This window comes from Colius striatus, chromosome 14 (genome assembly GCF_028858725.1).
Source record: "Colius striatus isolate bColStr4 chromosome 14, bColStr4.1.hap1, whole genome shotgun sequence".
In the NCBI taxonomy this organism is placed as follows: Eukaryota; Metazoa; Chordata; class Aves; order Coliiformes; family Coliidae; genus Colius; species Colius striatus.
Genome location: NC_084772.1, coordinates 1,233,181 through 1,362,163, shown reverse-complemented (window position 1 = coordinate 1,362,163; position 128,983 = coordinate 1,233,181). Strand labels below are relative to the sequence as shown.

The following is a 128,983-nucleotide window of genomic DNA, read 5'->3' as shown; positions in this document are numbered from 1 at the left end:
AAACCTCCTGAAGCTGATGGGGTTTTAGGTGGTGTAAATTCAGATGAGTGGTAGTGATATACTGAAACTGGGGGGTGTTTATTGACAGCAGCTGAACAGGAGCCAGCAGCGTGCCCAGGGGGGCAAGAAGGCCAAGGGCATCCTGGCTGGGATCAGCACTCACTGTCACTCACTCCCTGCCACAGGGACACTGAGGGGCTGCAGCGTGGCCAGAGCCGGGCACAGAGCTGGGGAAGGGGCTGGAGCACAAGGGGCTGGGGAGGGGCTGAGGGAATGGGGGTGTTGAGCCTGGAGAAGAGGAGGCTGAGGGCAGCCAGGAGCCCTCTCTGACACTCCCTGACAGGAGGCTGCAGGGAGCTGGGGGTCAGGCTCTGCTCCCCAGTAATGACAAGACAAGAGGCAATGGGCTCCAGTTGCCCCAGGGGAGGCTGAGGTTGGAGCTGAGGCAGAACTGTTTCCCTGAGAGGGGTGTCAGCCCTGTGCCAGGCTGCCCAGGGAGCTGGGGCAGTGCCCAGCCCTGGAGGGATCCCAAAGCCCTGGAGCTGAGGTGCTGAGGGCTGTGGGTCAGTGCTGGGCTGGGGAGGTCTGGGACTGCAGCAGCTTCAGGGGCTTTTCCAACCACAGTGATTCTGTGATCCTCTGAAGGATTGCAAAAGGACCACCTGTACCCTTCATGCCTTTAAAACCCAGCTGTAAGCAGATGGGAGAGGGACACGATCAGAGCAATGCCAGCTGACCTGCAGTTGGGCCCTGACTCTTCTTGGGCTGAGTTTGCCTCTCAGGTACAGGAGTAGCAGAGTGAATCTGAAACTCCCCCTGCACGAGGCACCTACTGCAGAAAGGGCTTTGCAAAGCATTGCAGTCCCTTCCCTCAGCATCGGTGGGGTTGGTTGTGTTTGATCTGAGAGCAAAGTGCCGCAGCTCTTTGGAATGAAGGACGTGGTGACCTGGAGCCCAACCAGAACACTGAGGTATGGTCACTTTTGGTCTGCCTTGTGAACTTCTTGCCTCTTCCTAACCTGAGAGAACCCATTTTATGGCAGTTCTCAAGACCTGCAGGAACAGGATTTCCAGGCTCTCTTGAATGAAACAGCACTTTCAGTTGGCCTGGCCTGGGCTCCTGAGCCCTCCTTTGAAAACAGGAAACTATGAACATGAAACTATGAGTGAAAAGAGCAGCTTTTCTGTTCCTGCAGGCCTGTGGTGTTCTGTCTAATAACCAGCCTTGTTCAGGTAAGGGTTGGGAAGTGAAAGGAAGGAGATGTGGGTCTGGAGGACAGCGCCTTGGCAGCACTTCTGTAGTTTGTATTTAGGAATCCATCCTGCCTGCATAGAGACAGGACCTATTTCTGTGAAGGTACATTATTTTGTTGCTGCATTTCCAATGCAAATAAGAGAAGGACAGAAATGGCTTCGAGGGTGGGAGTTGCAGAGAGGAGTTTCAGCGAGGGGCCCATTTGCATCGGCAGCGCTTCTCATCACTCATTTGCCTGCCACCCTGTATAAATCCTACCACATGCATATTCATCAGCTGCTGCACGGTCTCAGAGCTGCTCAGGGTTGAAGTAACTTTATTAAACAGTTTTCTCAATGACAAGTGAATTTCCAAGATTGCCTTGGGCTCATTTCTTAAAGTTCAGGAGCTGAGGGGAGGTGGCAGCACAGAACAGGCAGGTGCTGCCTCAGCTGCTGTCGCCTGGCAGCCAGGGGCTGTGGGAAAATCAGGTACCTGGGGGAGGAGAAGAGGTGGGAATGTTCTGTGCTGGGCTGAATGCTGCTTAGCCTGGCCCACAGTTCATTGCAGCTGCTGAGGCTTTTGCCAAGTCTTTGTCGCTCTTCTAACAGAATCATGGAAGGGACCTTTAGAGATCATCCAGCCCAACTCCCTGCCAGAGCAGGTCCCACCTAGATCAAGTCACACAGGAACAAAACACAGGGGGGTTTGGAAACCTCCCGAGAACGAGACTCCTTTGGTGCTGAGGTGAGGGAGCCCTGGCCCAGGCTGCCCAGGGAGGGTGTGGAGGCTCCTTCTCAGGAGGTTTCCAACCCCAGCTGGACACGTTCCTGTGCCCCCTGAGCCAGGGGAAGCTGCTGGAGCAGAGAGGTTGGACTGGATGATCTCTAGAGGTCCCTTCCAACCCCCACCATTCTGTGATTCTGTGAACAGTGTGTCACCCATCCCAAAAGAGTTCTAGATCCTCTTCCCCCCCAGCAAGAGCTGAGCAGCCCTGAGCTTCAAAGCAGACCATCCCCTCCTCAGCAGGCCTGCTCTGAGATGACTGCTCTGGAGGTGGGATGCTGCACTTCCCAGCACCATCTCCCCCATGTCCCAGGGTCTCTGGCTGCTACCAACCTGCAGCCACCCAGGTAGCCCACCCTTGGAGCCAGGAGCCTGTGCCTACAGCTGCCTTAGCCCAGAAAGGGAGAATATTCAGGGATGCTCAGCTGAGAAAGGGTCTAGAGCACAAGTCGAGTCTGATGGGGAGCAGCTGAGGGCCTTGGGGGTGTTTATTCTGGAGAAGAGGCTGGGGGCAGACATCATGCACTCTCTGCAACCCCCTGACAGGAGGCTGCAGGGAGCTGGGGGTCAGTCTCACTGGTAATGAATGACAGGACAAGAGGAAAGGGGCTGCAGTTGCCCCAGGGGAGGTTGAGGTTGGAGCTGAGGCAGAACTGTTTCCCTGAGAGGGGTGTGAGCCCCTGTGCCAGGCTGCCCAGGGAGCTGGGGCAGTGCCCAGCCCTGGAGGGATCCCAAAGCCCTGGGGCTGAGGTGCTGAGGGGTCAGTGCTGGGCTGGGCAGGGTGAGGGGAGGGTTGGGTCTACAGCAGCTTCAGAGGCTTTTGCAATCCAAACAACTCTATGCAGGACCAGCTTCCATCACAGGGGCTGCAGACCACAGGCACTGGCCTGGAGCTGGGGGGATGCCCTGGCCTTGGCCACCCAGCTGCTTCACAAAGTGCCCTTGTCTGCAGGGAAGAGATGAACTGTGAAAGAACTGCTTCCCTGAGAGGGGTGTGAGCCCCTGTGCCAGGCTGCCCAGGGAGCTGGGGCAGTGCCCAGCCCTGGAGGGATCCCAAAGCCCTGGAGCTGAGGTGCTGAGGGGTCAGTGCTGGGCTGGGCAGGGTGAGGCCAGGGCTGGGACTTTGGGGGCTTCAAGGGCTTTTCCATCCTAGATGATTGTGATTCTGTGGGAGGTGTTGCCTGTGCCTCAACTGCCCAGCATCTGCCTGGGCCAGAGCTGCTGGTAGCACTGAGAAGCCCCCGAGCCCCTTCGTGGCAGCGGCAGTGCCGGCCCGGAGCCGCCCAGCCGAGGCTCCCACAGCCAGGACAGCACACATCCTCCTTTTGCTTCTGCTTTCGGTTCTGCCGAGCTCACGGGGGCTGCTCAGTCGCCAGGCTCCGCTGGCAATGGGGCTGTGGGACCAAAACCACCAGCCCCACCTCTGCCTCCTTCAAACCCTCTCAGCATCTCGCCGGCTGCTCCTGCATCCAGGGCAGGGCCACGGGGCACCGACTGCACAGCCCTGTGTTCTGGGGCTGGTGACTGCAGACATTTCCCACTTGGTGGGTGCTGTATTCACCTTCAGCACATGATGCAGGATCTGACCCTCCTGCCCCTGATAAAAAGGTCTTGGGCCAATGCACATGTTAATGGAAGCATCACTTCAGCCAGCAGAGGTGGAAGGTTTGCACAGAGCAGCAGTGTGACAGGGGCCTGTGAAGGGGATCTCAGCTGACTGAAAAGTGGTTTTGTGCTGTTTTATGGCTTTGCCACATGGCTTGGATGTCATAAGACAGCAACAGCAAGCACAGAGGCTGACTTGGGTGCAAAACTTGGTGGGGCTGGGCTGGCAGTGAGGGTTCTGCAGGGATCCCTTTTGGAAATGTCTCTGGAGGTGAAACTAACAGGATCTGAGAATGGTGGGGGCTGGAAGGGCCCTGCAGAGCTGCTGCAGCCCCAGCCCCTGCTCCAGCAGCTTCCCCTGGCTCAGGGGGCACAGGAACGTGTCCAGCTGGGGTTGGAAACCTCCTGAGAAGGAGCCTCCACACCCTCCCTGGGCAGCCTGGGCCAGGGCTCCCTCACCTCAGCACCAAAGGACTTGCTCCTTGTGTTTAAATGGAACTGTTTGTGTTCCAGCTTGTGCCCATTACCCCTTCTCCTACCACCTGAGCATCTCTCCCCAGGTGAGAGCCCTGACACCTGTACAGCTCTCCTGGCTCTGTAAGCCCTTGAGATAAGGGTAAACCCATCCTGTACTTTGTATTAATAAAACCTGTCCTTTCCAAAACCCTGTGCTCTGCCCCAGGGTGGATTTTCCCACGAGGTTTTGATGCACACTTAAAAACCCCAATCTAGGCAGCAGCCAAAGGAGGGGTCAGCAGCCAGCAGCTGGCTGGAAGGACAGTGGCTCTGTGCTGTCTGAGCCAGGACAGGCTGTGGGACCCTCAGCTGCCCCTCACCCTGCCCAGCAGCACCGGGCTTCAGGCTCTGCCTGCCTCCAGCTCCTGGGCTCCACCATCCCTGGAAGGAAAGATAAACCGGCACATCTGTTTCTAATGGAGCCAAAACCAATTTAGCTCCAGCCCTGCATGAATCAGAGCTTTTTATATCTGCTGGAAGGGCCGATTTCAGTGGAACGCGAGGAGAGCGTCCCGCGGGGAGCCCGAGTGCGGCACGGAGGAGCTGCTGCGGTGTGGTTAACAGCCCCTCCTGCTGCTGCCTTCTACAGCTGCTCCCTTCCCTTCTTGGAAACACTTCAGGCTCATCCTTCTAGCCCTTCCTCAAGCTCCTGCCTTCACCCCAGCCCCACAAAACACCCTGCAAGGGGCAGAGGCCGTGCCAGCTGCTGCTGTTCTCAGTCAGCACTTAGCGTAAGGTCAGCGAGTTTCTGACACTGAGCGTGGTGCAAACACACAGGGGAGGGTTTGTAGCTGCCAAGCATCCAAATCTGGGGTGTGAGGAGTGATGCCAGTGGCCACTGTGGTCCTGGTTAAGCACAGCACGTCCACAGCCTTACCCATGGTGGGCACAAATCACCCTCTTGTAAGGAGCCTCAAACAACAATGCAGTCAAGCACAGCGATGAAGCCTTGGAAGGGGCTGCCCAGGGGGGCTGTGGAGGCTCCTTCTCTGGAGACACTCCAAACCCACCTGGACAAGTTCCTGTGTGACCTACTCTAGGTGGCCCTGCTCTGGCAGAGGGGTTGCACTGGATGATCTTTCGAGGTTCCTTCCAGCTCTGGAGATTGTGTGCCAGAAATCTGCCAACTGGCACATCATGGAGGGGTGCAGGGAAAGCAGGCAAAGCCAAGATGAAGGACTTGGGAAGTCTGCTAGCAGAGTTATAAGCTAAGACCCAAACCATATATGGGGTAAAAGGACAGAGTGCCTGGAAAGGACATTAAGAGCCCCCTCTTCAACAGGCACATGGGACCACCAGAGGTCATAAAAAACCCCTGTGGAAGCCCCTCAGCCATCCAGGCCTCGGGCATAGTGTAAATGTGATGTTAGTCCTGGGACACCTAAGGCATGTGTATGTAACAGGGGATATAAGCTTCATTCAGGCCACAGGTTAGGTGGCTACGTTGCTGGTGAGAAGTTTGTGCCCAATTTCAGTGACAATCAAAGAATCACCTCGAAAATCTGTATTGTCACAGGCTGCAGAGCCACGAGCCCAGAGCAGCCAGGGAGGCAAATGCAGGAGGATGCAGACCCCAGCCCACAGACACTCCGTAGCCGAGGTCCCGCTGCTGCAGCCCTCACGTGTATGGGTGACCCACCCCTTGGAAAGGGCCCTTTGTGCCACAGCTCACAGCCGTGGGGAGCAGAGCCACGGCGGGGCAGAGCGGCCGTGACCCCGCACGGGCTGCACCTGTGAACACCAGCTCCAGAGGCTGTCTCTGGGGACTAAATCTGCTTGAAGAAGTGGGATAAAATCCTCCAGAGACCTGGGACAAATGGAGCCCCTTCGAGAGCCTCAAGGCTTCCCCCAGAGCACAGGCAAAGCCCCCACAGCCCATCTCGCTTTGCAGCTCTGCGGGCGCTGCTCGGGAAAGCTGCTCACGGTCAGGCCGAAGCTTTGCGCAGGAAACGCGCGTCAAAGGACAAACGAGAGCAACTCCAGAGCTCTGTAACAAATGTCCCTTCCCCAGACAGCGCTGCGGGGTCCTGGGGGCCGTGTCCCGTGCGTCCGACAGACCTGTCGGGCCGGAGCCCATCGCGAGGGAGCAGCGCGGCTGCAGCGGGAGCCCCGCAGCTTGCTCCGAGCCCCGCACCTTGCTGGCTGCCAGCCCCACACCTTGCTCCAATCCCCGCACCTTGCTCCGAGCCCCGCAGCTTGCTCTGAGCCCTGCAGCTTGCTGGCTGCGAGCCCCGCACCTTGCTCCGTGCCCCACAGCTGGCTGCGAGCCCCGCACCTTGCTCCGAGCCCCGCACCCTGCTCCGAGCCCCGCACCTTGCTGGCTGCCAGCCCCGCACCTTGCTCCGAGCCCCGCACCCTGCTCCGAGCCCCGCACCTTGCTGGCTGCCAGCCCCACAGCTTGCTCCGAGCCCCGCAGCTTGCTCCGAGCCCTGCAGCTTGCTCCGAGCCCTGCAGCTTGCTGGCTGCGAGCCCCGCACCTTGCTCCGAGCCCCGCACCTTGCTCTGAGCCCCGCACCTTGCTGGCTCCAAGCCCCACACCTTGCTCTGAGCCCCGCACCTTGCTGGCTGCGAGCCCCACAGCTTGCTCCGAGCCCCGCACCTTGCTGGCTGCCAGCCCCACAGCTTGCTCCGAGCCCCGCACCTTGCTCTGACCCCTGCACCTTGCTCCGAGCCCCGCACCTTGATCCCTCTTATGAAGCCTTTGTACCTTTTGACCAGCTGGAGGGCAAAGCCCAGCTCTTCTCTGCTGCCACTGCCCCGCAGCTGAGTGGAACTCAGGGAAGTTAAGTGAAACCCCAGTAATTCCCTGCAGCTGCTGATGCAACCCCCGAATGTGATGGCAACACAACCTTTGGTAGCAGGGGATTGCTCCGGTGGATACACCCCCTGTCATCCCTCCAGCCTTGGCCAGTAACAAACAAGTTGGTCTTTAAGAAACAAAAAGGGATTGTAGTTTTCAGAAGGCCATTAACTGTTTCTGAGCCCTGGGGCCAGACTCAGGGGCTGTGCAGGAGCTGCTCCAGAATCTGAGGACTCAGAAGGGTAATTATGTTCTTTTAAAAAATCTAATGTTCACTTCTATGTTTCTCTACATTTTTGTCTGTTTCTCTACATTTTCATCTGTCTCTCCCACGGTTCCTGGAGCTGAAGGCTCCCAAAATGATGGTGCTTTGCCCCACTCGCCTTAAAAATACCATCCCACCCTCCCATCTCTCGCAGGTGTTTGGTTTTTGCTGCCCAAATTGCAGCTCTCTGGGCTCTCCTGCTGTCCCCAGGCAGCTCTCTGGTGCTGGCCACACTAGGAGCAGAATTGGTGCTGTGGGAAGACAGGAATTTGTCATAGCCCCTGTCCCAGCTGTGCAAAAATTATCCCAACCCACCTGGCAGCTGGGTCAGTGCCTGGGAAGGTCTCTCCAAGCAAGGAGAAAGGCAGGAAAAGGATGTGCCCAGAGGAGATGGAGGTGACCCCACTGTCTTTTCAGCCTCTCTGCAGAGCTGATGGTCGCTTGTGCCACCCTCATCGTCCCACTGCCTTTAAAGCAAGTGGCTTGGGAGCAACTGCCAAGATGCTCGCCTTTGGTGCTGCAGCTGCCATCCCTGCAGACCTGGGGTTGGGTTTTCTGCCTTCTACTGAGCAGGGTTGGTTTTTTCTTGTCTGGTGGAATGGGAGCTGGGATCTGAAAGGAAAGCAGCCCCTCTGGGAATCCAGGCAGGATGCCTTAGGGGCATCAGGGTGTTTTCCTGCACCCAGGGGAGCAGAGGGGGCTGAGGCTTGGTAGGGGGTACAGATATATAATCATTTTGATTGGAAAAGCCCCTGAAGCTGCTGCAGTCCCAGCCCTGCCCTCACCCTGCCCAGCCCAGCACTGACCCATAGCCCTCAGCACCTCAGCTCCAGGGCTTTGGGATCCCTCCAGGGCTGGGCACTCCCCCAGCTCCCTGGGCAACCTGGCACAGGGGCTCACACCCCTCTCAGGGAAACAGTTCTGCCTCAGCTCCAACCTCAACCTGCCCTGGGGCAACTTGAGGCTGTTTCCTCTTGTCCTGTCACTTGTTACTGGGGAGCAGAGCCCAAACCCCAGCTCCCTGCAGCCTCCTGGCAGGGAGTGTCAGAGAGGGCTCCTGGCTGCCCTCAGGCTCCTCTTCTCCAGGCTCAACACCCCCATTCCCTCAGCCCCTCCCCAGCCCCTTGTGCTCCAGCCCCTTCCCCAGCTCTGTGCCCGGCTCTGGCCACGCTGCAGCCCCTCAGTGTCCCTGTGGCAGTGAGTGAGGGGCCCAGCACTGACACAGCCCTGGAGCTGCAGCCTCCCCAGGGCCCAGCACAGGGGCACAGGCACTGCCCTGCTCCTGCTGCCCCCCCAGTGCTGATCCCAGCCAGGCTGCCCTTGGCCTCTTGCCCCCCTGGGCATGAGGAGCTGCTCTATCTCCAGCTTTGCCTGTACTTGCTCTCCTTCAGGATGTTGTGGTTGCATTTTCCACCTCTCCACGCCTGTGCCCTGGGCTCTCCCTGCTCACACTGGGGGAGTCACTGCAGCCAACCAGCAAACACCAAACACAGCCTCTGTAGGGTGCCTCTGCCCTTGCCTGCCTCTTGGCAGTTTTGCTCTGCCCTCCTAGGTATTTAAGGGGTGTATTTTAAGCTCAGGGACGTGGCAGGAGCTGGCATACTCCCTGGATGGCAGCTCCTGCCAGTACACTGGTCATTGCTTTAAAGAGTGAAGCCCCAGGGTGATGGGGCTGGGGCATGGCCATAGCCACAGGCACCACCTTAGGCTGGGGTGTGGGGTGATGCTGAGACTGAATCTCTGAACCCATGTGGCTCTAACCTCCTGCTTTCTAATCTCTGTGGCAATTCAGCTCTTGCTGACAACATTCCTTCTCAAAGGACACTGACTTTATCTGAATGGGAGCCCAGCCTCTTGCCTTCCCTCGTTTGAAGCTCTGGGCATTCAATGGTCATTGCCTGAGGCAGGAGTGAGCTGGAAAAGCATTTTGGCAAAGCCCAGCTGATCTACATCTGCATATGTCCTGGGCTCAGTCAAAAGTGGGTGCTGGGATGTTCAATAAAGGGAGCACACAAGATTTCTCGCTGAGTATTTCTGCTCTGAAGTACATTCCGTATGGATGTCACCATATATGTGTGTGGTGAGTGGGAGAGCTGCAGGTGTCTTGTGATGAAGGATCAGCCCATGCTCCTGAGAGAGGAAAGGTTAGTTTGTCTTTGAGCCAATAAAGATGTGTCAGAGGACTGGAAGGAAGGGGGGAAATTGGCAGCACCTCTGTGCTTTTCAGCATATTGAGATGTCACTGTGCTTGGATTTAAAGAAAGGAAAAAGCAGAGATGAATAATGAATAGAGCAACGTGCAGCTGGCTTCAAGGCAAAGCTCGTTTCCCTGGGGCTTGCTCCATGCCATAGGCATGAACACCTCACCAGCTTCAACAGCTCTGTGACCTGAGCAGAGATGTGGAGAAAGGCAGTGCTTAGAGCAGAGCCTGGCTGAGGTCCTGCTCCCAAATGTGACTGGGATTGCTGTTTCAGTGCTTTGATTCCCTGTGCCAGCCATGGCTTGGTCTGCCTGTGGAAAACAGAGCTGTGACTAAGCCTGTTGGTTCTCATAGGTACTGGTTGCTAGAAGAGTTGTTTGAAACTATGATGGACAGTTTCTCTTGTCAGCTGGCTTGGAAGCAAGATGTTGGTACACTGGGGTTTAGAGAGCAGAGCTCAGCTGCAGCATGATCACAGAGCCACAGAATGCTGGGGGCTGGCAGGGCCCTGCAGAGCTGCTGCAGCCCCAGCCCCTGCTCAAGCAGCTTCCCCTGGCTCAGGGGGCACAGCAACGTGTCCAGCTGGGGTTGGAAACCTCCTGAGAAGGAGCCTCCACACCCTCCCTGGGCAGCCTGGGCCAGGGCTCCCTCACCTCAGCACCAAAGCACTTGCTCCTCCTGGGCCAGGGGAACTTGCTGTGTTCTAGCTCATGTCCATTACCCCTTATCCTGTCCCTGGGCACCACAGAGCAAAGCCCATCCCCATCTTCCTGACACCCACCCTTGAGGCATTTCTCAGCATTGCTGAGGTGCCCCTGAGCTCAGGCTTCTCTTCCCCAGGCTCAACAGCCCCAGGGCTGCAGCCTTTCCTCCTCACACACATGTTCCAGCCCCTCAGCATCTTGCTGTCCCTGCCCTGGCCTCTCTGCAGCAGTTCTCCCAGAGCTGCTCCCCAGCAGGTCACCCCCAGCCTGTCCTGGTGCAGGGGGCTGTTCCTCCCCAGCTGCAGGACTCTGCATTTGCCCTTGGTGAACACCATGAGGTTCCTCTCTTAATGGCTCCCAACTCGGAGCGGGCAGACGCCAGCTCAGTCAGGAGGAAAGAGCAAATTACCCCTTTTCCAGCCCAGAGCTGTGGTCTTTGGAGCAGGCTGGTACACTCTGGGCTCTGTGGAGATTGTATGTGGTGCAGGCACAGGGAGCTGGTGCCACCGGCAGCATCCCGTATGAACGTGAGGCTGCTGGTGGGAAGATGCAGTGTAAAACCTGGCAGGAGTTCTGGGTTTCTCCATTTATTTGTAATATGAGAACCTTAAACCCGTGTGGTTAGCTGAGGAAAGGAGTTTCTGTGATGGTGTCTGCTGCCCTGCTGTGATGTGAGGTGCTGGCCTGCTGCAGAGCTCTGCCGAGGCACAGGAGGGTTGCCACACCAGGCTGGCACAGCCCCACACCCTCGGCCTTTCTTGTGTTTATTATTAACTCTGTGCTTCAGGCTGGATGCTGCTTGACCTGTGCCATTCCTCTCACGTCAGGCTTCTGTTGTCAAAGGGGTGATGGTGCAATGTGGGGTGGCTGGGGGGGCAGGCCAGCGGGATGGCCACATTGCAGCATCTTGGCAGAGCTCTGTTATCCTAATTCGTGGCGTGGATGCCAACTCCTTGTGCCTGGGATCTTCTGGGGTCTCCTGGGTCTGAGCAAAGCAGGTTCACACGGTGGCCTCAGGGAGAAGTGAGCACCTGGGTGGCCACCTTCTTGTTTTGCCCAAAAACATTGCAAAGCCACTGAGCTCCTTACGACTTTCTTCCTTACTGAGTCACTTTGCTCGTGCCACTGACTAATTTGTCCTCTGTTCCTTCCTCCACCCTGGCTTTTCAACTGGAAAAACTGGACATAACTGGCATTGGTTTGGGTTTCTTGTATGATTTTCTTTAAAGAATCCTGGCCTTACCCTGGTGAGCTGTGATGGGGTGTCATTGCAGCTTGTGTTGTAGGTCTGGCCACAGGGACAAGGGTTGGCAGCGACACAGACACCAGAGACCTCTGTAGACCCCTCGTCCTTTAACCCCACAAGGGATACTCCCACAACTGACTTCATACCAGCGGGATTTGGGCTTTGTGTCGAGTGACCACAGCAATGGATGAATGAGGTGGGAACGACGCTCAGTGGGTCAGAAGTGTCAGTGCCTGCTGGCGTGTTGGGCAGACCTAGGAGGTGGAGGCCTGAAAGATGGGCACAGCAAGCAGCTGAGGGGGGAAGACAGTCCTGTTTTGGCTATAAATCGTGGGATCAAGCAGACAAACAGCTTCAGCACAGTTTCAGCAAGGCCACGGTGCCTGGAGTGAGGCCTTTGCCTCATTAACCGTACAATTAACATTAAAGTGAGCAGCCTTGAGCATGGTAATGAGCTACAAGAGGCACATGGTAAAGATGTACGACTGTGTTCCTCAGGTCTCCACTCAGACCATGTTGAACATCACCTCTTGTTGCATATTTACTAGGGACGTGGGTCAGGCTTGGCAATGACACGGGTATTCATGTTCTGCCATGGACATAAGGAGTTGCCTTTGGCTTCTTGGTGTCAAGAGCAGAGATCCCTCACGCTGTAACAAACTAACGCCTGCTTCCCGAACCATCACAACTGAGTGAATTTTCGTTACCTATCGCGATAACAACCGTGCTCGCGACACCCCAAAGCCAGGCAGCGCCTCGGCTGACCTCGAACCGCCGACCTTCCCCTCCGCGGGCCGCCGCCCTCGCCGCTGCGCCACGGGCCGGGCGGGGCGTGGCGGGGCGGGGCGCCCTGGCCGCCGCTGGCCCCGCCCCGCGCGCGGGCTCGCCTGACGGCAGCCGCAAAGCGCTTTTTCAGCAGCCGCAAGTGAGGTGAGTGGCGGCCCCGCAGCGCGGGGGGAGGGGGTCCGGGCTCCCCCCCGCCGCCCTCCCCGGCGCCCGCGACCCGGCGGCGGCTCGTGCGGGACCGCCGGCGGCGGCTCCGCTCCCCCCGCTCCCTCCAGGGCGTCCTGGGCGGCGGCGGGGGCGGGCGGGGCGGCGGCGGCTGCCCGCGCGGGGCGGGGCTGGGGGGGCGGCACAGCCCGCGGGGCCGTGAGGCGATGGGGGGGGAGGTGATGGTGGCGGTGGTGCCCGGGCCCTCCTCCCTTCCACTCCAGCCGCAGGGGGCTCCGCGGTGACTCAGCGCCGTCCCCCTAGGAGCGGGGGCGGTGGGTGTCCTCAGAGGGCTGAGGGGGGGCTCAGGCTGCCGGCTTCCCTCCCGCTTTCCCGCAGAGGTCCGGCGCAGCCCCCCGGTGACCTGCCGTGTGCCAGCCCGCGGCCTCCGCGCGACCTGAGCCAATGCTAGATCTGGAGGTGGTGCCCGAGCGGTCTCTGGGAAACGAACAATGGGAGTTCACCTTGGGTAAGTGTGTCCCCCCTCCGCTGGACCCGTGGGGTGAGCTGAGCGAGGGGCTCCTCGAGTCCCCTCCTTCTTAAGGTTTGTCTCGACGCTTTCAGGCAGTGAGAGAGTTCAGGCAGAGTCAAAGCTCGCTTTTCTCTGCTTCTATAAATACTAATGTATGAGCTGTATGGTTCCCTCATACTATAGTCTTACCTTCAGCTTTTGCACATCAGCTTATGCATTGTTTATCAGCTGTCTTCTACTTGTTTACCTTGTTTTGCTGTGCCATCTTAGTAATGTTTTTGTAACAATTCCTAACAGAGGAGGCATGCATGTGCTGATCGTCACCTGAATGTGTCAGGTGACAGCAGCATCTTCAGCCCTGTGCTAATAACTTGGCATAAACACGGTGCTCCTCTGCACAACCTCCTCAGAAGTACGAGCTGTGTTTCGCAATTCCTTTGTGTTGTTGCTGGGTTGTGACATTGTGGAGGAAAAAAACTTTAGAGAGGTTTTTCTCAGGGTTAGCTCAGGGATATTTTTCCCTCTAAGGATCCTTGTTCTTTTCATCTCTCTGCCAGAACTCTAGCAGTTCGTTGCTCTGTTTATTGCAATGAGAAAGGACTTTCCTTCAGCTGGTGGAAAGGTGGCTGATGCTCAGCTCAGGGCACTTAAATGTAAACTCAGATGGCAGAGGTTCTCCAGGTGACTTGTATTTTCCAGCAGATAAAGGTAGTCCTTAAAAAAAAACCCCTCAGAAAATCCTGTAACTGTCATGTTTTTCAAAGGGTTGGTTGAGATATGGGGGTGGGCCCTTGCTCTCGGTGTCTCACCTTTGCTGTTGCTGTGTCTAAAGCACAGCTAAGGGTGGGAGCAGTTTGGCCAAAGTAAACAGGACTGTGGTCGGTGTCTGCCAGAACTTGAAGCACACTGCTGCTGTTGTCACCTGTGGCAGGAGGGGACAGGCTGTTCCTTAAAAACATGGTTTGACTGCTGCTGTGAGCTCAGGGCTGTGTAAAACCCCACCAAAACACAAAGGGCTGTTTGTGCTGCTCTGGCTTCAGAGTCAGGTACAGCTCGATGGTTACAGGATGGCTTTTGGAGGCTAATTATAGTACCTTGGGTCCCACCCTTTGAAATTTGGGTGAGGTCCTGATAGTGGTAACACATTACTGTGCTCTATCTGCTCTGTGTGACCTTCTGCCATCCTTTAGTGGCTGTGTGACCTGACAAGAAACACCTTCTCTAACTCTATACCCTGACAGTCTTCTTAAATACTGGCTTCCCCCCATTCTCCTTATAAAAACAAACAAAAAGGGGAGAAGAAAGACAACAGTTTTCCTTTTCAGAACCCCCAGGGAATGTAATCCCATGGTTCAAATTGTACCCCATGTCTCTGTCTGTGTTTATACACACACACATAGATGTCAGAGGGAGGAAACCCAGCTGTAATGCTTGAAGTAAACATAGCCACCACGTGATGTGTCTAATATATAATTAGCATGACCTGCTGGCATAGAGCAGGAGGCTGGCTAAGTATTGAGAGACTTCACTTTGTCCTGCTCTGATGCCACTGGATGAAAACTGTCCCTTGCTGTTAGGGCTGGTTCAGCTCTGTCTGTGGCAGCGAGGCCAGAGGCCCGGGTGGAAATGGGATTCTCACTGCCAGCAGTATTCTACTCCTTGTTTGTTTGCATCTGCTCTTAGCAGAACTAATGGCAGTGTTCCTGAACCACTGCTGACTCTGGCTTCCAGTCTTGTGCCCACAATGGAGATGACTGAGGGGAAATGCCAGGAAAATTTTTCACATGAGTTTCTGGATTCAGTTTCTGGCTCCAGCGTTGACTCGCAGTGTGACCAGAGCATAGAAACATTCAGCCAAGGCTAAGTTTTGTGCTCAGTTCACCTTGTGTCACTGTGTCTCTTGGGCTATGTTCCTGCCATTTTAAGAGGGAACAATTAAATACTTACTCTGTAGTGCCTTTAGCTCTATTGCTACTGTTTGAGAGATATAATTTCTAAGGCACACTTGTGTTTGTCTTGCTTTTTATACTTTCTTTTCCTATGCAGTTTCACTTCTCTCTATTTACTGTGTTATGATTCATCTTCTCCGGGATTTTCTTGTATTCTTCTATTTTCACCCTTCTACCCCCTCCACTTCAAGACACGTAGTCTTAGCATAGACTAACTCTTCAGAGCATGTTGTTCATGACCAGTATTGGTGAGAGGAGTGTCCTGTGTTGCTTGTTTTGCCTGCAGCATTTAGGCAAGGGAAGAATCTGTGATGGGAGAGTCCTAGGGCTGGTCTTTGTGGGTGTTATTTGCCATGGCTTAGTCAACCAAACTGATGTGCTGGAAACTGTGTTTGCTTCCCTGTTCCCTCTGGCTGGTGAGCAGAGGAAAAAGAATTCTTTGTTTTCCTCTTTGACTGCAAAGGCTGATGACTGTGGAGGAAAAGGGGGTGGTGTGTGTGTGTGTGCGTGGGAAGGGCGGAGAAAAACAACCCACTTTCTTTACTGTTCTTTTGGCTCCCTGATAATGGAGACAAAGGGAGGATACCAGCTCCTGTGTGTGTTTTGAGTTCTGTGTGGTGAAATCTGCTTTGATTCACAGTCACTGCAAAGGGAACAAAGTCAGTCCATGTCCACTTGCCTGCAGCTTGAGACAGCTTTGAGTAAGGGAATCACGTAAGCTGTCTATTTGCACACTTACCAACCCAAGATTGCATCAGTTTACGTGGGACTGCAAACTGCACTGTGTGTCTGGGGACACTTCCAACCACATGCTGGTTTGTTCTTTTGTCTGAACCCTTACCTACTGCTGGCACCTGCCATCGATGTTCAGGTTCTGTCAGCGCCTTCACTGGAGCCTTTGCCACCTGTGTTTTTAAAAGAGCTCATGGACTTACCTCTGTAAGTCTCCTACAGCTGCTGATGTTGCAAATATGGATTATGCTTTTAAATCATCTTTACTCTTTGTGGCATCATAGCTTTTACTGGGTTAAGAGATGTGAAACTTCCACAGCAGCATCTTTGATGTTAGGTTCTTGCTGTTATTTATGTTTCTGTTCCATTTTGAAGGTATTATCTAATAGATGACAACTGTTTTTTTAAAACCTGGCTACTTAGACTGCAAGGTATCTGCTATTTCCTAGGTAATAGGTAGCAGTGCTACTTTACTATGTGGCTCTGGACAAGTTCCTGTGTGCCCTACTCTAGGTGGTCCTGCTCTGGCAGAGGGGTTGGACTGGATGAGCTTTTGAGGTCCTTTCCAGCCCTGGAGATTCTCTGATTCTGTGATCATACTTCATGTTCTAAAGCACCTTTTAGACAGTATCTGCAGCATTAAAGTGAAAAAACTCGCTCTCTCCATAAATATATCACACAGAAGGAGATTCCACAGCCCATCTGGGCAGCCCCTGCCAGGGCTCCCTCACCTCAACAGGGAACAAGTTTTTCCTTGTGTTTCTTTGGAACCTCTTCTGTTCCAGCTTGTTGCCCCTTGTCCTGTCATTGGCCATCACTGAGCACAGCCTGGCTCCAGCCTCCTCACACCCACCCTTTATGTATTTGTAAAGATTAATGAGGTCACACCTCAGTTTCCTGCAAGCTACAGAGCCCCAGCTCCCTCAGCCTTTCATCACAAGGGAGTTGCTCCACTCCCTTCATCACCGTTGTGACCCTGTGCTGAACTCTCCAGCAGCTCCCCGTCCTTCTTGAACTGAGGGGCCCTGAGTTTGAGAGGTTTAGCTATTAACTTAAAATGTGAATACCTGAACTGTTAACTAAATAAAGTGTAGGTCCTGTGGTAAATTTTCCCCAGTCAAGGCAGCCTTCCTAGTGTTTAAAAACTAGACATGAAGAAGGGGCAAGGAATGTAAATAAAATGGCAGATAACTAATCTAAATTGACTTGCAGCAATTAGTGGGGAAATCAAACTTCACCATTACAAGCTCATAACCTCTCTATAAATGTCTGCTTTGAATCCAGGAGCACAATCACCTTTCATTTGGAAAGGCAACAAGGGTTCTTAGGTATGATAAAGGGTGAGATGGTGTGGTGCTGTTTTTCCTGTGGAATCAACTGTTTCATCCTGAACAAATTTATAGCTGTATAGCTAGATATACACTGGGAAAAAAAATAATCACCACCACCAAAAGAAAAGCCTTTGAAATTATGTTAAATAAGTGTATTACTGCAATTGAAGCAAAGTGTTTAGCATGTTTATCTTGTGTCAGGGAAGGAACTTTCATCCCCTCAGTTTACAGACAAATGTAGCCCTGTCAGGTCTAAGGAAAGCCATTGCTTTGTGTCAGTATCTATATCTATCTTGTCTGACTCCTCAGTGCTTTATCAAGTTTGATGAAGAGTATGGCATCAAATGTGCTGCAGGAGCCTGCTGCAGGGGTATGTAAAGGTGCCTTAGTGATGTTTGGCACAGGCTCTTGAATCAGGCATCGGATCCTTGACCCCAAAAAGCAGCAGATGTGTGTTTGTTGTAGAAAGATGTGTGCTTTTTCTGCCTGGGCTTTGCTGTTTAATTCTGTGGCACACTAGGGATACTTTTTTCTTCGAGATGCCTCACAAGCCAGTCCATAGACAATGACTTTTCTGTTTCACAAAAGCAGGTCTGAGCGCATAGCGAGAGGCAGGCTGCCCTGTTTGCCAGTGCTGTACCTTTCAGTTGTCATGTGCTGCTTGCTGATGATGACACTTCCTTTACCTCCTCTGTGACCTTTCTGTTAGCAAATGCTGTTTGCTGGTCTCACCTGAAGGAGTGTTTTTATTTGCAGGAATGCCATTGGCTCAGGCTGTAGCAATTCTTCAGAAACACTGTCGCATTATCAAAAACGTCCAAGTTCTCTACAGCGAGCAGGTGAGTGCTGCATGGCCTGGCTGGGGCAGCTGCCTCTTTGTGCCCCAGAATTCAGGCCTTGGGGGATGTACTGATGTTCTGTCACATTAACATTCCTGTTGTGGAGCCACTTGACGTTGAGTCACACCCAATTATTGCCACCACATCAGAGGTGTAGCTTTTATAACTGCTTTGAGTAAAATGCAGTCATCTTCAGCACAGTGCAGGGGTTTAACAGGTGTCAGTTTTGCATGTGTAGTCATGAAGCAGTAGTATTGTGTTCTAGCTGGGTAATTTAATTCTAATGTTCTTACATTGTCTTTGGCAAGTGTTGCAGTTTTTGAAGTCCTGAGTCACTCCTTACTTTCCGCTCTCGTGTTCGCTTCAGTGGTGACTGAACCCCCCAAAAAGGCTCCCACAATTTCTCTCTGGATCTCCAAATTCATCTGCAGAAAGTGGACACTAATTTAAACGAGCTGTAGATGTTTTAATCATTCTTGATAACTCAGCATTATGTTCCTAATACATTTGACTCCCATCAGAAAGGGGACTAGAAGGGAAACTTCTGCTAGGCCAAATAAAATGTGTTCCTTTCAAGGAAGTGGAAGGGAATAGGAAAGAGGATTACAACTCTCCAAACGTGTATTATATGAAATGCACATTCACCAGAAGATGTTATTCCTATGTTGTAGATGACAGATCTTTGCATCAGGAAAAAGGCAAAGTCTGCTAAAACATCAGCGTGTATCAAAATGCTGATTGAGGCCTCATTGTGGTGAATACTGAGTGGCTGAGGAACAAGCTCAGCCCTTGGGCTTACTGCTGGATGCATATTTAATGTAATTAAATAAATTATCCCTTTTTTGTTCCACATTATGCAGCTTTATGGGCTTTGGGATGACTGAATTGCAAATTGAATATCCAGCTCCTTGTACTTCATGTCTGGGAGCGAATGCAGCTCTTGATTTTTTTGGTAGGCTTTGGAGTTTTTCTTTCTGGGTTTGTTTAGATAAATGGTGAGATTCCTCTTCTTTTGAGGTTTGCACAATCACAGAAGGATGAGTGGCACAGGACCAGAAAACAAGGTATACTTCTGCTTGGCTCTTTATGCCTCTTGGAAAGCTGCATTGTGCTTGACCACATACATTGAGGTTTTAGGGGTTTTCTCCCCAGACTCTCACGGATGTAGAGATGTTTTCAACATTTGCACAGTCCACCAAAACAACAATTCTCAGCTCTGTGGAATAGTTGTGCTGAGGGTATCTTTTTCTCTATATTATTTGAACTCAGTGCCTGATATCAGTGCAGTTTTTCCCAGGTGCCACTCATGGCCTGCAGTTGGCTCTCTGGCCGTATCCTCACCCTCATGCAGAGCACCAGGCACTGCATTTAGCAGCTGAGCACAAAAAGCTTCTTAGAAGATGCAAAGCTTTAAAAAAAAACTTAGCTAGATAAAAGTTGTGAGTGGCAAAACTGTACCCAAACAACCTTCAACTCTTTCCTCTTTGCTTTCTAAAAGAATGCCTTGAGCATAGTGATCAAATGGTATTTAAAGTTGTTGCATCTATTCTGTCAGCACTGAATTTCTGATCCTGAAATTACAGCAACTTGACATAAATAGGATGCCCAAACTGTGCCAGAAAAACCTTGATGAACTCTTTTCTCTGACTGAAAAAAACTTAACTCCTTTTTGGTCAGTTGAAATGAGGTACTTAATTGCTTTGGCTTTTCTTAAGCCTCTTCCTCTGGATTTGAGTCAATGGGATTCTTCAGCCACAAGTTTTTGGTGCAGCTTTATGTCAGTGAGCAATGTAGCTGCACATCTTGAGTTGCTTCCTACAGGAAGGGCTCTCCTGTTGCTTCTTGGCATTGTCTGTCATACTTGAGGTTCTATTTTGTGTATTAAAAGTCACATGAACTAAATCTGTGCCCTTGAAACTTTTCTGCCTTTAGAAAATATGCCAGCATAGAACAGAGCTATTTGCTGTACTAAATACCAAGCTTTTTCTCAATATTTGTTGGGTTTTTTTCACCCACTCAAAAGTAATTTTAATGCTCATCAATTTTGGAATAACCCTATGAAAATTCTGCTTAGAAAGCAGTGAAATGCAGAGCCCATCAGAACTCCTCTGTTGGTGTTTAAATGCACGTGTGTGTGTTTTTCTCTCTGTAGCCTTTCTAAGTTGGATTTAGGAGGGATTTTAAAAAGCCTGTTGGGATTGACATTAGTCCTTTTTGACTTAAGCTCATGGCTGTGTTGCAGTGCTGCTTCAGTTCTACATATATCATGTCCTATCATACAAGTTTGCCAGCAATAGTGCAGTATTCATGGCTTTGGGAAGGCACTGAGATGATTTAACTTGGAAGACAGCTTACATGCCATTTCACTGGTGCTCAAGAAAGATGAGCTGGAACTGAAGCTACTGGAGTGAATAAGGGGAATGGGAGATTTCATAGAATCATAGAATGATGGGGGTTGCAAGGGACCTTTAGAGATCACTCAGTCCAACTCCCCTGCAGGTCTCACCTAGATCAGGTCACACAGGAACGTGTCCAGGTGGGTTTGGAAACCTCCAAGGCAGGAGCCTCCACACCCTCCCTGGGCAGCCTGGGCCAGGGCTCCCTCACTCAAACACTGACACAGTTTTTCCTTATGTTTCAATGGAACTTTTTGTGTTCCAGCTTCATCCCATCACCCCTTGTCCTGGCACTGGGTACAACAGAAACAAGTGCTGCCCCAGTCTCCTGACACCCACCATTCAGATATCAGTGACCATTAATGAGATTCCCCCTCGCAGTCTCCTCTTACCTGGACTAAAGGTCTGCATCCCAGGGCACTGAAAACCCTGTCTCTTGTTTTGACCTGGAGATGCATTACCTAAGACATGGTTGTGGAAGGAGTGGGAGATGCACCTGAGAATGCAAAACAAAAAAGTATCCAGGTAGTGCTAATGTGAGAATAAAGAGGTGAGAAGATCTAGGATGAGAACTACACTTCTGACAGTGAACAGACCTTCTCCCAGTAGAGCAAAGGGGAGAGTAACAGTTTTTAACATAGCTTATACTTAATTGACAGAAAGGGCTGTTTGGTGTGACTGCCTGCCTTAGAGGTTTGTATATGCCCCAGATGTCTCATCCCTATTCTGTCTCTTGCTGGGTGACTGCTTGGAGCAATTCTAGGACGTGAATGTTGCTGTCTGCCTGTCATGCAGCCTTTTCTATCCTCTGAGGAGACAGTTTGGAGGGTGGAGCTCTTTGAGGCAAATGTGCATGGTCAAAGAGCTGAGTTGGGGCCAAGTGTCTGGGTGTGTGGGCCGTGGTGGTGCAGGAGGGAGCAGCCCTGGCATTGTGGTGCAGAGCCTGTGCAGACACTGGGGAAGCCGGGGCAATGTCTCCTGTTGACTCGAGCAGACTGCAAATGAAGCCTTTAGTTGTTATGATCCACAGTAACTAAGGAAACCTATATTCACCACATGAGAGCCTGAATCCTTCCTTTTGAGGCCTGAAAAAGACTATGGCTGATGTTTCTTTTCCCCTCCCACCATGGTTTTGTCAAGTGTATGTGAGGCTCTGATGCAAGGCTGGGTGAGATGGGCTGTTGCTTTTGCACACCAGGAGTGGAACAGGCTGTCCCTGATGCTAAACTTGGAATGTTAATTTTCAAGGTGTGTGGTTCCCCCTCCCCCCCCCTCAGAATAAAGTAAGAGACAGCTGCCCTTTTGGTGTTCCTGCAGGGTGATCTGCAGGCCTTACACAGGCACTTCTGTTTTCTTTCATAAGGAAACTGGAGGGGTTGAGAGGTTTGGCCAAATCTCTTTGTATTATCTTGTTTATTTGTTAAACAAGTTGTTGTTTTCTCAGGGGAACTTTGTTTTTCCAAAGTAACCAGTTTGTACTTATTCAATGATCTATATCTTCAAGAAGCCCTAAAACTGAAAGCCTAACAGCTTTTTGTTGTTGTTTTACAGTCACCTCTTAGCCATGACCTCATCCTTAACCTGACTCAGGATGGAATCAAACTGCTGTTTGATGCTTTCAATCAGAGACTTAAGGTAATAAAACACCCTTCTTGCAAACAAAACAATGTGAACCAAAGCTCTAGGATATATTGACACTTAACAGTGTAAGTGTGTGCTTTTTAGGTGTTAATTTTGCATATATAGTCCTTCTTTGTGATAATTTAATGCATCTTTTTGCTTTGGGGGATGAAATCTTTGTTGATGGGATTAAGACATTAACACTATACTGCAGACTGTAAGAATGTCATAGGAGAGGTCTTCCTTACCCATCTTGTCTCAGGTTGCAGCAGGAGATGTGAAAGGCCATTACTAAAGCTAAGCCTGAAATCAAATCATGGGTTAATGATAACCAGACTGTTGTTTTCTGCCCAGGTCGTTCCTTTATCTCTGCTGCCATATTGTTTTTGAAACTAAACTTAATTCCTCCTGTTCCTAGTTGTCAGCTGAGTTAGATTGACAGAGTGATGCTGTCACTGTGAGAGCAGGATTTCTCCCAGGTCACTCCTGTGGTGTTTGTGTTTGTAAAAAACCAGTTGTGAAACTGGAATGTTTCCCCCACATGAAGTAAGGGGACTGATGGGACTGTAGAGAGAGGATTAGATCAGTACAAAACTTTGGAAAGCTTTGTAATCTGAAATGTTGGAAATCTGTGTGTAACTTCTCAGGTACTCAGGCTGGTCCTTATGGCAGGACCTGCTGTGCTGAGTTATTGTCAGTGGGGTTCTTGCCTGGTGTGCATAAATTTCTCTGTGACCAAAGTGCCCCAGGTATTGGTTTGACTAATTGAGTGTGAATGAGCTGCTCTAACTGCCCTGCTCCTGAATGTCTGAAAGCAGAAGTGCAGGGTTAAAGGTGATGCTAGAAAACCAGCATTTTACACTTTTCCCCTATTTTTACCCTATTTGCAAGCTTTGGGACAGTGGCAGGTGGAGCCTTGTTCACCTTACTCACTTCTCCAGTAAAACCAGCTGCAAAGCATCATCAGCCTGGTGCTTTATCCCCAAAATGACTGAGCAGTGTGTAAGCAGCTGAAACTTGAGTTCTTGTGCTTTAAATATGTACAATTGTTGATTAGTAGCTGTTGGAAGCACTTACTTATCTAATAGTAACCGGTGTCATTATGTTAACTCTAAAAATACCCACTTGTGGCTCAATTTTCAGTTCAAGTTGAGCTCAGATGGGGGCCAACTGAGCTCTTTTTGCCAGATTTCAGTTTGTAATTGCCTTCTGGTGGTTTCTGTTCATGAAGCCATTCTGTGATAATGGGACTTTTATTTGTGTCATATTTTAGAGCTTAATTACATTGTGTGTGTGAATTCCCAGTTTTTACAGGACTATCTTGAAAACTTTCTTTGCCAGATGGGTCTTTGTCAGTGTGAGCTACACCTGCTGTATGAAATCCTTCCAAAATATGTTTAATTCTTAAGGAGACCAAACTCAAAGCTGACATAATCACTTCAAATGCATGGCTGGCTTTCTGACCTTTCTGAGAACGCCACAATCTTGTGTTTTTGAAGTGCTGTAACTAGCATATGCCATATCTCTTCATCTCCATTTTTGAGGGGTCTGACTTTCTCATTTCAACACCCAGTGTTCTAAGAATTGGGCAAGAACTTTTCTTTCTCACCTTTCTTCTCCACAGTGTGCTTTAAGATGTATTTTCAAGAAAAAAAATAGACAAAGCAAACTCTTCTGGTATATATTTTTAGATTTGTTTTTAAAAAGGAAAAGCTCTTCTTTTCTGGTGTGTTATTCATCTGGTAGTAAGAGTTTTTGTTGTAATGATGAAGAGTGAAGCTGGGCAAAGGCATACCATGCTAGGAGAACTTGTAAAAGTGTTCAGAAAGTTTTGTGGAGAGATTCTGTGCGATCAGTTTAGAAGTTAACAACAGGACTTGTTATAATGTAGGTCTAAAGTAAATTGCCTGGTTTTAAGGTAATATGACTGTGTTTGCAGCACTGCTGAGCAGCAGCCAAACTGTAGAAGTGAGGATGCCTTTTTCCTTTGCTTTGTGTGCTGTTTGTTTAAATACATATTTACTGTTAGGTTTGTTTGTGAGAGAGCTTCAAATACAGGCTGCCCAAATGGAAGGGTCTGACAGACCCAAAGCAGCTAGTGCAGGAATAAAACCATAGACCAGTATTCCTAAAAAGCTTCCTCCCTGTTTTCAGGGAGGGAGGAAGGCTTGTGCATAGTGTCTCAGCTTGCCCTCAGTAGCCAAAGCGCTGCAGAGGATGTTGCTAATGTGACAGTGTAGATACAGGACCAGGTTCTGAGAACATGGCTGTGAATGTTAGCAACAAAGTGTCTCACACACAGTCCATCTGCGGTAGAGAAAGAGTTAGGTTTTGCAGCATTGAGCTGTTGTTGCTGGCTGGTAGATCCCTGAACGCTTTGATGGCTCTTACTCAGTAATTATCAACACAGTGAGTGTGACAGAACATCAGGTTTCAATCACTTAAACCAGCTGCCTTCTGGCTGTGTAGTAAACCAGTCACTGAATAGTCCTTGATCTTCTCAGTGTTTGTTTCTCTGCACATAGGAAGAATCCTGGTAATCCTTTTGCCAGTGTAGCTTCTGGAGTTTAAATCCTTTTCTAGTGCTATGGCCTGTTGCAGTGTTGCTGCAATGTGTGTGTCTTTCATGGGTTTTAGGAGATCTTTTGTGTACCTTTAAGTTTTTGCTGACTTGTGCTTGTTTCTTCTGCTGCTGTTAGTAAAAAGAAGAAATGTTGACATGAATAGATGTGTCTGAATCGTGGGCAGGCAGCTGATGGCCAGTTGGTGCCTGTTGGCTGCTGTTGGGGTGTTTCTCTCGCAGGGGGACTTCCTTTGTGCAATGTGTTATCCTCATGCACTCCCCCTTGTTCATCTCATCCTTTTGTCTTCTACCACCACAGTATGTTTCAGGAGAGTGCCCAATGCTCTCAGGTAGTTGCTGTTGAGCTAGATCTGTGTGTAGGGTGATCTCCTCTTTTCAGAAACATTTTTTGGGAAGGAAAAGATCCTTAATAAAATGTGAACTAGTTTCTAACCTTCTCATAAAAGATCCTTTGTTTTTAACAATCTGTGCAGTAAACATGGACATGTCAAACTGCATGTGAATTAAAATACTGAATAACCAGGTTTTCCCAAGAAGCATAATAAGTGTATTTATTAAGAAGGAACAACTGTTTGCTCTTTGTGTTGGCTCTGCCAGAACGATTGTTTGTTGCTTGCTTTGTGCTGGAAATATCCTGAGATGTGTGGGCTTCCAGAGCAAATTGCTTCAGAGAACCTTTACAACTTTTTATGAGTCCACAGCCCCTAGATGTTGATTGTTTTTGTAATAATCATTGGTTTTGGTTTTTTAAGCATTCCAAGTTGTTGTATTTTAGGTGTATTTTGGTGGGTGTCTCCCTAAACCAAGACTCCCTTAGCTGGTGATATTTTAAGGCTTTAAAGCCATGTTTGGTAGCAAGCTTCCTGGGGAATTCTGCTTTATTCTCTAGCTGAAGAGTGAGTCCTTTCTAACTCTTGCAGTGATTTGTTGGAGGATTATACAAAGCAATGAAAAGCACTCCACCTCTTCTTCACAACAGTTACCATGTACTCTACCTGTTTTCCCAGGAACACGTGTTAGGTGGAAGTAGCTTTTGTTTGACTGTGGTTGTTCTCCAAAAATGATCTGCTTAAAGCCTAGTCTAGCCTAAAGATCCAATATTGAACAAAGTCACACAAAACCATGATGCAGCCACATAAAAATCATGTGAAATCAATCTCAGATGCATCTTTGCAGTAACATGTTCAGAACAGAGATCCAAACCTGATCTATATCCAAACCTGCATAGAGGAGAGCTCTTTGGAATAGCTCACAAAGTCTAAAGTACTTAGTAAGTATCACAGCTAGATATTATGGATTGTTCTGATTCTTTTTGGGCAGCTCTTCTGATTATCTTCTCTAATACTTGGAGAGATTGCTGGATGTCTTTTTATGTGGTATTGAAATGGAACCTTGATACTTGGGCTAGGTGTGTACACCTGTGACTTCAGGAGGAGTTGGAAAGGTAGAACAGTGCAGTCAGTGCTTGGACTTCCTCCCCTGCATGGATATTCCTTGGGGTAAGCTGAAGAGTAGTCTTTGCAGAAGTGAAGATGCTGGTGTGTCAGTGGAAAGGTGACTTTCTGCAGATCAGTACTGATTTATGGGATCTGTACCTAACAACTGAGCGCTTGTTCTTCTGTTCTTGTTTCCCACGGGCAGTCCCTGAGGCGCTTTTTGGAGTGTGGTCTCATCAGTGTGATCTGTCCTAGCAGAGATCTGCTAAGCAGCACCAGCTAGTGTTGCCTTTTGACAAGAATGTGCCTCTATGGACTGGCAAATGTTTGGAGTATAGTAACATTTCTGTTTCCTGTATTTCAGGTGATTGAAGTTTATGACTTGACTAAGGTGAAGTTAAAATATTGGTAAGTGGTTTAAGGCCTCCCATGACTACTGCCTGATCACAGGGACCGAATTCTCTCATCTTTTTAGTTCTGAATTCTTTTTTCAGTCATTCTTGTTCTAAAAACAAAGTAACTGTAAAGTAGAATGTAGATCATTGTCCTTTCTTGGACGTAGCACTTGGCTAAATTACCGATTTACTCTTTCTCTCAGCCTTGGAGACTTTCTTCCAATTTAAATGTGATATTGCCATAATGAGTATCTGCTGCATGTGTTCAGTAATTCTTAAGACAGATCCATTTTGTTTTCTTTTTTCAGTGGTGTCCATTTTAACTCTCAGGCAATTGCTCCAACCATAGAACAAATTGATCAGTCATTTGGAGCAACACATCCAGGAGGTAAGCTGAAGTATTTCTGAGAAGCAAGTACGGATTGGCAGGCTGCCTTCTAGGCAGTCTTCCCTCTATGTCTGCCTAGAGAAATGTCTTGTCAAATGATCTGAAGTTGTGTTCCAAAGTGGTTGTATTCTTATAGCTGGGATGTCATGTAAAACATACTTTCAGTTGTGACTTTCCTCAGGTGAAACAGTGAGGCAGAAAGTCATTCTCAGAGTGGTGTGTTCACATGTCATTTGTGCCCTGTTTCAGACTGCAGTATCAGGAACTGGTGATCTTTGTTGTTGATGCTGTTGTTTGTACATGTTCTTTTGTATGGTTGGCTCTCAAGTGTCCCTGGGTATTAAGTATACCATGAACATACAGACATTTCAGCTTATCTCTACGTGGACTGTATGCTCGGGCTCTGTGCTCTGAGAATGTAGCTCTACATCTAATGGGGCAGGATCAAGCCTGATCCTGTGTATAACTGGTTTGCATTTCTCTGCACCTCCTTCCTGTTACTGGGAGCACTGGGGGAGGTATGAAACCAGCCTACGTGCAGCATGACCAGAACCAGGACAAGTTTGTTTAACCTGGCTGAATCCACTCTGACTCTTGCACAGTTACTTGGCTGTTCACCACCTCTGAAGGAGGACAGAGACAATCTTTAAGCTCCTTGTTTACGTATGAAAAAGGAGAGTATTTCAGGGGTTTGTTAGGTGATAAATATAAGAAAGAAGATTAACTCTGTATAGGCAAGATACCTTTTTTAGAGCATCACTTTCTATTTTTAGCTTAACCCAGTCCATTTGCAGTAGTCAGGCTGATCCCAAACGGGCCAGCATTCTTTGTGATGGATGGCAATTGCATACCCAGCCTTTGTTCTTGATCTCTGCAGAAGAGAGCTCCTGCACATTACAGAATATGATTTATTAACTGTGGAGGGTCATGTGGCTAAAGTGAAATCATTGCATAAAAGCCTACTGTAGTAGATGAATATCAGATTGAGAGAAATGAAGCTTGGATGGTTGCTGATCATAATATTTGAGGAGCAGAACTGGCCCTTTTAAACTTCATATCAGTTGTGATCTTAATGCTTCCTCTTAGGCAGAAACTCTTGAGGTCTATAGTTACATCTATTATGGAAATGGTATTTACAAGAGACTATGTGCAGTTTCAAAAGGGTGAAAGTGATTCCATGTCCTTGGCAGGTTATCATTTTTACTTGTTCCGTGGTGATGGTTTATTTGCAGATATTTAGAGGTGAAGTGCTTGCAAAGCTGTGATATTATAAACCCATAAAAATACCTTCCTAGCTGTAAGCATTGCTTCCAATAAGGACAACATGCTCTGTTACTGCATTAAAATGTATGTAAGCATGCACAAAGAGAGTTTGGCACCACGTGTCCTGCAGCTGAATCTGCCAGACCCCGTGTGTCTGTCGTATTCGATGAAGCAATCGTGTACTTGCTTCATCTGATGACAGTTTTTCACAACATCCTTTCATCCAGTGTCTCACATACAAAAATGTATTTATTCAAATGTTGGTCTCTATTACCACTTCACTAGTGCCTTTGCTTATTCAGTGCCTTCCAGTAACAGCCTACTTAGCAGAAGTGCTCTGTATTGAGCTGCCTGCTGTAAACAGTCTGAACTGTATCATGCAATGTAAGGTTTGGATGGCTTTTGTTTTCCTTTGTGCTGTCTGAAACAGAAAAGGCAGAAAACCAGAATGGTTTTACAGCCTGTGGGAAGGATGATGGCAGTATTTTATGTCCCACAAAGATATGAGCTGGCATGGGGAGAGAGAAAGGTGTGGGAATGGAAACCACTTTCTTAGTGTGACCAAAGTACCAAATGCCAGTTTTCATGAGTGAAAGTATGACATCACCCTCCCTTCTGTACCAATGCTCCTCCAAAGCCCCTGTGCAAGCTCTTTAAGTTTAGAAGTACTTTGTTGTTAAACTCCACGAGAATTTCAAACAAAACGTTGTCTTTCACTTAAAACCAAGGTGATTGCAGCAGAACTTGCCAGTGGTAGGTTGCAGTGGTAGTTTCAGAGGTTAGCAGCGGTGTTGTGTTGAGATGGACCTTCAGTGAGCAGTTCTGGTTTTGCCAAATCAGTGGCTTTTAAAAAAAACAGTCTTGAGGAAAATTGCACCCAGTTTCAGTAAGTTTGTCACGGGGCTGACTGAAACATGACCACTTTGGAGGTTGGTAGCTTTGTCAAAGCCAAGACTTTATGCCATATTTCCCAGATTCTCTGACCTGACCTCCTGCTGGGAAGCGCTTGCTCTTGCCAGTGGTTCTGTTGAAATCACATTCTGTTCTGAGTCCTAACAATGTGGCTGTTTGCAGAAGTGTTGTTCAGCATGGATAAGAGTTGTGGGATTGAACTGAAGAAGCTAAACATCCTCCCTCCTGCCACAGTGGTTTTGCAGCAGTAGGGGTCCTGTCTTCTAGCCCTGTAACCCTCAGATGTCAGAGGTGGCCCAGACTGACCTGGGGTGCCAGAAAAGTCTTGTGCTTGATACCAGTGAGAGATATTTGGATCTGCCTTTACCAGGATTCTGTCCTTTCTGCTGGCATCAGTGGCTTAGTCCTGTCCTGCTCTACAGAAATGTTTCCCAGCTGGTCACACTGTGCTGCTTTCCTGGAAGGCAAACACACTCCCTTTCCCTCGCCCAGCGTGCAGCAGCAAAGCTGCTTCTGTCAGCAGTTTTGAATGGAATGACTCTGCAGCCTACCTCTGTAGTAAATAAACTTTTAAATAATAAAAAGAGACTTCCTCTATTCAGTCACATGGTCTGGAGGGAGACAGGAGAGATCTTCACAAGGATAAAAACACTCCTTGCCCTTTAAGCCTATACAACAACAGACACTGCCACGGATGGGAACTGATGTGATGCATATATTCAGAGAGCACTCTTGGCATGGCTGGGGGAAAAACACTTCTCCAGCTGGCTGTGGGCTTTGGAAAAGATGCATCATAATTTATCACGAGAGAGATTTGTGTAACTTTCCTGCAGATCAAAACATTTCCCTCTCCCCACATGCTTTTCCCTGCTTGTCACTCAAAGGAAAACCAGTGTGTTCTGCAGAAAAGGCAAATGCTGACGTTTGAAAGCTTAATGCTTATTGCTTAACTCTTATTTTTCTGTCTTTGGTGGTCTGGCATTGTCCAGCTATCTTATGACATGTCTCTCAAGTTGAACATTTGAAAGGGGGGGGAAACCCAACGAAATGTATGTGTGTTTTCTCTCTAACCAGTAAGCTACTATGCCAAGTACAAAAATGTAAAGGAAAAACAACTCTGCTCCAGTTTCCTCTGGTAAAGTGGAAGAAAGCAGCTTCTCTTGTCAGAGTGTTTCTTTATTGTTTTTTACCTTTGCTGTTTTCAGCCTGTTTTGGAAATGAACCAGCTTCTGTGTGTTACAGGAACACTGTGTTCCCTCCAGCCACTTCTGGGCACAGGTTGAAGTTTGGTAGTGGCAATCCCCACACTGTTCACAAGCTCCCAGGCTCCTGGGTTGTTTGTAAGCTTTCCACAGTCTCACAAAACAGCGTGTCTTGTTAGAGTAAGCATGGGAGTGACTTTTAGTACCATTGATAGCTGATGATGTGCAATTTGTTGCAGTAAATCTGGATGTCTTGTGACGTGATGACAGCTGGAAGTCTGTGTGTCTTCTAATGTATTGCTGCTCTTGGTAAACACTGAAGGATGGGCTGGTGTCTCTCTTGCTACTATTTTTAATGATCATTGCAAATGGCCTGGCACCTGTGGGTGAAGGGTTTCCTTCTTGTGCCCTGGGATGTGCAGGGAGCTGAACTGGGGACTGCAAGAGGAAGCTGCTTTGGGATGAGGAGTGGAAGTGGCAGGGAAGTACCCGTGAGCTCCCTGTCAGAACGTGCTTCCCAATGGTGTGAGACTGGAAATTCATCAGTGTTCAGGGCACGTCTGTCCAGAGCGCTTTCTGGTTAATATTTACAAGTGTTGCACATAAGAATGCACAGAATTGTTCTGTATGAGTGGTGGCTGTTTATTTCAGGGATGTTAAGGTGTGACTGATTGTGTCATTGTATAATTGTGTCGTTAGGGATGGGTTGGTGCCTCCAGGCTTGCACAGGCAGCTCTAATGACTCCAAGGGTTTTCTTATTGCTGTGTTTCTACTGCAACAAATTAAAAGCAAAACTATTACTGTCCTGTGTAATTGTGTTCCTCTCACATCTTGAGGTGTAGTCAATTCATTGAGGCGATGAAAATGCCATTAGATCTGAACTGGAGAGTTCTTAGTTTGTTTCAGTAACTCTGTTTTTCCTTTTTTTTCCCTTTTAGTGTATAATTCAGCTGAGCAGCTCTTTCACCTCAATTTCAGAGGACTGTCGTTTTCTTTTCAGTTGGACTCCTGGACTGAAACGCCGAAGTACGAGGTCAGCAATCATTCTCAGTCAATGGATAGTCTTTTTTTGCCTCTTGGGTACTTGCAAAATAACACCTACAGCATGTTTCACCTGCAAGCTAAAGAAGCCAGTAATTTGGAAGGAACCTTAACTCATTTGTGCTCTTACTCGTGTAATCATCTCCAAGTAAACAAATGGTCCTCTTTTTAGCAAAAAGCATTTGCTTAGAGGTTTTCCTTGCATCACAGACCAGGACTGGCAGTTCTGTTGTTGAAAGGAGTCCTCTAAAAATGAGTGCTGTCTATGCAAATGCATGAACATTCAGCAATCTACTGGAAGACAGTTCTTTTATTGGATATTTTTGAATCTCATTGAAGTCATTATGCAACTAAACAACAATAGAGTTCCTAAAATACACTTTCATCTTAAGTGTCCTTCAGTACAAGTGCTTTTAGAGATCCAAAAGAATGAGCTTTCGTTTGTAAGGCCTGTTTGCATCCTCACCAAATGTTTGGATGAGTTTACTGAATAATTGAACGTGTTACTGTGTTCTCCGAAGCCTTTGCAAATCGCTGTCTGTAGTGGAAACAAGATCAGATCTTCTGTGATTTTTTTTACCTGTACTAACAAAGATGTGTGTATAATTTTTGTGTGAGCACAGAAGTGTTCTCAGCTGTATTATTTAGGCTTATCAGTTCAAAGAAATGCATGCTCTGTGGTGTTAAATTAAAAAGGAGTTTGGCTTTCTAAAGCCAAAAGGGCAAGCGAGAAATCAACCACCGTGATGACACATTTTTATGTCACAGTTTCATGCTTTAGTTAGTAGTTATGTAGCAGTTGTCTTTTGACAGGTGAGAGAACAGGGGGTGACCAGGGGAAGTTACTGTTTAGCAGTAGTGAAGGTCAGTTGGGTTTCAGTAATATTGGAAGGTAAATAGAAATGAAATAAGCAAACAGAAAGAATGTTCCAGCAAAGAGTGGTTGCTTTTCCTGCAAGACTTCCCAGGGCATTTATGAATGAAATGACAGGGCTGCTAAGAAAGTCAGTTGTTATACCAGAGATCTGAAGTGATTGTGGAGTATCTCAAGTGGTAAGGGGCCCATAAAGATTGTTGAGTCCAACTCCCTGCTTCTTGGAGGACTGCCTAAAAGTCAAAGATGTTGAAATAAACCTGCTGGGGTTGTTTTTAGCCATTTCATCTGTACGTCTTGTTTTGGTACATGGTTCAGTTAACCATGGAAATAATAAGGGATGCTTTCAGAATGCTTGTTGCAAATGTGCTTTGAGAGGGACAGAGGGGATGAGGGGTTCTTGGGGATGATACCATTCTTCCACTTCCAGCTAATCCTGTGTTCTCCAAGCCTTTCATCCAGTTGTTTAAGTGAGGTTAGAAAAATGTTTCCATGGGGTGAAAAGTGAAATTCTCGCCAGGATTATAAATAGAACTGGGATAGTCTAGAAAGCAGAGTAGTATGGAACAGTCTGCAGGGAAGATGGCTGTTTGTGGAGCCTTTCAAGGAGGAACATTAGGAACGACTGAGAGATGTCAAAAATCTTTGAAGTTCAGAGAGGCCCACACAGGACTGCTGAACTGGTTGGCAGTGTCATCTCTGCTTGTGGAAATGAAAACAAACTGAAGAAAACTTTGGGCTTTTCTGTATAGCTGGTAATGAGCTGCAGGTGAGGAGAATGTTGAAGACTACTCACAGGTTCCTGTTAAGAAATGAGGGGTATGTGGCCCAGGCACTTCCCTGGCTCTAGAGAAGATGTCCTTGTTGCTAAGGCATGAGTATGTCAAAAAGTAACCTAAAGTCTGACTACCTGAGAAAGCTGTATTTTGAGGTGGTCATGTTCTGAACATATCCAGAAATAAGACTGAAAGCAGAGCATCTCTAGAGTTGTGAAGTAGTGGAGGTTCCCTTCTGAATACCCACAGCAGTGAAAGCCTTTGCTCTGGGCTGGCTGGTTTATTTTTTTTCTAAGGATAACTCTTTGTTTACCTCATGTCATCTCCTGCTCAAGTAGACCAGGACAATAGTTTGCATGTTCTGCATCTTGTCTCTTTTCACTGCTTGTGACAAAGTTAAGTTTCTTTTCTGTCCATTGCCAGCAAAGTATGTTGATGGTCTTGAAGAAAGTCCTGTCATCTTCAGAACTGAAAGAAATACATTCTTACTGCACCAGAGGAGGCCTCAGACCTCCTTAGCACACTTGCTATTTGAGAACACTCAAAATCCTTCTCAAAACAAGTGAGAGTGTGCTGATAAGGAGAGCAAAAAGTCTGTCTCTGTTCATCAGATAAAGGCATTTTGCAAACAAGAAAACACAATAGGCTGAAAATAATGCAGTGGGAGAGGAGAAAGAAGTTCTGCCTTTAACGTAGATGGTTTCTTAGACCTTAAATACAGCATATGAGTTCAAGTACTTTTAATATTGCTAGTTGGCAGTGATCAAGGAAAGGCAACTTGACTCCTGGGTACTCACCATAGCTAACTGTCAGACCAGTGCCACCTTTTGGTAGATAAACGTAGTGAGCATCTCAGCCCAGCTCGGGAACCGGGGAGTGGTGTAGTGTAAAGAAACGCTGTCTGGAAGGGGGGGGTCGTGGCTCTTTTTCCTGCTTCCCTTTGGCTAGAGACTTACCTGAGTTGCTCAGCAAGTCCTTTATTTCTGCTGGAACTTATAACATTGGCCTGAAGTGCCTGTTGTGTCGTGTAACAAGGATGGTTTTGTGTATCCGCAGCCGAACTTTGCCCATGGTCTGGCCTCTCTGCAGATTCCCCACGGCGCGACTGTGAAGCGGATGTACATCTACAGTGGAAACAGTCTGCAGGATACCAAGTATGTACAGCTGCTCCTGCTCTTCTCATCATCTAGAAGATACTTTTTCTTCCTCCTTTATTTGGGCTTTTGTTAATGCTAAATACCATTGTTACTTTTTAGTTCAGCTTGTGTCTTTTATGCCCAGAATGCCTTTAGATACCAGCCTCTTCCATATTTCCCTAGGCATTGTCCTCAGACCTATAATCAAATGTTGCTGTAAAATCAGCTTGCCTCAGCTGCAGTAGGCTAATTCAATTGCCTTGAAAATGGCTTAATTAAGTAAAGGAGGAAATGGAGCAAGTCTGGTAAGAGATGCAGTTAGGCTGTTCTTACTCTAGATGTTGTTGGCATGCTAATGACCTCTCCCTAGACAAACCAAACTTGGTGCAGGCAGTCTGTAATTTGGTTGGGTTGGTACTGTGTATTTCATGGCAGAGCCCCCCTACCAAGGGTCTGAAACTCTCACACTATACAAAGATAATAAAAATAGGTATTTTCAGTCCTAATATGCATTAAGATACTCAACTGAGCTTACTATGCTGAGGAAACTAGTCCTCATGCCTTCACACTCATTGAGTAGTTGTGTTTTATTATGGGCAGTGTGGTGGTGTATTCTGTCTTCTTTTAAGCAATAATGTATTGTACAACATCTGATGTTTTATCTTTCTAACAGCATTGTTCCTGGGGTTCCCTAGGTGAGGAAGGATTGAAAGGACTTCTGTACATTTCTCCTTTCAGTTAATAAATACCCAAACTGATGAGGTGGTAGTTTTTGCAGAGACAGTTGTGTTTCTAATGCCAGGACATCCTTGGATTACTGCTCAGAAGGGAGGGAACCTTGTTTATGCTGATATTGTCTCCTAATTAGAAATAAGAGCACTTCAGAAAAATGTTGTTGTCAGTGCTCATCTGTGACACAGTGGGCTATAGTGGGAGCACTAATTGTCACATGGGGCTCTGCTGTGTGTGAGTGCTCCAAGCCTGGCTTTTAGCTCAGGTCATTCCCTCAGAGGAGAGAATCACATACATAGAACAGTGAATTTTACAGAGCATTTACAAACTAATACACAAAAAAGCAGCCTGTCCATTGAAAATGCCTTACTTGAGGCTGTTGTTATTTCCTCAAATATTATTGTAATTGAATTCAATTAGAGAACTGTCCCAGTAAAGCAGCACAATTCTGGGTGCTGTACCTGCACACGCTGTGGTTGCATGTGCTGGAGCACAGAGTACCTTCCCAAGAGTGGTGAGAGCATCAGAGAGAGGCTTTTTGACTGCATTTGGCCTGGTTCAAGCAATAGGTGTCTTTAAGAACTGCACGACTTCTGTTTTCCCCCCAGAGAAGTCTGAGATGACACATCCTCATAGGAAGTATCCAAAGACCATATACAGTTTCTGTAATTCCTGGAGGCTTTGAAGTGTGCTGTTTGTTTCATTAAGAGTAAAGCTCCTGCATTTGAGTGCTGCCTTGTTCCTCTTCCTTTCTCCTCAGCCTTTCTGATTCTTGTGTTTTAATCTTCATTCTGAGTGCAACTTTATCCAACTTGAAATGCCCTGTTCCTGTGCACTGATACCAGCTTGTTAATGGAAAATTTGAAGATGAGGTGAATCCCATGCAGATTTTTGTATGATTGGTTTCAGGGCTCCCTTGATGCCTCTCAGCTGTTTCCTTGGCAATGTGTATGCTGAGAACGTTGACGTTCTGAGAGATGGAACTGGACCCTCAGGTTTACGGCTTCGCCTACTCACTGCAGGTATTAGTGACACTCAGAACACTGAATTGGTTGTTTTCCTCAGGAAAAGAGGGGTATATCTGTATAAATTAAGCATAGGATATTTGTGATGCTTTTATGGGTGATTTCAAAGTGTCCTATATACCTTATTTTGAACTATTGGAAACAAAACACCCCCCAAAAAACCCCTGTGAAGGTTTAATCTGCTGCTGCATTTCCCTGGCCCTGGAGAAATCACAGAGGACCTTGGTAGTTCTAAGTCCTAGAGTCTGTTTGCAGAAATGGAATTTGTCCCCAGGTGTATGTGTATAATAAACCAGATGCAAGTACATCACTTAAAAAACCCCATGAGAAGTAAAGGGACTTTATGTACATGTGCATTTTCTGAGGTGCCAGGGAGCTGAAAGATCTTGATATTGTTGTGATTAATTCTGGAAGGCTCTTAAAAGTGTCAGCAAGAGATTACATCAGTACTGCAGCCTTAGACTGCACTTCAGATTCTGCCCTGTTTTATTTACTGTGAGAGACAGCAGTGAAAGTAACAGAGGCTGATGAGTAACTTTGTGAGACTGCATCTGGAATATTGTGTCCAGTTCTGGGCCCCTCAGTTCCAGAAGGACAGGGAGCTGCTGGAGAGAGTTCAGCACAGGGCCACAAAGGTGATGAAGAGAGTGGGGCATCTCCCTTCTGATGAAAGGCTGAGGGAGCTGGGGCTCTGTAGCTTGGAGAAGAGACTGAGGGGTGACCTCGTTAATGTTTACAAGTGCATAAAGGGTGGGTGTGAGGAGGCTGGAGCCAGGCTGTGCTCAGTGATGGCCAGTGACAGGATTAAGGGGCAACAGGCACAAGCTGGAACAGAAAAGGTTCCAAAGAAACACAAGGAAGGATTTGTTCCCTGCTGAGGTGAGGGAGCCCTGGCAGGGGCTGCCCAGATGGGCTGTGGGGTGTCCTTCTCTGGAGACATTCCGACCCAGCTGGATGAGTCCCTGTGTGCCCTGCTCTAGGTGCTGCTGCCCTGGCAGGGGGATGGCACTGGATGAGCTTTCGAGGTTCCTTCCAGCCCTTGAGATTCTGTGAATCTCCTTGTGGATGCTTTCAGAGATGGGGGGGTGCTTAGAAATGAGGGAAAGTAAATGACTGTGGTCAGCAGAACTTGAAACTTGACAATGTTTTTAAGAAAAAATACAGAGATGTTTTTAAAGAGTTTTCATTGGCAGATTTGGCTTTTGGCTTGTTCTGGTTACTACCTGTGTGTATGCTGAGAAAGCACTTGGAGTTCATTCACAGTATGCAAAAGCTAAACAGGGGAAAATTTAAGATAAAGAATAAAAAATTATGAATAAAAGTGGAGTCAGATGTCTTAAAGTTATTTTGCTTCTCTCTTTACAGAGGAAGATAATGGAGAACTGCCTAGGACAGGGAACATATGTCTTCGTGTACTAGGGAAGGAGTTAGCTAAAACATCATAATAATAGAAAGGATTTTGAGAAATTGGACACTTCCAAGGTAGAGTGTCAAGTTTAGTTAAAAATGTCTGTCTGCAGCCTAAAGGAAATGTTGTCAATGAGTCAAATAACTATTAAAACCTGTCAAGAATGTTCAGACTGAAACTTGCAGAGAGGCAAACTGGACACAGGCTGCTCTTGCCTTGCCTAAAGTTTGCAGAAACTCCTTTTGCAGAACATATTCCACACCTGTTTAGCATAAGTTTCTCAACAAGATAATAATTTGAAGTAACTCTTGCTTAAGGATAACTCACTCAGATTTTTCCAGTTTATTTTATTGAGTAACTAGCTAGATAAATAATGCCCAGTGGGAAAAGCTAGGGGTGGATTTAGAGCACGTCCTGTGTTTTGCAGTAACTGCTGCATCTGTGTACAGGCATTCTGGTAAATGTGAGGTGGTGCATTCCTGAAAGCAAATGGGGTCACAAACTGGAAGATCTTTCCATTTCTTAACAGCTGATAATGTATGTCAGCAATTCATCTGTGTAATGGCTATTCAATAAGGTCTGGTTTTAACTTCGTTTGCTATTGATTTAAATAAGCTCTGGCAACCTTAAGTAAAGAACTGGGGCTTCTGCAGCTGGAGGTACATCTCTGCCTGCTAAAGTACAGTACTTTGAGATTGGAAACAATTCCTGGTACTTACTGCTAATATAACCAATTGATCACAGTGAGATGGGCTCAGGAAACAACTCATGTTCCTGTGAGTAGTGAGGAGAGCAGTGCTGAAGTTGGAAGGGGAGCTGGGAATCCGTGCAGCAGTCAGCACATGTTGCATTCGTAAGAAGTGTTAAAGCTGCTGCAAAGTATGTGGTTAAATTTAGTATGGCACTGTCTAAAGAGTGCAGCTGTTTGGTTTGCTGATGAACAGAGGAATTCTAAGCTTTCAGTGTTGATATGCTGGTGAGTTCTCAGATAAGGAAGGATGGCTTGTGAGTTGTTCTCCACTCCGCAGGTTGTGGCCCGGGTGTTTTAGCCGATGCCAAGATGCGGGTACTTGAGCGCTGTGTGTACTTCGGTGATTCGTGCCAGGATGTGCTGAGCACCTTGGGGTCTCCACACAAAGTCTTCTACAAGTCTGAAGATAAGGTGAGGGGATTCATTCAGCTGTGAGACTTTGTTCAGTGCTGTCTCAGTTTAATCACAGGGCCTGCATTTTGCAAGGCCAGTGAAGTTAAGCAGGCGTGGTAGCACAAATGGAGTGCTTTGCTTGACACGTGACAGACCACAATGAACCATTATGTCATTTGGGTTTAAAAAGCTTTTTTTAAGCTCAACTGATGCAAATCTGTTTACATAGTAAAAAAAAGACATATTTTGTAACTGTTTGAAGAACTGCTAAGAACAGGAGCACTTTTGAATCCAAATGAGCCTTAGCAGGTGTGTACTGCCTATTTCTTCAATGATATTTCATCTAAAATAGCTTCAGCCTAGACTTTGATCCTTCCCTTTATGTTTTTACATGGCAATGCATGAGCAAACCTTTTTATTTCAGATAACCAAGAAAGTAAAAAGCTGATGTGTGTTTGTGCCACTGCAAGCAGCTGGTCTGTGCTCTGCAGGCACAGTATCTTGTGTATTTGAACAACAAATGAGGTGATGGTGACGTGTTTAAAAGCAGTGATGTTGTCAATGACATTCATCTTTGCCAGTGTTATTAAACACATCTGAAAAATGTGTTTCTTGCAGATGAAAATCCATTCCCCCTCGCCCCATAAGCAGGTCCCATCAAAGTGCAATGACTACTTCTTCAACTATTTCACGCTCGGAGTGGTGAGTGGGAAGCTTCTGTAAACAACTTCATCTCAAGTTTTGCTTTGATCACACAGCAATCCTTTCAGAAGGGTGAAGGCAGTGGGAAATGAGAGAATACAGAGCTTTTAATTGTTACCTTAGGAATGTCTGGATATAAAAAATCAACACTGACTTTAGCACTTGCAAATTCAGACAGTAATGTTTTCTCTCCACCACTGGATGGATGGAGCTCTCTTTGCCCTTCTGCATTCTCTTAGCTTTTCTTTCTCTCTGCTGTGCCTGTTGCACAGATACACCAGTTCTTGTCTGTGAAATCCACACTCCAGTCTCACAGACCTGGAACAGATGTGCCATAAGCCCAGTGGTGAAAGTTCACTGAGCTTTGGGATGTAGTAGAACCTTCACATCCCTCCTTAGAGCTGTTTTGCTTTAGTCTATGGTACTGCAAATAATCTGCAGGACAAACAAGATCTTGTTGGAAAACGTGCCAACATTAGCAAACAGAAGTGCAGTTATGATTAAATGCTGGAGAAAATAGGTAATTATTTGAATTTACAACTAGTCTTGTTTTCAAAGACTACTTTTCCTATTTCCATTCCAAGGAGTTAAGACACATATCACTACATATGGGCACTATTGCATCTAGTCTTGAGTCAGCTTGGGGAAAGCCTCCTTCCTTTATCCAATTTGCCTCATGTCTGCCTGTTTTGTCTTCAACAGGATATTCTCTTTGATGCAAACACTCACAAGGTGAAGAAATTTGTCCTGCATACAAATTATCCTGGCCATTACAACTTCAACATGTGAGTGTAAAGACTTGTTCCCTTTAAGAGTATTTAAAACATCTGACAAGGGAATGTTAGGTTCCCTTTACAGGGTTCCAGTGTTTTTTCCCAGGTGCCTTTGGTGTAACCAACCCTTGCAGGTTTCTGCCATCATTATTAGCACCTGAGAAAAATCATTTTCTCTCTACTTTTAAATGCCTTTGTGTTGTCAAGTCTGTCTTGAAGCAGTAAATGAGATGAGGCAGTTCTTGGTCTGATGGGTGCAAACTCTCTGGCTGGAGGCAAGCTGTGTGTTGCTAGGAGTGCCCCTGTACTGACAGGCCAGGCTGCTGGCTTTTCCTGATGTTATTTCAGCTAGTGATTGAAAAAAAATAATCTCCTCATGCTTCTGAACATACTTGGAATAGTTTGTAAGTTAGAGGATCATGAGTTAGAGTGTCTGGATGTCTGATTAAAGCAGGCAGTGACACAGAAATCTATAGTACTGTTTCTAAGCTGAGTATTTCTCTGTCCACTCAGTCCAAGAGCAGAGTAATTTGTGCTGAAGGATCTTCTGTGTTCTCTAGAAAACTGTGTGAGGCCATTCCAGGGCTGCTGCCTTTTTCTGCTGGAGAAAATAGAAAGGAGAACCTTTCATTAATCTATTCTGTTTGAGACTTTCATTTTCACTTTATCATTTGTGTGAGTTTTTCTTAAACAGGTTATTAAGAGCCCTGATTTTGTGCTGAGCAGTTTACATTGGCTTTTCTGTTTTCTAATAGCTTTACAATTTGCCCTTTCTAGTTACCATCGCTGTGAATTCAAGATTCCACTAGTCATTAAGCGAGGTGAGTAGCTCATCTGCTGCCCTGCTTTGGGGAGCATGTACCTCAAAATGCAGCAAGAAGAGGTGCAATCTGGTGTCATTACTCATGCATCCTGCTTTATCAGATGCTAACAGAGAAAGCTGTTGAGAAAGAGGGGAAATGTTTGGGTTAGATTTCCATTAAGTGAAAAAGATACTTGAGGACAAGTTAGTACTTAGGCTGCTTTGCTTAATTACTTGGATCATTATGAATTAAATATTAAATATTAATTAAATATACTTAGCTACCACTCTGCTGAAAACAATTACCTTGTACCTGAAGGCTCAGAATCTTTAAGACAGTGTTAGTCTGAGCTGATCTGTCCAATCCACTGTTAAACTTTTTCAAGAGCGAGCTGAGCATTAAAGGCTTACTCAAGAGACTTAATATTAAGTGGTGTAGCTGAGAATGAACATCTGTAATATGTTGGCTCTATGTGCTATAAAGCAAAGTAGATCTGAAAATCTCTACTTGATTATAAAAATAACAAATATAGAATCAGTAGTGCTGAGTCTGCAAGGTACTAAGGTGTGCCCAGCTCTGTACATGTAAGTTATCCCAACAAAGCATGGGGAACCTTGTGTGGTTGAAGATCATAGTGGCTGAGGCACACTTGTTCACTGTAGGAATGAGCAGGTGGACTGGGCATGTGGATATTTGGATCTTCCAGGGAGTGCTGGATGTGGGACAGGTTTTGGCCAGAAATGGTTTCACTGGTTTTCACTGAAAGCACTTCTCTGTGTAAAGTGCAATTCTCCTGTGGCTGTCACAGCAGTGTGAGCATCTTCAGGAATAAAAGCTTTGGAAAACACTGTCTACGTGTACAAGCTCATATGAAAGTTCACTTGTACTTCAGCCCGGAGAATGAGCAGGGAAGTTGCCACTTTTCCCGTTGTTTTCCCGTAGGTTATTGTGCTGTATTTCAAGGACATTCATTCCTGATTATTTTTGTTCACCTCAAGTGAACTTGTGAATGTGTCTGGGTTTTTTCTTAACTCATCTTTCTGGTCTCTAGCTTATGTTCAGGACAAGTTGTAAAGAAGCATTGTAAAGTTTATGAAGAGCACATCTTCTACCTTGCAGCAGTGCCTGAGGCAGCTTTATTAACTCCCTCTGTAGTTGAACTTCAGACAATAAGTTTACAGAGTTCAAGTTGCACAGACACTGAACTCTTTCAACATAAATGAGCATGTTTATTTAGCAGGAGGAGCTTTCAGTCAAATACCATTTGCCCTGTTTGACTTGTCTGGGTTTCAGCTAGTGTCTAGGTCCATTCCCACTGCTTCAGGGAGGTGCTTTAGTATTCAGAAGTCCCCAAATGAGTGTATGAAATGGTACTTGAAGCCACCAGCAAACCACCATTTCTTTTAAAGACTGTGACCATAAATGCAGTGCTGTCCTCACCTGCACCTTTTTGATTTTTTCCAATAAGCTGTCGTTCTAGCCAGCTTCCTTTCTGGGCCCCTCAGAAGGACAGGGAGCTGCTGGAGAGAGCTCAGTGCAGGGCCACAGGTGATGGAGTGGAGCATCTCCCTTGTGATGAAAGGCTGAGGGAGCTGGAGCTCTGTAGCTTGGAAAAGAGGAGACTGAGGGATGACCTCGTTAATGTTTACAAATCCATAAGGGATGTATGCCAGGAGGCTGGAGCCAGGCTGTGCTCAGTGATGGTCACTGATAGGACAAGGGGCAACAGGGACAAGCTGGAACAGAAGAGGTTCCAAAGAAACACAGGGAAAAACTTCTTCCCTGTTGGGGTGAGGGAGCACTGGCAGGGGCTGCCCAGATGGGCTGTGGAGTCTCCTTCTCTGGAGACATTCAAAACCAGCTGGCTGAGTCCCTGTGTGCCCTGCTCTAGGTGGTGCTGCTCTGGCAGGGGGTTGCACTGGATGAGCTTTGGAGATCTCTTGCAGCCCTTGAGATTCCATGACTCTGTTTGGACTTGAGTGGCACGTTGTGACATCTCACTGGCTGTGCCAGGCACCTTAACTCAATGCAGGTAGATGTAGAATTTTACACTTTCTTCTATGTCAGGTTACAGTTTAAACATATCTGGTGTTAGCACTTGGAACTTGTTGTAAGTAGACAGGTTTATTTGATCTCTCTCACTGGCATTTAGTAAATGTTGTTGGCAACTGTGGTTGCTCGTAAATGCTGGTGACTTTAACACAAAGTGACCTCATGCATGTACATCTCTGCTGTCTGAACTAACTCCCCAACTAAAGGATTATGTAGGAGGCTGATCAAGCATAAACTACAAAGACTTTTTTTATGATTCTCCTTCACAGACAGTGCAGATTCACAGACAGAAACGTGTACAACGTACAGCAAGGTGAGTCTCTGCAGAACTGGCTGCTTTCATCCCCAGGCAATCTAAGTGATTTCTGCTGAAGAAATAAGAACTGTTGTATCATGTTGGTGTAAAATTGAAAAGTTGAAGGCCAAAAGTTAATGTATGTTTGTGATATTAACTTTTGGTTGTGTTCAGGACTGAAGGCATTTACATCAGTGTCCTTCACCTGAAGTGGCCTAGGGCCTTATTGCCTGCCATTGCATTTGAAGATAGCTGCAGGTGGAAATGGAAGAGTGAAAGAAGTGACACCAGTGGGGGCTGAATGTTAACTGGGAGAGAGATTTCTAAAACTGTCCTGCTTAATGGAGCTCTTGAAGACATATAGTGTCAAGACAAGAGGTTCCAGAGCCCTTCCACCTTCTTTTGAAGGGTGCCAGTATTAGGATGTTTCTCAGACAGTAGCAAGCCTCACCTGCCTGTGTGCCACCTCCTGATGGCAGGGAACTCCTTGCAGGCTGTGTGGCCTTACCACCTAAATTAAATTCCCAGCTGGAGCTACATTAAGTTGAAAAACTCAAAAATTGTGTTCAGCAGCATCTGTACAGTTGACATTCAGCCAGGGTTAGTGCTGCTCTCTTGACTCCTGAGCTGCCAAATGAAGACTCTGGGCAATTTTGGGTCTCATACTGGGAAGAAGAGAATAGAGTCAGCAACCTGGAAGCTACTTTTTTAGTTTGAAGGACTTACATCCTTCAGTTTGAACTTCTGTGTGAAACTGCAGCTTATTAGGTGATCTTAGAGTGATGAAAACTGCTGGACATTCCCAATCATTATATAGCACAACTGTCCTCTTCTTTTCAAAACTTGTCACTTAAGAAAAGACTTTTGGGAGAGGTAGCAGTGATGCTATTTTTCCCTCTGCAAAGGTATGTAACAGGATGCTTTGTTAAGTTTCCCACAGCTGCTTTGCTCTCTGAGGTGTCCCTGAAATGCTACAAGACTTTCCAGCTATGTTTTACCCATCAGACTCACAGAATTCTTTAAATAATTCTAATTCAAAACTGGTTTTGAAACAAAAATGAGAATAAACCCTGAGAGGATTTCTTAGTCCTAGTAATGGATAATGGCCTTTACTGAGTATGGCTCCAATCACAAAATACTTCTGTAAAATACAGCCTCAGAGTTATCTGGCAAATTAGTACATTGCAAACAAAACTGTACACAAGTCTCTTCCTAGAGAAAAGAATTTCCCTGTGCTTTGTTTTAACACAAAGTCTTTGGTACATTTACAGTGGGACAGTATTCAGGATCTTCTGGGGCACCCTGTGGAGAAGCCAGTGGTACTTCACAGGTAAAGATCTCTCTTATTTTGCTTGACAGGGTTTGAGCTGAAAACAGGATGAGTTTAAGCAGAGGAAGTGTGTTTATTGCACTAGTTACTTTCGGGCTGCTTTGCTGTTAATATATCAGGCTTTTTGGCCACTAACAGGACTATAGGGTTGCTCTCAGAGGAGGCAGACTGACATGCAGAATGAAAATGTTTCCATGAGCTGTAAAAATCCAGAGAAGAGCTAAGCAGCAAATAAAGAAGCCTAATGTGTAGTAAATAGTATGTGTTTGTCTTATCGTGGTCACATGCATTTCCACAGAGGGACATCATATGGCACACTGTGGTGCATATTGGATAAGTCAGTCTAAAAAAGCATGGTTGTTCTGCAGCTCTTTGAAGCAGATTGAAAATAATTTGGTGTATTTCTTCAGGGATTGAGCTGGGTGTTGGGTTAAATGGGTATTATCTGTCTGCAGAGTTACTCTTCTCTGGTATGAGATGAAACAATGATTTATCTTGGGACAAGTGTAAGTCACAGATCATGTGAAAATGCTGCAGCAACCTAGCAAAGGTGTTTTCTTCAGGCTTTCATAGAATTGAGTTTTATTGTTTCTTCCCCTCCCACCCCTAACAGTTTTGCTCTTTACTCCAGTTTGAACCAGTGAGGTTGTTAGAGCAGAAACCATGTAAAGTAAAGCTGAGGTGAAATAATGATAAGATGGAGCCCTTCTGTTTTTCATCTGTGTTGTAGAGAGTAGTTAAGCCAGAGTTTGCTTTTACTGAGCACACCTTGAATGTTTCAGATGTGTAATTTGAGAAATAAGAAAGACCAGAAGGTGAATAATTTCCAGGAGAGTGTTTTTGGCCGTACTCCAGCATCCCCTGGAGTCAGCAGAGCCTACTGTAGTCTAATATTTGGTCCAAAAAGATCAGAAATAAGGACAAGTGGTGCACTAATCTTGAAAAGTACTGTTTAATAAGGTTTGGATTAATTGATTTCAGCATCTTACATGGTAGTTTTTTAACATGATGTAACCAGTGGATTAAGAGACAGAATAAACTCAACACCTGTGGCAGAGGCTGAAACATAAAGCAGGCTGAGGAGTGGGAAAGAAGCTTCTACAGAAATAACGTGTAATAAATGTTGGGGTGCTCTGTTTTTCCTGTGTACCTGCCTGCTTTCAGAGTCCTTCAGTGAAAGTTTTCCTGTAGGGGCTGTTAGGAACTTCTTAATTACTTTCTCCCTGAGTGTTAACAAGGGCTTTGATGTTAAGCAGAGGTATCCTTGGTAGAGCAGAGGTGTCCTTACAGTCTAACAGTGGTGTTGCATAATGTAGCTTTACTTGCTTTTGATGACAGCTGTGATAAAGACATTGTGGTTTACCTTATTTCATGAGTGGTTGTTCTTCTCTAAGAAGTTCTTGATCCTTACACATCCTTTTCCTTTTTTTTTTCTCCTCTGCCCCTGTCTCTTCAGGTCATCATCTCCAAACAACACCAACCCATTTGGGTCAACCTTTTGCTTTGGACTGCAACGAATGATCTTTGAGGTTAGGACAAAAACTTTCATATTTGTTTGAGCAAGAGAAGACGAGGAGTTTGCTGGCTTCTTATCCCCTATTGCAATACAAGCCAGTTATGGCTGGCCTATTTCCCATTTCAGTCACTTGCAAGTGACTGTAGTTTTCAAGCTTATTGGGAAAGACAGGCAGTTCTTCAACTCTTGCCTGAGGTCCTACATTTGCATGTTAAATTTGTCACCTAGAACTTGTCCTAGCAGGAGATGCCTGCACTGAGCTCTGAGCAGTGGTGGAGCATGATGGTGTTTAAGTGTGTCATGGAAATCTGGGGACTGTTTTTAGGAACTAGCCACGAGCTTGTTGCTTTCTTTTGTTGTTTGGCTTTGCTTTTTGTTTTGCAGGCAGATCAGCTCCATAGTCACTACTTTCACTCTTCTGAGTTCCTGTTTATTACACAAATCTCTTCATTCCCTTTTTTCCCCTCCTGTCCTTTTCAGGTGATGCAGAATAATCACATAGCTTCCGTTACTCTGTACGGCCCCACACGGCCCAGCAGCCAGTTGAGGACATCGGACCTTCCCCAGTGAGCATCCCCTGCAGAGCCAGCTAATCTCAATGCTACACAATTAGTACAGCGTGCCTTGATTTGCTGCCACTTATCATATGGAAAGCACGTTATGATTTCTTTTTGTTTTCAATGAGCCTTTCCACCCAGGAGCAGTGTGGAGGGGAAATTCTCTCAACCCTTCATCATGGGGCATGGAACTGTTGCTGGAGGAAAGCAGCTTAGGTGCCTGTGCCGTCGTGTATTCCTCTCTGTTGCCCTCATCCTATGCAGCACAGACCTGAAGAGACTGTCCCCCGCCTTCTCAGCTGGCAGAAGGGGGAAATGGAAGAGGGGCACGTAATGACTGCAAGAGTTAGAAGCACAAACTCTCTGAGCCTTGGAGCATCTGGAAGCAGGTATTGATTTTAGTCTGTTTGTGTTACTGTATCGATGTGGTGGTCACATTTTACGCAAACGTGTGTGTGTGTGTATATATAGATATAAACACCTCTGTACTTCTGTGGCTTAGGACATTGTACCAAGTGTGACGAGGATGTATATATGTCCATGATTTCAGGCACCACATCTTTGTGTAACTTTTAAACCAAGCAAGTAGCATGTGCATAATACTTGGTTGTAACATTTGCACTACATACACTTTAATTACTTGATAAAAAAAGAGAAAGGTTTATCTTCACTGAGGAGCATCTGTGTACTGGCTGTGAGTGGGGTGTGGTGGTTATTTAATGTACGCCGTGCATAAAGCTTATTTATACAGTGGATCAAACTTATCCACCTTCCTGCACTAATGTACTTGATATGCTGAACAATTTGTTTCTTCTGCCATGGCTGGTTTATTAACTTTCTTGTCATATGCAGTTTCAAAGAAAGAAAGACAAAACAATCTGGGAGAGGCGATTTCTGTGATTAAACCATGTTTCAGTGAAAAGATTTGATACAGTTTTTTCACACTGGTGGAAAATTGAAGGAAGAAGTAGCATTGCCTCATTTGCCTCTGTTCCAAACTCCTCTGTTCCTACTCTGTTTCCTTAGAGAGAGAAAAGCTGTATATCATGGTATCTCAGAAAGAACTGCCCAAGCTCTGCCATCACCGAGGAAACCTTTTCTGCAACTTCTGATGTATCATTTTAATTTATGCCAAAGGTTTAGCCAAAGACATCCTTCCTGTAGTTCCACCATCTCTGTACATACACGCTAACTGCACACCCCACCCCAGCAGACAGGATAGAGGCTTCTTTCTAGTTGGGAGATGCTGCTCGTGACATTTTATCCCAGGAGGATACTTTAGGTTTCTAGTTCTCTTACCAGTCTTACTTGGGGGAAAGTAGGTGGTCTGTCTTTGAAATATTGAACCCTTTTTAAAAAATGGACAAGAGAAATGTATAATTTTATCCCATTTTTAATATTTTGGTGTAGCAACTTGTGATACCTAGATGACAATTTTGTGAGTTTTACTATGTGTGTACAGATTTTGTAAATACGCCGTTTTTGTAATTTTAACTCCATGTACAGTGTAATTCTGTATAGTTTATCAATGAATGAGAGAGAGGAAACCGAGTGTTCAACTGCAGGTTTGGATCCTGGACCAGTAGCAGGGATAAGCGTGGGGTGTGTGTGCGTGTGAGGTGTTCTCTGCCGTTTAGTCTTCCTGTATACTGTGATACTTTAAACTGTTTTGCTAAAGCAAACAAAAACAGCCCCATGGAGAATCTAATGGATAAGGAAAAAGTTACTGTTTACCTTTATCCCTAGGTGTCACTCCTGTTGAATCCCTGTTCAATCTGTGCTGTCTCCTGTGATCATTGCTTGCTAAGAGAATTCTATGCCTCAACTTTCCTTTTTGTTTCCTCTCTTGATTTTGTTTTACATAGCCCTTCTGTAAATTAAATGGAATAATAATGAGCATGTACACTGAAAGACAAATAAAAAGAGACTCTCAGTTACTGTGTTTGTGTTAAATACAGTTGCTGGGTGTTTTTGTAATAAAATCACGGATGTTTTTGCTTTATTTCTTCGTTATCAATTAGTTCTTTACATTTGATTGTCTTTCAGGAGTTCTATTTGAAGCACCTGACTAGTGTTCTTCCTTTACAGCTGATGCAGTACGTTGTCCAAAGAAGCAGTATGAAAACTAACATAACTTGCAATCTGTTCCCTAGTAGATACATGAAAAATGCAGGTACATGACAAATTTTTGCCCTGAAGTGGAAAAGGAAAGTCTTTCAACTATGGTAAATAACACTGGGGCTTGTGTGTTGTGTTCCACGGTGTGATTGTTACACTCAGGCCTTTGGGTGTCATTCGAATCAACCAAGAGTTGTCAGTGTTGAGGAAGTGTCCTGCAGCAAAAGGAGCCAATGTGGACTCTCCTGCTGCTTCCTTGTGGCCCTACAAGAGAAAAGCCCTGCAGCCTGCTTACCCTGCAGTAGCAGCTCAGAGGTTAACACAGGGCACGAGGACCAGGGCTCCTGTTCCCCCTCGTGTTTCTTCTGTGCTGGCTGTGTAGTGCAGGGGAGTGCTCAGCTGCCTCTCCTCTGGCACCCTTCAAGTTTGGCAGGTGAAGTGACTGTGTAGAGCGCTTGGCTGGGTGTGCTCTTGGGGCATTCAGTAACCTCTGATTGCGATTGTGCTCGTTTCTGCTTGCTACTCAAATGTGACAGCAACTCTGCTAGTAACTCCAATTAATTGTCATCAGTCCTTTCCCAGTAAAGGCTCCAGAGGAGCTGCAGGAGGAGATAAATTCTTGATGGGACGATTTGAGTAATGGCTCTGCAGATTCTACCAATATCCTGCTCTCAAGCATATTGAGAAGTGTGAGCTCAGGACTGCTGCTAGAATGTGCACCTCAGGACTTAGGACAGGATGTCAGCAGCTACCCAAGGTATTTAACACCTTTAGTGACTTCCATCTTTACTCCTAATCTCCAATGAGTCAAAGCAACTAAAACAGTGTAGATAATGAAACGTGCTCTTAACAGCCCAGATACTTCCCTGGGTCAATCCCTTCATCTTAAAGTTCCTCTGTAACAAACAAAAAATGCTGTAAAGCATTTGACCTTTGGGAGAGGCAGAGCTGAGGAAGGGCATGGGAAGATGATGTGGAGCAGGTTTTGGGGAGGGTTTCCTTGCCTGTTGTGATTGCAGTTCTTCATAGCTTGCTTCTCTGAGATGTTTTGATTTGTTTGCTGCTGTTTAGATGAAGCCAAGCTGTTGTGCTGATGCATTGGGGAGCTGATGTGGAGCCTTAAGGACTTGCTGGCATGAAAAGTTTAGGACCAGGGGGCCAGGGAAGTGATGGCAGTTTTGAATCACCTGAATGGAGAGGGATAGGGAATAGAGGAGCCTCTGGGGGGGAAGGTGAGGATGGCAGTATGGCAGGAAGGAGGAGCTGGGACAAAGCTGTTTCTTTGAACCAAAAGCTGTTCCTTGTAGAGAAGAGTGCTTGAGGTGGAGCAGCTTCCCTTCCCAAAGGATATGAGGGATTTGGGCTGTGCCTGATCCCAGCTCTGCCCTTGGCACAGTTGTTTATGGTTTGATACAGATCCTGCTTGTTGGCAGCACAGGCGTTGGACCATCATTTTGATTTCATATGATAAAACAGTTCAATATAGTGCTTAGTACAAGTGCATTCTGAATAAAACAGCCTCTGCATATGATAACATTCTGATATGTGCCTTTTTCCTTTGTCTAGAGATGAAGAGTTTGTACATGTATCTGCTTAACTCAAACATTACTGTATTTTCCACAGCATTTCATTCGTTTACACCTAATAGCATCGATTGTTGTGCCCTTCTTGGAGATGAAGTTGATGTTTTCTCCCATATTCAGGCCTGCAAGCAGTTCCTGGGCTCCTGTGAGTATTACAGGCTGAACTCTCTGTTCCCCAAAATGCAGTCCCTGTCACAAACCCCCACTTTTCTGTTGCCAGGATCAGGCACACTTTTAGTTATAAACAGATGTGGGGTTTTTCTGGTGTAGTGATGGGTGACGTGTGAGAACTGATTCACATGCTCATGATGGCTCCTATTCCAGAGCTCCCATCAAACCTGTTTCAATCCCAGATCTTTCCCACATCTCAGCCTTACAGCAAGCTGATGATTCATTGTCAGGGACTGGCTGGAGGTTCAGCTCCAGCTGCCATTTTCTGAGGGAAACTGAGGGCATTGGTGCCCACTCCACAGCGACTCGGTGTCATCAGAGCCTGTCAGTCACTTAGCAACTCTGCTAAGCTGAACTCTTGTTAGGTTTTGTATTTGATGGCTCCAAATGTATAGCAGAGTAATTCTGCATATGTGTGAAGCAGTGTTACTTGGAAAGAAATCTGATGCCTGAGCTGTAGTTATTTGCTTGCCTCAGAGTATTTGGACAAGGACCAAGAAGTCTGAGGTGGCAGAATTTCACGTGGGCTGCTTGTGGTGTTCAGAATCATTTTTGGTGTCATGATATAAAAAAGGCTGTTCTGTGCTAGCTCTGCAGATACAATTGTTCCATAAAAACCTCTTATTTTACTGCCTTTTCTCGATTACACTAACACCAGGGCTCTCTGGCTGATCTTGTCAGACACAAACCAGCACATGCAGCCATGTCAAACATCTCAGTGTGTGTTTGGGCAATTTAATACAATGAGAATTAGTCCTGGTTAGTTGTTTTGGTGTAAGGTATGGCCCTGAATGTTTCAGAAAGAAAGCTGAAGCAAATAAGAGGAAATTAAAAAGGGAGTTGACTGAAGGTGTGACTCCTGAGCGTCAGAGTCAGGGGTTAAGGAAGTAGGGGGCTTGGATCAAGGCCAGAGTATAACCAGTTCACCAAGTGAAAACTGCACCTACAGAAGGATTTGTATTTGCAGGAGGTGTATGTTCTCCTTGGAGGATTCAAGTTGAACTTGAATACCATGTTCTCTACCTATGTGAGTTTTAGCTGAACTAATGAAGTCCCTGTTTAAACATTTTATCTGCCAAACCTTATATCCAAGGCTTGTGTTTTGTTTGTGGGGATGTATATCTTTCCAGCATACAGAATTCTTCCTTTTCCTGATATGGGAACAGTGACTGCTTGAAACAGCAGGAAAGGTAAGCAGGAGTTTGGGAAGGAGTCACTTACTGTGGAGTGAGATACTGTTACAACAGTGACTTGTGTTCTGGACTGCACTGTAATGTTTTAACAGAACCTCCTCTCTTTCATGCCCTGATTAATTCTCCTTTAAATGTTACTAGTTTGGTCACTTGAAAGTGTTGCATATTGCAGTTTTGGAAGCTGCTTTTAAATGCCTTAAAGCTTCCCACCCACGCTCTGTGTTCTGCTCAGTCCCTAAGTTTCATTCCTGTATTAATATCCTTCAGAGACACTTGTTGTAAATGCCAGTCAGTGAAAAAGAAACACCCCAAAACAAGCCAAGCCCTGCCTGCTCATGCAGTGAGGAGGCCAATCAGGTCTTTAGAACAGTCTGAATTGCTGTTTGTCCCTCTGCTCATCTCTCTTTGCAAAACTGTACCCCCAAAATCCCACATTTGCCCAGTTCCTGGCTGAGGAGCTCTGTGGCACCCACAAGTTCAGGGGCTACTAAGATTATTTCACTCTTTTCTTCTCCTTCTATGGCTTCAGGGATCCTGTGAGTGTCTTAATATCACCCTTTTATTCCCACCCAGCTTAGTCAGACCCCGCTGAGGACAGAGCCGTTGGGATGTGTTGGTTTGTGGTTTCTGACTGGGAAAGGGAGGGGGAGGGAGGAAATCTGTGAGCTGGGTTTGGCTGTGCTGGAGAGAGCACTGGGCTGGCCAGGACTGGTGGGGGAGCTGTCTGCTGCATTTGGAAGGACTCTGATGCACTCATCCCTTGGGCTTTAGTTTCCTCTCCCGTTTCTCAGTATGGTTCAGGTTTCTTTTTTGCTGGCCATAAGCCTAGAAAATCATCACAAAGTGGATTTGAAGGATTTACTGGTTTTGATGAATGTCAGTAGAGTCAGCAGCATTGGTAAGGAGATGTGGTGGGTTCACTCTCAGAGCTGCTGGCACATGGGGCTCCAGCTGAAGGGTGCAGCCCGGGGGCTCAGCCGTCCAAACTGGGCGTTGGGGTAGACTTTTTTCCCCTCTGTGGTCTTTCAGCACTCTGTGGGGAACATCCTCAGTGCTAATGTTTAGTGAGGAGCTGTTTGAGTATTTTGTGCTGTTTGACTTTGCAGTTGGGGTTTGTTTCTGAGAAACTTGCTGTAGCAAGATGAATAATCAAACTGCAGCCAGGAAGCACAGTATGTTAACAGTTGCTGCTTCAGAGGTGGCTTTGACTTGCTGTTTTATGATGTTTAAGTCAGCAGTGGCCTGACCAAATGTTGGATCTTGGCATTTGCTAACTTTTTATGTGTTTAGAGATGCATTTGGAGGTGCTGAATGTGAGGTTCAAGCCAGCTCTGCTTGTTATATTGACCAAATCTGGCTGCTCATCTACAGGAGGAACAAAATCTGTCTGTTTGTGGATCCCTGAGATTCAATAAAACCTACTGTACTGACTTAGCTTCAAATGTTTGTCTGTCTCAAGGAACTTTGCTTGCTTTCCTTACTACTGGTGGAACCCACTTAGGAGCTTTGCATGTATTCCTTTCTCATCGTGGGTGAGTCCTGAAAAAAATTGCCAAGCAAGACTTTGTAGCAAAACCCCAAGTAGTGCATTGAGTTAGCAGTTAACAAAAGTACTCATTCTGAAATGGAGGGTTGGTTTTCTGAGATACATCAGAGAGGTCAGTAGAGGGTCCTTCCTGCCAGTCCTCACACTCACTTAGGGCTTCAGGACTTTCTGAAAAGGCCCCCCATCTTTTAGGAAACAATCTCTAGCCTGGGTGAAGTCAGAGACTTTCTGCCTGCCCTTGCAGTGAGCAGAATTTAATAAAGTGCAGGGGCTACAGCCAAATGAAAGCTTTTAAAACCAGGTCAAATAGGCCATGCAGCAGAGGCTGGAAGACAAAAGCAGATATCTCTTTCCTTAATAGATAACGAGATTTAGTATTGATTGGGTAAAAGAACACGAGTTATCCCATAGACTAAGACAACAGAGTGAACCGTTCTCTCTAGTGTCTCTGCCAGCTCTCAGGGTCTCTGCTGTCAGAAGCAGATGCTAAACAACTACTTTGATCTGGGGCAAAATGCCCTCATTAATGGTGTGTTGCTGGTAGATTGCAGATCTGAAAACATTATAGAGAGGGAAGTCAATGTCTGCGTCTCCGAGCCGAGGAGGATGTTAGTGAGGACTGCTGAACCCGACTAGCTGCCTTGGAGGAGTTCATAAGGTAAGCTGTGTTTGTTGTTCTGTCATTACCACTAAATGAAGTCCATCATATGAAAAGATTTACCAGGTTATCCAAAATAGTGACCAATGTGTTTTCCCTGTTGCTGTCTTCATGCCAAAGAGCCCTGGGGCCAGGCTTCCAGGGTGTGTGCAGACATACTTGACAGACTCACTCTGACAACCAGAGGCACGTCTGCATGCTGGCTTTTAATTATGGTGTAAATAACTTCCCAAACTGTAAACTAATCCCAGGTAATACATTTCTGTACAAGCTCCTAAATGCATAAGTACTACAAGTGGTAGCAGATGGGGCTGGAACTGGTTTTCTCCCACCACCGAGGCTCTGGCTTGTTTCCACACCCTACAGAGCCCCTTGTAAAGCTCCCACCAGCATTTTTATTTCAGGATTGAATCCTGAAAATATCCCAGATCAACATATGGTCACTTTAATTTCTGTATAGCTGACATTTCCTTGGAAATACATTATTGTGAGGCTTAAACTCTTGTGATGAAGATGATGTGTAAGACCGTTGTTAATGGCTTATCAATTGATGTGACCAACTTGCTTTCCTCGGGGTAACTGCATGGTTAATGCAAACACTGAGCCCAGACTGCTGCTGAGTGGCAGGCAGGTTCTATCCAGAAAGAAACAGCTGTGCTGCAGGCTCTCTTCAAGGGAAAGCAGCTTCCTGAGCACTTAGGACTGACTGTAGTTTCCTTTGAAGCTGTGTGTATGTGTCCTTCTGAAGAGACATGGCATGGGGTGGGTCCTGATGGACTGAACATTTGTTGAGGAGGTCGGGGGGGGAAATTGCAAAGGAGTTGACAAACACATTACCAGAGATGAATTCAGTCTCTGCCTAATGAATTTCATAGCTTTTTAACCCTAGTTTTAGAGGAATTGACTTTCTCTTTGATGTCCATGAAAAGAATGTTCTTTTAAGATAATCTGCTGCTGTAAGAAACACCCAAAATGCTTCAAACTGTCAACTGTTCTTTGAAAGACAAGCAATCCTCTGTTCACATCTGATGCTTTAAATACTTAGGAAGCCCAGCAGACAGGTTGCCCTGTGCTTTTACCTTCTTGCAGGGAATTTCAGAAGGCTTTTATTCTGAAGCCCTTTTGCTTGCTCCCTTCACGTGACATCTGCAGCAATATGAGAAATCTCAGCTGCTGGCTGCAGTTGGCTGTGTGCCAGGGAAGAGCACCAAGGTCTGCAGCAACCAGGCCATGGACAACATTTCCTTGGGTTTGAAGAAGCTCCCAAATGTGATGTAAGCAGCAAAAATGCGTGGTTTTACCCCCACAAGTGAAGGTCAAAGGATCTCTCCAGATGCAATCCTTCTGAAGAGCTGGATAAGACAGTGAGAGAGATCAGATCCTGTCGGATGACTCTGAGGTTTTCACTGAGTGCCAGCCAGTACAGTGTAGAGCCTGAGCTCGTGGAATTGCCAGAAACTGGTCCCCTGAGTGCTGAGTGTGTCAGTGGGGCAGATACTTGAACTCAGATGTTGCTACAAGAGCAAAATCAAGACTCAGAAGGATCAACTTCCAAGGTCGTCTTGTCCTTCTTTTTAAGGCTCTTCAGAAGGCTGCCCATTCCCACTTGTCTGCTTGCCTATCTTTTTCTCAGCCAGCCTCAGCATGCCCTTTTTTTTTCCTGTAGGCCACCCTATCTACCCCATATAGAACCTCATTTCGATAGCTATTAGCTGCTCCTCTCTTCTTACAAGGTCTACAGAAAGCCATCCTGGCAGTAGTGATTTCATTTGAGCATACACTAAAAGTGACTTCATTTATTCTAGTTACTGTGTAGTTTGGTCATTTCTCAATGTGTCCAGGTCAAGGTAAAAAGCTGGTAACGATCCCTGTGTCATTTCTCAGCCTCTAGATCTTCTTTCCTTTCTCCCATTAGTAACAGCTATGTAGAATCTGCAAGGATTGGATTTTGCAATGTGCTTTTTACACACTGGGCCACTGAGCACTGCTGTAACTCTAATAAATAACAATAAATTAAATATACTGTTAATGATTATTTGGATGCACTAATGGACCTACACAGTATGTGTGTGTGCAAGCCTGGAGTTTTGGCCCATTCCTGCAATAGTTTGTCACCATCTCTTAAGATGTGCTAAAACACTTCTGCAATTGGTTCATTTGGTTGCACCAGTTCCAAGTTCCCTTTCTTACATGGCTTGCTGTGTGTTTCTGTTGCAGTCTGCCTGTGTTATCCAAGGGGGGAGGCCTGGGGTGTTGTTTGAGCTTTCCTTTTCCATTGGAAAGGTTTCTTCACTTGTTTCTTCTGAGTGCAGGAAAGACGTGGGCTGTGGAGCAGGTTCCACATCAGCCAGATCTCAGCAACTTTCAGACTGTGAACTACCATGAGATCTTTGTAAAAGCAAGGGTCAAATGTCTGTAGGTGTGGGGCAGCAGAAGGCTTGACAATGCCAAAGGTCTTGAATCCTTCGTGCAAAATAGGTTTGAGGTTAATCCTCTGTAAGCACATGCCCAAAAAGACATCATCGATGGGGAAGAGTTCCACCTCTCTGCAAGCCCTGGAGAGCTTCTTCATGGTACAGCTGGACAGCAAAAACCCTCCTCCTCCTGCGTAGGCTGGGTACATACTCAGGCCATACATGGTCTCAGGGATGTAGTATTTGCTCTTGCGGACTCGGATGGGGCGGGCGTTGTAGATGATGTCCCCAACAAAGAGATCCTCAGAGGGGTTGTGTCTCTCAAGGAAGTCAACAATGTTCTCCACGTTGACAAAGACATCGGTGTCGCCTTTAAAAATGAACTTGACGTTGTGGCAGAACTCGGCTGCCCAGCTCAGGAAGTGGATCTCCTTCAGGGTCAGGTTGAAGAAAGTGTCCATGAAGTCCCAGAGCAAGATGTCCCTGTATGTCTGACTCTCCTGGTGGATCAGGGTCTCCCATGTTGCCAGCACTGTCCTGTTCTTTGGTGTTCCCAGGAGGAACACTCGCTGGATCTGCTCCCCGTTCACCACACCCTCCCTGCCCCAGGTTTTCCGGACAATTTCACGTCTGTCAAAGTCTTCAATTACTGATTTGATAGCAACGAGCAGAAAGGGACCTCCAGGTGTCCTCCTGCATTTCCTGGGCTGGTTAACAAGGAGCTTGAAGTTCCTGTTGTCCTTGTTTAGGAGATAGTGCTTGAAGTTGAAGGCAGAATCAGTCAGTGCTGGGGGAGTTGTAGTTTGGACCCTCTTTTTGGCCACTTCTGTCCTTCTAATGACAGGAGTTACCCGGGGTCTGGGCACCGTTGCCTCTGCTGGCATTGCTCTCCAAGCTGCTCTGGGGTCAGAGAGTGCTTTTGGTGCTACTGAAGGCTTCTGCTGTGGCAGCTCCTTGTTTCCCACAGGCACTAAGTGTTCCAACTGGGAGTAGAGTAAAGAGCAAAGTGCTACCAGCAGGAGGAGGGTACAGATCACATCCCCTTTGAGACGGACTCTCATTGTCTCTCTGCTGTTTCTGGGGCTGTTAAACGCTGTGTCTGAGCAGCCTGGCACCAATGTCCATCTGGAAAGAAGTGTACAGTGTGTCAGCACTGAGGATGCAAGCAAGGCTCAGCAAAACACCTAAAATCCCATCAGCAAAGGACACTTGACTCGTACAGACATGGAGATACATTTAGGAACTTGCCAAAAGACATAAGAGTTGCAAATCTAATGCTGATCCCGGTGCTCCAGCTTTGTGACCTGCTTGGTTAAGACACCAAGTAGTCATCCATCCTCCTGAAAAGCACTAGGTGAGATGAGCCCTTCCTCCCACACCCCTCTCTGCCCAACACTTCTTCCTGTTTCAGAGATTTTGGAGCTTTGGGGGAAACAAGATGGTAAATTAGGAACACCTTGGGAACTGTTTCTTGCTGCTTTTACTCGTTTTGAGTCGAAAAGGAGAGCTGATAGGGAACTTTCAGAGGGAGTTCAGCACAAGGCCACCAAGATGATCCAAGGGACTGGAGTATCTTTCTTATGAGCAAAGGCTGCAGGATCTGGGGCTGTTGAGCCTGGAGGAGCCTGAGGGTGGAACCTCATTAACAAGAGTATTGAAAAGGTGTCTGTGAAGGGGATTGGGTGACACTGTTTTCTGTAGTGTTAGTGCCAGGACAAGGGGTAATGTACAAAAGCTGGAACATAAAGTTCCATTTAAGGAAAAACTTCTGTACTGTAAGGGTGAGGGAGCCCTGGCCCAGGCAGCCCAGGGAGGGTGTGGAGGCTCCTTCTGGGGAGGTTTCCAAACCTGCCTGGACGTGTTTCCTTGCCCCTTGATTGAAGGGAACCTGCTTTGGGCTGGATGAGCTCTAGAAGTCCCTTCCAACTGCCACCATTCTGTGATTCTATGAAGATATTAAGCCATTATAAATAACTTCCATTAGTAAGGTTAGAAGGGGCCAAGAGTGTTTTGCCTCTGCTAAATCACCTGAATAGATAAGCAAAAGGTGAGCAAAGAAATCCCCCTATGCAGAGGTAAGGCAGAGCCTGCTGTTGGGAATGTTTTATTCACGTGAGAAATGAGCTGCCATTTGAAATACAAGAGTTGATTCCTTACTTACACTTGTCCTGGAGATTTCCTGTCTCATTTCATGTCTCATTCAACTGCAAACAAAGAAACAGAGAAAAACCTAGTGAAAGAGTAGTCAGAAAGCAGCATGTAAGCATAGCTGGGGGAAGGAGCTGGTCAGGTGTCTGCAGTTGCAGCAAGGCAGGTCCTCTCATCACCATGCTGTTCCCCACAGCTGCTGAGATGAACCCACTAATTTTCCCACAAGGTCACATAAGTATTTAATCTATCCACTGGTAGTGTTTTAGGCTCATATGTGCTTTACAGCTCTGTCTTGCCTGTGCTGTGTTAGGAGAATGTACCTTTGAAGGTATTACAGTCTGTCTTGAGTCAACTGGGGTCATTTATGTTGGGAAAGCCCCTGAAGCTGCTGCAGTCCCAGCCCTGCCCTCACCCTGCCCAGCCCAGCACTGACCCACGGCCTCAGCGCCTCAGCCCCATGGCTTTGGGATCCCTCCAGGGCTGGGCACTCCCCCAGCTCCCTGGGCAGCCTGGCACAGGGGCTCACACCCCTCTCAGGGAAACAGTTCTGCCTCAGCTCCAACCTCAACCCTATCCTGGTGTCCCTTAATGCTTGGAGAAAGAGACTGACTGACCCCATGGCCACAGCCTCCTGTCAGGTACATGTAGAGAGTGATCATATCCCAAAACTTCTTGATCAGAGATGCCTGGTTGGATGGCAGTCTGCCTTTACTTAAGGAACACCCCTGCTAAGGACTGAAAGGGGTGTAGGAGCCAGGGCTTGCTGCTTCCTACATAATTTCTTCCTGCAGTTTGCAGCATTGCAGGGAGCTCACAGACGGGTGCTCAGCCTCCAGTCGAGCCCTGTAGCTGCCTTCCCCACTCACACAACGAAGTGCTTGGTAAGAGGATTGTTATTTGGTAGGGTTGAAACCTAAAACATGACCCTCTTTAGTCTGGTGGTATCCATTTTTGGCAAATCCTTTCAGTCATGGATTGTGTCACCTCTCATTGTCCATGAGCCATCACTTTTGTATCAGCAATGACATTATCATTTCAAAGCTCAAACTGATCAGTCTGTATTTATGAAGTATCGAAACAGTTGCACAACATGTCCTCCAGACCCTGTGGGATATGAGCACAGGGGTTTCCACACGTGGGAGAAAGCAAACCTCACAAGCACTTGGTTGCTTAGCAGGACCCTTAAAATTCTTAACTGCATGTGGTTTGATACCTCAATTTTAAAGTACTGTGCATCTTCACTACTGGTTAGCTGCATCTTCCAGTTATGGTTGAAATGAGTATTTCACCATCGTATGGTACCACCTGTCTTTTCCCCAAATGCAGCTCTAGAGCATCTGCTGATCTTTGTCTCTATTATTGCTGAAGACTTCCTTTTGCATCTGGGCAGATGTTTTAAGCAGCACAGTCTTGCTGTTAACAGCAGGGTTGTAGAATTGTCTCTGTTATCTCTGAAATTGTTCATAGAGTCATAGAATGGTGGGGGCTGGCAGGGCCCTGCAGAGCTGCTGCAGCCCCAGCCCCTGCTCCAGCAGCTTCCCCTGGCTCTGGGGCACAGGAACGTGTCCAGCTGAGGTTGGAAACCTCCTGAGAAGGAGCCTCCACACCCTCCCTGGGCAGCCTGGGACAGGGCTCCCTCACCTCAGCACCAAAGCACTTGCTCCTCCTGGGCCAGGGGAACTGTTTGTGTTCCAGCCTGTGCCCATCACCCCTTGTGCTGTCCCTGGGCACCACAGAGCAAAGCCCATCCCCACCCTCCTGACACCCACCCTTGAGGCATTTCTCAGCATTGCTGAGGTGCCCCTGAGCTCAGGCTTCTCTTCCCCAGGCTCAACAGCCCCAGGGCTGCAGCCTTTCCTCCTCACACACATGTTCCAGCCCCTCAGCATCTTGCTGTCCCTGCCCTGGCCTCTCTCCAGCAGTTCCCTGTCTCTCTGGAGCTGGGGAGCCCAGAACTGGACACAGGACTCCAGATGAGGCCTCCCCAGCTATGGCAGAGCAGAGGGGCAGCACAACCTCACTGTAAACTGTTGTTAAAATGCTTTTACTCATCACCAGCCGTTTCCTGTTTGTTCTCTGCCATGTGCTGAGGCTCCTGTTTGCAGCCTGGTGCACAATCCCTCCTAACACCTAGATGACTTCAGTTCATGTTGTACATCTGTTGTGGCCCTTGGCACCAACAGGTGATCAGGCCTTGGCAGGGCCTGATCACAGCGCTCTGCTGGTGACCCATCATGTTTCAGTTCTGTGCTGAATTGTCCTTTATCTGTTGATGTGCAGTTCCAGGCAGGTACATGTAACCCTGGGAGGGGCAGCTCTGACAGCTCTTTGACTGTCAGAGCCTCTTCTCTTTGCCCACTTTAATAGCAGGGGGTTTTTTCCCCTTTTCTCTGCAAAGGTTTGATCTTATTTCAGCTTCCAGGCTCCAGCTGGTAATTAAGGAGCTGGATGTGAGTCCTGGCTCTTTCCTGTGTTTCATTTTATCAGCGAGGGTTTGGAATCAAATGCATGTGTCATGAAACACGTCATTTCCAGGGCTTTACAGATTTATCCTGCCAGTATCTCGCAATCTGGCTGTTAGTGCCTCTGGCCAAGCCAAGAAACCTCCTGGCTTGCTCTGAGCAGGGGCTGAGAGCCTGGGTTTTCTTCTGTGTTTTCATTTATTGTAAGAAATGAATCTGAAATAGTGATTTCCATGCTGAAAGAAACCAGTTCAGTGCTGAATGTAGACATCTCCTTTCCAAAAGAAGGTGCCAGCCCTTGAAGTGGTTCCTTGACTCAATTGTATGGATTTTCCAGCCCAGCTTAAATGTTTCCATCTTTTGAGGGAAATGCCCTCGAAGACTGCACAGGCGTGAGCTCTAGCCCTGGATGCCATTGTGGGAAAAGCAGTCCTGGTCCTGAGCTCAGAGGGACTGATGCTGCTGCCAGACACTCCCTTGTGTCATGAAGCCAAAAAGATTATTCAACTACCTCAACACTAGCGGGGAGGAGGGAATTACAGGGCTATCAAAGCAAGGAGAATATATTTGAGGCCAAACAAAAGAGATGTGAGCACTGCAGAGCCTTTCCCAGCACAGCATCTCACCATGTGTCTGCATTCATTCACAGGGCCCTGGCCAGGCTGGAGCCATGGGCTGAGGGCAATGGGATGAGGCTGAACAAAGCCCAGGGCCAGGTCCTGCCCTTGGGCCTCACCAAGGCCAGGCAGCTCCAGGCTGGGGCAGAGGGGCTGGAAACTGCTGCAGGGAAAGGGCCTGGGGGGGTTGGTGCCAGTGTCTGAACAGGAGCCAGCAGCGTGCCCAGGGGGGCAAGAGGCCAAGGGCAGCCTGGCTGGGATCAGCACTGGGGGGGCAGCAGGAGCAGGGCAGTGCCTGTGCCCCTGTGCTGGGCCCTGGGGAGGCTGCAGCTCCAGGGCTGTGCTCAGTGCTGGGCCCCTCACTCACTGCCACAGGGACACTGAGGGGCTGCAGCGTGGCCAGAGCCGGGCACAGAGCTGGGGAAGGGGCTGGAGCACAAGGGGCTGGGGAGGGGCTGAGGGAATGGGGGTGTTGAGCCTGGAGAAGAGGAGGCTGAGGGGAGCCAGGAGCCCTCTCTGACACTCCCTGACAGGAGCCTGCAGGGAGCTGGGGTTTGGGCTCTGCTCCTCAATAATGAATGATAAGGCAAAGAAATGGCTTGAGGTTGCCCCAGGGGAGGTTGAGGTTGGAGCTGAGGCAGAACTGTTTCCCTGAGAGGGGTGTGAGCCCCTGTGCCAGGCTGCCCAGGGAGCTGGGGGAGTGCCCAGCCCTGGAGGGATCCCAAAGCCCTGGAGCTGAGGTGCTGAGGGCTGTGGGTCAGTGCTGGGCTGGGCAGGGTGAGGGCAGGGCTGGGACTGCAGCAGCTTCAGGGCTTTTCCAACCAAAACATTTCTGTGATTCTAAGGAGCCAGGAGTCCACAGCCCACACAACCCACGAGGCAACAACACGCTCAGAAGCTGAAGTGGCCATGCTGGGCACAGCAGGCTGGGGAGCAGCCAGGCAGGGAACTTGACCTGCCCTGTTGCATGCTTGGGCAGAGGGCCCAGGGCCAGCCCGGCTTTCATTTGAGAGGTGGATTCTGAAATATGGCCAAGGAGTGCTGCAATAAAAGCAGTTAAATGATGATTTAAAAAGAATAGTTGCTAGGCATTCATTCACAGTTGCATGACGTGAAGCCTCCAACTCCTCTTGCAAATCTCTTTCTTTTGCAGCAGCTGTCACGTCTCTGTCACTTGGCACCTCTGTCACTTGGCACCTCTGCTCACCTGGGCTCAGATGGGAACAAACTGCTGGACCCTGTCCCTGAACTCCATCAGGAAGCCTCAGGGATTCTGGCATGTTGCTTTGTGTCTTTGAGAGTGGTCATTCAACTCACCCAGCCTCAGGAAAAGCAGCTGTGATGTGGAGGCAAGCTGAAAATGGGGTACAAAGAGCAGGAGGGCACAGGCCACAGCAACAAGCTCTGCTGCACACTCTCCTCAGGCTGGCTCACAGGAGTGCCCGGCCCCACACTCTGTGTCACCCCCAGCTCAGTCCCTGCCCTGCTGCATGCAAGTGTCTCAGGCTCCCCCAATGCTCCTCCTGTCCTCTGACACTGGAGCAGACACTGGTAAGCTTGACTGGGGCAATGGAGGGGCCACAGACATTGTGTGGCTGCAGTTGCTGAGAGAGATGAGATCTGTTTCCCTCAAACGAGCTAAAGGAAGCATTGAGGATCCAGCACCCTGGGCTCAAGGAGTTTTCTGCAGTCCTTGGGGAACTTGGAGAACTCTGGGTGATGGGAGTGCTTTGAGACCATGCCTGGGGTTTGGATATGTGTTTCATTTCGTGGAAACGCTTGGATGGGTGTACTCTGCGTTGGGTGGCAGCTGTCAGGATGGCCCTGGGCCCTGAGAGTGGTAGGGAACGGGGTTAAATCCAGTTGTCTGGTTCCCCAGCGCTCAGTGTCGGGGACTGTTCTGTCTAATATCTTCATGAATGATCTGGATCTAGGTTGACCTGCTTCTGCAGAGGGGTTGGACTAGATGATCTCTAAAGGTCCCTTCAACCCCTACCATTGTATGATTCTATGAGGGGATCCAGTGCACCCTCAGGAAGTTTGCTGGTGACACCAGGCAGTGAGGGAGCATAGATCTGCCTGAGGGCAGGAGGCTCTGCAGAGGGCCCTGGCCAGGCTGGAGCCATGGGCTGAGGGCAATGGGATGAGGCTGAACAAAGCCCAGGGCCAGGTCCTGCCCTTGGGCCTCACCAAGCCCAGGCAGCTCCAGGCTGGGGCAGAGGGGCTGGAAACTGCTGCAGGGAAAGGGCCTGGGGGGGTTGGTGCCAGGGGCTGAACAGGAGCCAGCAGCGTGCCCAGGGGGGCAAGAGGCCAAGGGCAGCCTGGCTGGGATCAGCACTGGGGGGGCAGCAGGAGCAGGGCAGTGCCTGTGCCCTGTGCTGGGCCCTGGGGAGGCTGCAGCTCCAGGGCTGTGTCAGTGCTGGGCCCCTCACTCACTGCCACAGGGACACTGAGAGGCTGCAGCGTGGCCAGAGCCGGGCACAGAGCTGGGGAAGGGGCTGGAGCACAAGGGGCTGGGGAGGGGCTGAGGGAATGGGGGTGTTGAGCCTGGAGAAGAGGAGGCTGAGGGCAGCCAGCAGCCCTCTCTGACACTCCCTGCCAGGAGGCTGCAGGGAGCTGGGGGTCAGGCTCTGCTCCCCAGTAATGACAGGACAAGAGGAAAGGGACTCCAGTTGCCCCAGGGGAGGTTGAGGCTGGAGCTGAGGCAGAACTGTTTCCCTGAGAGGGGTGTGAGCCCCTGTGCCAGGCTGCCCAGGGAGCTGGGGCAGTGCCCAGCCCTGGAGGGATCCCAAAGCCCTGGAGCTGAGGTGCTGAGGCTGTGGGTCAGTGCTGGGCTGGGCAGGGTGAGGGCAGGGCTGGCACTGCAGCAGCTTCAGGGGCTTTAACAACCAGAACAGTTCTGTGATTCTAAGAGTGTTTAACTCCTGTGTCTGCACTAGTTTGCTTTAAAAGCAGTGCTGAACATGCAGACATAAGTAGCACCCGGCTTTGTGTGGGAATGGTTTGGTTTGCTCCCTTCAAGCTGGGCTGGGATGCTGCCCTTCTCTTACCCTTGAATAGAAACCTAAAGTGAAGCACTAAGGCAAAGGTTTCAGACTCTCAGCTGAGCTCTGGCAGTGGGGGATTGTGCAGGCAAAACCTCCTGTTCATTTTGCATCACATGGCTGTCAGGGCTCTTGGGGCTGCTCACAGGGAAACGAGTCAGCTTCCAGCACTGGGGTTGTTCTGCCCCATGTACAAAAACATGCATGAAACAACTGGGCTCTAACAACATGAGATGCTGTTGGAGTGTTTAAGGGGAGCAGAGGAAAATGACCTCTTTCATTTCATTTCTATATTTGACTGTCTTGCAAGGAGTTTTATTCCTGCACCATTTCTTTTTTTGGCTGTTTCAGTTTGTTTTTCCTCTCTGGGAGTTTTTTCCTCCCCTACTCCAAGCCAAGTCAATAACCTCATCAAAGCTGATGTCTCAAGTGCCTTAGGTGCTGAACAACTTCTCTCTGCATTGCAGGGTGTTTGTCACTCTTCTGGAGCTGTAGAATTACAAAGTGATGATGGAGGAATTCTGCTTTTACCAGAAGAAAAAGCCCACCTCAGTTGGCCACTTGCAAGCTGTGAAGTCGATAAACAACCTGGGAATGAGCTGTAGGATTTCATTAGCTAAATTCCCAAAGGAGAGCTTTGCCCAGTGTCAGGACTGTGAGCCAGAGCCAGGATGGCAGTGCAGAGGGGCAGAGGCTCTCAGTGCTCAGCCACATGTGCAGTGTCACTGCTGCTGTTGCTCCTGTTGCAGCACCTGGAGGCAAAAGCTCTGTGTTGGTTTTAACACTGTGCAAGTAGGTAACAAAACTGCAGGTCCCAGTCTCCCGTCAGAGCTGCTTTCAGGCTGGTGCAAAGCAATGGATGAGATCCATGCTGCTACCAGACAGGTTGCCTTATCTATCTCTCTGCTTGCCCCAGTCCTGAAAAGAGGTTTCATCAGCTTCCCAGCTGGCTGGTCCCATCTTATGGCACTGTCTCCCGTTGGTGCTGCCAGCCTTGCCTTCGCAGTGCCTGTCATGTGGAAGGCAGCTGCTTGAGTTTCCACCCCAGTCCACGAGGTTTTTGTGAAACAGAAACTGTGACGTAGAGAAACTGCAGAGAAACTGTAGAGCTGCTGTGCAAAGGCTGGAGATGGGTACAGGGGTCCCAGGAAGGAACTTGCCCCCGACCCCAGCAGGGAACCTCCCGGTACTGTGGCAGAAGGGCAGAGGTACCCAGGAGCCCTGAAGATCCTGGGCACTGCTGGCCACTGGCATGACCGTTCCCATGGCCTCTGGGGACCAGTGCCTCCCCAGTGCCTCCCCAGTGCCTACCTCCAGAGGTACTTTTCCTACATCCAGATGCAGGATGTGTAGATGGTGTGATTTTCAGAGTTACAGAGAGCTCAGCAGCTCAGCTCCTGCCCTGAGTGCTTCAGGGAACGGGTCCCTCCTGGAGCAGCCAAGCTCAGGGCAAAGAACCTGCCCTCTCCCTTGCAAACATTCATTTCCCCTCACCCCAGGAGGAGAGTAAAACCTCACGGGCTCATGAAGGATAAGAAATGGCCCCACCAACACAACCACCCTCCTTCCCCAGCCCTCCCCAGGCTGCTCACTGCCTCTTCAGCTCCCAGACCCTCCTCTAACAATTTGCCTGACGTGCCCCAAACCCAGCGTGGCAGCAGGGGTGGATTGTTACAGCAGACACCACTGGGAGAGGGAGGACGTGCTGACTTGCCCCACTAATTTCAAAGTGATATCCAGATATCATAGGATGAAAACAATTGAGCACTTAAAAAGTAATTAAGATGTGCCAAGGAAGCAGTGCCTAAAGTCACATGCAGAGCATTCTGACCAGGGCAGCTGGTTGCTACTCCTGCTCCTGTTCCCACAGGCAAGGCAAACATTACCACCCTGCTCTCCTTTCTAGCTGCTTAGCCTCTACCTCGTGTCTTCTTTGAGAAGTGCTTCTTTTAAATTCCAGTGTTAAGTCTCTTCATCAGAGACAAAGCTTCACATCCAGCTGCTGTCTGAAGGGATTCAAACCCGAGTCTCCCATATCACTGAGAAAGGTCCCTGGCTGCCTGTGGTGAAGGTGGCCTCCTCCTTAGCTGGGTAAGAGGTTCCACGTGCACAGCAGAACCAGACAGCATTGTCAGGAGACGCTGGAAGAAAGAGCTTCTTAAGAGACAGGCAGAAAGTGCAAGTTAAGCCCAATAACTGAGAAACTTCAATGGTAAAAATCACCCACAAACCCTGAAAATCAAGCCAGCAGGTGAAGTCCAAGGACAGGGTGTCTTTTGCCCATGATTTATATCACAAAAGCAGTGAAGCAAATGTGTGTGCATCTGCTGTGATGTGGGGAGTTGCTCTGGGAAGGTGCTTGGTCCTGTGCTTGATCAGGATCTGCCCAAAAGCTGTTCAAAAGCGGGATCACTAACTGCCTGTTTCACTGGGACTGAGTGTTTTGCTTGCTCTTTGTGAGACTGGAGAGGCTGAAACTTCCCCTGTTTGCTCAGAACAGGCTGGGGGGAGATTTGTGTCCTTTTACTGACGAGGAACAGCTTGCAATAACATGCCACTGCTGGAACTCATTTGCAGTCGGGAGGAAAAACTGCCTTGGAGCACTAGAGGCATTGTCTAAAGAAACCCCAAACTTTCTTATGCAAAAACAACCTAAACCACCCAAAACTGCCTTTTGGAAAGCAAAGTGTAAAGCAGATGTAGCAGGGCTCTGTGTGCCCAGAGCCTGCAGCTGGCCCCGCCGCACGTTAACCATCGCAGCTCAGGTCGCTGCAGGGAACAGCGCACGAGGCAAGGGGAGAAGCTGGGGGAGGAGAGCGCTGGGGCCGGTGCTGCGTGTGCCCCGCTCTCCCCAGCCCACCCTGAGCACACCGACCCGAGGGATACTCACAGCCCGGCTCACGGCGCCGCTCCTGCGTCCCCTCGGTGCCCGGGCCGCCAGCAGGCACAGCCGCAGGCGCTTAGTGCCACACATTCCCCGAGCTGCGGGCGAAGCGTCCCCGCGCTCCCGGCCGGGCTGCGGCCGCCTCGGGGCCCCGCCGGGCTCCGTCCGCACACGCCGGCCTCTGGAGCGCCTGGGAAGGAGCAGCCGCGGCAGGGAAGGAGCTGGGGCCGCTGCCAAGGCCGGGACACGTGACGGGCCGCAGAGCGCAGATGGCCGCCAGCTCCGCCGGGTCCCGCGGCTCCCGGGGCCTGTGCGAGGCGACGTGTCCACTGCCGTGGTCGTGCTGGCGGCCCTCGGGGCTGCCGGGGCTAGCAGTGCCCAGAGGCTGTGGGGTGCTTGTGCTGGTGCCCAGAGGCTGTGGGGTGCTTGTGTGGGGACAGTTGTGCTGGTGGCCAGTGGTGCCCAGAGGCTGTGGGGACAGTTGTGCTGGTGGCCAGTGGTGTCCAGAGGCTGTGGGGACAGTTGTGCTGGTGGCCAGTGGTGTCCAGAGGCTGTGGGGTGCTTGTGCTGGTGTCCAGAGGCTGTGGGGTGCTTGTGTGGGGACAGTTGTGCTGGTGGCCAGTGGTGCCCAGAGGCCGTGAGGACAGTTGTGCTGGTGGCCAGTGGTGCCCAGAGGCCGTGGGGACAGTTGTGCTGGTGGCCAGTGGTGCCCAGAGGCCATGAGGACAGTTGTGCTGGTGGCCAGTGGTGCCCAGAGGCTGTGGGGACAGTTGTGCTGGTGGCCAGTGGTGCCCAGAGGCCATGAGGACAGTTGTGCTGGTGGCCAGTGGTGCCCAAAGGCTGTGGGGACAGTTGTGCTGGTGGCCAGTGGTGCCCAGAGGCCATGAGAACAGTTGTGCTGGTGGCCAGTGGTGCCCAGAGGCCATGAGAACAGTTGTGCTGGTGGCCAGTGGTGTCCAGAGGCTGTGGGGACAGTTGTGCTGGTGGCCAGTGGTGTCCAGAGGCCATGAAGCCAGTTGTGCCAGTGGCCAATGGTGCCCAGAGGCCATGGGAATGGTCATGCCAGTGGTCAGCGGTGCCCAGAGGCTGTGAGAACAGTTGTACTGGTGGGCAATGGTGCCCAGAAGCCATGGGAATGGTTGTGCTGGTGGCCAGTGGTGCCCAGAGGCCATGGAAACACTCTTGCCAGGGCTGCCCAGAGGCTATGGAGACAGTTGTGCCAGTGGCCAACAGCACCTCGGGGCCAGGGGGACAGTTGTGCCCATGGCCAGTGGTGCCCAGATGCCACGGGGATGGTCGTGCTGGTGGCCAGTGCTGCCCAGAGGCTGTGGGAACTTCCATTGAGTCTGCTGGTCTACCCATTAAAAATAGCAACCACAAAAGGGGCTTCCCCCCAGCCTCAGCACTTCTTTCAATAGCAAAGCAACTCATTTCTCTGTTGTGTTTGTTTGGTGTCTGCAGCTTGCCTTTTTCATTTTCAGTCCCCTTGTGGTTATTTCCTTTACCTCAGGGCTCAGAATTGGGAACAAGGTTGGCTTCAGCTCAGAAGGAAAATGCACTCGGGGGCTGATTTCTTTCTAGTCAGGAAGGAATGGGAGGAGGCAGGAGCGGAGGGTGCAGAGGCTGAGCACAGATGTGAGGGTCCCTCCCAAAACACTGAACAAAAAACCCCAACTCCACCCTCTTTTTGTTGTCATTCCCTTGAAACTGAATTGCTTCAAACCACATTTATTTGCAGCCAAATGTAAGTCACCGTGGCTGCTGCCTCGTTCCTTTTTCTCTGCACCCTTCTGCCTCTAACAAGGTCTGGAGGGTGCCCAGCCCACGGCCCCTTGAGCATGCAAAGCTTTTCATTTGCAGTGACCTTGTGGTGGAAGCAGGTCTGGCTCTGCTCTGTTGTTTTCACAAGCACCCAGCCGTTTTTTAAACATGGTGTCAAATGCTCTGTTATGAGCTCCTCTGCTTTTTGGATGTGGTTTTGTTAGTTTCAGCTCAAACGTTTTGCTTTATTGAACACAATGGCACCATGAAAAGCTGTCAAAGGGACAAGTCCCTGCTGAGCAACCCTCAAGCCCAGCATCCAGGTCCTCCGGGCTGGGAAAGCCTTTTCCTCTGATCTGCAGTCTGAAACAACACAATTCCTTGCTGAATAGAGCCCCTGATCAGAAACCTCAGCCATAAATGTCCCTCTGCCAAACCTAAGTACCTTGATCCTCTCCACAGGCTAATGTTGCTCTCTGCTGTGTAAGGAGGTAGATGATGGTCACTGAGATGAAGAGCAGAATGGTGGTGTGCCTGTTCTCAGAGGCTGGCTGTGGAGTGAGGGCACTGCTCCCTGAAACCCCTGGAGACTCTCAGCAGATGTTTCCACCACATTCTCCCACTCAGCTTTTGGGACCTGCTCACAGTTTCTCTTGCACTCATGAGGTAAGAGTGAAAAGAGAATCAGGGAATGGTGGGGTTGGAAGGGATCTTTAGAGCTCATCCAGTCCAACCCCCTGCAGAAGCAGCTCCCACCTAGATCAGGTCACACAGGAACGTGTCCAGGTGGGTCTTGAAGCCCTCCAAGGAAGGAGCCTCCACACCCTCCCTGGGCAGCCTGTGCCAGGGCTCCCTCACTGAAACACTGACACACTTGTTGTGTTCCAGCTCCATCCCATCAGCCCTTGTCCTGTTGCTGGATACTATTGAAAAAAAGTGCTGCCCCAACCTCCTGACACCCACCCTTTGGAAATGTGTAAATGTTAATGGGGTCTCCTCTCAGTCCCCTCCAGACTGAACAGCCCCAGCTCCCACAGCCTTTCCTCATGAGGAAGATGTTCCAGTCCCCTGATCATCTTGCTGTCCCTGCACTGGCCTCTCTCCAGCAGTTCCCTGTCCCTCTGGAGCTGAGGAGCCCAGAACTGGACACAGGACTCCAGATGAGCCTCAGCAGGGCAGAGCAGAGGGGGAGCAGAACCTCCCTTGACCTGCTGCCCACACTCTTCTTGCTGCCCCCAGGCTGCCATTGGCTTCTTGACCATGAGGGCACATTGCTGGCAAGAAGCCTTCATTGCTTTGCTGGCCTTGGAGTCATGCAGGGCGCTTGTGAGGAAGAGGAGGAGAAGTTTTCTCCATCAGTCTTTATGTTTGGTTGCTGTCTCACCTTGTGCTTTGCTCCCTGGGCACTGATACAGGGCTGATCCCTGCCAGCAAAGGTGCCCTTGGTCTGTCCTATGGCACGTCACTCTGTCCCACAAGATGAGGTCAGTGATCCCATTGACCCTCGTTGGTGGGTCAGCCCCAGGTTGGTGTGTTGGCAGCTGCCATTAAGTGATGCACGTGCCAAGTGTCATAGAATCATTTTAGTTGGAAAAGTCCTTTAAGCTCAAGGAGTCCAAGCCCTCCCCTCCCCCTGCCAAGCCCTCACCACCTCCTCTGTGTGTGTTTTCAGTGGATGGGAGCTGGGCAGCCGGCTGGGGAGGGTTCTGCCAGGCAGAGCGCAGCCCCTCAGCGCTGCCCCCTGCAAACAAAGGGCTCATCTTGTCCTGTTCCAGTGGTGTCTGGTTCAGGGTTGAAATGCTGCTCTGCTCGAGTTCATGCTGTTCTGGTTTAGCAAGGAGCAGCTTTTGGCTTAGTACCAGGGGGAGGGGGTTGCAGTGCAGAGCCGGTAAAGAGTTTGTGGCCTCTCCCCCAGCTCCTGGGCTCACACCCACCCCCAGCCCGGCTGGGCCAATCTGGCGCCTCTGCCAGCACTATTTAGGGGACAGGAATGTGAAGTGCTGGCAGGAGGTGTAAGAGTGACACGAGATGGAGGCGACCACACGGACCCTTCAGCCAGAGAAGGAGGAAGGAAGGAGAAGCAACAGACCAGAGACCCCTCTGCAAGCTGTGGCGAGAATGCAGCTGTGCCCCTGCAACCCCTGCAGAGCCATGGCAGGGCTGAGAGCCACCAGCAGCTCCATGTGAGTGCACCCAGAGGGCAGACACTGTGTGGGGAGGGGCCATGGATGGCACAGGCTGTGCTGGAGCCTGCGGGCCCAGAGCAGCCCCACAGGAGAGGCAGAGAGGAGCTGCAGCCCGGGCAGGGCTGTGTGTGTGTGAGGGACCCCATGGAGGATGGGTGCCACCTCCCCTGAGGAGGGACAAACAGCAGAAGCCATCAACAGACTGACTGAAAGCCCCACTCCCAGCCCCCCTGGGCCGTTCAGGGGGGGACGAGGTAAAAACCCCAGGATCAGGGCACTGAGCCTGGGAAGAAGGGAGGGGTGGGGAGAAGGTGTTCTGAAAGGGCTGGTCGGACTCTTCATTGCTGTACCACTCTGTGATGGTTTATTTTGGTTATGTTTTGGGGGTCTAAGGTTATGTTTTAGTTGATGTTGCATTACATTATTCTCTGTTTCCTTCCCCAAGCCCAGCAGCCTGCTCTGGTTTGTCCTGAACCTTAAGCTGCAATTAAGCTCTCCCTGCCCTTTGGCAATTCTCAGCCTCTTGGGTACTTGAGGCTAATCGTGCTCTTTTGTTCCCTGATGGGCCTAAACCATCAAAAGGAATGTCCCTGGGTTCAGCTGTCAGGTCACCGGTGGCTTCTTGTGCAAAGCCCCTGGGGAAGGTTTAACCTACAGGGTGGGCAGCCTGGGAGAAAGCTCCCCAGTACTCAGGAGCTTTGGGATCACAGCAGTACTGTGGCCTCAGAGGAGTCCCCAGACACGGGATGGCAGTGAGAGAAAGGCAGGGAACCGTGCCAGGTGCCAGCTTTGGGCCAAACCTCCTCTTCTGGCCACGTTTGCTAAAAAAGGCTGAAACAAATGTGGCTTAAGCTTGGTTTCTTCTTGAAATCCGAGCCATTAAGTTGGAGGTGGAGCAGCAGCCTTGGAGTGTCAGGAGAAAGGTGTGAGGTTGGGCAGGATCCCCTTGTGCAGGCTGGATGCTCCTCTGAGAGCTGGTGGTCACCAGAACCCCGGGGAACCCCTTTCCCACTGCTGCATTAAGTGCTGAATGAAAGTCTCTGAGGCATTCATCAAAGGCATTTATTATTTATTTATTACAAAAGAGAAATGGAGAGAAAAAAATAGACCAAAGTGCTTTTTCCTAGAAAAGACAACTCCTTGGAGGCTGGGTGTCCTGGAGCTGGGGGCACCTGGCACTGCAGTCCCTGGCTGCAGGTGGCTGGTCCATAGCAGTTTGCAATCAGAAGGTCAGCGAGGGATCGTTCCACTGATGACTAAAGGACTTCACCACACATCTCCTACAGTTAGAGATGTAAAAAGGGCCAAATCCCTCCAGTGGCTTTAAAATTCAATCCAGAGAAGAAACACAACTCTGGTTTTTGACAGTTTGCCTTAAATTGCCTCGCTCTTCCAGCTCAGCCTTGAATGAAAGACAAATGGCCAGACCCTTGCCTGGCATGAGACTCTGCAGCTCACCAATTTCATGGGAACACCCTGATACGTGGCTTGGACTCAAAAAACCCTCCTGACTTCCATTGTGGTATCTCTTCAGTGTGTAGGTGTGCAAAAGCAGAGGCTGGGGGCTATACCAGAACTTTCAGTTGAACTACAGCAAGCAGTTGAGGTGAGTTTGAGGCTCCTCATTGCTGTATGTGCTCCCTTTTGGCTTAGAGCCTGTGCCTCAGAGGTGGTTCCATGGTGACCCAGGAAGACAGTGCTGAAACACTTGTTGAATTGAATGGCAAAACTAGCAGGTAAGGACCTGCCCCCTGCCAATTTCTCACTGGGAACACAGCAGTGTCTGGGGCAGTGTCCACATCAATGCCTTCTCTGAAGGAGTTTTGCCCTTATGTTTCCTGTATCTTGACAATTCTGTTTTCTACAGAAAACAGATTCTGTTTTCTACCTCAGTTTTGAAATGGATCCAAAATTCTGCCCAGATTTTGAAACAGATACAGTTCTGAGGCCTTCCAGATACAAAACTCCAGCAAACTGGTTTACTTTGGAGCCTCTCCTTTCATAAAGCTCTAACCTGCAGTGCTGTGACATTTGTGCCCTGGGTTGCATTCAGAAGGATCCAGGTATCCATCCCTTCAGTGGAAGGGTTGAAGCTGCAAATGGAAACCTGGAAGGGGCTGCTGCAAGGTTTAGTTTGACTTACTATGAAAATCTGGAGGAAAACTTTATGATCCCTTTAAGTTCTGTCCCATGATTTTTAAGCACTTCCCCTCAACAATGCAGAACCCTTGCCTTGGTTTTGAGCCAGGTACTGGTTTCACCTGACAAACAGATGCCCTGTCAGCAGTTGAGGGAACCAAAGCTGCTGCAGGAGAGCACCTTCCCTGCCTGTCCTGGTGGTGCCTCGTGGTCTTAGCAGATGAACTCATCTATAATAGTCTCTTTTTACAAGCATCTAAGAGGGTTAAAGTTGGCCTTCCACTGACTCTGGCCTCCAGGGCAGTTTAACATTTCCCTTTGTGACAATTTCATATCAGTTATGTGAACATTTGATGTGAGTGAACTCTCAGGTTCACTCCTGTCAGGTGCCTCACTCCGAGCGGCTGCCTGTTCCCCATTCACTCTCCTCAGTGCTGTTCTCCATCTGAAGGCTTTAGCTCAGCTATGCCAAAGCAAATCATTGCCATTCTCCTTTGGATGGAGCTTTTATTCCTTCTGGCAGACTGTAAGGAGCCCACTTCAGAGCTGAATGTTGCTAAAACTACAAAAACAACCTGTACCACAGCAAGAGCCCTTTTGGATCCCTTCCTGGAAGCACATTTTGGTCTGGTTGCTGCTGTTTGTTTAATATTTTGTCTATTTCATTTCTTATATGTGACTGATTAACATCTCTATTTGCCTTTAACATCATGTTTGGTTCTGAAACACCATCACCACCCCAAAAATACTTGCTGTTTTTCCCAGATGTGTCTCATTGCATAGAGACTTTCTGTTATGGGATAAAGCCAAGTCCACCACCAGCAGTACTGCCCATGCCTTGTCTCACTACACTAGACATTAGCTAATCATTGTAAGCAGCAGTAAGGGAGCGTTGCCTGCACATCTGGCATCTGGATAGGTGCAATATGTGTACAACTAACCCTGCAGAGACAAAGAAGGAGGCACTGGAGGTGCTGGGAGAGAGTGGTGTAGCAGCACATATCCCCAACAGCCAGCTCATGGCAGGACTCTCTGAGGGACAGACATAACTAACCCTGCAGAGACAAAGAAGGAGGCACTGGAGGTGCTGGGAGAGAGTGGTGTAGCAGTGCATATCCCCAACAGCCAGCTCACTGCATTACTCTCTGAGGGACAGACATAACTAACCCTGCAGAGACAAAGAAGGAGGCACTGGAGGTGCTGGGAGAGAGTGGTGTAGCAGCACATATCCCCACCAGCCAGCTCATTGCAGGACTCTCTGAGGGAAAGACATAGCTCTGATTCTTTCAACAAACCCCTGGTACTGTTTTGATCTCTGTGAGTGCCACTGCCTTCCCTGCCTGATGTCAGCTGCCCTCGTCTTTGCACAGTGGTGTAAAACTGCTGTGAAATCTTCGGGGTAAAACAAAAGTCAAGTGAGAGTCAAGCCCCAGCCAGATACCAAATCAATGCAAATGCCATCATGTACATGATCTAACTGATCTAGCTAATGCTAAGACTGCTGTGAAACTTCTCTGTTTGTGCCAGATGATATTAACACCCCTCCCCTCTTTTAGCAGGAAGGAGCCCACTTGAGACCAGAATCACGTTCTCCTTGCATCTGCTGCTGCTGCTGCTGCCAAACCACGGATAAGAAGGTATCAAACAGTCCCAAACCACACTATGTGCTCGAGACAATTCCCCTACAGAGTATCCCTGGAAAACCCTTTTCCTTTGAGTTTGCTGCAATGAAGGCACCTGTGAACGCTGTTAAAGATGATGATATTCCAGAGAGGCTGCCAGGAGCACTTAATGTCCCTTTTGAGAGGGAGTCTGTGAGTAAGAGGAAACACACGTGCCAGCTGCTGGCAGAGGGATGAAATGCACAAGGTTTGCATTAAGACAAAAAAGCATTTGTGCTTAGTCCTCTGTAACTGAGTTGTAGCAGCAAAGAGGTTCTTTGGATTTGAAGTAAATGCTGAATAATAAGCCTTTCTCATTTTTGAGCATTACTAGATGCTATAAAACCTAGCAGTTGTCATTACTCAGTGGCTGCCTCCTCACTGTACCTGAAAGTAAAGCACATGAACTGGGAGAGCTCAGAACTGTTCATGACAAAGGAGTCGGCAGCCTGTGAGCACGACCTTGTTCTTTAAAACAAGCCCCCTCTTCTTTTCCAGACCAAGAGCAAACTCTCTTGCTGTTACAATCATTTTCAAGTTTCTGATTCTTGTTTTTAAAACAAACACCATGTGCCAGGTGGGTTGGTGCCAGACACAGTTCCCCAGCTGGGAGCTGGCAGGAGAGCGAAATGCTTTGAGGTGTGGATTCCACAACAGCCTAAACCAACATCAGCATGGCTGTGCTGCTCCCAAAAGCAGAACTGTCAGAGAAGTGCTTCTTTTTGGGAAGAGTGCTGGGAGAGGGAGAGGGTAGAGCATGGAGCAGGAATGAGGGAGATGAGACTGCAACAGCACTGACATAGAATAGCTTAAAATGCCACAGAGCCACAGGCTTTGTAGAGATGCTGCCTGCATGGAGTCTTGCTTCTCTGACAGCAAGAGCAGGGTGGAAACAGATTCACTCCCACCCTGAAAACACTCTCTCCAACCCCCTCCATTTCCCTTCCACACTGTCTGTGTAGCCTTGGGGATTTGAAATCTCCAGAAAAGAAGCCAGGTTCCGCAGGCTTTCCCTGAGGAATGTGCTGTTCAGCTCACCTGAGGCACGTGGGAAGCAGCTGCCCATCTGAATCAGGCTCCTAACCCGGGGCCTCAGTTACCTGCTGCTCCCAGCATGCAGTTTAGCAGAAGCTGAGGGAGCAGCCCCAGGGAGCCGGGTTCAGAGCCCACACCCGAATCCCACGTTGTGTCCCTCCTGACTGAATTAGAGCTTTGACTCCAGGAAGGGTTAAGCTGTGAGCTGTTGTGGTTTAAAAGGCCATGAGAGCTACTCTGCCTGTGAGCTGGTCCTGCCCTGATGGCCAGTGGCACACACAGGCTTCGTATGTGCTGGCAGAGCCACTCTCTGCATCTGAAAGCTTCCAAGACATGGGTGTGATAGAACTAAAGGGTAAGTGAAAACATGTCAGGAAAGCAGAGGGAACATGTCAGAGGTGATCAAGCTGCTGTTGTGCTTCACAGGACCCAGGGGATGCTGGCCACTTGTTGCTCTGGGCCTTGTTGTGGGCAAAGGTGTAAACTCTGCTCTGTTGGAGGAGTCAGTCAGCTTCTCCCACCAGAACTGAAACCATGAGTCAGCCCTGAGGTTTGGCTGCTTTGTCTTTTTAAGCCAGTTTTACCCTCAAAATCAGGTAAATCCAGGAACAGAACAGCACCAGGGAAAGGCTCTGTGTGGATTCTGACACTCGTGAGACACAACAGCATGAGCTGTCCTCTCCAGGGAGCCTGGCAGGCCGAGGGCAGGGGGTTCAGAAAGGAGAGAAGGCACTAGCAGCCTTCAGAAGTGACTGCTCAGTGCTGTGGGCTGGAGCCGAGATGGTATCTGAGCAGCAGTTCCAATCAATGATCCACAGGTGAGCTGCTCAGCAGGGGTCTCCCTTCCTTCCAGCACGGTGTGTTGCTTTTCCCAGGTGCAGGCTCCCTTGTGGTGGGGAAAGAGCAAAGCAGGATGCACTCAGTATGTTATTGTCAGGAAAAAAGTTGGGAATCATTCTCTGAATTTGTGTTTGTCCATATTGCTTGTTCAGTTCCTGAAACTTGCTCCACAGCAGCCACCTTGGGCTCTGTGGAAGATTACGAGTGTCCCTGGTAAAAGGTGGTGAGAAGTGGGAAGAAGGCAGGGCAGGACTTGCCATGGATGTTCCTCATTTGAAGAACAAAGGAAGAAAATGCTATAAAATTGACTTTTCTTTAATTTCCCCTGTGTCTTTGCTTGATGTAATGCCTGAGGGCATGAATGTCTTCAATATAAAACTACACTGCAGCTCTCCAGTGCCACTGAGAAACACTGCCATGGTCTGCTTCCTGGAGACATGCTCCGAAGGAAGGTGTCTTCCCTGCTTTTCTCCTCTCTCCCACCCTCCCCTAGAGCTCTCTGGCTCCTTCCCTGTGGCATTTCAGTCCTGAGACAAGTCAGGCTGAAGGCCTCTCTCACCAGCTTCACAGAAGGTAACGCTGACTTCAGGAAATGGAATGAAATAAGGAACATCAGAGGCCCTTGCTGGCCCGTGCGAGCACGGAACCTCTCCCCTGGGCATTGCCACCTCCATGGAAAGCTGCAGTGCTTTTCAGGACATTCCCAGACCCTGGCAGCAGTCTCATACACTAGCTAAAGCAAGAAAGCCCTTGGCAATGCCACTACCCTCCGGGCTCTAGGAGCAGTCCTCGTTGGAATGGAGGCCCAGGAGCTCCTCAGCCAAGCTGATGAGACCGTTTTCCTCCAGAGCTGCGACGAGCCGCGCTATTGTGGCCTTTGTGCCCTCTGACTCGATGAATTTGCGGAGCAGCTGATAGGCTTGTTCATAGAGTCCCTCCCGGTCGTACTCCAGGGCCAGGCTGTCGATGACAGGGTCACGCAGGGCACGGCAGCTCTTCTGCAGAGAGCGACCCACTTGCTTCCACTTCTTGGACACCAGCTTGGCAAATTTCTGGTGGTCGTCCGGTGTGAGCGTTCTGTTGGCTGAGAAGGGACAGAGGGCACATCAAACAGGTTTTGTGGTTGGTGTGATGTGGTTTGGGCCAGTGTGAGGTTTGCCCAATGTGCTGTGGAGCAGGGACTCTGGTATCCACAACACATTGTTCATCTGCTGTGGAGCTGCTCTGCTGCTCCTCTGGTGTTTTCTCACCACTGGGAGTTTGGAGCACAAATGTGGAAGCTGTGAGGGAAGGGACTGTGCCCTGTGGGCAGGGAGCTGTGTCCACAGCTCGGCTGCTCTGCACATCATCTGCTGTTCTCCAGGGCAGGGCTGGTGTCTGGGTGGCAAACTGGCACATGCTGACACCCTTTCCTGCTCCAGCCAGCGGCCTGGGCCTGCTCAGGCTGCTCCCCTACCAAAATCCTCCTACATCAGAGCACTGGGGCTTGCTCCCCACTGCAAGCTTGGCAATGCTTATTTCCCCCTCTTGTTTTTTTTCTGATGGATATCCTCTTTGTTTGTTTCAGCCTTTCAAATCCAACTGGGCAAGGCCCAGTGCTGAGTCCCCTGGTCCCTACCTAAGCATCCTCAAAATCCTGAAACACTCATTCCGTGCCTGCTTAGCACTGGAGACTCTATACACAGCTTAAGCCCACTCCAAGATGATCTAGCTGATCCCAAGCTAAAATTGCTCTGTGAGACTGAAAGCTCTCTGCAGGGGACAGACCCTGCAAACAGTGGTGTCATGCAGGGAGCCTGGACCTGGTGGAAAGCGGGGCTGGTGGTGCCCAGAGTGACCTTCCCAGACTGAGCTGACCTGTGCTATGAATTGGCCTCAACCAAATGGAGAAAAAGCTACTGTGCATTCTTCCTTTCAGTATTAAGGACTTCTAAAAAATGTGAGGAACCTGGAAGGGACACAGGAGCATCTGGTTCTGTGCCACCTCAGGCCTGATCTGAAGCAGTTTGACAATATGTAAGGACTAGTGTAATTCCTTCCTTTTGGGATGCTGGAATATCCTTGATTTATCTGAGGTAGACCCAAATAAGTCACATTAATCCTCGATCTTGGGCTTTGAGATGAAGAAAAACAAGGGATCTCTTCACAGAATCCCAGCATGGTGGGGGCTGGAAGGGCCCTGCAGAGCTGCTGCAGCCCCAGCCCCTGCTCCAGCAGCTTCCCCTGGCTCAGGGGGCACAGCAACGTGTCCAGCTGGGGTTGGAAACCTCCTGAGAAGGAGCCTCCACACCCTCCCTGGGCAGCCTGGGCCAGGGCTCCCTCCCCTCAGCACCAAAGGACTTGCTCCTCCTGGGCCAGGGGAACTGTTTGTGTTGCAGCCTGTGCCCATCACCCCTTGTCCTGTCCCTGGGCACCACAGAGCAAAGCCCATCCCCATCCTCCTGACAGCCACCCTTGAGGCATTTCTCAGCATTGCTGAGGTGCCCCTGAGCTCAGGCTTCTCTTCCCCAGGCTCAACAGCCCCAGGGCTGCAGCCTTTCCTCCTCACACACATGTTCCAGCCCCTCATGGTCAGTTGTAGCTACTCACCGAACTGTTGTCCTTGAAAGATGAAGGTGACTTGTGGGGAAAGGGAGCTGCCTTGAGAAGGACAAGGTAGAGATGGGGAGTCGAGAGACGTGCAGTCATTTACAGGTATACTGTTGCTGGTGCTCTGGTGAATCATGAGGCCCTTGAGACGTTCCTCCAGCTCAGTGATCTCCTCGTCCCGCAGGCGGTCGGGCTGTAACACAAACAGCAGCAGCAGTTTGTGTCAGGCTCAGCACCCTGCAGAGCTGGGGATGCTTAGCTGGAATGTGTAGCTTAAGATGAAGGTATCAAGAGAGGAGCAATGAGATAGTTATAGCTCAAACTGACCAAATGAGAGAGTCTAGTGGAGTTGTGGCTGTAACTGTGTGAATTTGAACTCATGGTGTGATATGAAATAGGCAATCTCCCTGTCCTGGGTTTCTCATGAGCAGCAGTGAGTGTTTTACAAGTTGCACAAAACTGCTACTGGTCCATGTTTATGTCCAGCACAGGCAGTGTGGCTTCTCTGACCTACTCCACACCAGTGTCAGTCCCACAGAATAAGGTGACCTGATTCAACAGCTCATGGCCACCAAAGTAGGCAGCTGCTGCTACCTCCTTTCTCTCTCTCAGCCCCTCCATTACTTATGTGTCACTGTTCCCAGATCCTCCCCAGTCAGCCAAAGCATGTGGAACAGTCAAACCTGGTGAGTGCTTGGACTCAGCCTGGTGTTTAGCTCATGTCAGTTTTGGGGAACTGAGAACAAGCCCATCTTTTCTGTCCCGTCAGCTAGTTCAGCAGAGGGAGGGAGCAGCAAGCAGAAGTTGACAGGGTGTGGGATATCACATATTGTTTGGTCTGGTGCTGAAAGGTTTGCATATCAGCCTCTGTGCTTGCACAAGTGACCTGGCAAAAGGTGCTCTTGTACTTAATGTCTCTGAGTAGATGGTGACTACCTATTTCTCAGGACCATCTAGAGGGAACCAGAGTTAAAAGGTATCACTAGTTCTAGGTGGTAAAAAGAGGAGAGGAGCTAGGCAATGAGTTTAATCACATCAACTGCCTTTGTTTTGTGGTGAGATGACAAGATCTCCCTGTTCTTGCTGGCAGGATTAGAATGCCAGTGCCAAAGTGTGACATGAGCTCGACATTAGATACTGCCTCTGAGATGCTTTGCCTTCAGAAGGGCAGCCTGATCTGGCCAGCAGCAGGTGATGCCTGTCCCTACTCTGTCACAAGCTGTTGGTATCCTGTGCAGTGTTTGTGCATTTCTAGGTGCAGTTCCCATTGCTGCTCCCAGAGGAGGTGTGTGAGGCAGGGGAGGAAGGTGCTGAGCAGAGATCACCCCATGCAGGACCGCTGTCCTCTCTGCCTGAGGCACACTTGCTTCTGTTCTCAACTGCACCTTCTATAATTCCTCACCGTAAGTGGTGGTAACAGCAGAAACCACAGGGGCTCAGCAGAATCTCTGTAGGCTGCTTTAAGTGCACAGCTCTTTTCTGGGGAAGGGCAGAGCCATTTCCTCATTATACGGGTGAGAACGGGAGGATGGAGAAGTCCCCAACCCAACACGCCGCAGCAGAGTAAGGTTTGCACCCACCTCCTGGCTCCTGTCTGCTGCCTCCCCTCCCTCCCTCTCTCCCCTGTTCACCTTTTCCCTGTAGATGTACTCCAGGCAGCGATCCTCATCCTTCAGCATGCTGTCCAGGTGCTCGTTGCCAGCCTTCAGCTCCATCTCCAGAGGCACGGCGGTGATGGCCAGGGAGAGCTGGAGGTGGTTCTGGAGGGCCTCCCGGAGGGCTCCTTCGCGGTAGCTGCGCAGGAAGTGGCGGCAGTTCTCCTGTTTGCAGAACTTGAGCTGCACTATCAGGTGTGGGTGGCTGCAGTGCACTTTGAGCATGTCCACGCCGTTCACACTGCCCGTGGAGTCTGTGAGAAGTGAGCACAGTCACTGCCCGTGAGACACACAACCCCAGACCCACTCCCATCCACCACCAAGCCTGCAATGGAGCAGCTTTTGAATCCTCTCTGGGATAAAAGTCCTCTGGGATGAAGAACCTGCTTGTAAAACCAAGAGGAAAGGATTAAGTGTTCGCTGCCCTGCTACCATCCATCCCCATGATGCATGGTGCCCACACAAAGCCCTACATACCACACCCCAGGTCATTACTAAACAGCGTTTCTTATGGGAGGTTTTAAGTTTGAGATTCTGTTTCCAGGACAGCAAAGGTTACACTGAGCTGGTAGCACAAGGAGGTTTTACAGATGAAAGGGCATAGTTCAGCTCACTACTCAGTCAGCCTTCAGTCCTTGTAACTGGAGTTTTATGCAGTGATGAAGGTCCTGAAAAGAGACTCAGCGTTTCTCCTCCTATGCCTAAAGGTAACTTCTGTCTGTCTCAGAACCTTCAACATGTCTCACAAATGGCGAGTGACAGATCCAGCCACAGGAATCAGGCTGCTTGAGATGGGCCCTAAGTTCTTTTGCACAGAAAATGAATTCATAAGAAAATGGCAAGCCAGGAGAAGCCAGGGATGTACCCTTGAACAGGAGTGCACAAGGAGCACGAGTGACGTGGACAACAGAAATTGTCCCGGCCTTCATTCTTCCTTCTCTCGGCAGAACTTAATTCTAGTTAGCTGTGCACATTGACCTTGTCTCCACAGGGATTTTATACACTGATGGTGACAGTGCAGAGTATGTGTTTTTCTCTTCTTTTGCAGCAGGGGCCTGTGGAAGGCTCTCTGTGCTGCTTCCAGACCCGAAATCACCTCTTGGCCTGTCGCACACATGGGGCTGTCGGGAGGGACCTGCTTGGACTGGCACTGCATCAGGTATCTCTAAACCACACATCATGGCATTATTTAGACATGCTTGAAGGACAATCCCAAGGCAAAGCAGACTTGTGTGCTTCAAATTAGGCAGGACAAGTAATCTGGCATTTCAAAATATGTGCCGAGTCCTGATTGCATCAGGAAGTCCAGTTTGGACCAGATGTGTAACTGGGACGTGGAGCTAGGCACCTAGGAGAGGCATTTTAATTCACTGTGGCTGACCAGAAATGGGTTTTTTTTTAATCCCTTCATGCTTTGTTTTTCATGAGTGCAGGTTAAACAACAGCCTCTGTAACAGGGGAGGGAAAAGCAGCTGCACAGACATAGAAACCTTTATGAATGGTGTACAAGACAGCTGTAACGTTACCTCAAAAGAGAGGGCTCAGCCTGCATTTCTCTGTGGAACCTCTCAGCTTCAGAATTCAGGTCCTTTTTAAGTCTGAATAAGCATGGCAGAATTCAGCATTTCTGTGAGCTTTGCTTTAAATGTGTGAGCAGATCCACGTTCCAGTGACACAAAGCAGCCACAAATCGAGCAGAAGTGGATGGATCAGGCTTCCTGCTGCAAGACGAGCAGGCCTGGATTGGATGAGCTGGCAGACTTGGCCAGACTTGTGATTGCCAGAGGAAATGATACAATATTTACACAAGCCCAATTAAACAATACAGGCTCAGCTGTGTGAGAGGTAAAGGACATGATGAGAGGCACTCTAGGTAAGCACCATAAACTCTTCCAATGAGTATTATTCTGCAGTGGGTTTGGTGCAAAGCTGGGCAGAGAAACAGTTTTATGGCCACTGCACAGCTCACATCTCTTTTTCGATGTAAATAATGTCACATACAGTTGAAGCAAAAGTAATTGTGCCTGTTTACATCAGAAAAATGCCAGAAAAGAACTTGTACTGGCTATCACTAAGAATCAGCTTCTCAAAGCAGATTTCGTGTTTGGTATAAGGACAGAAACTCAATCTTCTTTCATAGCAACTGCAATCTCTCCCCCTCTGACATAAATGGGTTTAGACAAACACTCATAAAGTAGGATAACTCATAGGATAGTTAAGTTGGAAGGAAGCCCAGGAAGTCTCTAGCCAAACCTCCCATGCAAAGCAGGGTCAGCTCTGAGGTCAGACCAAGCTGCTCAGGGCTTTAGCCCATCCTGTTTTGGAACCCCCTGAAGGATGGAGAATGCACAGTGGCTCTGGGTAACTGCCTGACTGCCCTCATGGGGAAAATGTTTGTCTTTATATCCATTGTCTACCTCTTTTGTTTCAATTTGTGCCTCTTGCCTCTCATTCCCTATGCACCACTGTGAAGAACGTGGCTCCATCTCCCCATCCCCGTAGGTATCAGCAGGCTGCTGGTAGGTGCCTCAAAGCTGCCTCTTCCTGAAGATGAACAAGTCCAACTCCCTCAGCCTCTCCTGACAGGACAAACGCTCCGACTCCAACCATCTTGGCGGACCTCCGCTGACCCTGCTCTACTTCGCTGTCTTTCCTAAATGCAGTGAGCTTCCTTACCCATGAGTGTGAGATCAAGGAAAGGCAGGGCATTGCATGGAGATGTGCCAGCATGCCAAGGTGTCAGAGAGGATGGGTACCTGCCAGTGCCAGCTTCAGCGCCCTGAACACGCTGGGTTTCTTCTGGGAGTTCTCGTAGAGCGACGGCAGAGCGATGGCCTTGCACGTGGACTGCAGGAAGAGGTAAGCGCTGCCGACCCAAGGAGCACAGCTGCCTGCCATCTTCAGCACCCTACAAAATCACCCAGGTGAGCTGAGGCACCGCAGGCAAAACAGCCCCGTGCCGGGCAAGTCCTTACAGCAAACGCTAAGCACAAACGTGACAGGATCATGGGGATTTCCCCCCACTTCCTAGAGGAGGTGGTTCAAGCAGGAATAACCTTTGAGTTTACTGTGAAGCTCAGCACACAGCACATGGTATCCCAAAGACTCAGCAGCTCTCAAAGCTCTGCTTTCATTTTCCACTCAAGTCGGTTCATTTTACAGCTCAAAGAGCCAAGAGTTTAGTCCTCATGCCTCTGCCCAGCCAAGCTGGCATAGTCTAAAGACACACAGTTGGGGTGCTCCAGAGAGTGCCTTGGTTCTGGCACATTCACACAGACTGAAGCACAGAATCATAGAATGCTGGGGCTGGCAGGGCCCTGCAGAGCTGCTGCAGTCCCAGCCCCTGCTCAAGCAGCTTCCCCTGGCTCAGGGGGCACAGCAACGTGTCCAGCTGGGGTTGGAAACCTCCTGAGAAGGAGCCTCCACACCCTCCCTGGGCAGCCTGGGCCAGGGCTCCTTCACCTCACCAACAAACAAGTTTTTCCTCTTGTTCCAGCTTATGGCCATTACCCCCTGTCCTGACACTGGGCACCACAGAAAAAAGACCATCCCCATCCTCCCGATTAGGTGCTTTGCCTGAGGTCCCAGTCCCCTGATTGTTCTCACTATGGAACACATTACAGAGCCCAGGGCTCACGTAGCAGGACACTCAGGACTATCCCTCTGCTTTATGTACTACCTCATTCATTCATTCCTCTCCCACCTTTTGCCTCTTGCAGCAATGCCCCTGGAAGGCAGCACATTCCCCTCTGGCTTCTCACCACGCCTGCTCCTCGCTGGCCGCTTACACCATCCACAGCTGCTCCCAGCTCTGCTCCTGAGGTGCTCCTGAACCCAAACACCTTCCAGGCCACAGATGCTCAGAAAGGAAAAGCTGTGCTAGACTGGGCTGAGGCTGTGGTAGTTGGAGGGTGCCCGACAGCCCAGGAGATGGGCACGGCCACCTCTCCTTCCTGGTGCGTATACAAACCAAGTGAGTCTTTGAGATGGTCACCACAAGCCCCCCAAAAACAGTCCCTCAGAGCCAGCCCTTCCATCACATCATAGTGACAAGTGATTTGGGGCTTTTGGCTCAGGCCTAGCCCTGCTCCTTCTCTGACTGCCGGTTTGTGCCTCTGTCATACCAATCAGCTGCTTCCACACCGGCATCCTTTCCTTCCTGCTGTCTGCCCCGTTGCTCAACCACAACAGCCTTCCTTCAGCTGCCAAGCACTGTCCTGACAGTGTAACTGCTGCCCATGACACTGTTCCTCTCTTCAGATATCCTCTTCAGATATCCAGATTCTGAGTATGAAGGTCTTTTGTCACCAGGGGCTGCCAGACCGAGCAGGATGACCTCCCAGGGACAACTTATCCTCCAGCTGGTAGCTGGGGCTGGGCACAGATTCGATCCCTTGCAGCATGTCCAACGTTGGAACATGTGACCCACTCTGCTTCCTTACTATTGAACCGTGCCCAGCATGGCACTTGCTCAGAAGATACAGGAAATAGCCAACAAGTCATACAATTCATACCGAGCCTGGAGTTCAGGGAGTGCCTGAGGCATGCAGGAGCAAATGTTTCCAGGCCATGGGCTCCCACATCATACAGGCCTGTTAGAAAAGCACCTCATAAAGGAAGAGGAGGATGCGCTGCTGCAGTCCAGGTCTGGTCTGAGCCTCCAAACACCATGAAGTCTGGGATGTGGGCACCCATCTCCTAGTGTCTCACCGAAGCAAGGTAACAGAAATCTAAGTACCATCTCAGAAATGGGGAATATATAAAAGGTTTAACCCATTTCAAAGATTTAACCCCCAGAACCATTAATCTTTAGCAGTGCAAATGCCTGAGAGCCTCCGAGCAGCCCCCAGGCACATGAGGAGCCTGTCTGACTGCTGCAGCGTGGGCTCGCTGCCCCAGTGCCCCTTCCCCACACGAGTACAGCTGTTGCTCCTCAGCAGCCCCCTGCTTCGGCTCAGCAACGCTGGGCAGCCTGGAAGTTGGCTGTGAGAGCTGGGGTAAGGAGCCGTTTGCTGTTGTGGCTCTGCAGCCTGGTGCCCTGGGTGCGTTCTGCGCCCCGAGCGGGATCTGAGCAGCAGCACTCGGATCCTTGTGGGCTGCTTTAGAGAAGCCAGCCCCGGGCAACAAGTAACGTCCGTGATCATCCTTTATTGCCTTTTGCGACGACCTGAGGCCCGCGTCACGCGGCTGCTGCTGGATTCCCGTCACAGGGACGGAGACGGCTTGAAGCAAAGAAGCGCTGTGGCACCGCGCCCGGGGCAGCCAGCAGCCCTGGGCACCGCCGGGCCCTGCCCCCGTGCTGGCACTGCGCTGTCCCTGCTGCCGCTGCCCGGCGAAAGGCCGGGGCCCGCTGCGCCTCCCGCTGAGCGCCGCGTCCCGTCAGCCGGCGGGACGGCACCGGGGGAACCGAGCGGCGTCCCCCGGCCCAGCCCGGCCCGCGCGGCCCTGAGGGCCCGGCCTCTCAGCCCCCTCCCCGCCCCCGCCCCGCCCCGCAGCGCCGTCGCCCCGCAGCCCCCTCCCCGCCGCCCCCCGGCAGCCCGGCCGGGCCCCTCCGGCCGCCCGTACCTTCAGCCCCCACCGGCCTCGGCGCCGCCACTTCCGCCTCTGCGCGTCGCGCCCGGCGCCCCGCGGCTCGGCCGAGCCCGGAAAGACGGGACGAGCCCGGCGCCGTGGGAAGGCAAGCGGCGTCCCCCGGGCCCAGCGGCTTCCGAGGCGCCAGCCCCGCGAGCGGGGCAACGGAACGGGGCGGCTTGCTGAGCGGGACGAGGGGCCCCTCCGAGGCGCCGCGGCCCCGGCGGCTCCGGCAGCAGCCGAGTGCCCGGCCGGCCTGGGCCGCCTGGTCACCCGTGTGCGTGGGGAGACAGAGCATGGTCAGCAGCGGCTCTGTTCGGGGAGCTGAGGAGAGCGGGTGCGAGGCCCTGGTCCGCCCGGGGCAGGGGAGAGCGGGGTGCTCGCTGCCCCTGGGTGGCTGCGGCCATCGGCACCTCGAGGCCAGCACTCCTCAGCTTTCCCCCTGGACGCTGCGAACAGGGTGGAATGGGGGAAAATGAGGCTTATTTGTAATTAGTAATTACCGAGCGGCAGAGGGAGTTCGGCTCTTGCTGAACCCTCCCTTCCCTGGAGCTCACCTTGAAAAGGTGCCTTAGGATAGCGTGAGCAGTGCAGTGACTGCAGCATCTGTAACAGCAGCCAGGGGTGCCTGTTTGCTCAGGAGAGCAGCGGGGTTAATGATGTGCAATTTCCTTCTCCAGGCAGATCCCACAGACTTGACAGGAAGAAAGTTCCCAAAAGAAAGGAGCAGGGAGTCTGTCACCGTTCATGAGAGCAGCGCTGATGGAGAGGACCTCTGAGACTCAGGAAAAGCAGAGCAGCGTGATACTGAGCACGGCGAGCAGGTAGGGACACCTGGGCTGGTCCTCGTGTCTCCTGAGGGGTCAGTGTAAGCTGCTGGGTATTCTGGTTTAGTCCTTCCTGCGGTGGTACCAGCGCCCACCCCTCTCTGAGCCAACCATGCTCCTCTGACAGATGGAATGGACAGGTAGAGATATTAAAGCATCTTTTCCCAAGTCCATGGTTGGTCTGTAGCAAAGCAAGGAGATGGATTTTAGTCTCTGTTGCTCAATCCCAGGAAGCAGTCTCCTGCTCAGGCTGTGTTTGTCTTGTGGAGATGTCCCCCTGCCACTGGAGGGGGAACAGCAGAACAGCTCCCTTGTTTGTCCCCAGCTGCCAAGATGCTGGGTTGGGCCTGGGGCCAGATTTTGGGCCCGGGGCCAGATTTTGGGCCCACGTGCTATCTGCTATCCCTCTGGCTTGGCGGTTGATTTGTGCAAACTGTCTGGGTGACTGAACTTCAAACAAAGGTGGAAAGCATCATAAAGGAGTTTTTTACAATAGATGTATATGTTAAAAGTACATTTAATACAACAGTATTTTAACAATATAAACTAGTATTTAACTAGTGTTTAACAACTTTTGTTTTTTCTTTTGCCAAAAGAAAAGCATCATTTAAATAAATCCCTGAAGGGGCTAATCTGGGCTGTTAATCTGAGCTCCTGGGTGCTCTGGGTCAGGCCCCTGCAGGGTCAGCAGGCCTGGTGGGCTAGTGCATCTGGAAACCAGGCGTTTACTAGGTGACAGTTGGAGAAGCAACTTGTGAGCTGATGCAGTTAAGGGCTAAGGGGGTTAAATGCACCCATATACCCCAGCCTTCCATCCAAGAAACAAGCCACTCAGAGCCAGATGGGAACTGTCTCCCACCCATGTCCTGTAAACTTTTTCTCCTTGAAGTTAATCTGTTGGGGGTAAAAAAGGAAAGACACTCTTTTGGCTGAGACTTGAGTTTCTCTTCTGCTAGTGCTTGCTGAGTGTGTGCTTTCAGGCACTCGAGAAGCACTTGGAGCTTCACCCCGCTCATAGAACCATAGAATGGTGGGGTGGGAAGGGTCCTGCAGAGCTGCTGCAGCCCCAGCCCCTGCTCCAGCAGCTTCCCCTGGCTCAGGGGGCACAGCAACGTGTCCAGCTGGGGTTGGAAACCTCCTGAGAAGGAGCCTCCACACCCTCCCTGGGCAGCCTGGGCCAGGGCTCCCTCACCTCAGCACCAAAGCACTTGCTCCTCCTGGGCCAGTGGCACTTGTGCTCCAGCCTGTGCCCGTTCCCCCTTGTCCTGTCCCTGGGCACCACAGAGCAAAGCCCATCCTCATCCTCCTGACACCCACCCTTGAGGCATTTCTCAGCATTGCTGAGGTGCCCCTGAGCTCAGGCTTCTCTTCCCCAGGCTCAACAGCCCCAGGGCTGCAGCCTTTCCTCCTCACACACATGTTCCAGCCCCTCAGCACCTTGCTGGCCCTGCCCTGGCCTCTCTCCAGAAGTCTCTTTGTTGTTTCCTACTTGGGCAGTAAAGTACCAGTGAAGGGGGAGACTGGCTCAGCTGGGGGTTCTGCTGGCACAAGATTTGAGTGTCAGTGTTTGTCAGTGTGTCTGCTTGGGGAATGCAGGGCTGGCGTGGGACGGGCTTCCCTCGGGCCTGGCAGCTGCCGGCGGCTGCGTGGAAGGGTCGGGGGAAGGGGATGGTCGTAACTCGGCAGGGGGAGGGAGGGATGGCTGCTGAAGGAGGACAAGGACATGGCTATTAATCTGTGCTCTCCCATAAGGGCAGGGCAGCACCCTGACTTCTGCCTAGGTGGCCTGGATGGCCTCTGTGGGCTGTTATTTTCAGCATGTCCTCCTCGACTCCTCCCTCCGGGGCACAGCCAGGGCTGGGAGCGGCAGGCGAGGAGTGCTGGGGAGATGGACTCTGCTCTACAGTAGAATGTACCTTGACAGAGGTACACTGTTCCCCTTCCCAGCCTGCCTGGCAGGAGGGCCGTGGCCATGGGCTTCCTTGTGCAGGGCAAGAAGCGACCAGGCCAGGGCACATCAGGCCTCTCAACCCAGCGCAGCACTGCCTGTTCCTCTCGGGTCTGCCAGCCACTCACTCCCTCCCAGACAATTTCAGCCTGGCTTCCTTGGGGCCTGCAGTACTGAGAGCTGGCAAAGCTTGGCCCAGCAGCACCCTTCTCTCCCTTCCTCCCCTGGTTAATAAATCCTCGATGGCTCAGGAGAGCCGGTTGGAACCTGCTGTCCTAGCCAGGGCAGACACCCGAGGTGGACCCAGGCCAACCCACAGCCTTCACAGACCATGAACTGTGCTCCTCTCTGACTCAAAACCATTCAGTTACTTAAGTTAACACTAATCACTTTGTTTTTCTGCCTGCCTTCCTGCTCTCGGGCTGTGTTCTTAAGCTTTTCCAAACAATTACCATGGCTAGAAATGCACTGTTACTTTCTGAGAGAATCGAGGTGCTGTTTACACAGCCCCAAAGGTTTGGGCTTTAAGGGAAAATGTCACCATGAAAACGAAAGGAGCTGAATGTGTAAGATCTCAGGCAAAGAGCACTTCAACATTTTGGCAAACATGTATTAGAGACAGCAGTAAAAACAGGTAAAAGTAGAAAAACAGGGTCCAAGCTGTTAAGGTGATTGTCAGAGAAAACAGCAAAAGCTGGCGAGTTCCCAGGAAGGAAGCAGGACTGTGTCACTTGGCTCTTGTAGCTCAGCGGTGGGTGTGAAGGGGGTTGTCGCTGATATGATGGTAGATAAGATGCTGCCACAGCTGCTGCCACCTCACACTCCAACTCCTGTCACTCTCCAAAGCAGCACACTCTAGAAAAAAACATCTGAATTCTTTCATTTTTCTTGTGTTCTCCCAAAGAGAGACTCTCCTGCATCACAGTGACCAAAACACGGCTGCGTGTCAGGAGCAGTGACATGTGCAGTTGTGTTCCTCTCTGCATGATGCTTTTGCATCGCTGCTCCTTACTTGCTTTCACTTTTTTCAAATCTTTCCCTACTTAGAGGATATCTAGAAGTGCAGGTTATAAATTAGATGAAATCTGTGATGCTGAGATAACACTGTGACTCCAGGGCCTGGAGCTTCAAAAGCAAGAAGGCAAGTCCAAGAAGTGAGATTGCAAGGCTTGTCTCAGGCTCCTGTGCCAGCCTAGGAAGGGGGATGCCTGCATTTAAAAATCCCTCACAGAATCACAGAATCTCAAGGGCTCACAGGGACCTGCAAAGCTCATCCAGTGCAACCCCCCTGCCAGAGCAGCACCACCTAGAGCAGGGCACACAGGGACTCATCCAGCTGGGGTCAAATGTCCCCAGAGAAGGAGCCTCCACAGCCCATCTGGGCAGCCCCTGCCAGTGCTCCCTCACCTCAACAGGGACGAGGTTTTTCCTTGTGTTTCTTTGGAACCTCTTCTGTTGCAGCTTGTACCCCTTGTCCTATCATTGGCCACCACTGAGAACAGCCTGACTCCAGCCTCCTGACACCCACCCTTTGCATACAAACGTGGAAGAGGTGACCCCTCAGTCTGTCATGCTGCTAGTTGTGCAGGAATCTAGAAGATGGCTAATCCACATTTTGGAGGATGAAAGAGTGAAATGATGACCTGATGCTGTGAACCTCAGCCTTCTTCCTGGGTGTTTATTCTTTTGCATTATAGTTCACATGAAAGGTTAATCAAAACTTTTCCATTTCTAAGCCAGACAGGGGAGACCTTCTCACTCTACAACTACCTGAAAGGCAGCTGTAGCCTGGTGGAGGTCGGTCTGTTCTCCTTAGTGACAAGCAATAGAACAAGAGGAAGCAGCCTTGAGTTGCACCAGGGGAGGTTCAGACTGGATGTGAAGAGGAATTTCTGTGCTGCCAGGGCTGTCAGGCATTGGAAGGGGCTGCCCAGGGAGCTGCTGGAGTCACCTGGAGGGGTTTCAGAACCGGGTGAGTGTTGCACTGAGGTCAATGGGCTGGTGGGTGATAGGGCTGGGACAGAGGCTGCACCCCATGAGCTTAAAGGTCTCTTCCAGCCCAAATGACTCTGTGATTCCGTGTATAAATGCAATTTATGAGCACTGGAGTCACTGTAATAAAACCTTTGCTTCAAACGGTCACGTCTCATCCCAGGCAAGGTCTGCTGTAATGACGCTGCCAGTCTCTACTTTAGGCCTTCTGTTGCACTGCCAGTAAATAATGGGTACGTGGAGCTGTTTTCTGTGCAGAGCTTCTGCTTGCAAAGAGCTTTTCACCCCTACAGTTTGAGAAATCTGTCTCAGCTGTTTGAATACCAGTGCAGCAGTACTAGAAAATTCCCTTGCATTTTTATTACTCAGAGTGCTAAAATCACACTGCAGGAAAAAAGGCCTCTCCCCCCCAAAAAAAAGCTTCGATCTGACACATGTAACTCTTGAAAGTACCACTCAGCTTCTTAGGATTGATTGTCAAAACTGTGCAAAACAATTGGCCAACTGAGTTTTCTCATTTTTGTGTTCAAATTTCAGAATGGGGTGAAAAGAAATGGGTTTGAAAAAAGCCCTGTTGAGCTCCTGTGTGATCCAGTTGCATTGGTTTGGCTCATTAAATAATTCCCAGTGTGTGTCTGTCTCTTTTTTCTGTTTTGTTTTTCTGAGCAGGGACTTTTGAGAATTGATTGCACTTTTAAGAAGCTTCTCCCATTTTTAATCTTGACTGAATTGGCAAAATGCCTGCTCCAGTTCCAGAGCTGTGGAACTACATCCCAGAGGAAATCCTCATCCAGGTGTTCCGTTACCTTTCTCTTCGGGACAGATACACCGTGTTCCAGGTGTGCAGGCAGTGGGCTACGGCTGTTTCCTCCAGCTCTGTTTGGCATTTCACAGAGATCAGGTAAGAGGAGCGAGTTTCTGATGGCTGATCATCTCTGCAGGCATGACTAGATGGTTATGCTTTCAGTACTTGCCAAGTGTTCCACTGTGACGTTACTGCCAGTGGTTCTGATTTCTCTGTGCGACCTTATCTGACATGACCAGCACCTTTTTATGTAATGGAGAAAATGGTGTTAAATGCTGGGCTCCTTTACTTGCTGCTGCCAGTGTGGGTTTGGTGGGAGGCATTGCATTCATGGTAAAGTGCTCTGAAAATGGCAAGAGGCAGTTGCTAACTAGTCAACTTCATCATCACTCTTGTCTGACGGGTCTTTGTGGGAACTGACTCTTCTCACTGCCCGATGGCTCCTTCAGTGCTCGGCCTTACAGGGACTCTCCAGGCATCACGTGAGAAGAAACGTCTGGGGGAATCTGTTGAAGTTTACAGAAACATGAGGAAGGGAGAGTGTCTGCTCTGTGCTTGCTCAGCTCATTGCTCACACTGACTAAGAGTTTGTTTTACCCTTCCAGCTGCGATTCAGAGGATGAGGAAGGCATGCTGCAGAGCCTGCTCCAGTTCCTCAGCAGAATCCAACACCTCAAGATTGTGTTTGACCAGTCCAAAGAGGCCAACCGGAGGAACGTGACACTCGTCTTGGATGCTCTGGTGAAACAGAACCACAAGCTGCAGCAGCTGTGCATCGTGTGCCATGGGGAGAACCCCTATTTCTACTCTGGCCAGGACATCCTCCAGAGCATACGGAACATGTGTGACCCGAAAAACCAGACACGTCTGCAGCACATAGATTTTCGTGGCATGCCCTTCACTCTGGATGGGGAGCTGGTCGAACTCTTGGCTACCACCAACCCTAACTTGCACAGTTTGTTCATCAACAACCGCACCCTGGTATGCAATGTGGCACCAGACACCATCAGGAAGGTTCTCAGAGCGTGTCCCAGGCTTTCAGCCTTGGGGGTTTACTATGCCAGTTTGTCTGATGATGTATTTCAGGAGCTCCTCGAGCCTGGAAGAGCAGCCTTCACCCATTTAGACATCTTCTGTGAGCGCCTGGATAAGTATATACCAGTCATCTCAGAAGAGCTCTGGGCTGCTGTAAGTCAAAAGCATCCTCAGCTCTGTGTAGACCTAGAGTTTGATCATACGGTACCTGCCTGCAAAATACCACTGATCCTCAAACTGAATATCCCTGTGAGCACACTGCAACTTAATACCTATAATTATATGGTAAATCAGATTCGGTTTGTCACCCAGAGCTACAGCAGCACTTTAAAGAAGCTGACACTGCAAACCACGTCCTCAGAGGACTTAAATTCCTCCCTAGTAGATCTGGCTAAGCAATGCAGAAGTCTCTTGGAGATCCACTGCTACTGTGTGGTCAGCCAGGAGGTGGTAGAAGCCTTCCTGACACACTGCCCTGCTCTGAAACAATACACCCTGAAGGTCACCAGGGAACGGCACCCCTGGAGGCCAGTGACGCTTCGGTGACTGCCTCCTGCTCACACCCCGGGGAAGTCCTGGGCATCTGCAAGAAGTCAGGGAAGGAAGATTGAGGGCTGTAAGGAAAATGCTGCAAAACGCCCTCTGCACTCGCTGAGAACATGCTGTTCCACCAGCTCTGGCTGTTACATGAGTCACACACCTGTTCTGCAGACCAAGCATTCACACTCAAATGTTGGCTGTACACAGGAATAGAATTACCCCACCTTTTGGGGGGTTTTGGTCTTTGTGGGGATAAGTGTGGTTTTGTTCTTGATGTGGGATCTGTTTTCTTTATGGGGACAGGTTGTTTTTCTTCTCTGTGGCTTTACAGAGCAGGAATGCTGAGTTTACTCTTTGTGGGTTTTTACCTCAGCAACATCTGATTTTGATTTTGCCTATTTAAAAGAACCTCAAAGTCAAGCATGTTTTGTCAGGAGCTCAGCAACTGCTTAAATAGACAGGTAAGGGGGGTAGCAGCTTCCATGCAGCTGTTTTTCTGCCCCGTGGGGTACTCAGCCACGCAGATTGAGTGAGCTACAGCAATGAACTGTGGGCATCTGATGGAAAATTCACTCTAACCTTGATTATTCCTCCTGTGGCATTTCAGTGGTGGTGAGCTTACTCACTGTCAGGTCACTTCCAGCACAGAGGGGTGTAACAGGAGCTGAATGGTGTTAGAAAATACAAGCAGTAGAAAGAGCACTTAAGGAAAAACATTCACAAGGTAGTAAGAAGAGGCACGTGGCCTGAATATTCCCTCCTCCAGCTTTCTTTTGCTCAGGAATGCACATTTCCAGGTTAGAATTGGAATGCCTTTTGCAAAGACCTTTGGTTTTATTACCCTGTCAGTGTTTCTTAGGAGAATCAAGAGTTTTTGCATCTGATACCTGCATTCACATGCAAGTTGTCTTGCACCTGAGTTAGAATATCTGTGTTCTGGTCTGTTGTACCAAAGGTTTTGGTGAATGTTGAGCAGTTTCTGAGCTGAAATGATCCTGGCATAAAGCTACCCTGCAAGCACCTATTTGGACCTATCTAAAGCATTTATTATAATAATAAAAAGCATATTGTCATCTAGACTCTATTTGCAGCTGGTTTTGTCACCCCTTTTTTCTCCCCCAAGAGCCAAAAATCATTTCTCATGACAAATAACATCAGATCTGTAGGCAAACCAGCTAATAATTTTGACTTCTTAAAGCCTAGCCAAAACCTTGAGACACAAGCCCACTACAGATGTACAACCCCGAGGTCTGGCTAGCCCTTGTTCATCTAGATTCATAGATTCATCTGCTTCATCTAGTTCGATTCTGTGGTAGTAACAAGTTTAGTTTGTCTCAATTCTTAATGAAGATGTCATTTTTGTATGTGGAGCTACTGTTGTTCAAGCAGACCTTGAACTAAAGTGAATTCTACTCTCCAGTCCTGCCAAGCAGTTGGGATTTTTGTTTCTTTTAATGAAAGGTGTATGTTGTAATGTTTTGGAGCTCAATTAGAAGTGTTCAGTGTGCTTGTGTTCACTAGTGAGGAAAACTTGCAGAGGCTCTGACATCCTGCAGGTGACTAGTGACCTGAGCTAGGTGCACCTGCTTCTGCAGGGGGTTGGACTAGCTGATCTCTAAAGGTCCCTTCCAACCCCCACCATTCAGTGATTCTATGACTTGTCCTCTTGCTACAGCCAGTGATACTGGTGTTTGCTCTTTCTTCAGACACCTTTCAGGTTGTTCTATTTCTATCCAAAGAGTTCTGTTCCCGTTCTAGCCCAGTGAGGGATATTCATAACCATTCAGTGATCTGCTCTGGCCGCCGATGCAGCACAAGAACATTCCAAGCTGACAGCTCCTGCAGCTCCCCAAGCCTGGCATCACTGTGCCTGGTGTCCCAGGGGCTCTGGCCTGGGAGGGTTTGCCCCGGTACTCTCAGCTCTCCCACGTGCTCCCTTCGCATGATGCTGCGTGTCTATTCACTCACAGCTCTGTGGGATCGGCTGCAGTGCACTTTCATTCTGTGTATTGTTCTCTGGGGCTGGTGATGCCATCGCATTGTGCTGAGTTTTTAAGAGTGTGAGCAGCACTGCTGATGTGACTCCCTGGGAGTGCTACTTTCCACTGGCCTGGGATAAAATTGGGTGCTTCATTCTGTGTCGGACGCAGGCGCGTGCAGGGAGGCAGGCACGCGAGAGCAATGGGGTTAGTGCAGCTGGGGCACTGAAAAGCTATGCAGGATTCCCCCAGCTCTCTGGTAATGGATGGCTACTCCAGCAATGTACCAGCCTTCCTAACCAAGCTCTGGACACTGGTGGAAGATCCTGAAACGAACCATCTCATCTGCTGGAGTACTGTAAGTACAGCAAACATCCAGTGCCCTGATCTAGGTGGTTCTGCTTTAGCATGATGATGATCTCTAGAGGTCCCTTCCAACTCCTACCATTCTGTGATTCCATGTGTCACTGAGCACCTGCATCACCAGGAAGAGCCCAGTGCTGCAGCAGACGGCATCTTCATTTGCTCTACAGGTGCTGGCCAGCTGCTGCCCTGGGGGAGGGAGAGGATTTAGGGCACCTCTTGGGGTTATTGGATGCAATATTATTGTACCATACTATACTTACTGTACTTATCTGCAATATTGTGCCTTTTCAGTTTCAAAGGGACAAGTAGTTTGGGAGTGTTTTAAGATTTACCCATATTTCACTCAAAGCATAGAATCACAGAATGGTTTCATCTGGAAGAGACCTTTCAGCCTATGGAGTGCAGCCTCTGTCCAGCTCTGTCACCCCCCAGCCCATTGCCCTCAGTGCAACACCCACCTGCCTCTGAAACCCCTCCAGGGACGGTGACTCCAGCAGCTCCCTGGGCAGCCCCTTCCAATGCCTGACAGCCCTGGCAGCACAGAAACTGCTCCTCACACCCAGCCTGAACCCCCCTGGGGCAACTTGAGGCCATTTCCTCTTGTTCTATTGCTTGTCACTAAGGAGAAGAGACCAACCTAATATTGACTCTTCTAAACATCCAGACAGATCTCTGAGAGGGGTTTTTTAGCTTGCTTCACAGCTTCATAGGGATCACAGAATGGTGGGGTTGGAAGGGACCTTTAGAGACCATCTAGTCCAACCCCCCTGCAGAAGCAGGGTCACCTAGATCAGGTCACATAGGGACTTTGATTTGGCTTCTTATTTGTCCCTGAAGTATTAACATCCTAAGTGCCATTGGAGGATTACAACAATTTGTTCCTTTCATACAGCATTTTCATAGCATGTTGTGCTTTTTTGACTTGGCCAAGACTTGGCTACAAATGATGTGCTTTGCCCTCAGCAGGGAGTTACCTGTAAGCTGTGTGTATAACCTTGTTCTCCAAAGTCAGGAATCTCTAACAAAAGCAGATTTAAAGGAAAGAAGGGCAAAAAAAAAAAGCCTAAAGCAGCTTTTCTGTCACATGTGCCCAGTTGAGTTTTCATTCAAAACTTGAGGTAGGATTTGAGCTGTGTGCTTGTGCAAGGCAATGGTTGGTTTCTGAAGTTGGAATTACGTGGCCATGCCTCTGAGAGCCACCAGGTTTTGCTAACGTGTGTTTTAAATACGGACTTTCAAACTAGGAGGGCATTTTAAAGGTCTATAAATAGTCATCCCTTTGTTACACATTATTCTTGACTGCCCACCACCACCATGCTCTGCTCTCCTGCAGCCCAACACAGGCTACAGCTGCATTCTTAGGTTTTGGTGAGGCTTTTAGATGTTTTAAGTTTCCCATGTTGTGTGTTCCCTTGTCTTCCATGTTCTCCGTCTTCCATGCATCAGTGGTCTTGGAGCTGAGGAATTGCATGCCTAAGATTTCTGGATGTAATCAGAACCTATGAACTGCTTCTTGGCATGAGGGAGAAGAGGTGGAAGCATGGTAATGGTTTGTGTGTTCACTAAAGGCCATTGGAAGGTGGAAAGGAAAAGTCTGCTGTCTGGGTCCATGGTACATGAAGTACCATGGACAAGAAGTAATTAAATGATTTTTTGAAATGGAAGGTGCAGTTAAGGAAGAATTTCTGGTGAATCCCTTGGAGTAGCTTGCCTGGGCAGAGCAGGCACAGGTGGCTGCCATCATGGGTCTGTCAAAAAGGGGTAAGATAAGCATCTGCTGAGACTGATACGCTGCAGGGTGAACTTTGCTTGAGGCAGAGAAGTGTCTCCCAGGTTGTGCTCCAATGATGCAAGAAAAGCAAGTCACAGCTGCTGTGGGTGATCAAGCTGGCACTTGCATATGCAGTAACTCCAAAGTCTCTTGCGTCTGTAGGAATGCTTTTGAGTGTGCCAGCTTCTGAGAACCTCACAGCCCTGAGTTCAGAGGAATGGCCTCTCCAGAGAGGCTGCAAGGACATGTTCAGGTACACAAAACCCTTGGGCTTCTCATCAGCCTGGTGGGCACAGCTGTGGGCACAAGGGAAGCAGGATAAACCAGCTTCCTCCCCAGAGCAGCCTTTGCAGTGTTGGGGAACTCTGGTCCCTGCTCTCACGTTTGCATGCTCAGCCTGTGAGGATCATTTTTGGTGTATGGGTTATTAGTGACTCTCTCAAGCACTTGACCAGCCTTTGCTTCTGCTGCATGAGGTAAAAAAGGATAGGAAAGACCCTGGTGATGGTCAAAGAGCAGTGTCAGGGTGCCCAGTCATGCTCAGTGTTTGCACCAGTGAACAAGGAGCAAGAAGTCCAGTCAACCCAGAGTCATCTGCCTGTGGGTGTGCAGGGTTAGTTGTCAGAGAGGGTTGTCAGGGTTTGCCAGCTGGCTGTTCTCTGGTGGCTGTGGGCAGGCTACAGGCACACACCAGCACCTCTTCAGTCTCTGAGCTTTCTCGTGCTCCTGGTTACACTCCCTGTTTTAGAAACTTCTAGGCAGCTGTGAGAGCACCCATGCAGCTTCAGCCCCCGCCACGGCTATGCTCCTACTACAGGTACAGCCTGCTCACTCTTACAACTGTCCTCCTCCATCACAAACCACTCTGCTGTGAAATAACCCCCCAAGCTCACATCACCTGACTGAGCACAGCAGGAGGATGGCTGTGGCTATGCTTTTCCCTCTCTGCCAGCGCCACTCAGACCCTGCTGTCTGTAGCAACTGGGCCCCTGAAACTCAGAGACAGTTGAGTTGGTAAGTCCCAAACATCTGCTGATGTCTTTGCCCTGGCACTTTGCCCTGCATCTTGCCTATCTCTCCACAAAGCAGTGCAGACTTGGATGGTTCCACAGGTAGCTCTTTGCAGCTCTTTTTCTCTTCACAAGCAAAGCCAAAGTGAGCCCCTGGAAGATACCATTCTCAGCAAGTTTGCATAAATGCCACATGTGCCCCAGACTCCATGTCTGAAGTCACATATTCCCAGTGCTGGCCCCTGCCATCCAGAGCAGAGATGGGATTTAAGGTGACTCCCCAGTCACCATATCCTGGTGACGCTGATCTGGTGAGGTGGGAGGTTCAGAAAATGTTTCTAAGTGTTGCTTACAGATCAGGAATTGCTGTTTTTTCTGTCCCTTAAAAAGGTTACTTGGATTGCTGTTTGCAGGGCCTATCAAGGCAGCTTCAGGGTGTTGTGTCTCATTCTGTACCAGCTCAGCTGTCAGCAGGTGGAAGGCCAGGCAGGGGAAGCACGTGGCCTGCAGTGTGTCTGTCTGCCAGCAGTCCCAGGCAGTTTGCCTTGTTCTGCAGTCAGGGATCCTGGCAGTGCAGCCTCAGAGATGCATATTGAGTCTGGCTGACGTGCACGTTGCTGCCTTGGGCTGTACAGCACGACTGTAACATTCTGCCGTGGCGTACTTTCCAAACCAGTCAAGAGGAGGTATCAGGGTGGTGTCTCCAGGGATGGTTTACTTTCTTGCCTTGCTGTGGTTCCTGTCTCATGCCTCCTGCCAGCATTCCCTCCAGAACTGCTGTGCTGTGGAGCAGATGGGTCAGGGTTAGACCTGTACAAGCAGGTTGTTTTAACAGCAATTCCCTCTTTCCAGGACCTTTTTCAGACACCAGAGTCTTTCTGTGAGGTGAGAAATTCCTGCTGTAGGACTCACAGGAGTCACCTCCCATGGTTGGGGACACTCCTCTGACTTTGTCCTTGTCTCCTTTGCAGAATGGCACCAGCTTCCACGTGTTCGACCAAGGCCGCTTTGCCAAAGAGGTGCTGCCCAAGTATTTCAAACACAACAACATGGCCAGTTTTGTCCGGCAGCTGAACATGTGTAAGTTCATCCCCCAGATCCTCCAGACACAGGGGAGAGACAGAAAGTGGTGGGGAAGGACGGGAAGAGAAGTGTGGATAGAGAAGCTGAGCTCTTTCATAGAGGTGTTATTGTGGCATTATTGATTTTGCCACAGAGGACAATTTCCTTCCTTAGATTTTAGCATGCAGTTTCAGTTAGCTTCAGTTGTAAGACGTGAGCTAAGACATTTCAGCTGCCAGCTGCTCCTGCATCAATTTGATGACCTGTTATTCTTTGTTTTCCATTTTATTCTCTATGGGGCTTTCCCCAGCAGCCTGATGCTGTAACACTTCCCTCAGAAGCTGCTTCTTTTGAGAGCAGCATGCCCAGAGCTTACCCATTTTCCCACCTGTATTGTTGAACTCATTACAGACCCTGCAAACCTTGCCTTGCTGAGCAGACGTTTTCACCCCTTAACGAAGGTTTAGGGGTAGTTTTCAGCCACAGCTAAACTGGGACTGTAATAAATATGGTTCTTTAGTTTTGGGAATTTTTTCAATGACTCAGTTCCTCAGTGAAGTTTTAACTGTTCTGTGTAGCCATACAGTTCCCTCTGTTGTAATTTTCTGGCCAGTCTTTAGATAGGTTTGAAAACCATTTCTAGGACTTTAGGGAGCTCCTCAAAGTATGAGGTTCATGTGGCATTTTCTTCAAAAGTGGCACCTGGTGCTGGTCTGTGCCTTTTGAAAAACCTTTTCCCTGAATCCTTTTGGCTCACAAATCAAACTAGAGGTGTCCTAAGGACAGATGTTCCAGCTCCTGGCAGACAGATCGTGCTGCCCAAGGGGTAGCTGGCAAAGCTTCCATGGCATGGGCCACGGGGATGTGTGGGGCTCTCTCCCTTGCACTGGATTTCATGGAGATCTGGCCCAAAAGCATGCCCAGAAAGGAGGCACAACTGTGCCTTGAATACAGGAGCAGCTCAAAAAGTGGAGGCAGTGAACAGAAACAGGCTCAAAAGTGCTGGGGGTGGGAGGCGGGGAGGAGGGCCTGGGTGTGTGGGCCCTTCAGCCATGCCCTCTCCACGCAGACGGCTTCAGGAAGGTGGTGAACATCGAGCAGGGGGGTCTCGTCAAACCCGAGCGGGATGACACGGAGTTCCAGCACCTCTGCTTCCTGCAGGGCCACGAGCACCTCCTGGAGCATATCAAGAGGAAGGTGAGGGGTGCTGGCGGGGGGATGCTGCGGCCTGGCCTCAGCGGGACCCCGCCGGCCTCTGCTCCCGCGGTCCAAAACATCCCTAGACAACAGACCCCACAGCTTCTCTAATCATCTGGTGGAGGTGTAGCTCCCTTGGTTTGCTTTAAGCCTGCTCTCTCTGCTCAGCTTGTTTCCCCTGGGCCTCCTGCTGGAATTGAAGCCAGGAGTACTTTCCTGTCCCTCAGGCGCCTCATGTCTCCCCAAGCAGGAGCCCCTCTGTGCCTGTTCCCCTGGGCCTTTCCAAGCCTCCCACGTTCCTTTTTTGGGGGCAGATTGACCAGAACAGCACTCTGTGGCCATTGTGAGGGTTTCACAGCTGCATTCCTCTCCTGATAACTCCCCAAATGCTTGTTTGCTTTCAGGCCATGGGGCCCTGTGCTGTAGATCTCTCTGTGTAATTCCAGGATCATTCTGTGGTCTGGTTTCTGTCCTCTCCTTTATGTGTAGGGTTGGAGTTGGGGGTCTTTGGTGTGTAGGGTTGGAGTTGGGGGTCTTTGGTGTGTAAGGTTGGAGTTGGGGGTCTTTGGTGTGTAGGAATGGAGTTGGGGGTCTTTGGTGTGTAGGGATGGAGTTGGGGGTCTTTGGTGTGTAGGGTTGGAGTTGGGGGTCTTTGGTGTGTAGGGTTGGAGTTGGGGGTCTTTGGTGTGTAAGGTTGGAGTTGGGGGTCTTTGGTGTGTAGGATTGGAGTTGGGGGTCTTTGGTGTGTAAGGTTGGAGTTGGGGGTCTTTGGTGTGTAAGGTTGGAGTTGGGGGTCTTTGGTGTGTAGGGTTGGAGTTGGGGGTCTTTGGTGTGTAGGGTTGGAGTTGGGGGTCTTTGATGTGTAGGGTTGGAGTTGGGAGTCTTTGGTGTGTAGGGTTGGAGTTGGGGGTCTTTGGTGTGTAGGGTTGGAGTTGGGGGTCTTTGGTGTGTAGGGATGGAGTTGGGGGTCTTTAGTGTGTAGGGTTGGAGTTGGGGGTCTTTGGTGTGTAGGGTTGGAGTTGGGGGTCTTTGGTGTGCAAGGTTGGAGTTGGGGGTCTTTGGTGTGTAGGGTTGGAGTTGGGGGTCTTTGGTGTGTAAGGTTGGAGTTGGGGGTCTTTGGTGTGTAAGGTTGGAGTTGGGGGTGTGCAGGGCTTGGCTTTCATCAGAATTTTGTCAGTGTTTTTTGCTTTGTCTCTCAGTATCACGAGTGACAGTGTCACCTCCATGTCATGCTGCATGGCCATGTTTGCTTCACACTCCTCTGCTCTTGAATCCTTGACCCACTTTTCTAGATAAGTACAGCATAACTCTTGCAGGGTATCCCAACAGTCATCTCTTGTTATTACAGAGGAGACAACTTGCTCCTGCCCTCTATTTGCTGCCTTTAAACCTGGTTTTGATGCCCCAAAAGGGCTGTTCTCTTACTGAATTAACATTTCAACCTCAGAAAAGAGACTTCATCAAAACTGTTCTGGAAATCCAAGAGTAATATGTCCATTTGAAGCACCACCTCAGACTCCTGTAAAACCTGAGACTGGATTGGGTGCTTTTGTAGTTGAAGAAGAAAGATTTAATCAAACAACCTAATTCAGTTCCTCCCTGGTCCTCAAAATAGTTGGATTTTTTGGTTTATTTCCCCCCTCTCTGGTGGGGAGTATTCTGCTGCCAACAGACCTGCTGTCTGAAAGGATTTGTCCTTCCATTTGCTCTATTTTATCCCTTTGGCCCTTGCTGAGCACAGATCCAACTCTTGTGCGTGTCACCAGGCTTGGTATTTCAGCACATCAAAGCCTCTCTGTAGGAAATCCTGCACCTGAGCCACAGGAATGACTCTCTCTCACAGCCTGTCTTGTGTTGGTAAAATCCACCTTTGACTTTTCCTCCTCAGGTGTCAGTAGTGAAAAATGAGGAAACCAAGATGCGCCAGGAGGACCTCAGCAGGCTGCTGTACGAGGTGCAGATACTGAGGAGTCAGCAGGAGAACATGGAGTGCCAAGTGCAGGACATGAAGCAGTGAGTTGAATCCTACTCAGGCTGCATCTTATGGGTGTTTGCTTCTCTAGCAAGGTTGATCTTGGGGGGCTGGTCTTGCCTTACAGGCAAGGAAGCATGTGCTGAGCCAGGGACTAGTCACAGGGATCAGATCTCTTGAGACAGTAACACGTGTGATTTCTCTGCAGCTCTGATGTCATACAAAAGTGTAAATGAATGCTCAGCCTCTCTGTCTTCAGTGAAAGGTGGACATATTCTCTTCACCTATGTTTTCCCTTGGCAGAGGAGGAAGGCACAGAGAAGGCCATGTAGCAAATACACGTCTAACCTGGGGACTTAACTCAGATCACTGTTTCCTCCAGATATAAATGATGGTAAAGATGGAACTCTCACAGGTAGAAGAGTCCTTGGCAGAAATGTGCTGGTATCCACTCCAGCTGTGAAAAAAACAGTCCCTCTGTCATCCTCCATGGCCAGAATCTATGACTGGCCTAAAATACATTAAAAACACAAGAACTGCTGTACTGTTTAGTCCATGGATCCATCTCTTTGGAGACTGTCTTTTTTTCTGGCATGGCCATAATTGTTATATGAAAAGTGACCAGTGCAAATGCTTGCATGTGGCTGCCTGACCTCCAGCTCTCTGAGACCCTGGGATAAATGGATTTATAAAATGGGTTTATAAATCAGGTACTTGGAGAGGTTTTTATTTGCAAGGAGCTTTGTTTAAAAAGCACATGCCTAATGAAAAAACACCCAACCCCTTTCCTTCACAATGAAAGCTGATATTCATAGCTCAGCAGATGACACTGGCAGCCTTGAGACAGCACCAACTTCATCTCAGCCCAGCACCTCAGGTTCAATCATTAGGTGATTTTATCCTACCCCTGTTTTGAATGACTCCCACACTTAGCATATGCCTGACATGAAATCCAGGTACAGTGGCAATGAAAGAGTTGTTGGTATATTCCAGTATCCATGATTTGGCCTCGCTTTTACTTTCTTCTTCCTTTCGATTTGCTTGTTCCCTTCCTCTGTCTGGCAAAAGGCAAAATTGCTTTCAACTGATGAACATAATTCAGTTTGTATAAACTCAGGCCAGAAATCCCAGGCTGAAGGAGTTTACACTGGTGAAGAGCCATTGGGACACAGCTCCAGTACAAGCTGTGACAGGACAGAAAGCTGCTTTGCTGAAAATTCTGTCAGTAGCAGTACAGAGTGTTCACTGCAGAGATTCATGCTGTACTGGCTGCATACTAGGGCAGCTACTGGGCTCTTTTGAGCACTGGACCTTATCTTCCATCAGTCCTCACTAGAAAGACTGGAAAGCAAAGGAATTTATAAGTTTCACCTGTAGGATAGGTTTTGCTGACCTGTCACTTTTGGTACCTCTATATACTCTTGAGATAAATTGACCAGGAAAACCTTTTGCAGTCTGATCTTGGCTGGCATCCAGATTTGGAGGCAGCACAGTAAATAAACTCTGCCCCTCCTCATCCCACTTTCTGGAGATGACTGTTCAGGGAAATAAATCTGCTCAGTGCAGTTACAGGCTGGACCCAGGTCTGTGCTGGATGTCCTGGGGTTGTTTAGTCTGGAGAAGAGGAGGCTGAGGGGAGACAGGAGCCCTCTCTGACAGGAGGCTGCAGGGAGCTGGGGGTTAGGCTCTGCTCCCCAGTAACAGGACAAGAGGAAACAGGCTCAAGTTGCCCCAGGGGAGGTTGAGGTTGGAGCTGAGGCAGAAGTGTTTCCCTGAGAGGGGTGTGAGCCCCTGTGCCAGGCTGCCCAGGGAGCTGGGGGAGTGCCCAGCCCTGGAGGGATCCCAAAGCTGAGGTGCTGAGGGCTGTGGGTCAGTGCTGGGCTGGGCAGGTTGAGGGCAGGGCTGGGACTGCAGCAGCTTCAAGGGCTTTTCCAAGCAAAATGATTCTGTGATTCAATGAAGTCACTGATTCCTACTGATAGAAGCATTACAGTCCTGCTAGATCAAGACTCTCAGATGCAAAATGCAGAAGCATCCCATTAGCTGCTCGAGTCAAACATGCCTTTGTGCCCCCATGTGTGTGAGGGTACTGCAGGCAGAATAGGTAGGGGCTCTGTCTGTAAGGTCTCTGGGGCACTGGGGGCAGTTGTGGAGTGTTTGGACTTTCTTGGCTCCTGGGGGAAGAAGAGTTTTGTTGATCCAGATCATTGAAAGTCAGAAACCAGGCCTTGCTGCAATTTTGAGTTGGACCCACATTTCCCATGAAAACAAACCATGTGCATCCTCCTGTTCCCTGCCCTGGAAGTGTTGGCTTCTTGTTATTTGTTCTTCCTCCATGCTTTGGTCTGTGGTTCTTTTGAGGTCGGGCAAAAACAAGGAGAGCAATTCCGTGACCCTGTTTGGGACACCTGAACAGAGCCAAGCTCTGCAAGAGCCCTGAGGGGAGACAGGCTTTTCCCAGTTGGGTGTCCTGTGCTTCCTGGCAGCGCTGTGGGCTCTGGGGCTGCTCCTGTGCTCACGGAGAGTTTCTGTTTCCCTTTCAGGCAGAACGAAGTCCTTTGGCGGGAACTTGTTTCTCTCCGGCAGAACCACTCGCAGCAACAGAAAGTGATCAACAAGGTAGTGCTCACAGAGACTCTGAACACAGCTGCTGTGTGTGCCCCTCTCATCCTTTTCCCTGTCTTTGAGTCTTCTCCATGCTCTGATATCACAGTGTGTTTATTTCCCCTCTCTTCCCAGCTGTGTGAGTCTCTCAGGTGTCCTGTGGAAGGTGGCTGTTAACAAAGCACGGACTATGCCCTCCAGCAAAAGATTTCCATTTCCCTGTCAGTCTCTGCTGTGATGTTAGAAACCACTTTTCTGTCAGGTCCTGAGCAAGAGAGCACAACTCTCGATGATTGCTCTGTTCTGGCTGTGTTCTGGTTGTACCAGTCCCAAATCTTTCCTCTCTCCTTTGTACACCCCTCCTGCCAGCACTGAAGCCACAGGCAGCAGAATTGGCAAGCTATTGCCATGTGGAGGCCTCCAGCAAGGGTTACACTTGCTGGTGTTACTGGTGTAGTTGAGGACCTACTGTACAGCCCTGTAGACAGAAAGAGCCACCTCCCTTAAAACCCAGAATGACCACTACTAGAAAAGGCCCCTCCAGGGATTCCCAGACAGTGCTGACGTGACTGAGCGTGTCACATTTCCCAGTCACCCTGAGAGCCACGTTCTGACCCTCACGTGGCATCACAGAGTCATAGGACTGGGTAGAAATGCACGGGGCTATCAGACCTTCCCCTGGCTCCCAGGCTGGCCCAGCCACACTGCTCACTGGAGAAGCATTTATGCAACTCTGCTTTGTTATGTGGAGCAATGAGTAAGAGGCAGCTGTGATATGTAATAATAATACTCTCTTTGTGTGGAGGTCAAAGCAGAGCATTAGGTTCAAGCTGACCTGGGAATATGTTACTAAGTGATTCCTCTCCAAAGCCATTCTGCATCTGTTTTAGTGTCTTGTTAAATCAAAGCTGAGCTTTGCAGGGCTGAAAAACTCAACTTGAAAGAGCAAAGAGCTCCATCTGGCACCACCCCAAGGGACTGCCTCTTTCACTGGCAAAGCTTTTGTCAGACTTCTTAGAAACCTTTCTAAGAGGCTCTGCAGACTTTTAGGGAGGCCAAGGAATGTTTATGTCCTTGGCAGGCGGGTTCCCAAGTCTGAGAGGACTACCTGAAGTCCTGCAGTTAGCACTGAGCACGCGTGTCTAGCAGCCTTCACGCAAGGCAGGCACCTGGCTGTGTTCCTTGAAGGCCAGGCAAGTCGTTTGGGTTCTTGGAAAGCTTAGTCCCATTTCAGGCTCCAGTGTCTCCTGCAGATCCAATGTCTCATGTGGGTTGGCTCCATGTCTGATGGCTGCTCCCAGCTCTGGGGTGGTGTGTGAGATAAGGACGGCTGCCAGAGCAGCGAGTGCTGAATCACTCTGCTGATTAACACCGGATTTTGATCTCTCCTGACAGCTGATTCAGTTTCTGTTTGGCCAGCTCCAATCAAGCCCTGGCAGCGCTGGGATAAAGAGGAAGCTGTAAGTACCCTTGTGTGGTGCACACACGCTGCGGGGGCATAATGCTGCCCCTCAGTAAAAGCACAAGCTCAGCTCAGCCAGGCAGGCGGTCACCGGACCCGGGCACCATGGTGATGGGAGCTGAATGGGCTGATCTGCAGAGTCAGACCTGCTGACATGCCCCATTCAGGGCCCTTTAGAGAAGCACCCTGTCAGCTCGTGACCTTTGTTGGGGGAACACAGAGCATGATGGCTGATGGGAACACGAACCCATGCGAGGGGAAAGGGCAGGACCCCGCTGCTGCTCCTGCAGGTTCCACTTTTGCCACCTGCCATCAGAAGGGGAAGCCCACAGACACCTTTAGTTTGACCCACTGCCACGACATGGGAGGTGTGTGTGACACAAGTTTGGTGGCATGTAACCTGCAGGCCTTACAGAGAGGAAGGGGCAGAAGGATTTTTAGCAAAGGGCTATCAGGATGCTGAGGGGACTGAAACATCTTTCTTACGAGGAACAGCTGCAGGACCTGGGGCTGTTCAGCCCAGAGAAGGCTGAAGGGGGACCTTATCAACACTTACCTAAAGCGTGGCACTTTTTTCTATTGTCTCCAGCAACAGGACACAGAAAGTTCCATTTAAACACAAGGAGCAAATCCTTTGGTGCTGAGGTGAGGGAGCCCTGGCCCAGGCTGCCCAGGGAGGGTGTGGAGGCTCCTTCTCAGGAGGTTTCCAACCCCAGCTGGACACGTTCCTGTGCCCCCTCATCAAGGGAACTTGCTTTAGCAGGGGCTTGGGCTGGAAACAGGGCACTTCCAAACCCAACTATGCTGGGATTCTAAGGATTATCTTTAGAGTCATAAGTAAGCTCTTCGAGGCAAGTGAGTAGAGGAGCTTGAATTAGGAAGCTTAGTGCCCTCCCAGAGAGCAGCCATGCATTTCTTGCTCTGTGATGCTTGTGATCTGAGGAGGGGAGAGGGGCTACTAAGAGGAATTTCCCTTTGTGTCTCACTGAGGGCAGGGACATGCCTCCAATTCCCACTGTTACTACCTTGTGCCCTTTGGCAACTCAGAATCTTCTCCATGACACAGAGAAAGGGGCCAGATTTCCCAAGAATGGCTGTACAGGGAAGCTCATTTTCTTTAAGCCAGTGTCCCTGTTCTTTCTGACTCCACTTGTGAGAGTTGTAAGGGAAACATGGGATTGAATGAAGGAGCCCCTAATCTGTACAAGCAAGCTGGGTATGTTTACCTTTTACCTACACCCTCTACTGAGCCTCATGGAAGGGATAAAGACTGCAAGGAGCATGGTAGCAAAGAAGAGGGCTTGAGGGGAAGATAGCAGCTGCTCCAAGTCCCTGAGATTCATGAGTGGGGAATTTTCCTGTGGGGTGGGGAAGCAGAGAAATGAGATGACAGGTCTGATCTCTAATTCCCACAGTCAGGGCTGAGCCCTCCCTGTAGAAGTTTCACAGCCCAAGAAATGCTGTCTTAGCCCACTGGTTTTTGAAACAAAGAGAAATAATTAGTGAGAGCTGAAGTGGAAGGGGCAGAAGAGCACAGGACTATACAGAACAACTATATAGATCTCCTTATGAAGCAGGAGCACACTGATACAACCCAGCTGCACACTGAGTTTCTGCTTCCTTGGAAACACAAAGACGTGCCTTCAAGGAACCTCAGCTCTCCTGTCTGTATCTGCACCTCTGATGTTTTACCCTACATGGGTTTGTTTTCCTGCCTCTCTTTTAAATGACTGCAGGAAAGCTGAGTGTACAGCCTGGAGCAGCCACTGGTGCAGAGCAGAGTGCTGACTGGGGGCCCTGGGGAGGTTGGATTGGATGGGCTGGGCATGTCCATAGGTCTCACAGGCATGTCTGGCCTGTGAGGCTGTTAGGTGGGCTGGATGCCAAAGTCACCCTGGTAAGAAATGTTGGATGGAGGGGTTAATTTGTGGCTCCTGGAGCAGAGAGCTGGGCACTTACATATCTGTAGCTGTCGTGGGGCTGTCTGTGGTATCTCAGTGTGTGCTGGAGGTTGTGCCAGAACAAGGTGCATGTCGAAGTGAGTCAAATGCTCATCTTTAGTTACTAATGTCATAGACTAGAATAGAAAAAGGTTGTTGAACAAGCTGTTAGGCAACACAGATCTCAAGTGTAATGCCCTCCACTGTGGAATCTCATTGGAGTCATTATGGAGAAACCCCATAATTTCTCCCCACATACTCAGCTCTAGTGTCTGCAGGATGAAGGGAGGAGGTAAGAATTCTCTTCTGTCCAGGCTGTTAGACATTACTGTGGGAAAAGCTGTTGGCTTTCTCTGATTCCCTCTGCCAAATCACTATTAAATGAACACTGACCATGCTTGTGGAGATGGAGTTTTACCCAGGAGCTCCTGAGCATGAGGGAACTGGTAACAGGGCGAGATTCCCAGTATTGCACTAATAATTTCAGGTAGCTACCTCCAGTTAAACAAGCTGAGGATCCAGCTGAGAGCTTGAAACCTCTAGCAGTTAGAAGGAAGTATGAATCCTCTTTGTTCACTTTGGAGTATGAATTGAATTTGTTCCATTAGACCTATGAATAGAAATTGTTATTTTACTTATGTCTTTCGAATCAGACCTAGCAAACCTTAGATCATCCCTTCACTCTCCAGCTAATGCCCTTTTTCAGTGGTGACCTCCTCCAAAACTGTACTTTCTCCTCCTTGTCCAGAACACTGGATAAGAAGATGCCTTAGAGCTAAGGAAAACTGGAGAACTCAGGGGAAAACAGCCCTGGCCTGGGAGACATTTCTCATATGAGCAACCAGGAGCCAGTCAGTATGTGCTGGGAAGACAACCCTCTTTCTCTTTGCAGACCTCTGATGCTTGACAACGGGATCTCAGCTCCACAAGTGTCCAAGTTCAGCCGTCATCTGTCCACAGATCCCCTCCAAGACCCCTATTTCATCCAGTCGGTAGGTTTCCTCCAGCCTCTGGGCTCTGTGGGGTTGCTTTGGCCAGCAAAAAGCGATAATACAGGTTACAGAGTAAGAAGTCTGACAGGAGTTTGGCAGGGAAGTGATTTGTAAAGCTGAGGGACATGTAATTTCCCTGTGAGAAGGTGACTTGCTTAGTGAATGAGGGAAAGGCTGTGGATGTGCCTGCCTGGACTTGAGTAAAGCCTTGGACACCATTTCCCACAGCAGCCTCCTGGAGAAACTGGCCGCCCATGGCTTGGGTGGTCGTACTCTCTGTTGGGTAGAAACCATCAGGATGTCTGAGCCCAGAGAGTGATGGGGAAAGGGGTTAAATCCAGTTGTTGTCTGATCACCAGTGGTGTTCCCCAGGGCTCAGTGTTGGGGCCTGTTCTGTTTGACGTCTTTATTGATGATCTGAATGAGGGATTGAGTGCACCCTCAGTCGCTCTACAGAGAACACCAGGCTGTGAGGGAGTGTAGATCTGCCAGAGGGCAGGAAGGCTCTGCAGAGGGCCCTGGCCAGGCTGGAGCCATGGGCTGAGGGCAGTGGGATGAGGCTGAACAAAGCCCAGGGCCAGGTCCTGCCCTTGGGCCTCACCAAGCTCAGGCAGCTGCAGGCTGGGGCAGAGGGGCTGGAAACTGCTGCAGGGAAAGGGCCTGGGGGGGTTGGTGCCAGCGGCTGAACAGGAGCCAGCAGCGTGCCCAGGGGGGCAAGAGGCCAAGGGCATCCTGGCTGGGATCAGCACTGGGGGGGCAGCAGGAGCAGGGCAGTGCCTGTGCCCCTGTGCTGGGCCCTGGGGAGGCTGCAGCTCCAGGGCTGTGTCAGTGCTGGGCCCCTCACTCACTGCCACAGGGACACTGAGGGGCTGCAGCTCCAGGGCTGTGTCAGTGCTGGGCCCCTCACTCACTGCCACAGGGACACTGAGGGGCTGCAGCTCCAGGGCTGTGTCAGTGCTGGGCCCCTCACTCACTGCCACAGGGACACTGAGGGGCTGCAGCTCCAGGGCTGTGTCAGTGCTGGGCCCCTCACTCACTGCCACAGGGACACTGAGGGGCTGCAGCGTGGCCAGAGCCGGGCACAGAGCTGGGGAAGGGGCTGGAGCACAAGGGGCTGGGGAGGGGCTGAGGGAATGGGGGTGTTGAGGCTGGAGAAGAGGAGGCTGAGGGCAGCCAGGAGCACTCTCTGACACTCCCTGACAGGAGCCTGCAGGGAGCTGGGGGTCAGGCTCTGCTCCCCAGTAAGGAATGAAAGTTACTGAAGGATCCCCACCACACTAACCCACCTAAGCAGACACCAGGCAGATGACATTTATGTCACACAATTGAAGTGCTTGAGCTGACCTGAGAGATGCACAGCTCCCCGTGGGGCTGTGTTGGACCTTTCCCCTCCAGAGGAAGCTGAGCAGTCTAAGCAAAATGTCAAATGTGGTGAAACCTCTCAGTAGCTGAGACTTCAGTCACAGCACTTACTGTACACCTGCACCTCTGTGTGGTTGGAGGAAAGGCCAGAGGAGCTTCTAATGTTGCAGAGTAGGTGAAAGCTTTCTGGTTTGCATGCAAGGACAACTCAACGGTGCTGTGAGTAAACCCTGACTATCATGGGTAGGGCCCTGGACTTGTTCTGTACCTCAGAAGGAGGAATCTATCATTTTTTTGCTTTCCTCTTAGCCATCAACAGAACCTGCCTCTTGCTTAAACAGCCCTGGAGGACCCATCATATCTGATGTTACTGAAGCAACGCCAGCCAACATCATAAATATGCAATCCCCTCCTGAAAATGACAGGTAAATGTGCTTGTGATGCAAAGCAGGGAGGGACAGGTGTGGACATGCATCATTCTGCAGTGCTTTTCCTGGCTGTGGTGCTCCCAAAGGTTCAGACTGTCTGTTCCCAGCTTGCAGGGTCAGATTTTCAGAATTAGGGAGGGATAACAGCAGCATAACTTTGGAAGCCAAGGGGTGAGTCCCACACTGGGAACTTCCACAAACCTTTCTGACAAGTGTTCCATCATTGGATTTGGTTCTCAAGACAGGGGCTGCCTGAGACTTCAAATAAATGAGATACTAACACTTGTTGGGTTTGAAGAGGGAGGGAGAGAAAGGAAGTTTCCTTTTGGCTTTGGCACAGAGGTACCAATCAGACTGTACATCTTGCTGCTAATGAGAACACAGAGGTTGCATCACAACAACTTCCGATGTTGAACAACTTTTCTGTGAAAAGGTCCCAGTGACTACAAGAACTGAAGGCAGAGCTATTCTAATGCTTACCTCTTCCTGCCACAGGCATGCAGTGTATTTAGGGCTAGTAGCAGAATAGCTACAACTATGTCAGTGGAAACTAAGAAGACAGATGAGTCATGGAAATAGTTTCTCAGGCGTAGAGGCAAGGCACTTATACTCTAGAAATTGCTTGTAAATCTGCCTCTTAATCGAAACTATAGCCATAAAATTATCTCAAAGCACGTAAAGAGCTCCAGATTAGAAAAAAAAACCCAAACAAAACCAATGTGGAAGCCATTTCTGAAGCAGAAAACTTTTAATACAAGCTTCAGGTTGAGTTGCTTATGTCTGTTAGTTGCTGAGTGCCATCTGGCGGCATCTGATCCGTGCTGTGTCTGCATGACTGGAGAATCTGAGCCAGCCCTCAGGAGATCAGGAGTTATTTCCTAAATCAACATGAGCTTCTGGTGGGAGTTTAGGATTCAGGAGGTGAGAAGCTGACTGGAAAGGGATGCTGAGGAAGGCTTTGTAGTGTCACATTCCATCCCGTATGTGTGACAGCGAGTGTCTGGCAGCAAAGCTACTCTCCAGGTGTTGTAGAGAATGATTTTTGCAGTATGGCTTTGCATGCCCCACGCCTCTTGATCTACATGCCTTTGTCACTTTGGCTTCAGCTGTGCAGGTCATGGGGAGCTGTAAAATCTCCTGTTGAGTGTACAGGGTAGATGTTTGCATGCAACATGCTGCTGTTCAAAACCTGTGTCATGTGTCTGTCTAGGAATAACATTGAGAGCTTCTGCCACTGAAAAAAAACCCAGATCTCTGCTTCCAGACAAGTAAAACATCTGAGTAGAACTGCCAGATCTTGATAGCTTCTGTTCCAAATCCTGCAGGGCCACAAGGTCCTGACCTGTGCCACTCAGATCTCTAGAGCCCTTGCTGGTCCAGTCCTAACTCCCGCATGGGAAGGTCTCACTGATCCCATTCCTGTCTCTAGGGTAGAGACTTTGCTTTTTCAGTGGGACTTCTCCAGCTTAGTGACCCTTTAATCTGCCTCAAGCCTAACACTCATCTGAGGAATGATCAGCACATAGAAGTATCTCCCACCATTCAGAGAGATCTGGACAGGCTGAGAGTTGGGCCCAGAGGAACCTCGTGAGGTTCAGCAAGGGCAAGTGAAGAGTCCTGCAGCTGGGGAGGAACAGCCCCTGCAGCAGCACAGGCTGGGGGTGACCTGCTGGGGAGCGGCTCTGGGACAGGGACCTGGCAGTGCTGGTGGGCAGCAAATAAACATGAGCAGCTACATACCTCATCTGGAGCCCTGTGTCCAGGTCTGGGCTCCCCAGCTCCAGAGAGACAGGGAACTGCTCCAGAGAGGCCAGTGCAGGGCCAGCAAGATGCTGAGGGGCTGGAACATGTGTGTGAGGAGGAAAGGCTGCAGCCCTGGGGCTGTTGAGCCTGGGGAAGAGAAGCCTGAGCTCAGGGGCACCTCAGCAATGCTGAGAAATGCCTCAAGGGTGGGTGCCAGGAGGATGGGGATGGGCTTTGCTCTGTGGTGCCCAGGGACAGGACAAGGGGGAACGGGCACAGGCTGGAACACAAACAGTTCCCCTGGCTCAGGAGGAGCAAGTGCTTTGGTGCTGAGGTGAGGGAGCCCTGGCCCAGGCTGCCCAGGGAGGGTGTGGAGGCTCCTTCTCAGGAGGTTTCCAACCCCAGCTGGACACGTTGCTGTGCCCCCTGAGCCAGGGGAAGCTGCTGGAGCAGGGGCTGGGGCTGCAGCAGCTCTGCAGGACCCTTCCAGCCCTCTCCATGCTGGGATTGTGTCATATTTACAAAACAATTAACTGAGGCAAATTCATTATGGCCATGAGTGCTGTAGTGACAGAAGATCTCTCTGCTGAGCATGGTTCTTGCTGAAAAAAAAAGGGTTGCTGTTTTCTTTTGCCCATCTAGGGGAACAGAAAGGCTTTGTGGGGCAGTTTGATGGGCAGTGGAACAAAGCCCCTGTGCTACTGCCCTGCTCAGCGGCATGAGGCACACGCATGGTGTTCAGTCGTGTCTCTGATGCAGGGAGAAGTGCCTCATGCTCATCAAGGAGGAGCCAGTCAGTCCTGCAGTGAAAGCCCCTGTGGAGCCTGAGCTTGCCCTGGCAGGCTGCCGGGCCTGCTCCGAGCCCCCGGTGCTCCCGGTGGCCATGGTCCAGTCCGTCCTGGAAGGCAAAGCGAGCGGCAGTGCCGGCCCGGCCGCGGCCCCGCAGCCTCCCGAGAGACGAGGCCGAAGGCTGCTGGACAGGTGAGGGGGGCAAGGGACAGCCATGGCCTGCTTTGGGAGAGGACCTGTGAGCAATTTGCTTGAGGGACCCAACAGATGGAGCGATGTCAGAGCATGTGCACCAGAGCCATGAGGGCAGGAACGGGTTTTTTGGAGTGGGAGTGTGCCCAAATGTGGCAGCAGGAGCAGGGCAGGGATTGTCCCCTGTGCTGTGCCCTGGGGAGGCTGCAGCTCCAGGGCTGTGCTCAGTGCTGGGCCCCTCACTCACTGCCACAGGGACACTGAGGGGCTGCAGCGTGGCCAGAGCCGGGCACAGAGTTGGGGAAGGGGCTGGAGCACAGGGGCTGGGGAGGGGCTGAGGGAATGGGGGTGTTGAGCCTGGAGAAGAGGAGGCTGAGGGCAGACAGGAGTCCTCTCTGACACTCCCTGACAGGGGGCTGCAGGGAGCTGGGGGTCAGGCTCTGCTCCCCAGTAATGAATGACAGAACAAGAGGAAAGGGGCTGCAGTTGCCCCAGGGGAGCTTGAGGTTGGAGCTGAGGCAGAACTGTTTCCCTGAGAGGGGTGTGAGCCCCTGTGCCAGGCTGCCCAGGGAGCTGGGGCAGTGCCCAGCCCTGGAGGGATCCCAAAGCCCTGGAGCTGAGGTGCTGAGGGCTGTGGGTCAGTGCTGGGCTGGGCAGGGTGAGGCCAGGGCTGGGACTGCAGCAGCTTCAGGGGCTTTGCCAACCCAAATGATTGTGTGATTCTATGAGCAGGATTTGCCCAAGGTCCAAGTGAAAGCTGGAGCCAGCCAGTAGCCATGTCTGCAGACTTGCACTACACCTCCAGTAGGCTGTGTGCCCTATGATTTGCTCAGGGGGAGCAGCCTCACTTGTACCATCAGCCCAGTCCCCTGGGTGCTCTGCTGGGTTGTGCTTGTGGGATTAACCCAATTTATGTGGCACAAACCAAGGCTGACAGTGGGCTCTTGGTTTTCCAAATGAGGTTGAAGCATAAACCTCCTGTTGGAAGTTTATCTGTACCTATCTATGTGTGTCTCGTTCATGGCTCTATTTCCCTTTGTGTTTTCTCAGAATAGATATTCCAGACCCATTAGAGGGGCCAGACTGGAGCCTGGAGGGGCTGCAGCTGCTGCTGAGGAGCCAGCAGTATGGCCTGGAGCCCACCAGCCTCTTGGATGTGAGTGTGGGTCCTGTGGTGCCCTGTGAGCTGGACAGGTGTCCTGGCTTTGTCTGGAACAGAGTTATTTTTCTCCCAGTAACTGCTCCAGGGCTGTAATTTTGGGGTTACCTGAAGGGAATGTGGGTAACAGAGGGATGTTTGGTTGGTGCTGCACAGCATCGAGGCCCTTTCTGCTTCTCATCCCACTGAGGGCCCTGGGGGTGGGGGGAGGCTGCTGTGTGCACCAGCACCTGGGAGGGAGCGTGGCCAGCACAGCTGACCCCAACCAGCCACAGGGCCAGTCCAGACCACAGCCCATCCTGCCCAGTACAGACACTGGGGGGTTGGCTGGGAGGGGGGATGGCTGCTGGGGATGGCTCAGGGGTGGGGAGCAACCGCATGGGGCAGCGCTTGGCTTTGGTCTCTCCTCATTGCTGTTGTTACACTTCATTCTTCTTCCTGTTACATGTCAGTTCAGTTTAGTTACGATACTTGTTCTTATCTCAGCCCACCAGTTGGATTTGCTTCTCCAAGTCCCCTCCCCATCCCATGGGAGCTGTGGGGAGGGACAGTGAGTGGGGCTGGAATCACTCCAGAAGATGTCCCTGCTCACTCTCGTGTGGCCCTTCCTTTGCCACCTGCAGCAGACACAGCACTGACCTGCTCCTAAGGACCAGCAGGATTTCAGACTTTCAAGGATGCTTTTCAACATTTTTTTTTCTTGAAAATGTACATCTTTGAATTTCTTGGAGCACAGACCACAGGGCATTTGGTAGAGACACCACCATGACACCTAACACCCTTAGGTTTGTTGCTTTGGGGTGGGCCAGTTTATTTCCTGCATATTCTACATCTTAGCTACTCCTAGATTGTGTTCAGCTGTACCTCCTTCCCCTTTTCCTCACCTCTGGGGAGTGCAGCCACTGTCAGGTTCTCTCTCTGGTGAGATGTTTACCTGTCTGTGGTGCTCAGGTCACTTTTCTTTGGAAGTGGATGGTGGCTTTTTCCTGAAGAATGTACACAGAAATAGGAAGGTTTGGTTATTTCTCTCTGTCATTTTCTCCTTGCTCATATATTTAATCTATGAAAGGTTTTTGCCAATAGTCAACTAACTCTACACATGGCAGAAGAATGTACATGCCAAAGAGGTGCTTCAGGTACAGGCACGTGGTGAGCTTGCATGGCTAAACAGGAATGAAAAATCATTAAACAAAATCAATCTTGTTCCCCTCAAGTCCCTTCCCTAGAGTCTGTGATTGATTTGGACCCTACAGATAGTTGGACTAGTGAGCTGCTCTGTCACTGACTCGGTTGGTTTCTGTTTCGTCTCATTAGGAGCCGTTTTCCTGTCACACACTTTTGTCTCTGTGCAACTGAAATCACCAGAGTGAGAATGGATCATAACACTGTACCCCAGAACAGGAGCTCCTTTTCCCAGCTTGCTCAGGCTTCTCAGGAAGTTGCCACTGAGGCATTGGTGCAGCAGCACTCTGCCCTCTGCTACTGTGTTTTAGAAGGCTTTTAAAAACCCTTACAAATCTGGAAGTGTCCTTGGACCCAAAAGCAGCACTAAAGGGCTTTGACTTGTGTGTGTCAAGCCCTTTGGCTGTGGCTTCAGTCAGTGAGGCAGAGGCTGCTGTTTGGCTACAGCCTCCAGCAGTCAGCTGAGGGCATGAGTGCCTTGATCTGGTACACCTTTCAGAGCTCTGATTGTATTTTTTCTCCCAACAGGTCTTTAATCCCAGTTTATCTTTGAGTGAGTGGAATCTGGCTGAGATGGAAGCCAGCCTGTCCCCGGTAAGAGACCTGTATTTCCAAGATGTGATAAGAATCATTAACAATGTAATTACAGAGCAGAGCTTGTGCATAACTGAAGAATGCTTTCTTATTTTAGAGTCAGAGGGGAAGGTAAAGCACAGCAGGTACATGTCTCTTCAGGGTGGGCTCAGATGCTCCTGCCCCATCCCCCCCTCTCAGTCAGAGCTTGTTTAGAGGTGTGGTAGTGTCCCAGAGTCTTTAATTGAAACTGGCTGCTCTAAACTTTCCCTTAGTGTGAATGTCACATCCTGCTAATACTGTAGAGTCATCAAGTGCCTTGTGCCAAAGCTCTTTATAAAATATGCCTTTATAAAGTGCAGCCATCCCTGTACATCTCAGGAGCAGTAAAGCCACGTGCAATTAGGGGTTCATGCATACCCACACAGAAGGGAGGAGAAATTACTTGGCAGCATTTGGAATTGACATGAACACAGGCATTTCTGAAGGGCATATAGTGAAGGAAATGTGTTTCATGGCTGGGTTCTTTTTCCTGCTGCTTGGTGAAGGGTGAGATTTCAGGGCCCTCACTGCCAGCCACGTCAGGTGAAGGCTGGAGTGGTTCAGCCACCTCCACAGACACTCAGGCAAAGTGTCAGCTGTTCTCATGAAGCCTCTCTCTCAGCCTTCTTCATGCTATCACTCTCCAGTTTAGGTTTTGATCGAATAATTTTGTATTTATTAGGTAATCCCACTTCCTGACTGTTAGGGAAGAGAGTCTCTGAAGAGACAGGCAATGTCAGCAGGTCTTGGAAGCGTGGTGTGGTCTCTTCTAAACGGGATTGTGTGAGAGAATAAGCCCAGAGGGGGGCTGCAATGTTCAATGCTTCAGCCTTTAAGTCCAGTGAATTTCCCAGCATCTGCTGAGGCCAACCCTGTGGCTTGCTACAGAAAACCATGAGCATGGAGGAGCCTGAAAGTAACACCTGCAGCCCAGAAGCACTGTGCAAGGGAAAGCTCATGATGCTTTGAAGACAATCACAGGCGAATGGGAAGAAAATTCCTTTCATATTAGTTGCTGACCAAAGAGGACAGAGGGTTTGCTTTGTATGGCAGCTGGGCAGGGACAGCCTCAGTGACGCTGGCCTGGCCTCCTCAGCTGACAGGAGCTTCTCACACTGTGTTAGCCACTCCTAACTGGGAGTCAGATCTCCCTGAGCCCTCAGCTTCAGGTGCATCTGCCCTCACGCACGTGTGTTTGGTGATTTTAGCAAAGTGCTGGTAGGCTGGGAGGCCAGGGCAGGGAGAAGAGCTTATGTGGCAGGTGGATGTTGTGCAGCATTGATGAAGCACTGATTTTCAGAGATGGCCTAGTCCTAACAAGCTCCCCTGTCTTTGTATAATTGTACATTGTAGTTTATATTTTTGCATCAAGATGCAGCGACTGGCGGTGGATCTGGAGAAGAATGCAGCTGAGTTCTCCAAAGCCTGCAGCCCCTCGTTCAGCACCCCCTGCCCAGGTAGGAGCAGTGGCAGCTCGTGGGACTTAGGAAAGGGGTGTCATGTGAAGGGCTACCAAGATGCTGAGGGTACTTGGAGACTCTTTCTTATGAGGAAAGGCTGCAGGACCTGGGGCGGTTCAGCCTGGAGAAGAGAAGCCTGAGGGGGGACCTCATTAACTCTTACAAGTAGTTAAAGGGTGGGTGTCAGGAGAATGGGATGACACTTCTGTGGTGCTCAGTGCCAGGACAAGGGTTAACGGGCACAGGCTGGAACACAAACAGTTCCCCTGGCCCAGGAGGAGAGGCTCCTTTGGTGCTGAGGTGAGGGAGCCCTGGCCCAGGCTGCCCAGGGAGGGTGTGGAGGCTCCTCAGGAGGTTTCCAACCCCAGCTGGACACGTTCCTGTGCCCCCTGAGCCAGGGGAAGCTGCTTGAGCAGAGGCTGGGGCTGCAGCAGCTCTGCAGGGCCCTTCCAGCCCTCTCCATGCTGGGATTCTGTGTGTCAAGGACTTCCAGTCTCCACCTTAAGGTCAGCATCTTGCATGAGTGTCGAGGGCATTAACAGCCCAGCTACGCCAGAGAGAATTGAGCGGCGTGCTGGAGCTGAGCTGTACAAGAGGAGCACTCAGTGTTTCCAAAGCCTTCCTAATCTGTGCCCTGCTATGATGCTGGAATAATGAGGCAGTTGACAGATGACTCCTTCTACAATGATGAGGCAAAACAGACTTGAGTGAAGGAGAAGAGAAACTGCTTTTATCCACTTCTCAGGGTCTCCAACCATTCCCTCCTCCCTGTGAGGCATCTCAGCATTCTGCCAGAGCCCATCGTGGCAACCTGCAGATTCCCATTCATTTTAATGGGCTTTTGAGGGAGTCTCATTTTGACTCAAATGTTTCCAAGCATTTTCATTGCCTGGAGGGAGGCCTCTCACCTCCTCTTGCAGTGAGGTTTTGCCACTTTTCAGTTTTACATAATTAAAGTCTGAGGCTGTAGTGAGGTGGGGGCCAGACTCTCCAGTAATGAATAATGGGACAAAAGGAAACAGCCTCAGGTTGCCCCAGGGGAGGTTGAGGTTGGAGCTGAGGCAGAACTGTTTCCCTGAGAGGGGTGTGAGCCCTGTGCCAGGCTGCCCAGGGAGCTGGGGCAGTGCCCAGCCCTGGAGGGATCCCAAAGCCCTGGAGCTGAGGTGCTGAGGGCTGTGGGTCAGTGCTGGGCTGGGCAGGGTGAGGGCAGGGCTGGGACTGCAGCAGCTTCAGGGGCTTTGCCAACCCAAATGATTGTGTGATTCTATGAGCAGGATTTGCCCAAGGTCCAAGTGAAAGCTGGAGCCAGCCAGCAGCCATGTCTGCAGACTTGCACTACACCTCCAGTAGGCTGTGTGCCCTATGATTTGCTCAGGGGGAGCAGCCTCACTTGTACCATCAGCCCAGTCCCCTGGGTGCTCTGCTGGGTTGTGCTTGTGGGATTAACCCAATTTATGTGGCACAAACCAAGGCTGACAGTGGGCTCTTGGTTTTCCAAATGAGGTTGAAGCATAAACCTCCTGTTGGAAGTCTTAAATTGCCTTCCAGAAGCTGAATTTTCTGCTGTCCCCTTGCATTCCCAGGGAAAGATGTCATTCTGGAAGGCTCCCAGCAGCTCCTCATGGACCCTCAGTCCATCTTTGGGAACGACCTCCTCAGTTTGCCTGAAAGCTCCTCTCTCTATGTTCCAGCTGATGGTGTGACTCCCTTCTTGTCCTCTGTGGGGGTCCCAGGGGACATCCCATTAAACCTGAGCTCTGCAGCTGACAGCAACCAGTGATGGAGCTTCCCAGAAGCATCATCTCGCTCCCACCCATCCGAGCATCCGCAGGTTTGAATGTAAAGAAACAAAAGTGACTCAGAAACCTACAATAGAGTTTCTTTTTGTGCCCTTTTTTTTCTGAGTAGATGGAAATGGTCTGTAGCTGTTGCATTCCCCTCCCTGCCCCTGGACTCCAGTGTTTGCCCAGGAAAACAATTTGAATCCAAAACACTGCTTCTGGTACTTGCTCCCATGGGAAGGGAGAACTTGGCAGGATTTGTGTCTTTATTCCTTGAAAATGCTTTTTAAAAATTCAAATCTAGTAAAATTTAAGTGAAGAGGAGCTTGAAATGACATCAGGGATATCAGCAAGTCATCTGGACTAGAGTCTGCAATGGCAACCTTTGGAGTTTACTAGGGCAGCACAGGTGAGCTGAGATGCCTGACCCTTCTGGATGCCATTTCTAAAATAGGAAAACAGTTCTAGATGCCAGTCCAATGCTCTAAAAATATCCTCTCTTAGTTTTCTAGTTTTGATGGGTTGTACCTCCTGGGGTGAACAGGATCTCTCAGGGTGTGCAGAAGATGACTTTTGGAGTGACCACTCCCAGAATGGATCTCTGGCTCCAAGGAGAGCTACAGACCATCCCAGACCCCAAAATATCTCATGCTGGATTGAGAGAGTTTGTTGTTTGGCATTTTTTTTTTGCCTCAGATGTATTTTCTCTATCATAAAGGCAATGCAGCCCATGCTTTAAAAAAAAAAGGGATAGACCTTTGCATACCCTGTTTTCTGAGGGGGTGCACTGTGGGGTTTGGTGCTGGTTAAATATTCCCTGTCTGGTCCAATGATTTTTTTCCCTTGGCCTTGACCTGTTCTGTTTCCTCTGAAGTTGTGCCTGTTGGTTTATTGATGTGTAAAATCTGATGAACCGGTTAGATTGGTTGGCTCCCCCTTTTAGAAGGACTCTCGGCTGCTTAAAGTAGGAGAGAGGCAGAAAGATTAGTCCATCACACCTCACTAACTTCTGTCTTTGTGCATCTGAGAACAGCCTCCAAAGGCTGAATGAATCTTCCCCTTCCATGTGGTTTCTGACAACCGAGTTTCTCAACAAAGCAGAGCTTTGTTTTTTACGCTGTAGTTCTACTGAGAACGTGTTATTTATCCTCTCATTGAGTTGCTTCTCCTTGGGGAAGCTACCCAGATGCAGTCAGAGCCAGGAGATTGAGTGGACTCAAGGCAGGGAGGGATGAGCTGTGCATTGGAAGAAATGCTCTACCCACCTTAGTCACTGTGGTGATGTTTTTTAGTTCTAAACCATATTTCTGAGCATCTTGATTGGTCAAGCAGCATCCTCCCCAAAATGCAGTCAGTCAGTCAGAGAAATGCAGGCTCCAATACTCCTTAGTGAGAGGAGCACGTTTCATCTGTCCCTTCCTGTCACAGCCCTTCCCTCCATCCATTTTCAAGGCTGTGAGCAGATGGGGTAGGGCACAGACATTCACTTTTGAGCCCATTTTTGCCCAGGTGATGACTGTGTGCTGAGAGTTCTGTCACCACTGTGGTGGTACAGTCTTTGCAGAAGCAAGGTTGTGAGAGCTTCTGAATTAATTCCAGCCACTCTTTTTATATTCAGGACTGTCCTGGGTTTAGCTGGGATAGGATCAGTTTTCACAAGGATTAACCCTATCCCAGCCAAACCCAGGACAAGGACTAAGGGAAAATCCTGGCAGCCCCCATTGGCCTGGTATTTAGGTGATGTGCTTGAGTGTAGCAGAGACAGGGTTTTCTTCTTTGTCAGATTTGTGCTTAGAAAGTTCACCTCTATAGGAGAAAAGGCTGCAAGACCTAGAGCTGTTCAGCCTGGAGAAGGCTGAGAGAGGGCCTTATCAATGCTGAGAAATGCATAAGGGCGGGTGTCAGGAGGATGGGGACGGTCTGTTCTCTGTGATGGCCAGTGGACAGAACAAGGGGTAACGGGCACAAGCTGGAACACAAAAAGTTCCACTGGAACAGGAGGAGAAGTTCCTTCGCTGTGGAGGTGAGGGATCCCTGGCACAGGCTGCCCAAGTTCCTGTGCCCCCTGATTGAGAGGAACCTGCTTGAGAAGGGGGTTGAGCTGGATGAGCTCTGCAGAGCCCTCCCAGCCCCCTCCATTCTGAGCTTCTGTGATGAGCCCATTTGCCACTGTATTTTGTCATTTCTGGTGATGGAGAGTCATTGATTTGCTCTCCATGTTACTTCTTTTCTCATGGGTGATTTCAATCTGTGTGGTGTCTCTCATCCCCCGGCAGCGTGTGATCCCCGCGCAGGACTCACATCCCTCTCTGACCCTTCATGTGCCTCAGCGTTAACACTCAACAGCTTCATCCAACAAGATATGTAAGCAAGTGCTTAACTCACTCTCCTGAGTAACTTTCCTGTTTTTGCATGAAGCCTGCCCCGTGCCTGAGGTCAGCCAGAGGCTTCAGCATCTTCCTGGATTGTCTCGTTGGGGTTGAGCGTGGCACTGGGCTGAGCGGGTTGCCTGACGCTGCCTCAGGCCTCAGCCTTTGTTTGGGTTTTTCTTAGGCTTTTTGCTCCTCTAGAAACATGAGCTTGGAGCTTGATGGTGAGAGAGGAACCTCCAGGGACTGTCTCTGAGTGCCACTCCTGGGGAGAAGCAAGCTTGTGTTCCTTAGCTTCTCCATTGTTAATTTGACGTGCAGGTGATGTGCTGACGCTGCGTTTTTGCACTATGCTGTACATTTGTAAAGTTTTACAGAAACAACTCATTAAACATGTTTCCTTTTTCTCATTTAGCCCCTCTCTGGCATTTCTCTCACTGTTTTCACCTACACCTGAGGTCATCCACAGCCTGTGCTGGTGAATAGGGTTGTTCCTCCCCAGGTGCAGGACTCTGCACTGGCCCAGATCTCACAACTGCCCAGATCTCAATGACTGGCAGCACAGTCTCTGGGGAATCAGCCAGTGCTCCCAGTTTGGTGCCAGCAGGGAACTTGCTGAGGGTCCCTCTGTCCCCTCATCCAGGTGGTTGATGAAGATGTTGAACCAGACTGGCCCCAGAACCCATCCCTGTGCAACTCCACTGGCCACAGGCCTCCAACTCGTTTCTTTGCCAGACAGGGCTGTTCTCCACAGGCCTCCTCCCAGAGACCAAGGGTTTTACCAACATGGTTTTACTCTGTGCAAGGTGGGAAATGGCTGAAGTTTAAAGCAATCGTGTTCCCTGAGGGCTTTATATGATTATTTTGTACTATGGCTGGGACTGGTTCTGGTACCAGCAGCTGGCACCTAGGCCCAGCTGAGTGTACAGACATCTTTTCAACAAGCCCATGGTGAGATGTTTTGTCCTTTAAATAGGCCAGATTTGATCAACTCTCTTTGTTACAAATTGTTAGAGATTTACAGAAATATGAAAAACAACTTGGGTGTGACATAATGAAGTGACACTCAGCTCATTCCTCATGTTGCAATTGTTGGTTAGACCATAAAAACCCAACATGAGCCTTTGCAGGTGAGGCCAGCTCTCCACATTGTGCTCAGTGGACAATTATTGCTCTGACCAGCACAGCTGCTCCTGTTAGGGAAACATGAGCCACTAGTGCCTCTGGCCAGGAGCTGGCTGTTTCCCCCCTTGCTTTGTGGGGGAGTAGTGGAAGTGCTGCTCTCAAGCAGTCTCCACTTCCCTGAATTTTATTCTCCAGCTCAGAAGCGGAAGAACAGAGAACTCAGCTGAGGTGTCACTGCTGTGATCTTCAGTTTCATTTTGGCACAAGACTACCTTTCCTGTGGTTTCCTGCTACATTTGAAATCCAGATCCTGAGACGCAGCTCACAATGAAAACCGATGAAAGGACAGATGGAAGTTGATGCTTCTTCACAGATGAACTTTATCTAAAAGGTAAAACCAGATTTTCCATGCATGGATGTTATTTCTGCATCTGTTTTTGCATAAACCATCACCATAAAGAATAAAGTCCTTTGTGTCTGAGGTGAGGGAGCCCTGGCCCAGGCTGCCCAGGGAGGGTGTGGAGGCTCCTTCTCAGGAGGTTTCCAACCCCAGCTTGGACACGTTCCTGTGCCCCCTGAGCCAGGGGAAGCTGCTGGAGCAGGGGCTGGGGCTGCAGCAGCTCTGCAGGGCCCTTCCAGCCCCCACCATGCTGGGATTCTGTGGCCATGTTACGAATACTGGATCTGTGTGATCCCAGTGGAGCGATCTCCACACGTCACTGAAGTCCATCGGTGTGGCACACACTGGCAACAGGATGATACAAGTTAAAATGTATGTGGTTACCAGTAGAATCTTTATTTAACTTCAAATTAAGTTATTTCTAGAAGGATAGAAGGGAAAAAATGGCACAAGAGAGCAGAACTGAACCGCTCAAAGCAGTGCATGAAGCAGCTGGGGCCAGGGGGACTCATGGGCTGGCACGGCCCAAACTTGCCCTGAAGGGCTGAGGCTGGAGGTTGTGGCAGCCTCTGGCAGCCTGAAGCCCCAGGGAAGTGTTCAGTGGGTTTAACCAGCAGTGCCATGGCTGAGCTCTGCCTTTGGAGAATAAGCACAGGCTGTCAGCAGCCTGCTCAGGTTGGGTTGGATTTGTGATTAACCCAACCCACTGGGGCTGTCCTTGGCCTTCACCCACAGCCCACTCTGCTACTCCCCCCGTGCCCTGCCCTGGTAAAAGCATGAAGGCAAAAGGCAGATGAAACTCACTGGGTCTTTAATACCTGAAAAAGAAATGTAAAGCCCCCTTTTTTTTAAAGAAAACCCCACTTTAAATAATGAAACTCAGCCACAAATCCTGTGTGGAATGAGAGATAACGGCGTTTGCATTCCCTGTCAGGATCCTCACACAGGCACAGGTGGCTGTGAACTAACAGGGCCTTGGGTTTTTTGTTTCCAGAAGAGCTGAGCATGTCCTGTTTTTGGTGGGTATGTGCTGTGGGCTCCCCAGGGCAGGGAGCAGGGAGCTGTTCCCTCCCCATGAGCATGGGTCCTCTGGTTGACCACAGGCTGCTGACCATCCATTATCCTCAGGCTCAGCCACAATCCCCTGTATCAAGGGTTTCGAGAGGGGTCCTGGTTGATCTTTGATCTCCAGGTGTCCTTCTGAATTAGCAGGGTCTGGAAAGAGACTTTCAACAAGGGGTCTCAAGTGCTCCTTTTGGTGCTCTTTAGGCCTCTTGCATACCCATGAAATAGAAGCTTTTGGAACTTCTCCCAGATTCTCAAATGTGCTTTTGTTGTTGTCTGTAATGCAGACTCAGAGTCACTTGTCATTTCGGAAATCACTTCAGTCTTTGGCTGATATTCCTGCTGGAAAGTAGAAAATGTAATTCAGTCTACATTATTCTAGATGTAAAAGCTAAAAGATGGGTAAATACCTCTTGGATCCACAGAGCAACTGTCAGCTTTGCTGTGCTGCTCTCCCCACAGGTATGGAAGGTGTGCTTCACCCACAGCTCTGCTGCTTTGGGGATGAATCTTGGGTTAACTGGTTCTCAGGCATCAGTGGCAAACTGACCATAAACTATTAATGGCATAAAAAGATGACCTATTTCAGCAACTCAGTAACATGTGGGCTCAATTCTGTTAACTTTACCTCCAGAGGGATCTAACAGCTTCACTGACTTCAGTAAAGAACTGAAGACCCTTCAAAGTGTGAGAGCTGCTAACACATATTCCAGCAACAGTCCTCTGCCTTCCCTTCTCTTATTTTAATTGGAGCCTTCATTAGCCAAGACATTTCACAACACTGTTAATGAGTCCCTAACCAAAACAGCACATAAATTCCACGACTGGTAGTGACTGAGGGAAAAGTTTGCATTACCTTGGAGGGACTTGTGAAAGCATACAGCAGCTCAGCCTCTGTCTCCAGCAAGGCAACCATGAGTCAACAGCAGCAGGAGCATCAGAGCTGTGCTTTTTTTCCCCTTTTTTCCTCTGCTGTTTCTGTTTGTGGCTGTTGCCAGGCCGCTCGGTTTGAGCCCAGCACAATGCTAACGTGGGCACAAACTGCCTTGCCTCTGACTGTCCAGCACGAGTTTCAACGTTGCTGTGTTTTCACTTGAAAACACTTGTCTGATTTTACCCAGTAGCTGGCAATTTCTTCTATCTCTCCAGTCCTTTGCAGCATATTAATAATGGTAAAGAATCTTTATTAACTAAGAAATGCAATTAAGAAATTAATTGCATTCCCCTAACTAAACATTAAGAAATTAATCTCATTCCATTCTAGTGAATCTAATTTAATTACCTGATCTTTGGTTTTCGTTCTGGTTTTGCAACACAATCATATAAAACATCCCATGAAGAAAAGATATACAGGTGGTCAGAGATCTGCTGAAACAGCTATTTCAGTTTATAAATGCAGAGCTGGTTACATCTCCCAAAAGAGCATTTCACAGCTTGGATTGCCCTCGCTTTGCAAAACACCTGTACATGTGTTTAGGAAATTAATGGTTATTTTAGATTTGAATAAAGGTTTACTCTTCTGGAGAATATTCATTTACATCTGTATCTTCTATATCAGGCAGTTCCTGAAGACAATCACAAGATCATTAATTGGTAGGAAAAGATACAGTAACCGGAAAAAAAACAAAGACATAAACCTCTGTCTCACAGAAGCACAGAATGGTGGGGTTGGAAGGGACCTTTAGAGATCATCCAGCCCAACCCCCTGCAGAAGCAGCTCCCATCCAGATCAGGTCACACAGGAATGTGTCCAGGTGGGTCTTGAAGCCCTCCAAGGACGGAGCCTCCACACCCTCCCTGGGCAGCCTGGGCCAGGGCTCCCTCACTGAAACACTGACACAGTTTTCCCTTATGTTTAAATGGAACTTCTTCTATTCCAGCTTCATCCCATCACCCCTTGTCCTGTTGCTAGATACCATTGAAAAAAGGGATGTTCCAGCCTCCTGACATCCACCATTCAGATATTTGTAACTATTAATGAGATCCCCCTCAGTCTCCTCTTCTCCAGACTAAACAGCCCCAGGTCCCGCAGCCTTTTCTCGTATGAAAGATGCTCCAGTCCCCTGGTGTCCCTGCACTGGCCTCTCTCCATCAGTTCCCTGTCCCTCTTGAGCTGAGGAGCCCAGAACTGGACACAGGACTCCAGACGAGGCCTCAGCAAGGCAGAACAGAGGGGGAGAAGAACCTCCCCTGACCTGCTGCCCACACTCTTCTTGATGCATCCAAATCTTCTTGATGCATTGGGAACCTTCTTCAAAGCAGTGCTTTCCAGGGTAGGAGGGCACAGGCAGCAGTGCCACCCTGCCGCCCTCTCCAGGTGACAGTTCTCATTGATGAGGACAAGGTAACAACCTCCAAGACCAATTATCCGACCAGATGCTATTTTCTGCCATGCTCAGTCTCCACTGCAGCCTGTCTTATGGGTAAGAGCCAAATCAGGAGCTGCAGTCTACCTGAAGCTGTTTATCAGGCAACTCTGTTAACCTCCATATATCTAATAGAAAATGCTTTTCTGGCAGTGCCTCGTGAGGATATTGAATTGCAAACTTGGAGAGAACTGTTTTTCCTGAGACAGGTCGAATCATTGCAGCATTCCATTAGAAAACACTAGCTAAGAGAACTCACTTGCTGACAGGAATGCAAAAGAAGAAGGTGGGAATACAAAGTGGCAGGGAGAAAGTAATACCTCATTATCATTTTCTGTGGTGTGGGTCAATATTGGTTAAAGCATCTCCTTTTGTTTTTAGAGCCTAATGACTTTGTAGCAAGCTGCTTGGCAGGGTAGCATCAGCAACATCTAATCTGTCCTGTACTGTGTCAAAGTCAAACCCACAAAGGAAATTTCTTGATGTGGTTGTAGCTAGTGCAGCACGTCCTGAAGTCAAACACTGTTAGAAAAATAGCATTAAAATGCACAAATTAAGGTTTGAGACTAGTGTTAGCAGGTGGAATTCACTGTTATTCTGGTTCCAGTCAGCAGGGGGCGTTTGCAGATCAAACAAAAGTCTCTCCCTGGCAGTCAGCGGGGTTGAGGCACACAAGCATTAGCTCCACCACCACTGAGGCAGGTGCAGCAATGTCAGCTTGTTCCTGCTTGGCAGAGGGAGGTCGTAACCACCACATTACAAACCCTCCTCCACTCTTCTCCTTGTGAGACCATCTGCTGACTCCAGGATTGACAGCAGTTGCTCAGCATCATCCTCCTCACAGCCATTCCCCACTATGTCAGCACTCAGGCTCTTGGGAAGATCAGCAATAGTCTAAGTACTGGAGGTTGGTGTGGGAAACTCTTTCCAAGACTAAAGGTCAGGTGGAGAACAAAGCAGCACAGAGCACTGGAAGGTGTGAGGGTGTGTGACTGGGGGGGGCGTTTTTTCTGCTATAGAATTAGAATTTTTATGTGTCAAAAGAATTTTTATGTGTCAAAAGGGGCTGTGCAGGCAAAACACACGTCTCTGAAGATAGATACCTCCCACAGGACAGCTGCTAGGAAGGCAGCACA

General features: G+C 49.4%; 5 protein-coding genes across 20 annotated transcripts; 3 read left to right on the top strand and 2 right to left on the bottom strand.

Moving 5' to 3' along the window:
* Positions 1 to 12,505: 12,505 nt before the first annotated feature.
* On the top strand, positions 12,506 to 55,318 carry PHAF1 (phagosome assembly factor 1). 8 transcript variants are annotated; one of them, XR_009819735.1, is made up of 24 exons: positions 12,506 to 12,816; positions 17,588 to 17,670; positions 21,618 to 21,701; positions 26,071 to 26,114; positions 26,410 to 26,489; positions 30,806 to 30,900; positions 33,615 to 33,712; positions 35,336 to 35,448; positions 37,888 to 38,021; positions 38,622 to 38,705; positions 39,408 to 39,490; positions 40,256 to 40,299; positions 42,603 to 42,646; positions 43,900 to 43,958; positions 45,415 to 45,487; positions 45,955 to 46,040; positions 46,160 to 46,420; positions 48,120 to 48,256; positions 48,721 to 48,906; positions 49,773 to 49,877; positions 50,871 to 50,930; positions 51,034 to 51,093; positions 53,187 to 53,300; positions 54,390 to 55,318. XR_009819735.1 is itself a non-coding variant. In XM_062007454.1 (17 exons), the coding sequence occupies exons 1-17, from the start codon at positions 12,753 to 12,755 to the stop codon at positions 46,245 to 46,247; spliced, it is 1,356 nt and encodes a 451-aa protein (XP_061863438.1). In that variant the 5' UTR covers positions 12,506 to 12,752; the 3' UTR covers positions 46,248 to 48,013. The 8 variants fall into 8 exon arrangements, 2 of the variants coding, with proteins under 2 accessions (XP_061863438.1, XP_061863439.1); XR_009819734.1 differs by lacking the exons at positions 50,871 to 50,930; positions 51,034 to 51,093; XR_009819733.1 differs by having other exon boundaries at positions 50,871 to 53,300.
* On the bottom strand, positions 53,488 to 67,069 carry B3GNT9 (UDP-GlcNAc:betaGal beta-1,3-N-acetylglucosaminyltransferase 9). 2 transcript variants are annotated; one of them, XM_062007457.1, is made up of 3 exons: positions 66,879 to 67,069; positions 57,876 to 57,918; positions 53,488 to 56,839 (listed from the first exon to the last, which is right to left on the bottom strand). In XM_062007457.1, the coding sequence occupies exon 3, from the start codon at positions 56,773 to 56,775 to the stop codon at positions 55,528 to 55,530; it is 1,248 nt and encodes a 415-aa protein (XP_061863441.1). In that variant the 5' UTR covers positions 56,776 to 56,839; positions 57,876 to 57,918; positions 66,879 to 67,069; the 3' UTR covers positions 53,488 to 55,527. The 2 variants fall into 2 exon arrangements, with proteins under 2 accessions (XP_061863441.1, XP_061863442.1); XM_062007458.1 differs by lacking the exon at positions 57,876 to 57,918.
* A 4,802-nt stretch (positions 67,070 to 71,871) lies between these two features.
* Positions 71,872 to 86,341, bottom strand: TRADD (TNFRSF1A associated via death domain). Of its 2 annotated transcripts, XM_062007466.1 has the most exons (5): positions 86,304 to 86,341; positions 83,495 to 83,646; positions 80,715 to 80,992; positions 79,084 to 79,276; positions 71,872 to 77,578 (listed from the first exon to the last, which is right to left on the bottom strand). In XM_062007466.1, exons 2-5 carry the CDS (start codon positions 83,634 to 83,636, stop codon positions 77,271 to 77,273), a joined length of 921 nt encoding a protein of 306 aa, XP_061863450.1. In that variant the 5' UTR covers positions 83,637 to 83,646; positions 86,304 to 86,341; the 3' UTR covers positions 71,872 to 77,270. The 2 variants fall into 2 exon arrangements, with proteins under 2 accessions (XP_061863450.1, XP_061863451.1); XM_062007467.1 differs by lacking the exons at positions 83,495 to 83,646; positions 86,304 to 86,341 and adding an exon at positions 82,265 to 82,593.
* FBXL8 (F-box and leucine rich repeat protein 8) lies at positions 85,343 to 94,533 on the top strand. Of its 7 annotated transcripts, none has more exons than XM_062007463.1 (5): positions 85,343 to 85,457; positions 86,990 to 87,133; positions 90,821 to 91,056; positions 91,746 to 91,977; positions 92,487 to 94,533. In XM_062007463.1, exons 4-5 carry the CDS (start codon positions 91,814 to 91,816, stop codon positions 93,460 to 93,462), a joined length of 1,140 nt encoding a protein of 379 aa, XP_061863447.1. In that variant the 5' UTR covers positions 85,343 to 85,457; positions 86,990 to 87,133; positions 90,821 to 91,056; positions 91,746 to 91,813; the 3' UTR covers positions 93,463 to 94,533. The 7 variants fall into 7 exon arrangements, with proteins under 7 accessions (XP_061863447.1, XP_061863446.1, XP_061863445.1 ...); XM_062007462.1 differs by lacking the exon at positions 85,343 to 85,457 and adding an exon at positions 86,504 to 86,586; XM_062007461.1 differs by lacking the exon at positions 85,343 to 85,457 and adding an exon at positions 86,547 to 86,608.
* Positions 94,534 to 95,646: 1,113 nt separating this feature from the next.
* On the top strand, positions 95,647 to 121,035 carry HSF4 (heat shock transcription factor 4). The gene is made up of 13 exons (XM_062007453.1): positions 95,647 to 95,793; positions 99,554 to 99,662; positions 100,714 to 100,841; positions 102,730 to 102,854; positions 105,357 to 105,432; positions 106,813 to 106,877; positions 109,712 to 109,811; positions 111,483 to 111,598; positions 114,104 to 114,325; positions 115,376 to 115,481; positions 117,195 to 117,260; positions 118,654 to 118,738; positions 120,325 to 121,035. Exons 1-13 carry the CDS (start codon positions 95,671 to 95,673, stop codon positions 120,519 to 120,521), a joined length of 1,518 nt encoding a protein of 505 aa, XP_061863437.1. The 5' UTR covers positions 95,647 to 95,670; the 3' UTR covers positions 120,522 to 121,035.
* The last annotated feature ends 7,948 nt before the right edge of the window (positions 121,036 to 128,983 follow it).

Coding starts and splice junctions, on each gene's coding strand:
- TRADD (XM_062007466.1), bottom strand. CDS start 83,636: ATGGCAGGCAGCTGTGCTCCTTGGGTCGGCAGCGCTTACCTCTTCCTG. Junction 79,277..80,714: donor AGTACATCTACAGGGAAAAG/GTGAACAGGGGA, acceptor TTTGTGTTACAG/CCCGACCGCCTGCGGGACGA. Junction 77,579..79,083: donor CTTTCAAGGACAACAGTTCG/GTGAGTAGCTAC, acceptor GTCCCTTCTCAG/CCAACAGAACGCTCACACCG.
- PHAF1 (XM_062007454.1), top strand. CDS start 12,753: ATGCTAGATCTGGAGGTGGTGCCCGAGCGGTCTCTGGGAAACGAACAA. Junction 40,300..42,602: donor TCCACTAGTCATTAAGCGAG/GTGAGTAGCTCA, acceptor TCTCCTTCACAG/ACAGTGCAGATTCACAGACA. Junction 46,041..46,159: donor AGGACATCGGACCTTCCCCA/GTGAGCATCCCC, acceptor GTTTTCAATGAG/CCTTTCCACCCAGGAGCAGT.
- B3GNT9 (XM_062007457.1), bottom strand. CDS start 56,775: ATGAGAGTCCGTCTCAAAGGGGATGTGATCTGTACCCTCCTCCTGCTG.
- FBXL8 (XM_062007463.1), top strand. CDS start 91,814: ATGCCTGCTCCAGTTCCAGAGCTGTGGAACTACATCCCAGAGGAAATC. Junction 91,978..92,486: donor TGGCATTTCACAGAGATCAG/GTAAGAGGAGCG, acceptor TTACCCTTCCAG/CTGCGATTCAGAGGATGAGG.
- HSF4 (XM_062007453.1), top strand. CDS start 95,671: ATGCAGGATTCCCCCAGCTCTCTGGTAATGGATGGCTACTCCAGCAAT. Junction 100,842..102,729: donor TGGAGCATATCAAGAGGAAG/GTGAGGGGTGCT, acceptor TTTCCTCCTCAG/GTGTCAGTAGTGAAAAATGA. Junction 105,433..106,812: donor AACAGAAAGTGATCAACAAG/GTAGTGCTCACA, acceptor CTCTCCTGACAG/CTGATTCAGTTTCTGTTTGG.